The sequence below is a fragment of the Mesoplodon bidens genome (genome assembly GCF_964165515.1).
Source record: "Mesoplodon bidens genome assembly, chromosome: 1".
Lineage (NCBI taxonomy): Eukaryota > Metazoa > Chordata > Mammalia > Artiodactyla > Ziphiidae > Mesoplodon > Mesoplodon bidens.
The window spans coordinates 140,555,119-140,659,593 of NC_138176.1; the positions used below are offsets into that span (position 1 = coordinate 140,555,119).

The window sequence follows — 104,475 nt, forward strand, 5'->3', positions numbered from 1 at the left end:
AATAATCCACATATGAAATAACTAGGGCAGAGAGAATACAACATGATATATTCCAACCTCACAGAGATCAAGTCTGGAGGGCAATATGATTTGGGTTTGTGTTTTAAAAAAATCAACTGAGCTATTTATTATTACCAATTGTAGGCAACTGGTGGGAAGGGGGGGCAGGTCTTACCATATCCAGAAATTAATAAAACACTTAAAAAAACAAATATAAATTTAATAATAAACATTATGGTCAGGTTGTTTATTAAGGAGGCAACCACACATACAAGTTCGGCTATAGAAATGTTTTTGCAAATCAAACTTCATGTGATCTAAAAGGACCATGCATAACGTCAAAAATGGACGCCTGTACATTCAATAAAAAGTTAAATATACATAGTCTAGATCATTCTAGAGTTATACAAACATCTGGGGACACATGTATCTAATTTCCTTTCAGAAAAACTTTTTTATAAAAGTGACGTACTGAGATAATAATTTTAAAAAGTATCTGACAATTATGAATGGTCCCCAGTATTACAAAATGTGATTTCCAGGGTATGAAAACCAAAAAAAGCCAACCCTTCAGAGAGCGTTTTATATTATACAAACAAGTTTTGTAGAAAAATGATCCAGCAAATGCTTGAGTTAAGAATATTTATATTTTTTCCAATTCTTTACACTTTATTAACACACTTACAAAAAATAACATTCAAACACTGAGAAAATTAAATAACTTTGGAAGCAGAGCTCACAGCTTTCTGCTTACATATAAGTGACAATTCTGGGCTGTTGGCACAAAAAATAATCAACATTCATAAAACCCTTACTACTATATATCAAACATAAGTTAAAATCATAGGCACTAGTTTATCAAATCCACACTTCATCTTTAAGACTAACCACAGTGAATCCTTAGATTTTTCCCAAACAGAAAAATTGGCAATACACAAAGGCTTTCTAGTAAATAGGCAATTTTTCTCTTTAGGAAACTAAAAGCCAATAGTCTGTGGTAGTACAACAGCAGGTAAAATAATACTTTACCCAACTCAGATCCAAATATGTTTTTAACAAGTGATGAAATATTTTAATTAAAAAAAATAGACATTTTTTTTCTGATGCAGCCATTTAAAAACAAAGTTAAATAACCTGAATCTTCCTTTTGAAACTGATATCTAACTTAAAAATGTAATGGGTGTTTTGTAATAGGGTTAAAATTCCTTTTAATTAGTAGATTGCAGCATTTTTTTTTCCAATGTTGCACTGAAAACTGAGACCTATTTTCTTTTGTGTATATGTGGTTTCAAAAAGAGACAGTGGCTAGTTCTTTCTTTTACTTACTTAGATTTTTACATGCGATACCCCTCTACCCGAAACAGATGCTTCATCTTCCTCTGAAAAGCAACATTTTTAAGTTCATCATCATGTGGAATTCTGGCGCCATCCTTTCCTGACCCATCCCCATCACCCTCAAATCCATGGATAAAATTTCTTCCTTGCATGAAACACCAAAATACATTAGCACTGGCATTTTGAATCTCCAGCTGTTTGTGCTAACTGAATGACTCCCTACTGGTCAAGCTAATAAAGACTACCATGGGATCTGTTATGGCAGAACAGGGGTCTTGGTTTTAAAAGTTCTTTCATCCTCTCAATCTATCAACCTCAGTGCTATCCTGAATATAAGCTTCCCATTTCTCTCTCAATTTCTTTTGCCAACTTACAGAGTGTGTTTGACAAATAGGAAATGAACTTATGTTCAAATATCTAAAATCCTTTAGTGACCCAGCTGCCAATATTTTAGAGCTGTTCAAATTAAATACTTAAAAACAGACCTCACCATGAAAAATTAGAAGCCTGCTGAAGAAGGAAGTTTTAGTCTGGTAATAGTCGAATAAAACCAAAATAAGTGATTTCCAAGATATACATAAAGGCCATCATAGAGCAAGTGTTTAACAGCTTAGAGTCATATGCAGTAGGTTTCATTTGTTACCAAAAATGCAAAAAATTGACGTCAGGCAGAATCTAAAAGGGGCAGTATTTTCAAAGGATGTTTTGAAACGGTTAGTTTAAAGTGGATCAACTTAAGTAGGATTCAGCAGGCTATAATTTCCCACTACATAATAGGCTACTGTGTCAATTAATAGTAACAATACAACTGTCATTACCAGAGATTTTGTAAGGTAAGTGCATAGATTTCCCTCCCCAGTTTTATTGTATGGTTTTGTTCCAGGCTGTAAGCACTGAGGTGGTGTTATTTATATCAAGAATAAACACACATACTACTTGCTCTTTCCCATCATGGAAACCTGCTAATAAAAATAAGAACTCTTAGTTCTGTAACAGATGACAGCATGTGAAGAAGTTGGTTTCAATAGCAAAGGCTATCTTTCCTGAGCCAGGAGCTATAAAGTTTAGAAAGATTGTACAACTGATATTAAGCCCTTTTGGCAATCAAAACAAACACACAGGAGTCTGATGTGTCAATGCAACATGATGGATGCATGCTGTAACACTATCTGGTGGTGGTGATATGTGAGCTACACCCAAAACCTAAGATTAAACAAAATAATTTTTCTAATGAATCTGCAAAAATAACTTATAGGATTCTTCCAAATTTAGGTATCATGTTTTAAATCTCTAGCCCAGGTTTCTTCCCACCCTGCCCCCCTGCCATCTCAATCTAGTTTCCCGGAGAACTAGTGAAACACTAGGGAAACATTTTAGATAAGTAGTCAGAATATTAGTTCTCATTAACACAAATATTTATTGATACTATTTATACAGTAAATTAGGTTGAATGTGAAGTTTTGGATAGCTTGAATTCACCAGTTTCTTGTGCACAAAGGTACTCTCTCATTTACAAATGGGCATTTCTCTTTGGCATCCATTAGTTTTTTGCCCAGATATTGGCCTCTGTCAAATATTAAAAAATCAACCTAGTTTCTATTAAACAAAACTAAAAGTGATTCCATGGAGAGTGATTGTATGATTACCAAACACATCTGATGTTAAATGTCATTAAAGTGCTGCTTGATCATCTCTGTCAGTTTGTGCTAATTAAGACAGAGAGGGCTGGGATTTTATAAATCCCAAGAGTCTTATCTGAACAGTCTGCATATAAAAGTTGTCTTTTAGCCTGGTGAAGGGGTATCCATGAAGCTGTGGACTCTGCATTCTTGTCTTTGCTGGTCAATAACAGCCATCTTTCCAACTGTCATCTTTCATGCTACTGTAGGTTTTAGGAGCTGGCAAGGATCTGAAATAAAGCAATTTATAAAGTGATTTGCAAGGTTTAATGGAACATTACCATTTTATCTTTCATATATATTAATTACTTTGCAGGTGGCATCACGATCCAATGTTCTAGGGCACTGCTGAGATCAAAGCTCTAAACAGCTATTAGCGCAACCATCCCACGCTCAACATGTCCACAACTTTCAAGTTTCACTGGGCATCAGGTGACTGCACTAACCTCTTTTTTGTTAACATAGACACTTGAGTAAGAGAAAAGATTGTCTTGTCTTTTCCAACCGAATGGATCACGAAGCTTATTATTTACTTATTTATTTGAGGGGCAAATTAATGAATGTGATATTAGAGGCGTAGTGTCACCATCACGAGAGAGGCAGAATGGGATAGTGCTTAAAAGGACTCTGAAGTCAGACATACTTGGAACTGAAGGTCTTACTAGCTGAAATCTTAGGCAAATTACTTAACCTCATTAAATTTTAATATTCTCCTCTGAAAAATAGGCATAATAACAGTACCTACATGTTTAAAGCTATTGTAAAAACTACATAAGGTACAGATATGTTATTTAGCATAGTACGTAGCAAAAAGCTGTTATACTCTATTGAATTCAGAAATGTAATATGTTATCTTAGACTAAAAGAAGTACGGGTAATTCAGTTTCAATGCTTACAGCACAAAAGCACTTTTTTTATGCAAATAAATATTTCAAGTTTAATTATATTTGACACCTAAGTTTACTGATAGTGGTAAGCACATTCCTGAAAGGTAGATGAAGACTACAGATATATGGTTCCGAACCTGGCTAGGCTCAGAATCACCTGAAGATTAAACAAACAAATTTAAAAACAGCATACCTACAGATTTTGAGCTTCATACCAGATCTACTCTCTGTGGGTAAAACTTAGGCCTCTATATTTACATAAATTCCACAGAAGATTCTGAATTGTAGCAAGGTTTGAAAACCACCCTCCTGGATTACATACTCAGACCTGATGGCTAGAAGTTTTATCTTAAATTTCATTCTAGGTTCTATTATGCTTTTAGTATCTTTATTGAATATCAATATATTCAAAATGAACAAATACCACATCCAAATGAAGTGGTTCTAACAATTTTTTCTAGAAGTTTACCAAGATGCTTAATCATGTTAGGCATCTGGGCAAATTCAACCTGAACCAAAGTGATATAATACCCCAATGTCCCAAGTGAGAATTTCTTAAGTAAGGAAAGTAATGTTTTATTCAAATTGTACTAAGATGCTAGTGGGAACCCACTAGGACTCTTGATCTTCACTATTAAATGCAGAGATGAGGATAATTCCAGTCTACCCACTTCCCTATGCTCAAGAAAGTCAAAGCAGGGCATTTGCCACTTACCTGCGAACAGGCTGTGCAAGTTTGCTGCGAGGCACTGGTATACCACCCCCAGCAGAAGGGGCACTGGGTCTGGGCAAGCCACTTCTCATCACAGTTGTCCCTGCAGGTCTGGTTAGAGTAGTGCTGTTGATATTGCTGGGAGGATTTGCTGGGACTGTGTTCTGAACCATGGGAGGCCCAGGTGAGGAGGTGGTTTGCATGAGTTGTGTCGTTTCTTGGCTACCAGGAGAACCAGAGCCATGGTTACTAAATGCTTTTACTGGTTGCCGGAGAGCCAAAGGAGATGGTGCTGCAGGGGAGCGGAATTTGCCTGGAGAAGGTACTGTAGAATGGCAAAGAAAAATCAATGTTTTCAGTGGAAACCAAGTGCAAGTGAAACCACTGCTTTATGGCTGGGCACCAGTACATCAGTATTCATGAAAACTCACTCTACAGAAATGCAAGGAATAAAGAATATTTCTAGGGAGGTAGATAGATAGATAGATTGATCGATCAATCGACCGATCAATCACTGGTAGCTCTTAAGTAACCGAGTCCTTACTCAGAGGATTGCAACTATCCTTGACAACAGTGTTTTAACTAGGTCAGCTAGGAATCTACAATACCAGAAAAGGCACTGCAGCATTCTGTTTTACTGTGGCAACCAACCTGAGCCATATTCTAGAGGTGAAAAAAATGCTGACTACTAGACAGCTGACTGGAATTTGAAACACACTTTCCCCTCAAAGAAACATTCATGTAAACATGTATCAAGTATCTGGAGAGTGTACCTCCAAGTCCTGCATCATCCACAGTGTAACTTATAATTTAGAAACTAAACCTGCTTCTATTGTGCTTCACCAAGTAGGGAAGTTATAAATCTAGCTAGGGGTATATCAAGAGGTATATGAAGTCACAGGATAAAGATGGTACATTTTGCTGGAATGTCAATTCTACTAAGTGGTTATTTAAAATACATGTTGAAACAAATAATGATATATGAAAGAATTAAATGTACAATTTGCATTAATTTTTAAGTCAAAATAAGACTTCAAATAAATTTTATTCTTGTAGTGGTCCCTTAGCACTGTAAGTTCAGATGTCCTGGGGGACATTCATCCTTTCCAGTTTATCCTTTTTGGATAAATCATCTCTGGAAGGTTTCTTCAAATGCCCATGAATGGCTATATACAATATAAATAAAAAATATTACCTTAACATGCTTTACCTAGCAAAGAACTCTGGGGTGAGGTTCAGAGTGAATTGGGGTGGGGAGAGGAAGGGAGGAGAGTGCAGGGGAGAAACGTATCAGAGTCACCATATTCTCTCTCAACCTCCATTAGTTTGCCAAGGATATGAGTAGAGGAAAGTTTGACTGTGTGTCAGAATCCCAAGAAACTTTAAAAAAAGGTTGGTGGGGGGTTGGGGGGAGCCCAGGCACCACCCCTAGAGAATATAGTCTGGAATGGAAATCAAGATATTTATTTTAAAAGTACCACAGGCACTTCCAACCATGTTAACAAAAACAGGACAGGGCTTACCCAGTTAAGATACATAAGAACAGTTTTCAAATATTGGACAACAGGCAGTACAGGACTGTAATCCCTGAGAGAGGGAAAATAAATGTAGTGAGCTCTACTGGCACCCTGGCTTTTTTTTTGGGGGGGGGGCTTGGATTATAGAATGTGGAGGAGAACCCAGAGTAGATCAAAGTTATCTTGCTGACTTGAGAATACTAAACTTGGAATCTGAAGGGCAGATTACCTTAGAGGAGGGAGGTGCTCCAGAAGACCTCTATAACTCAGCTTAGAGGTCTGCTTGGACCTTTGCTGGAATATTGAGCTGTGCGTGCACCAAGTGAAGCTCCATGAGACTGGGCAAAGGAGGCCTGGAGCACTGTAAACTGAACAGTTTCCAAAGCTCATACAGGACTAGGAAACATCTGAGTTTCAACCAATTAGAGCAGAGAATCCTTGTCAAACACCCAGGGCAATCAGGGGACACTCCAAAAGGAATAAACTAGTTCTAGAATAAAGCTACCCCAAATCCACTCAAACAAAACTTAAAAACAAGCCACTAAGGCAGGGGTCAGCAAGCTACCACCATGGGAAAGTAAAATGCTTTTCTGAAAAAAATTGTATTAGAATATGGCAACACTCATGTGTTTCTATATTGTCTATGGCTGCTTTCCAGCTACAAGAGTAGCTGAAAACTTACAACAGAGACCATATCACCCACAATCCTAAAGTATTTACTATCGGGCCCTTTAAGAAAACGTTTGCTGATCCCTGCTATAAAGGATTAAACTAACCCATAAAAAATTTACCTGTTTACCACAACAAAGTCTACACGATTTAAAAGAAGGTAACAAAATCCAGCACAGAACATAAAACTTCACAATGTCCACTAACCAATAAAAAATTAGTAGACATATAAAGAAATAGTAAAATGATAACCAAAACTAGGATAAAAATTAGTCAAGAGAAACAGATTAAGAAGTCACAGGAATGACTGAATTACCACGCAAGGACTTTAAAAAGAACTATTACACATATACTTAAGGATATTAAAAAATATATGAGGTGAGAAATAAAAGATTTTTAAAAGAGCTAGACAGAACTTTAAAAAAAAACATTTTTTCTATTATTATTGTTATTATTATCAGCCATGCCCTAAAGCTTGCAGGATCTTAGTTCCCGAACAGGGATCGAACCTGGGACCCTGCAGTGGAAGCACAGAGTCCTAACCAATGGACCGCTAGGGAATTCCCAATAGAACTTTTAAAGATGAAAAACTGATAATATATTCCAAGTGCTAAGTTCACTGGATGGGAATTAATAACAATTTAGATGTTGCAGAAGAAGAGGTACCTGAAGACATAACAGTAAGAATTATCTAAACCAAAGCATACAGAGAATAAAAAGACTCAAAAAAGAAATGAAAAAGACTCAAAAAAGAAATGATAAAGCCTCAGTGATCTACAGGTCAAAATCATGTGGTCTAATACATGCAACTGGAGTCCCAGATGAAAGGGGTTATAAGTGGGACTGAAAAGATTTGAAGAATGGCTGAAAATCTTCCAAATTTGATGAAAACTATAAACTCAAGTATTTAAGTAGTTTAAAAAACAAACAAAAAAACACCCGAGCAGGGCAAACAAAGGGAACACCACACCAAGGAACAACATGATCAAATTTCTAAAAGTGAATAATAAATTTTTTTTAAATGTTTAAACAGAGGAACAAAGATAAAATACCTCAGACTTAGATCTAGAGTTCTATATCCAGCAAAATTATAATTCAAAACTAACATCAAGGGCTTCCCTGGTGGCGCAGTGGTTGAGAGTCCGCCTGCCGATGCAGGGGACACGGGTTCGGGCCCCGGTCCAGGAAGATCCCACATGCCGCGGAGCGGCTGGGCCCATGAGCCATGGCCGCTGAGCCTGCACGTCCGGAGCCTGTGCTCCGCAACGGGAGAGGCCACAACAGTGAGAGGCCCGTGTACCGCAAAAACAAAAACAAAAACAAAAACTAACATCAAAGTAAAGACTTTGAAAGACAAACAAAATCTGAGAAAATTTGTTGCCAGCAAGTCTTTCACTAACAGAAATGCTAAAGGAAGTTCTTCAGGTAGAAGGAAAATGATACCAAATGGTAACCCTGATCTGCATAAAGCAATAAACAGTGCCAGGAATGATAAATATTTTGGGAAACATAAAAGATCTTTAATAAATCATTTTTAATTTCACTAAAAGATAACTCTGTAAAATAAAACTAACAAAAACATTCTGTGATTTAATATAATATATATAAAGAGAGTAAAAGTAAATGATAAATGTAGCACAAAAAATGGGAAGGAATGGAAATATACCGTTCTGAGGTTCTTACATTATAAGTGAAGTGGTATATTACTTGAAGATAACTGTAATAAGTTAAATATGTACACTGCACACTCTAAAGCAACCACTTAAAAAAAAAGAGAGATAGAAAGTAAGCCAACCATGAAAATAAAATGTAATATATAAAAAGTACTCAGATATTCCAAAAGACTGAAAGCAGAGGAGAAAAGGAACAAAAATCTGAAGAGACAAAGAGAAAACAAGTTGTGAGACAGATTTTAAACCAACCATATTGATAACTGCATTAAATGTGAATAGTGATCACTCCAATAAAAAGGTAAATATTGCCAGTATGGACAAAAAAGCAAGAGCAACATGCTATCTAAAAGAAACACATTTTAGATATAAAGACACAGGTTAAAAGTAAAAGGATAGAAAAAGTTACCTTATACAAAACTGATTATGAAAAAGATGGAGTGTTTATAATAATATCAGAAAGCAATTACCATCAGAGATAGAGTTCATAAAGTTAAAGGGGTCGATTCAGCAAGAGGACATAAGAATACTAGCTATGTATACCCAAAAACAAATATACAAAACACATGAAACAGACATAACTGAAAGGAACTAAAAAAGTCCAGAATTAGTTAGAGATTTCAACACTCCTTAGTAATAGATGAAACAAATAGGTAGAAAATCAGAAAGGACAAAGACATGACCAACACCATCAATCAAGCTGACCTGACATTTATAGAACACTCCATTCAATTGGACACAGCTCAAATGTCTGTCAGCAGGTGAATAGGTAACCAAATTGTGGTATATCCATACAACAGAACACCACTCAGCAACAAAGAGGAGAAAACTGCTGATACAACAAGGATGATTCTCAAAAATTAGGCAAATCTAACTTATGGTAACTAAGCACAAATCAGATATTTGCCTGAGGCTGGGAGAAGTGACTAGGAGGAAGTACAAAAAAAACTTTGGGGGATAATGTAAATGTTCGATAACTTTACTGGGCTGGCTGCATGAATGTATACTCTTGTAATTAAAATTGTGCATTTAAAATTCCACCTGAGAAAAGGTCATTAAAAACAAAAAAACTCCAGGACTTCCCTTGTGGTCTAGTGGTTAAGACTCCATGCTTCCCCACGCTTCCACTGCAGTGGGTGCAGGTTCAATCCCTGGTTGGGGAAGTTCTGGATGCTGCAGGGTGCAGCCCCCCCCCCACAAAAAAACCCCCCAAACTCCATAAGGGGCTCTAAAGTAAGGCCATAATTGAGAATAATTATGAACCAATTATATCTTGAATCAATTATATCCAACAAACTGTTACAGTCTCTTCTGGTAGAAAACTGAAGACAAGATGTCCACAGGACCCAAGTACCCGGAATTGCAAATTCCATGATCTTCACAGAAGTTGTTTTTTTTTTTTCCTTACATAATCCATCTTCCCCTTTCTATAGGTGACTATGAAAGTGTTTTCTCAATTCTATTCCCTACAGTCCCACCTTTGTCTCTGCCCAAGTTGTTTCACTGTCTTCCTGGAAACTCACTGGATAACTGAGACTCTATGTCTAAGTTATCCTCTAGCCACTATCTAAGGGTGGTGCCTAGACCTGCTCCTTCCAGTACCAACTCCAGAAAAGCCACCTTCAGTCCTAGTTTTTTGTTTTTTACCATACTTGGCAGCCTTTTGACTGGGATTTTGTTTTGGTGGGGATGCAGGTTTCAGATAGGAGGCAAGAACAGTAAAGTTCAGAGGAGGATCACTGAGTTTCAAGGAGTATTTTGGAAAAGTCTGGAGAGCTGGGGATAGACAGAAATGAGGTCAGGTTAAGAGATTCACTAAGACATTGTGAATGACAGTCTGGTAGATGAGAGACGACCAAGGAGTCCTAGGCTTCTTTTTTATGGTGACTGATGTAGAGGGTATGGTGAAATTAGGCAGATCATCTTGATGAGGCTAAGAGTGTTTCATTTCTTTCTTTCTTTTTTTTTAAAATAGTATTTATTTATTTGGTTGCGCCAGGTCTTAGTTGCAGCAGGCAGGCTCCTTAGTTGCGGCTTGCTGGCTCCTTAGTTGTGGCATGCGAACTCTTAGTTGCCGCATGCATGTGGGATCTAGTTCCCTGACCAGGGATCGAACCCGGGCCCCCTGCATTGAGAGCACAGAGTCTTAACCGCTGCACCACCAGGGAAGTCCCTGAGAGTGCTTCATTTCTACATCACAGCTTTATAAATACTGGAATATATCTATAATGTTTGGAATGTCTCACCAAATCTTACCTTGAAAATAGGCTTTGTGAAAGCCTTTTCCTCTGGAAAAACTTCTGACCACCATTTTAACTATTAATAGTTATGCCAGGGAAATGGTTGTCTCCTGAAATTTTTTAAGAATGTGAATCTCAGACTTCCACTTGGGAAAATGGAATAGATGAACTTTTCCCTATTTCTCTCAGAAAGTATAATTTAAGACTGTGGGCACTGTATATAAAACAGACATAAGACTGAAACATGGAGAGAAGAAGAAACACTACCCAGGAACCTTGAGACCTGAGGGATGACATGGTAATGAGTTCCCAGGATTTTCTTTTGCCTCATATATCCCAGATTAAAGCTGAAGAAGGCAGCAACCCAAAAAGGCCTTTGGGTATGACAGACCAAAAAAAAATCTGCTCTCTCTAGCCAAAGGACTAGGAAAGAAAACTTTTAGATAATAACTGCTCTGCTCCAGCCAAACACCACAGAAAAAACTGTAGCACTACTGTCACCAATGCCAACAAAGGCTAGTGGGGAGCCTGGACTTCTATCCTTTTGAGACTGAACAAGGCCTACCAACACCTTATCCAGGGAGGTAAGAGAGAAGGAAGTAATGAGGTGCTCTTTTCCCTCCTCTTGGGTTGGTGTCAGCGGAGGATTAGTGGAGAGTCAGGACTTTCATGATTGCTCACTGGTAGTAAGACCACTCTCATCACAGTTTCAGTGGAGACCATATGGGGAGCCAAAATTTCTACCTCCACCCAGTTGGTCCCTCCCCCTTGGGTGTCAACAGGAACTGAGTGGGGAAACTGGGTATCTATTCCCATAACAGTAATGAAACCCCCCCGCCCCTCATCCACCAAATGCCTGAGTGGTGTCAGAGAAAGATATATCCTTTCATAAAAGGGTAGGTTTAAATAAGATCTAGACTCTAATAATCTGAAAATGTCCAGATTTCAATTAAAAAAACAAAACAAAACAATTTATCATACCAAGAACCAGGAAGATCTTAAACTAAATAAAGAAATACAATCAAGAGATGTGATCACCAAGATGACAGAGACGTCAGAATTATTTGACAAAGATTTTAAAGTAGCTATTACATATAAGGAATCTAAAAAAACAGTACTGAAGAACCTAGTGGCAGGGCAGTAATAAAGACACAGATGTAGAGAACAGACTTGAGAACACAGGGAGGCGAGGGGAAGCTGGGACAAAGTGAGAGAGTAGCACTGACAAATATACACTACCAAATGTAAAATAGGTGGCTAGTGGGAAGCTGCTGCATAGGACAGGGAGATCAGCTCGATGCTCTGTGATGACCTAGAGGGGTGGGATAGGGAGGGTGGAAGGGAGGCTCAAGAGGGAGGGGATATGGGGATACATGTATACCTGTAGCTGATTCACTTTGTTGTACAGCAGGAACTAACATAACATTGTAAAGCAATTATACTCCAATAAAGATATTAAAAAAAAATAAAGTAGCTATCATAAAATTTTTTGAATGAGTAATTCCTAACACTTGAAATATGCAAAAATACAAAGTCTCAACAAATAAATAGAAGACACAGAGAAATGGGAATCAAATGTAAATTTTAAAACTTAAAAATGCATTAACCAAAATAAAAAACTCAGTGGATGAGCTCAGTAGCAGAATGGGGGCCGGGGGAACTCCAGTGAACTGGAAGATAGAACAAAAGAAATTACCCAATCTGAACATAGAAAAAATAGATTAAAGAAAAAAAAGCCTCCCAATGATATAGAAATAAAAGTGAAAATAAACAAATAGGACCTAATCAAACTTACAAGCTTTTGTACAGCAAAGGAAGCCATAAACAAGACAAAAAGACAGCCTACAGAATGGGAGAAAATATTTGCAAATGATGTGGCTGACAAGGGCTTAATTTCCAAACTATACAAACAGCTCATACAGCTCAACAACAAAAAACAAACAACCCAATTGAAAAATGGGCAGAAGACCTAAATAGACATTTCTCCAAAGAAGACATACAGATGGCCAATAGGCACATGAAACAAAACTCAACATCGCTAATTATTGGAGAAGTGCAAATCAAAACTACAATGAGGTACCACCTCACACTGGTCAGGGTCACAGGGTCATCATTAAAGAGTCCACAAATAACAAGTGCTGGAGAGGGTGTAGAGAAAAGGGAACCCTACTACAGTATTTGTGGGAATGTAAGTTGGTGCAGCCACTATGGAAAACAGTATGGGAGTTCCTCAAAAAACTAAAAATATATCTAGCATATGATCCAGCAATCCCACTCCTGGGCATATATCTGGATAAAACTACAATTCAAAAAGATACATACACCCCTATATTCATAGCAGCACTATTCACAATAGCCAAGACATGGAAACAACCTAAATGTCCATCAACAAATGAATGGATAAACAAGATGTGTTAAATATATACAATGGAATACTACTCAGCTATAAAAAAGAATGAAATAATGCCATTTTCAGCAACATGGATGGACTCAGAGATTATCATACTAAGTGAAGTAAGTCAGAAAGAGAAAGACAAATACCATATGATATTACTTATATGTGGAATCTAAAATATGACACAAATGAACCTATTTATGAAACATTAACAGACTCACAGACATAGAGAAAAGACTTGTGGTTGCCAAAGGAGAGGGCAGTAGGGGAGGGATGGATTGGGAGTTCGGGATTAGCAGATGCAAACCATTATATCTAGAATGGATAAACAACAAGGTCCTACTGTATAACACAAGGAACTACATTCAATATCCTGTGATAAACCATAATGAAAAAGAATTTTTAAAAGAATGTGTGTATATATATATGTATGTATAACTGAATCACTCTGCTGTACAGTAGAAATTAACAAAACACTGTAAATCAACTACTTCAATAAAAAAAGAAAAAACTGAACAGAATTTTTGGGGACCTGTGGGACTACAAGAAAAGACCCGCATTTTCATGCCACTGGAGTACTGGGAGGAAAGGAGAAAGAGAGGACAAAAAGTATTGTGAGAAATAATGACTTCCCATATATGAAAACTTCCCATATTTGTCAAAGGACATAAACCTGCAGATTCAAAGAACTAGGACAACACCAAACTAGGTAAATCCAAAGCAATCCATGCCAAGACACATCATAGTTATAAACTTCTGAAAATGAAACACAAGAAAAAACCTTGAAATCAGAGAGAGAAATAACACCTAATCTATAGGGGAAAATGAATTCTAACAACAGTGGATTTCTCATCATAGCCCCCAGAGGCCAAGAGAAAAGTAGCAAATATTTTTCAAGAGTTGAAAGAAATGTCAACCCAGAATCCTATACTCAAAGAAAATACCCTAGAAGAACTAAGGGAAAAGCAAGACATTCTCAGACAAAAGAAAACCAACACAATTTGTGGCCAGCAGATGCCCCCCCCACCCCCCCAAAATCCCTAGCTAAACAAATTCTATAAACAGAAAGAAAATGATAAAAACATGGAAACTTGGAATATCAGAAAAGAAGAAAGAACAAGTTAAGCAAAAATATGGGCAGACACATAGGCTTTCCCTCTCCTTGAGTTTTCAAAATTATATGTGCAGGTTGAAGAAAAAATTGTAACACTGATGTTGTTGGAAATATTATTTAAAGAAAATATTTATGACAATTATAAATGGGGTGAGGGTAAAGGTACATGAAAAAAGGTAAGGTTTACATATCTGAAGTGATAAAATGATAACATCTACAGACTGTGATATGTATATATGATGTTATGTATGCATAATGTAATGTAATGCAACCACTATATATGCAAACATATGGACTCAAAAACACTATATATAAGTCAAAATGGAATTCTAAAGAATGTTCAAATAACCCACAGGAATGCAGAAAAAGAAAACAGAGAAATGAAAAAGAGAAAAAACAAAAAACAACAAATAAAATGGCAGTCTTAAGTATATCAACAATTACATGAAATGTAAATGGTCCATCTACACCAATTATTAAGACAGAGATTTGGTAGAAATGCATTTAAAACATAACCTAACTTTATGCTGTCTTTAAGAAACTCACTTCAAATATAAAAATAGGGTTTCCCTGGTGGCACAGTGGTTGAGAGTCCGCCTGCCGATGCAGGGGACATGGGTTTGTGCCTCAGTCCGGGAAGATCCCACAAGCCGCGGAGCGGCTAGGCCCGTGAGCCATGGCCGCTGAGCCTGCGCGTCTGGAGCCTGTGCTCCGCAACGGGAGAGGCCACAACAGTGAGAGGCCCGCATACCGGAAAAAAAAAAAAAGTATATATACATATATATAAATATAGGGAGGTTGAAAGTTAAGGGATGGAAAAAATATATCAAGCAAATAATACAAAAGGAAAGCATGATGGTTATATTAACATCAGATAATGAAAAAGAAAATTATCAGGGACAAAACATAATGAAAGCAGGGTCAAATTACCAAGAGGACAAAACAATCCTAAATGTGTATGTACTAAACAGAGCTATAAAAATGTGAAGGATAAACTTACAGAACTGAAAGGAGAAATAGACAAATCCACAATAGTTGGAGACTTAAACACCCCCCTCTTAACAACTGATAGACCATGGAAGAACTCAACATCACCACCACCAACCACAGAATGTAACTGACATTTATAGGACAATCCACTAAACAACAGCAGAATACACATTCTTTTCAAGTGTCCACAGAATATAAGCCAAGACAGACTATGCCCTGGGCCATAAAGTAAATTACAACAATTTTTTAAAAACTGAAATTACAAAGAGTACTTTCTCTGACCATAATACAATCAAACTAGAAATCAATAACTAAAAGGTAACAAAAAGATGAAAAAAATCACTTGAAAACTAAATGATATACTTCTCGATAGAAATTTTATAATAATGGAACTAAATAAAAATTAAAATACAAAATATCAAAGTTTGTGGGTCATAATTAGGAAAAAGAAAAGTCTTAAATCAGTAATCTAAGTTCCTACTTCAAAAAGCTAGAGAAAGTAAAATAAACTCAAAGCAAGCAGAAGAAGATAATAAAGAGCAGAAATCAATGAGACTGAATAAAGAAAAACAGAAGAATCAAAGAAATAAAGATTTCTTTCAAGAGGACAATAAAATTGACAAGCCTGACAAAATAAAAAAGAGAGAGAACACAAATTACCAATATCAGTAATGAAATGGGATATCACTGCAGACCCTGAAGACATCAAAAGGACCATAAGGGAGTACTAAGAACAATCCTACACACATTAATTTGACAATTTAGATGAAATGAACCAATTCTTCAAAAAACTAGCACAACTCATCTTGTATATAACAGATAAACTGAATGGCCATATAATTATTAAGGAAACTGATTTCATAATTCAAAACCCTCTGAAAGAGAAACCTCCAGGCCCAGATGGTTTTGCTGGAAAATTCTACCAAAGGTTTAAAGAAGAATTAACACCAATTCTATACACTCTCTATCAGAAAACAGAAGAGGAGGGAACACATCACAATTCATTTTATGAAAGTAGTATCACCAGTAGTACCAAAAACTACTGTGTCACTAGATAGTGACAAAAAAGAAAACTACAGACCAATATCTGTCAGGGAAATAGACATAAACCTCCTTAACAAAATATTAGCAAACAGAACTCAGTGATACATTAAAAAAATTATATACCATGATTGAGTGGGGTTTATTCCAGGATATTTAAAAATCAATCCATGTAATCTACCACAACAACAGGCTAAGGAAGAAAAATCACATGAGCCTATCTATTGATGTAAAAAAAGTGTCTGACAAAATTCAACGCATATTCATGACAAAATTTTCAGAAAAACAGGGAATTGGAACTTTAACTTGATAAAGAGCACCTACAAAAAATCTACAGCTAACATTATATTTAATGATGAAAGACTGAATTCTTCCCCTCTAAGATCAGGAACAAGGCAAGGATATAGGCTCTCACCACTCTTATGTAACACATGCTGGAAGTTCTAGCCAGTGCAATAAACAAGAAAAGGAAATAAAAGACATATAGATTAGAAAGAAAGAAAGAAACTTTCTCCACGATTGTTTACACAGAAAATCTCAAGGAATCTAAAAACAAAAGAACAAAACAAAAAAAACCTTCCAGAAATTCTGAGTTCAGGAAAGTCACAGGATGGAAGATTAACATACAAAAATTGATTTTATTTCTATATGCTGGCAATAAATGCGTGGAAATAAAAATTTTAAATGCAATACCATTTGCACTGCACCCCCAAAAAGAGAAAATAGATATACAGATGTAAATCTAATAAAACAAATCTCGGCAAATATCACAGGTTAGCTGCAAAGATCAAATGAGCAATGTGTAAGTAAACTGCTGGTAAAATGTAAAATATTATAGGATTTGTAAGGTGTATCATATCCATGCCTCCCTTATCTAAGGAAGATGGTGCTTTTCAGCCTGCTGCAGCTCAGTTATCTGGAAAGATATTCAACAATGTCACTCAGGACAGTCTCCTAAGCTGTCCTTATAAATTAACTAAAATATAGGGATTAAGTAAATTAGGCTCCATTACCCAAATTAATTAAGACAGCAGGCTATAGTTTCTCTTTACTCATTGTGGATACCGAGGATTACACTTGAATCAAGGCACAAAATGAAGGAATGTTATCTGCTCCAAGCAAGAATTAGGATTCTATTTATAAAACTGAGATATGACTAAGAATGTTAACCTGTGGTGTCTAAGTCATCTCTAAAATGGAATGGTGGGTGATATGAGGATTCTTAATTTTTGAATATTCATTTTTGTCTTTCAATAAGCATTTAATAAAAAATGGTAAGTTTATTTTCTAATTAAGGCTTGTATAATTCAGCAGGCACGTAACTCTAAAATGGAGAAACTGAGTAAACTGTAGACTGTTTTTAGCCTGATACTCACTGAATACAAAATCTTTTACAAATAATATATCTCAATATTAAACACTATCTTGCAATATAAAAACTAGACACTTCAAGTGGTTATCTTCACAGTCATGTGTCAACCAAACTACAAATTCATTAATTGTATAATTCTTAAAAATATGTAAATATCCAATAAATGCACAGTTTGCAATAAAAATACACACATTGCCAAACACTGGCTACCATGACTGATGGGGAGCAAAGTACATATGCCATTCAATTATTTAAAAAATAAAGACAAAAATACTTCCTTGTCAGGCTTCCCTGGTGGCGCAGTGGTTGAGAGTCCGCCTGCTGATGCAGGGGACATGGGTTCATGCCCCGGTCCGGGAAGATCCCACGTGCCGTGGGGTGGCTGGGCCTGTGAGCCATGGCCGCTGAGCCTGCACATCCGGAGCCTGTGCTCCGCAATGGGGGAGGCCGCAACAGTGAGAGGCCCGCATACCGCAAAAAAAACAACCCCAAAACAAAAAACTTCCTTGTCAACTATCCCTTACTTTATAGGTATAGCATTCCAGTCACTCAATGGTCTATGCACCATAAATGATGGCAACAGGTTACTGACATAATAAGGACTTTAAAATAATTTCTGGTTATTAAAGACCACAGAGATGAAGTAAATATGATTCTCTCATTACAGAGTTAAAGAATCCTTGTTAGGAATTCCCTGGTGGCGCAGTGGTTAAGAATCCGCCTGCCAATGCAGGGGACATGGGTTCAAGCCCTGATCTGGGAAGATCCCACACGCCACGGAGCAGCTAAGCTCGTGCGCCACAACTACTGAGCCTGTGCTCTAGAGCCCATGTGCTGCAACTACTGAGCCCATGAGCAGCAACTACTGAAACCCATGTGCTCTAGGGTCTGCGTGCTGCAACTACTGAGCCCATGAGCAGCAAGCAACTACTGAAACCCATGTGCTCTAGAGCCCGTGGGCCACAACTACTGAGCCTGAGCACCACAACTACTGAAGCCTGCATGTTCTAGAGCCTGCGTGCTGCAACTACTGAGCACGCGAGCAGCAACTACTGAAACCGGTGTGCTCTAGGGCCTGCGTGCTGCAACTACTGAAGCCCGCGTGCCTAGAGCCTGTGCTCTGCAACAAGAGAAGCCACCACAATGAGAAGCTTGAGCACCACAACGAAGAGCAGCCCCCACTCACCACAACTAGAGAAAGCCCACGCACAGCAACAAATACCCAACGCAGCCAAAAATAAATAAATAATTAAAAAAAATCCTTGTTAAAAGAGATACTAGTAACTACTACAACCCTTCCACTTTACGGAGAAGGAAAATTGCCACAACCACAGAAATCAATTGAGCAAATAAACAGGAAAGTCACACCTGAATTCAGGTCTCCTGATTCCCAGATTGGTGTTCTTTACCTCTCGGTAATACCAAAAGAGAAACACCTTTGGGAGTAGACATTAAAATGTTTCGCCATTTTAATTTTCAACTAGACTCAGAAAGTTTATTTGTGGGGCTACTATCCTATGCAGGTTTTATAATATACAACACCAAGGCATATTAAATTTGTAATGGCTGACAAGTAATCATAAAAAAATAACAAGACATAGAATCCCTTGATTTCTTCTTTCATTAGGGTACAGTACTTACCATTATTATTATTTTTTTTTTTTGCGTTACGCGGGCCTCTCACTGTTGTGGCCTCTCCCGTTGCAGAGCACAGGCTCCGGACGCGCAGGCTCAGCGGCCATGGCTCACGGGCCCAGCCGCTCCGTGGCATGTGGGATCTTCCCGGACCGGGGCACGAACCCGTGTCCCCTGCATCAGCAGGCGGACTCTCAACCACTGCGCCACCAGGGAAGCCCTACCATTATTTTTGTAAGCATATATTTATCAAGAGAATATTTATTAAACATAAGAGGCAGAAGAAACTCCTGGGAACAGGTTTTGCTAGCTTTTCTTCCATACATACAAAAAGACTGATAGATAAGAATAAATAAGCTACCAGCAAACATTTGCAGCATTAGCAGCATTATTTACAACAGGTACAAAGTGGAAACAACTCAAATGTCCACCAACTGATGAGTGGATAAACGAAATTTGTTTTAAAGAAGCCAGTTGCAAAGATCACATATTGTATGATTCCACTGATATGAAGTGTTCAGCACAGGCAAATCCAGAGTCAGAAAGATTAGTGGTTGCCAGTGACTGGAAGGAGTGGGGAATGGGAGTGACTGTTAATGGGCATGGTATTTCTTATGGGGTGATGATAATCTCTAAAATCAGACAGTGGTTAACAGTTGTTCAACTCTGTGAATATACAGTTGACCTTTGAGCAATTCAGGGGGTTAGGGGTGCTGACCCTCTGCACACTGGAAAATCCACATGTAACTTTGCAGTTGGCCCTCTACATGCATGGTTCTGCATCTGTGGATTCAACCAACTACAGATTGTGTAGTACTGTAGCACACACTTAGTGAAAAAAATCCGTGTATAAATGAACCCATACAGTTCAAACCCATGTTGTTCAAGGGTCAACTGTACTAAAAAACACTGATTTATACACTTTAAAAGGACGAATTTTAAAACAGGGGAGGGGAGTAAAAGCAAGAAATCTCAGAAAATAAACAGCCATATTTTTGAAGAGTTTCCTAAAACAAAGAAGAGGGAGCAGTAGAGCCATAAATTAGAAAATCTTAAAACTCCCTTTCTAAACGTTTAGAAAAACCAATTTTACAGAAAAATGAGCAATAGAAAAAGAGTAAGGCAAAATCCCATATAAAGTTATTAAATAAAAAATAGAATAAGGAATAGAATATTTCTACTAATGGTGAAACCTTGCCAAATATGTCCACCATGCACACGCACAAAAAGACGAAAATTACAAGATATGAAAGAACATAAATCAGAATGAAAAAACACTCAAAAAGGAGGTGGTGGAACACAGAAAAGAATCAGACATAAAATAAATCATTTCAAAATGAAGTCGAAGACAGAAGGAACACAAGAGTCACCATACACAGTATCTTATGCTTTAAAAGAAATAAACAATGAAAATAAACTTTTATAGAACAAGAAGAAATGAAGAAAGATGAAAGGATTCAAGAGAAGGCAACAAACACAGAAGAAAGGCAAAGAACACCCAACATGTGTACAAGAAGAGTCCCCACAAAAAAAGAAAGCCAAAGCAAAAGAACACAATAAAAAAAAACTATAATTCTAAAGAACTTGCCTAAAATTTTTAAAACTCTGCAATTTCAAACTGAAATAACACACCACATATCTGGGGAAATCAACTCAGAATGACAAACACTAAGAAATATTCTCATAAATTATTGAACTTTAAAGGAGAAGAAAACAACCTTTGGACATCCAGATAAAAAGACCAAACGATTGTAATGGAAACAATTCTTTACTCCTGACAAAAATGGAGTCACATATTTAAGATACTCAAGGAAAGAAAATGTGAGCCAAAGATTTCATATCTAGCTAATGACTTTCAAATATAAAAAGAGCAGACAGGGCTTCCCTGGTGGAGCAGTGGCTGAGAGTCTGCCCGCCGATGCAGGGGACACAGGTTCGTGCCCCGGTCTGGGAAGATCCCACATGCCGTGGAGCAGCTGGGCCTGTGAGCCATGGCCGCTAAGCCTGCGCATCCGGAGCCTGTGCTCTGCAAGGGAGAGGCCACAACAGCCCGCGTACCGCAAAAAAAAAAAAAAAAAAAGAGCAGACAAGCTGTCATCGACATGCAAAAATTGAGGGAATGGATATTGTTCCCATAACTCCTTAAGGAATCTAACAGAGGATAAGCTTTAAACAAGAAAACTGACTGGTGAGACAATATCAACAGACAGGTAGCAGGCATCAAATATTATTTAAATGTAGGGCTGAGACTAAATGAGGTATATAAAGGAGAGTATATGATAGTTATTTATGGAAAAAGTTTTTTTATTTTTATTAGAGTATAGTTGATTTACAATGTTGTGTTACTTTCAGGTGTACAGCAAAATGAATCAGCTATACATACACATATAACCACTCTTTTTTCAGATTCTTTTCCAATATAGACCATTACAGAGTATTGAGTAGAGTTCCCTGTGCTATACAGCAGGTTCTTATTAGTCATCTATTTTATATATAGTAGTGAATATATGTCAATCTCAATCTCCCAATTTATCCCTTCCCCCCTTATCCCCTAGTAACCTATTTATGGAAAAAGTTTTATAAACTGCTTTTAGTAACCATATTGTATGGTATTACACTAATGTTATCCCCAGAAGATTCTGTGTAAAACGTGGGAGAAAACAAATTATTAAATGATACTCTATTTCTATGTGTTTCTGAGAGACAGACTTCTCGGAGCAGAATAAAAGAAAAAGCTTTAAGTTAAAAGAGGCTAAGTAATTATCCTCAAGCCCTAAATGTGATTAGGGAGTATCAGCATGAACTCATTAAGGAATTCAATCTTAAAAAAATATACAAACACAAATCTACACATATATATTTCTAGTAACTGAAAAGAACTAGAAACAATGACCAACTGGATAGTAAAGAGCACAACTAAAAACTCAGACTTTGGTTTTGAAATTCCATTTCCTACCAAAAGAAATCAGGATTTTTTCTTTGAGAAATAACTAAATTCAGGTCTGTGGCAGGAAGTGTATAAGATGAGCCTATCTTGTCATACCAGTTATCAAGACGTTATCAAAGACTACCAGGGTTGTGTCAAAAAGACCTGAACACCAACTTGAAGATGCTTCTACCAAAGTTGGGAAAATACTCAGATCGAAACACATTAAAAAATGTTTAAATCTGTAAGTTTATAATGATATATATATATATGTGTGTGTGTGTGTGTGTGTGTGTATATATATATATATATATGAAAAATATTGGTCACCTTTGGAGGATCCTAGATTGCCAATTTTTTATTTTGTAAACTGGTAAATAAAGGGAAAGAACAAGTATTGAAATAAAACCTCAGTGCTGGTTAACCGAAGAATAAGGAAAAGTTTCTCTTAGGAATGTTAGAATTGAAATAATCCAATTCTGAAATTCCTAATAAAGTAAGGATATAGGCATTATGCATCAATGCCTGCTAATATCACATGAAACAGGCAACGCCAAGTACCACCACCTATATAGGAGTGGTACAGTGGTATAGGTTCAGTTATGCCAAAAATAACATAACTGAATCTAATTAAGCATGTGGATAACTAACAATTTATAGGAAATACAGAGGAACCTGATAAATGACACCATGGAAAATCCAGTCTGTGTGAACATCTACAGGACAAGTGATTTGGTGGTTTCTTCAAACAACAAGGGGGAGTAAAGAGTTGGAGGAAAACTATAAATTAAGAGAAACTTAAAAAAGACATATATTAAAGAGGTAAAACTATAATTTCATTACTTGGATGATAAAAATTATACAGAAAAGTAAGGAAGTGATCGCTGTAAAAATTTGGAAGAATGGCTATTCTTGGGAGAGGGGGTCAAGAGAGGATTGTGTTTGGAAACAGATGGGTATAGAGCATCTGAGGTAGTAAGCTCTAGTCTCCTGATATGAATGGTAGTTACAAGGGGGTCACCTTATAGGAATTCACTAAGCTCTCTATGTATTATATGGTTTTCTGAATTTGTGCTATATTTTAAAATAACAAAGATTAAAAAATAGATTCATAAATTAGAAATCCTTTTAAATTTATTAATCTTTATATTCTTAGATAAATGTACTACAGTTTATGAAAGGATAAGTCAAAAAGTTCTACAATCTCCAGATATGGAGAGAAATCCTTTAATAAGGTTAAAGTATAAATTGAGGGAAAACTAGAGTATATGAAGAGGTGCACTAAGCTGTAGTTTTACTATTGTAAAAACTGTTTCCTCCTCTAATGGTAGCAGCATTTTGCCTTATCTATAAACTTGGGAGTTAGGGAGGAATAAAAATATAATGAGGGTTAACTGGAATCAGGTGATCTTTTAAAACCACAGAATGTTAAAGGCTTTTAATATTTTAAAATGCAGTCCTATTTAATCAGGAAAATCAAGGCACAAATTTCAAAGAGGTGGAAATTTTGATCTAGGACTTTCTCAGCAAAGGAAATTGATAGATGTAGTCAAGATTTAATTAAAGAGGAAAAAAGAATTTTAGAAAATCATAAAAGCCTTAGCAAGTCTAAATGTAAGTAAAATCTATTCATGTATCATTCCAAAGACAGCATGAAATGATCTAACAGAAATTTGTGTGTTTGGAGGGAGCCCCAAGAACAGCCCCTGTGCTCTCTCCTTTCCTTCTCCCAATTGTATATAACAGTCATGGGAGGGAGAGCAACTCCTTCAATTTTAACTGTATCTAAAAACTGTTTATGGCAGAGGCTGGCTTTGATCACAACTGTTAACAGAAGAAAAAGTAAAGAGGGGCTAGAACAGAGAAAAAAAGAGAAAAGAATATAATGCATGCATCTTGTTTATGCTTCAGATTCAATATGTGTTAGTTGATAGAAAAGGGAACACGAAATTTTAAATTTCGGATCCAGGGTAATGACAAAATTCCTGGGTTCATATCAATAAGACCTCTTATAAATATTGCTTATGTCACCTTAAATATCTCAAAATATAGTGAATTAGAAAATTAAAGCAGTATTAGACAACCACCATCATGAACTCCTCCTTAGTTGTTTCTTTCCTTCTAAATAAAAATGTTTGTACATTTAAATTTGTCCTTATCTCTACATTCACTTCTCTAATTAGTCTTCATTTTCTTCCCCTGACTTGTTGAGGTTTCTACCCTGTTTATCTCTACTTGACTGAGTTCCCAGCAACTGGAGATAAATAAAATATATCTTTATCAAAGCAGTTTAAGCAGTCACTTCTACGAAGTCTTAAAAAAACACAATGAGTTCTTTCCCTCAAAGAGAAAAGTGGGCTGAAGAAACACAAAAGCTTTGCAAGAAGAAAACGCAAAGAGGGACGTGTCCAGCCGTTCCTGAGTTAGTGGCATGATCGTGTTCATCAACAAATGTTTATGGTGTGTTTCTCTGTGCCAGGCAACATAGTTTTACTTCCCTTCCTATCTTCAAACTCCAGCTACTACTAAATGCAATTAAAGTCAAAGTGACCATTTTTTCCAATAGTTAAGGAAACCATCTTCTTCCTCTTCCCATGATTCTGTGAGCCCTTAAAATAAGTAAATCAGCTTTCTAGAAAATGTTATAGGCTCATCCCCAGGATGAGGAACAACTGATTTATGTGGCAATTTACTATCTAGTTCATGTTTCTCTATTGGATGGGATTAATGTGCAAAGGTACCTATGAAAACGTGGTGTCTGAATCCTGTCTGCTTCACATCCCTACAAGAGCAGAGAATCCCACAGCCCAATGCAGACTCCTCTCCTTCAAAGTCTAGACATGAGGGTAAATTAGAAAATCCATTTTGACCTTGGATCCAAGAGATATTCTCCAACTCAGCTTTACCAGTAATTAAACTAGTATTTTAAATCCTATCATATGTTGTTCCTTTTTCAATTGGTTTAGAACTTATAGTGTAAAATGATCATCACCAAGCCACAGTACGACCAGAAAATAAGGGAGTCTGGATTAAGATAAATGAGAGATTAAACAAAATGAAACAAAAAGGAACAAAAAATCAAACATGCACACCCACAAACTTCTCTCTCTTTACCATGTCATCTGGATAGCTAGAGGTACCAGGAATTATGAGACTGGGTTTTCCTGTTATCTTATCACAGAGGGCAGGCAGTTTGGTAGTTCAGAATCACAAAAATAATGTAACCTCCACAGGCATCCCCCACCCCCCACAAAAAATCAGCCAGAAGTTATGATCTTCTCGATCTAATAAATAGCAACATAAAATTTCAAGTAAAAATTTTAAATTATATAAGCGTACCTAATGCCAAAAAACATTATGAAGCAGCTTATAGAGGCATACAAAAAATAAAATTTATATAAACTTAAAATCCTCTCTTGCCCTGGTATAGATACTACAATCCTTTTATAATCATCTCTTTTCACCTACCTTCTACCCCTAGAAGTACTCAAAAGTATCTGGAAATCTCAAAAAAGAGGTTTAAGGTCCTCAAATAATTTAAGAACCTTTTCTACAATGATCCTTAATAAGTCACCTTCTTCTCCATCAAAAGAGCATAATCTATTCAGTCTGTTATTATTTCTGACAGTGGCACCAAAACACACCCCTACTGGAGGCCTATAATCAGCCCCTGACATCCAAGACACAAACATTCCAACATTCTACTTTTCTATTTGACTATTCTCTTTCCTTTGGATTCTAATATCTAAAACTATTTCCTTAAATTATACTAATCCACCAAATCATTGCTAAAATATCTGCATTAGTGAACTCGCTAAAGTACCTATTTCAGTACTTTTATAACCATATTAACTAAATAATTTTTCAACATATCAAATCCCAAACCTCCTCTTTCCATATAATGTCCTGTTAGTGTTTTATCCTTCTTATATATCTTTGTTATTTATTGAGTTCTGAAGCTATCAGGAAATCTACATGTCCTAGATAGGGGAAATATTTTTCCTCCTTGCCTATATTTGTTCTGTACCATTTCCTCTGAGGTTTCTATTCATTCTTATTACTGCTGGTCTATCTAATCCCACAGTGTTCCTCCCAATTCTACTTCTTCCTAGCTGTCCATACATCCAATCTCTTGGAACCAACATGATAACTTTGATGTCAACCTTCATATATTTCTTCAGCTGTCAGTTCTTACAAAAGCTACCATTCCATGAATATTCCAAACATCATCAGTTAACAACTCTGCTTTAACGTCAATCAATTTCTAATATGAAAACATGCCTGTTTCATCCTACAGATAAGTAAATCCAAAAACCAAAGACAGAAGAAAAAACATAACATACAGAATGTCTGGCATTTGGTTCATTTTAAAGCATTTATTAGTTATCTAACAAAGTTAAAACAATAACCTTCAGTTTCAGGTAAGAAAAATGATAAATTCTCTAATATTAAATGCTACATATCATTTATTCCTTTTAGAATTGCAACCCAATACATACCTCTGTAGAAAATGAGTTTCTTCTGGATTTATCCAAGTAACAGAGAATGAATACACATTATTTTAGTATTAAAAAAAAAAGACTAAAATGTGCCTTATAGACATCACTGACTCAGTATGCCAAAAGGTAAAAGATTTAACTAACTTGACCATTTGCTGAAATTTAAAACTTAGTAAGAGGCTGTAGTTACCTCTTTTTGTAGATGAAGTTTGAAGCAACTGTTTGGCTTTGAGGGAAGTACGAGGCAAATTTTTCAGCCTTTGCGAAGCTGTTGAAAAATAAGGAACTGTAATATTTGCCTGGAAGGACAAGATAAAGACTATAGCTTCTGTAAACTTGAATATTTTAATACAAACTTGAAAATTTATCAAGGAACAGATAAGGTGAGACTATGTTAGAATCCTAGAAGCAGAGGAATCTTAAAGTGATGCTTAGTGCATTAAGTTGGAAAAGAAAGGGAATGGAAATCTTAGTGCAAAGTGCATACTTTCCAAAATTATTTCTTATAGATGAGAAAATCTATAATATGTAAACCAATCAAAATATCAAAGAGAAAACAAACCACCAGCAAACATGCTACAGGATGCAAAGAATACAAAGCTAATAAGTAAAGTGATGAACGCAAGCACACAGTACAGAAAAAAAAAAATAAACGTAGTACTTGTTCAGTGCAAAAAGCAGACTTTGGCAAAGCAGTTATTGTTAGATGAACTGTCCTAACATGAAATAGTAATCCCCATACTCAAAAAGGAGAAGAAAACTCAGAACCAGGCAGGTCCTCAAGGGAGTAAACAATCTAGTTGCTTTAATATGTTCAACATCATCTTGCTGTAGAATTCAACTAATTGCACTTTGGACTTTGGGTAGCAACATATCTGGACTATGCACACATGCATACGGGGTGGGGAGTGGTGTGTATGTGTTGGGGTTGAGGGATTTGGAAGAGTCAGAGCATCTGGTTTTTAAAGTGATCAATGAGGAGTTCTAAGCTTTCTTCGGAACTCCTAATCTATTAACTGCAGCGAAACTCTCATAACCAGCAATTAAGCAGCAGTTCAGAGCCATCTGGAGTTAAATCTCACTTTGGCTCCAATGAACTGATGATTCCCACATGTACCAGTGCAGTCACCTATTTAAGTGGCTCTAAAATGTCATTCTACCCATTTGAAAGTCAGACTTCATATACCTCTAGGATTTATATGCAACGCCCCCAACCTGCCCCCCAAAAGAGATCTCAAACCATAAATCTGGCCAGAGTTTAAACAATCATTGGGTTGATAAATGGATTACTTAATATATCACCAAAAAGAATTCAGGAGAATTTTTCTTTCCCTCTCTTGCTTAACCATATCAATGCTGATAGGATTTTCTCACTGTCTAATAGTAAACATTTTTAAAAAGTACCAAATGCATTTGATTTCAATTTCTGTAACACTTACTACAACACATTACTGCTGCTAAATAATACTGTATGCCAGTTTAAGTTAAATATATTGCCAGGCAGACAAGCAGAAAATTCTCCAAACTTAAAAAATACCAATTTTATAATGCATTACTTCATATCTATCCCACAGAAATACAGGATGCTGTCATCATTGAATATTCTTCATTTACATATTTATTCATACATGCTTTCAACCATTCATATTTTCATTCATTCACTCATTCATTCATTCCTGCTTTCTTTCATTCTTTCAAGTAATTATCTACTTTATTAGAGGCACTGTTTTAGGAACAATGGATTCAGTAGCCAGCTAGATAGACAAAGTTCCTACTTTCATGTAACTAAGATTTTAGGGAAGGGGAAACACAATAAACAAAGAGTAAAATATATGGCCTGAGACATGGTGATAGCTGCTAAGGAGAATATTAAGTAGGAAAGGGGGACAAGAAGTAGGAAATTTAAGTTGCAATTACAAATAGAGTCATCAGGAAATATTTTCCTGAGATGACATTTGCCCAAAGATCTGAAGGAAGAGAGGAAGTGAGCCATACAGATATCAGGGGAATGCATTCTATATGGAAGGAAAAGCAGCAGTAAGGACCTGAGGTAGGAGTGTGCCTGGTGTATTTGAAGAACAGAAGTAGGCCATGGTGATTGGAGTGGAGTAAACGAGGGCAAAAGGTAACCAACTGTACATACACTGGCAATCCACAGTATCTATTAACCATTAAAAATTTTTAAACGAGGGTTTAACATATCATCTCTAATCAACTGTCCTGGAAAGATCTTATTTAAATTAATAGCTACAATAACTCCAATGGACCTTATTTAGCCCTCAAGTTTCATGGGTGATGCCACAAGAACAGCATCTACAGACAAGAGAAAACTGTCCAACAGAAAGTCAAAGAATCAGATAGGATCCTGTTTATAGCAAATAGGATCAGGCAGTATACTCTAAATTTGCCTGATACAGATGGAATGAAATGAGTGATTTTCATGAGATACCACAAAGTCAAATAATGTTACTCAAATAAGAACAAAAGCTAAATTTTAATCTGAATTATCAATCATAATTTGATCTGTTTTCTAATGACGAAATCACTTTTTATTTATTTATTTTGTCCGCACAGCTTGCGGGATCTTAGTTCCCCAACCGGGGATCGAACCCAGGCCCCGGCAGTGAAAGCGTCAAGTCCTAACCACTGGACCGCCAGAGAAGTCCCCAAAATCACTTTTTAAAGATAAATTATAGTAGTTAAACTGAAAGTCTCCAAATCCTTCTAGAACTTTAATCCATTCTCCACATTGCTACTAGACTGAATTTCTTAAGAAGTAACCCTGATTAAAAGCCTATGATGGCTCGCCATGCTTATAAGATGAAATCTAAACTCCTTAATATGATATTTATTTGATTCACTTATTTTTTGGCTGCACCACGCGGCTCGTGGGGTCTTAGTTCCCTGACCAGGGATCGAACCTGCACCCTTGGCAATGAAAGCATGCAGTCTTAACCACTGGACCGCCGGGGAATTCCCAACATATTTAAAAGCTCCCACAATCTAACCCCTACCTGCATCTCTCATCCTTGGTCACTGCACCAACTAACCATCCTGTGACTCCCACTTTAGTCAAACAAAACCACTATAATCAGGGTGCCATTCTTAAGACTTCATTACTGGTCCCACTGTTTGGAAAACCTATACTTCCTTTCCTCGTGTGACAACTCCTCCAGAGTTGGCTGAGATATCTTTCAATACCTTTCCTGAAAACCTCTTCATACTGCTGTGTAATGCCTCTCCTGTTCCCACATCACTTCCTGCCTATCACTTCCTCTTTTGGAGGGCACGAGCTGTCTCTTTCACATTTATATTCCCGGTGCTTGGAACATATACACCCAATAAATACCTGTTGAATAATTAAGAAACACATAAGTGACTGAGTACTGGATAAAATCCAGAGATTCAAACTAAATATTCGAGATCCTCCACAGCTGAGGTCCAATTGAGTGGTTCTCAAACTTAAATATGCCCGAGTCAGCTAAAACACTTCTAAAAAATAGATTCTGGGTCCCCATCCCAGATGTATTCAATCAACATTTCCAGAAGTAAAGGTCAGAAAAACTACATTTATAAAATCTCTTTGTGATAACTGACAACATCATTACACTACTTATCCTTAAGTAGGAGTTCTACAAGTATCTCACTCATTTGTACCTTAGCCAATTACACAGATTTATCATGACTTATTTATTTCAATTTATGTTTCATAATTATATAAAATTCGAATGTAACCTTTTAGTGTTTCGGTTACAAGTGAAATCTGGATGAGAATTCCTTCCCCATGGGCCTAAGTGCACTCTGGCCTATGTATAAGCTGGCAACTGCCCTGGACACTACCTCTTCAGTGAGAGGTCCAGAGTACAATACTGATCCTATACATCTCTTCTCTGGGAGTATACTCTGTATCCTATTCAAATATATTCTTCCATTTAGTTAAATGTAAGCAAGCAAGTGGATAAATGTTACAATGACTTATTTTACCCTTTGTGGTAATTCACAAAGTATTTATAGTTCAGTCTCAAATCATGCTCCAGTAGAGTCATCCAAGAATATTTTCCAAGATGCCTCCTCATTTGCAAGTAGGTCAGCATGATGTAATCCAAACAATGATTGGAAGGAAATCAGGAGACTCATGGAGGAGTTGAGAAGAGGGAGTAATTTGGCTTGGTTTTGCCACTTTTCTAGTTACTTGACATTCTATGTATAATTTATATGGATCTCTTCTCCCTCTCTATAAAAATGAAAAATGAGATGTTGTGAGCTTCAAATGGGACAATACATGTGAAAGTAAACTCATACTACTTTTTTTAAAACCAGCAGATTACCTTGGGTTTTCCTCTCTTATTTCTGAACCAGTAATTCCTATATTTTTCTGAAAATTAAACTTTCTACTAAACCTGTGCTCTAGTGGTCTTAGAAAGCAAGCACTAGTCTTTTGAAAAACTGTCCATGAGAAACATTCCTTCCTTTAACTGGAGAATCTGAGAAAATTACATGTATCCATGACCTCTGCAATGCTCTGGTTTTCTTAAACTTTTTAAGTTACTCACATTTTCCAAATATAAAAGTCAAGAATTGGTAATAGCTACCAAAATGAAAATATATTAGAACTCTCATAATATTCATATTTGAATGCCAACATCCACAATAATGCAGCCATAGCAAATAAGCATATAAAAATAGTGATTGGCATAGTAACAAGGCAAAAGAAGTGGTCCCTTAGGTGGAAATAAAGCAACCTTGCAAAGTTAGGTTCATGCAGACCAGCAAGTAAGAATCAAAGCTTTACCACTTAAGAGCTGGAAAAATACTTAAAAGAAAACAAAATGCAGAAAATATATAAATTTGGTTTATATAAAATATTTAAAATGCTAATTTATGTATAAAACTTGCCATTGTAATATCTGTACATAATTATATATCAATATAAAAAGGCTATTATGAAAACAGTACACCTATATACACACACTAGTTAAAACACACATATATATTATGTATCAAAGATATACATAAAAATTTCAGAAAAAAAGGTAACATTTTATTTTGCTTCATAATGTATTAACTTTAAACAAAATGTTTTCAATTTTTTTTTCTTTTTTTTTTGGCCGTGCCGCATGGCTTCCGTTATCTTAATTCCCCAACCAGGGATTGAACCTGGGGCCATGGCAGTGAAAGCCCAAGTCCTAACTACTGGACCTCCAAGGAACTCCCAAGTTTTAAATATTTTTATGAAATAAACTTTATTAAATTTTAAACCTGCCAATATTCTGGATTTACTACTTTCCAAATACATTTTTGTGAGTAGTGTGATTCTATACTAAAATAAATATTTGTGATATTTTCATCATAAATAAGCTTCACTACAGCTACATATATAAAAATAAACAAGTATATGCAATTTTTAAAAAAGGATGGTACCTTACTTTTTCTTCTGCCTATACATCATTCAAATATTGAAATACATGACTATGAAACAGTATACATATATCCCACTTAAAAGTAAATTAGTGATTAGAATCTCATTATGTTTCTTTACGTATTTTCCTCAATTATCAACTTCTGGGGAAAAAGAAAAAAAAATTAACCTAAAGGAAAAGAAAATTATAGGGAATCAGCAGTTGATTATACAACGGTAATTCTACCACTAAAGAAGGTGAGTAGTTATCATAAAGTTTAAGATAAGGTCAATATATTCTTCTTTTATTAACATTTTTATCCTAGGTTCTCAATCTTTTATTGTTCCTTCTCTTTTGGTAAAGAGTTATTTTTCATTTCCATACAGCTTTAAGATGCTAGAATAGTTTAAACACACAAACAGCATGTATGAGGGCATGAGGGAACAAATCTGAGTAAAGAGTTGGTACTGACAATAATGGAATGAGGTAAAAAGGATATAGATATAGCTGGTTTCATCAAAGAGCTGGGAAGCTGTCTGAAAATATGTCATGGAAAGATTTGAGAAATTCAGAATTTAACAATTCAAACTAAGTATTAAAGCACCTCTGAAAGCCGAGTGAAAATGGTGTTTTGGATTATCTGTGCATAGACTGTAAAAGTGTAGCTTATAATATACATGAGTTTTGTTACTTAATATTCTTAACAATATAAAAGTTTCTTTCCTGTTGTATTAACACTGTGGATTGCTCTTCCCAAGGGGGAAGAAAACCCCAGAAACAGGATATTATTAAACCAAATTAACTTAATTTTCAGGTTTAAAGGCACAAAAACCTATCACTCACCACTTCAGTAATAACTTAGAGTTCAAACTGTATCTTTACTTTCATTTTTTAAATTTTGTAAATCTCTATTTTCTACACCATTTATGAGTACCATATGAGTACCATAACAACACTTTTTTTTTTTTTTTTTTTTTTTTTTGCGGTACGCGGGCCTCTCACTGCTGTGGCCTCTCCCATCACGGAGCACAGGCTCCAGACACGCAGGCTCAGTGGCCACGGCTCACGGGCCCAGCCGCTCCGCGGCATGTGGGACCTTCCCAGACCGGGGCACGAACCAGTGTCCCCTGCATCGGCAGGCGGACTCTCAACCACTGTGCCACCAGGGAAGCCCCACAGCGACACTCTTAAACACATAGTTCACATGGTCTGTGTGTTTAAAATTTAATGTGGTATAAAAACATGTTTTTGCACACCTCCATCTAAAAAAATGAGGTACCCAAATCTCTAGGTATCAGTTTTCTACAATGCCTTAAATTTTAGAGTTTATCTTAGAAAGAAAAAGAAATAATATTTCTGGATAATTTTTATGTCTTAGTACTAAACCACTGATGTGACAAATCTCTCTAAATGGGCTTTGGCTTTCAATCAGGATCAACATGGGTCTGAATCCTAACTTGCTACTTATAAGCTGTATGGTATGATCATAGATAACTTATGTAACCTTTCAAAACTTCAATTTCCTAATTTGTAAAATGTGTTAGTAATTGAACCTACTTCATAGAATTGTTCAGAGGATTAAACAGAATTATGAATGTTTGGTACTGTACAATGTGAGTTCTATAATATAAATAATATCATATGCAATTTGTACATGAGGAAAATTTATCAATACATCACAAAAGTCATTTTGGTTCAAATGTATTTTTTTTCTGGACTGTGGATTTTTGAGCCACCAAGTAACAGCAGCTTAATACAAACTACACAAAGTCAGCTAAACACAATAGAGCCAAGGAAGAGTGCAAGGGGATTTAAAAAGAGTTGAATGCTTTCAAAGTTGGGTTACTCAATACACAAGTTATAAATGGACAATCAATAACCTCATGTTTGTATCACTTCTTTGTCACAGCTTTGAGGAAATGAAGGAACACATCACAGTGACCACTTCAAGCACTGACAGTAAACATGCTACAAAGGAACTGAATGAATCAAGCTACAAAACTGATGTGAACTGTGGGATAGAAGGCATGCATATTGAGCATTTCTAAGATTGTAGAAATAACTGATAGTTGTTTAAAACTGGTTTGACTGCATGCTCATATCTACCCTACTTAATACGCAATAGTTTTTGGAAAGTGTTCAATTCTGTTTTAGTCACTCTATAAAGTACAGAGTGCCATCTACTCCCACATCACTTCTTGGCTCAGTTTGGCCACTTTGTCTTAGAAGTTCCTTCTGCATGATTATCTGATCTTTGTTTATGTTGCATATGTCTCCTTAATTCAACAGTCTCAACATTCCTTTCCATCAGGTTACCTTCAACATTTTTAAAAAATGAAATTCTACATTTGCTGGAGTATTTATTTTATTTATTAAGAATTTAATGTGCCTTTAATTGTGCTATTATTTTTATGGGATCATTATTGTTTTTATTAATGTTCTAGTAAGAAAGCTCCTTGGGTTTTAAGTGGTCTGCTTCAGGACTATTTCCCCCCAAAATCCTGTCATTTTTAATGTGCAGTATTGCAGAATATAAGATTTTTAAGGCATATATATTTATATATTAAACAGCTAGAACTTGCTTATTTTAGAATTCTAGAGAGACCACAGTTTCATACAGATTTAAGTATTGATACAATTGGGTATTTTATAGGGACAAATTTTAAATTTTAATATAGATCATCTTATAGCAATTGATAATCACTACATTTTACTATAGTTTAATACAGCTATTCAGCACAAAATTAAAATCTATAATTTTCATTTATCTTTAAATAACTGATACATAAAAGATACTTACTGGCTGAAGCCTGAGGTTGCATGCGAGGTATTCCTCCATTTGGCACTTGAAAATTTGAGTCACTTCTGCTGCTTTTCACTGAGTCAACTTGTGTATTAGATGTTCGGGACAGGTTTGGAAGACTGCGTCTTAGTTTTTCTATGACAACAGAAATTTAATTAAAAGAAAAAAATCAAAACATTCTTTCCGATAGAGAAAATTAAAATGTTAATTAACATTCAAAAATCAAATTCTTGGGCCTCCCTGTGGTGCAGTGGTTAAGAATTCACCTGCCAATGCAGGGAACACAGGTTTGAGTCCTGGTCTGGGAAGATCCCACATGCCATTGAGCAACTAAGCCCACGCCCCACAACTACTGAGCCTGTGCTCTAGAGCCTGCAAGCCACAACTACTGAGCCCGTGCACCTAGAGCCCGTGCTCTGCAACAAGAGAAGCCACCGCAATGAGAAGCCCGAGCAGTGCAATGAAGAGTAGTCCCTGCTTGCTGCAACTAGAGAAAGCCCGCCTAGAGCAACACAAAGACCCAACACAGCCAAAACTAAAAATTAAATAAAATAAATTAATTAAAAAAAATAAAATTCTTTAAGTGTTCTGCATATTTTAGAAGAGCTAACAGGAAGTACACGTCTTATAAAAATAAACAATACAGTTTCTATAAATGGGTAGAATTGTTAAAAAGAACCATAAATTACTTAAAATCTACACACAGGGACTTCCCTGGTGGCTCAGTGGTTAAGAATCCTCCTGCCAATGCAGGAGACATGGGTTTGATTCCCTGGTCCGGGAAGATCCCACATGCCACAGAGCAACTAAGCCTGTGCACCACAACTACTGAGTCTGCGCTCTAGAGCCCTCGAGTCACAACTACTGAGCCCACATGCTGCAAGTACTGAGGCCCGCGTGCCTAGAGCCCATGCTCCGCAACAAGAGAAGCCACCACAATGAGGAGCACGCACACTGCAACGAAGAGCAGCCCCCGCTCACCACAACTAGAGAAAGTTTGCGCGGAGCAACAAAGATCCAATGCAGCCAAATATAAATTTAAAAAAAAAATCTATACACAGATCACTTCATGAGTATAACAAATCAAAACTAACATAATCAAGTAAAATTAAATTCACTTCTTCCTTTATTTTTGCATTGACTCAGTATTTTTTAAATAAATTTATTAATTTTATTGTATTTATTTTTGGCTGCGTTGGGTCTTCACTGCTGCGTGTGGGCTTTCTCTAGTTGCGGCGAGCAGGGGCTACTCTTCCTTGCGGTGCACAGGCTTCTCATTGCGGTGGATCCTCCTGTCATGGAGCACGGGCTCTAGGCTCGCGGGCTTCAGTAGCTGTGGCTCGCAGGCTCAGCAGTTGTGGCTCGGGGACTCTAGAGCACAGGCTCAGTAGTTGTGGCGCACGGGCTTAGTTGCTCCATGGCATGCGAGATCTTCCCAGACCAGGGCTCAAACCCATGTCCCCTCCATTGGCAGGCGGATTCTTAACCACTGTGCCACCACGGAAGTCCCTGACTCAGTATTAATAAAACAATAAACTGTCTCAATTCTTGATCTACTTTCTAAAATACAGAATCTTGATAAAAACTGTTACTTTCATACTGAAAATATGAAGGACAAATTTTTTCCAGACATTATAGTTACCTTCATTTTTAACACTTGTGGTCTGTAAATCTGTGGGATGGCCTTGAAGGGAAAGGCGAGGTTGCTGTAAGCGGCTAATCATAGGCTGTGGGGACACTCTACTATATTCTATTCCCCGAGCAGGAGATCGAGAACGAGGTGAATTTCGGGGTGACTGCTTAGGTGATGGTCGAGGTGAATTGCGTGGTGATGGTGAAAACCTGTTAACAGCAGGGTATACTGCATGATGCATATTGTCATCTTCATCATCTAAACTTTGTGCATCAAGTTCCTGATCACTAAAAGTACCCCGTCTTGTAGAATTGCAAGATGAACCAGAACTGCGCCGAGACGCGGTGGCTGCATATTCTTGCCGGAGACCTGACAATAATGAATGTGTTATTTTATTTCTTCAGTTTTATTTTTAAACATTTAAATATTTTTAAGGTTTAAAAGCAAAAGATTATCATTGAGAAATTCAAATAGGGTATAATGTGTAAAGGAAAACTCCCTTTCACTTGATTCACCTTAGACTTTCCCACACATAAGGATGCATATACCACATCTAAAAGGCTCTTTTTAAATTAAATGAAATTCGTAAACTTTTGCCCGATTTCAACATTTCTTCTTGAATCCGAAATCTATATTAAAAATAGAACCATAAATTTAAAAATATTTCTACTCCAAAAGACAGTAATCCAAATTTGAGATTAACATTAAAGGAATACTGAAGGAAAACAATTACTGCCCAACCAGTGTAAAGAATACATCAGGAGTAAATATACTCCCTGGATACTGAATCCTTGCTTAATCTTACTCAAGAAGATGATGAAGGAAACTTCTATCCCACTCTTAGGAATTCAATACTTGGGCACAAACATAATTTCAGTTGTTTCATAACCTAAGTGACTTCAATAAAACAAGATAAATTCTAAGTCATCACGTAAGAATTTTCAAAGGAGTCAGTCCCTTAATTATCTTGATACCTCCAGAAATACCCAAGCAACCTTAGGAGCCCTTCAAATAGTATAAAACCTTCTAGAATAAAAACAAATGTTGATAGATATGCAACGAGAAAAAAAATTACAATTGAAAAAACGTATGGAATTTAGATAACATTTTGAGGAAGTCCTGCTAACTATTGGCAGTTTAGCCCAAAAGATCTGTTCCAGAGGAGTATCAAACTTTTAAGTTATATATTCATTCACAGAAAGTGATTATCAACATGGTTCCCCAAAGTAGTGGATGAGAATCACACCAGGGTACCTGTAAAACTAGATTCCTAGGGCCCGTCTAGCCCGTTGGTCAGGTTTGGGGACCACTGTAGTAACCAACAAATTACTTAGGGTCATGTTATAGCAAACATGGCACTAAAGTCACCTAGCAAAAGACAACAGACCAGTGAGAAGAGCGGTGTTTTAAAAAAGAAAAATCCAGATCCCAATGCAGGTTCTCCATTAACAAGGGGGTCTTAGGGAAGTCACAACCACTATGGGATTGTGTGTTTCTCATTTTAAAAATGAGGGAGCTTAACCAGGCAAAAGCCCAAATCTGTTACTCTTCATTTCTGTTACCAAAGAACGGGAGAAACAATGTTGTAAAAAGGAAAATCATTCTCTCTTTAAAAAAAAAAAAAAAAAAAAAAGCTGGTGTTTTCAAGGAGGTATCACACACCTTTTCAGCATTTTTTGTTTTATTTTTTTTTTAATTCACCAGGAAAAGAAATATTTGTGCATGTGAATAGCTTAGAAAGGATTTTTAAAGTAAGCCTAAAATTTCTATTATGCATTACCAACACACAATATGAAAACTACAGCAAATAGCTGGTTGAATTTCTAACAAAATACTGCAGTCTAAAAAGTCAGGATTCAAAGAAGAAATGAGTGAGTTTATTCTAACTGGTAGTTACACAGCATTCTTTATTCTTTTTTCACATCCATGATAATAAGTAACCCCTCACTAGCTGACAATACCATATTCCCAGTGAGGAGTTATATATACAAAGTTACAGAATAAAAGGGTAAAATGTTATTAGTTTCTAGGGCTAAAGATAGATAAAACAAGCATCAAACCTTTCTATCTCTAAGGGAAGATGTGTGAAAATGAGACAAGAATTAGCAGAGTGAGAAACACTGCAGTTTCTTAATAAATGTTATAGCTTGATAAAACTTACTACATATTTACATAAAAGAAAGGACCTAAACAGAAAATTTTTGAACTGAACTATAACATTGCTCCATTACCTCAGCCAACTGTCAAGACTCTGAAATCTGTGTTTCAAGGATCTTTTCATTATGAAGGTTAGAGAGACTGCTTCCTTCACAGTTAAGCCTATAGCATCATACAATAAAATATACAGGCAAGAATAATACTATCACCAACATCTTACATTCAGATGAGAGTCAGGGCACTAATGAGCCCTTGAAACAGTATGAAAAAACTTGTGCGTATGCATATTTTGGGAGTGACAGGGGACAACACTTTTATCAGATTCTCAAAGGTATATGTGACCTAAAAAGTTGCAAGGACCACTTTGCAAAGCAACATCACATGCTTCATTTAACTTAATGTCACAATTCCGATTTTCCCATGAAGGTCTTTTTTACAGACTACACCAAACATTCTAAGAAAGATGAAATTTGCCCCCAAGGAGAAAAAAACTGATTTGGGGGTGTGAAAAAAATCTTAGATATCATAATAGTTTGTGGCCCTTATAGTACATAAAGAGATATACAGTATATCAATGGTATTAAAATTTAACGGGAGTGGGGGTGGGTAAAAAAAAAGTCTAAATCAGCTCCTTGGGGAGGCATTAATGAAAGAACAGTTGAGAAACTCTGGTCTACGCTAAGAAAACACAGAGCAACCGAGTAATAACTACAGAGTTACAGTGTAGAGTAACATGCAGGGTATGATTACCAGTCACAGAAGCAGAGCATAGCCTGTTTTTCTTTGCTCCTCACACAGCAAATTGCTCTACATACTATGGACTCTAAAAACAAGTTAATGAACAAACCAGTCCACTTGAAAAAGCCTCTGAAATTTCAACATTTCTATTCTTACTACATTATTATTCCACAACGCTTTGACATATTTAATAACAAAATTGTACAGTAATGAAAGACCACAACTTTAACAATTAAAATACTTACTTTCTTCCTGCATCCGAGCTAGAATCTGCACATCAGTTACATCATTTAGCTTATAATTGGATCCAATTGAATCTTCATCTAATTCTGAAGCACTTAATTCACTGTCTATAGAGGACTGAGGACTGAGTGGAGGATTTCTGTCTGACGAACTTTTCAAATTACCTTAAAAAAGAAAATGATTCAAACTTCAGTGAAACAAAAATTGAATAAACATCTGTTGCAATTAACTTGATATTATATCTTTGGATTAAGTTCATTGTTATTCTGTCTTTTCTGTTTATAAAATTCCCAAATGTTAAAATTAAAAATTGACCTGATTAAGTATAAAGAGGGCTACAGAGACTCCTTCATATATAATGACAAATACAAAACACATTTTCTTATAGCTATAACTTATCTATATTCTTATGAAACAATTAAGTTTTCAAAACAGTACCTGGCAAGTAGTTAATGTTCAATAATACATGCTAGAGGATTTCAACTTTTACAAGGTAGCCAATGAAACTACTCTATAAATAGATGAATTTAAGATGTGTTTTCTCCTCCCAAATTCAGTCACTAGCAAATACCACCATCTTTTCCCTTGAATAAAAGCACCTACTTTTCCTAAACAAGAAAGCTATAATTTGAGGAAAATCAGGACTCCTTAGAGATTTAGGAACAAACCAAAAAAAGAATACTAAGCTCATTTCTCCTACAGTATGCCATGTTTACAAAATTCCTTCGTTAAACTAGTAATGGGGATCCAAGGAGTTCTCTGAAATTTACTAGTGAAGCATAAAGATGGGATGAAGAAAATGACTGGATGAAAAAACTCATTTTATCACTGTAAACCAAAAGGGGGATACAAGACAGGTCAGAGGAATAAAGGATATACATATCCAAAAGATTCTAATTTGTTTCTAAGGAAATGCTTTCATCAGATCATCAACTTCTAATGAAGAATTTAAAAAATTCCAAGACTGTCACTAATATTTCTAATACAGATTTGAAACTTGTTTTCCAGAATTCTTCACCATAAGAGTCAGCTCCAACACGAATGGCACATAAAAAGAGCAAGAAGAATACGAAATAGTTTATGTTATCAAGAAGAGCATAGTGCACATGATAGGAAAAGTACTATAAGGTCAGTCTCAAATAGTACCTGAATAAAATTCTTTATATTAAACAAATATGGCAGATCAACCTTTTTAGTACAACAGTCATGGGTGAAATAAGGAGCAAGTAACAACCTATGTACAGAACAAACTTCAGGGTCAATAAGTGATGAGACTAGGGAGTATACAAGTCAAAAGTTTGAGGTGGTTAATAATACTTTAATTTTTAAGGAAGCTATGATAATTAATCATACCAAGAGCAGTAATAAGAGTAACTGAATGGGTGAAATCTAAAGAACAGTAAGCTACAGAATAACAGTCTCAGTCACAGAACCACAGCAGAACATTCTTCTCTCAATTATAGCAATCTATCCCTCTCCCATATCATTTAGAGCTCTAAACACCCACTTGGCACATTCATATACAGCCTTGTACTATTATTTAACTACAGTATCAAAGCTTATTAAAACTCCTATTAGAAGAGTTTAACTCTGTAGCTTTTACAACCTAAGCAAGCTACTCAGTAAGCATCTATGGGTTAAAAGAATAAAGCCTGTGACGCTATTTTATCAAGCCACATTAAAAAACTTTTACACACGTGCTAAAGAAAATTTTATGAATGTAACTTGGCTTATCTGTATCACTGGAGCCTAGTATCGTACTACCTAGTGCTAAGTAGCACCTCAATGATATCTTCTCTAACCAGTTGGAGGTTTCATAAATAAAGGAACTTGAACTACTGATGAGTAAGTTATTTTCTGAGGCAGGGCAGTAAGTTAAAAACCATTTCTTAATTACTCCATTTCGTTTCTCCTTACCTGAATTTCCAGGAAGTATTAGCTGTTTGACTATAGGAGGTCGCACTGGGGTTGAGGACGGAGAATTGAAACCACTGCTGTATGGGCTACTGGCATTTGGACTGTAAGGACTTGTGTAACTGATGGAGTTGAAAGGATTATTATACAAATTCTGCCTCTTGAGAGCTGCATTAATGACAAGGGGAAAAATCAAATTGAAGAAAAGGCTAATAACATCGCAAAAATTTTCCTATTGGGGGACTGCCCTGGTGGCGGAGCGGTTAAGAATCTGCCTGCCAATGCAGGGGACAAGGGTTCGAGCCCTGGTCCAGGAAGATCCCACATGCTGCGGAGCAACCAAGCCCGTGCGCCACAACTACTGAGCCTGTGCTCTAGAGCCTGTGAGCCACAACTACTGAGCCCATGTGCCACAACTACTGAAGCCCATGCACCTAGAGCCCATGCTCTGCAACAAGAGAAGCCACTGCAATGAGAAGTCCGCGCACCGCAATGAAGAGTAGGCCCCACTCGCTCCAACTAGAGAAAGCCCGCGCGCAGCAATGAAGACCCAACGCAGCCAAAAATATAAATAAAAATAAATTTATTAAAAAAAAATTTTCCAATTAGGAAATTCAGTAAGTCATTATCTCAGTTTAAACACAGAAACGTTTCTATAGTAGTGGAGAGAAATATATCACATTAATAATCCCAACAAAATATTTCCACTATCTTAAATTTTGTTATGCAAATAAAACAGGAGCCACACCAAACAGAAATAATACTATAGGAAGAATATCTCCTCAACAAATTATTAGCTACTAAATTAAGTTACTTCTATCTTGTTGGAAAGTTTATTCCAACTGTATCAACCTTGAATGGCCTTTAAAAATAAAATGAATATAGGGGCTTCCCTGGTGGCGCAGTGGTTGGGAGTCCGCCTGCCGATGCAGGGGACACGGGTTCATGCCCCGGTCTGGGAGGATCCCGCATGCCGCTGAGCGGCTGGGCCCGTGGGCCATGGCCGCTGGGCCTGCACGTCCGGAGCCTGTGCTCTGCAACAGGATAGGCCACGGCAGTGAGAGGCCCACGTACCACAAAAAAAATAATAACGATAAATAAATAAATAAAATGAATATAAAAGCATATTTGTGTTGTCTCATTTTCCTATAACAAATACACATTGCTAATAACAACAAAAAACTATGAAATAATGAGTTTTAAAAACAGTCTTTCCAAAGTTTGGATTTTTGAAAAAATAAAGCAATACTGACTATTATTTAGGCCAGATTAAGGTCAAACATACAAGAATTCTTTTTATAAAAAGACCCCCCCCGCCCCATTTTCTGGGCCAAGGAGAATACTTCTGCCAAAAAAGGGGAAAAATTTGTGCTATGCATATAAAATTATAAAAATAGTATGAAAGTGGGGCTAAGATATCAATTATATACAAGAAAAATTAATACTTAAAATATTTTTCTTTTCTTCACCCTATTCTAAAATCTACAGCTTATTCATATTTATGACCATCACCAAAGTACTATGCAGAATAAATACACAAATGTGACATGGTACTTCTTCTCAAGAGGCCTAAAGCCAAGTAGTGCAGGCAGAAAAAACAGCGATTTCAAGGCAAAATGAAATGAGTACTATCATAAAGGCGCAAAGAGGCTAATGGAAATGATGAGATAGGAGTAATGCATTACAACTGAGAGAAAGTAGGTAGTAAGGCTTTTTGGAAGGAGAGGCACTGGAGCAGTCTTGAGAGGATAATTTGGTAGGACACTGGAAGTGGGGAAAGTATATGCTTTCATCTGTTTATAACATAAACTAAAGCCATGTCTTGAAAATGCATAGTGTGTCCAGGGAATAACAGTGAGTAATCTAGAAAGGTAAAGTTCATGGTGAGGGACAAAACAGGAAAAACCAGCTGGGGCCAGGTCACAGGAGGCCTGGAATACTATGCTCAGGAGTCTGGAATTTGTTCAGTAGCAGTGATAACACCATCAGGGACTTTTAAGCAAGAGTAACATGATCCAATCAGCTTAAGGAAAAAAAAACTGATGGAAATTCTAATGTTAAATAGATTAGACTGAACTAGGCAATAGAAGTGGCCAAAAAAAAAAAAAAAAGGAAGAAAAGGATAAATATTAAAAACCGGTAAGGATTACTAAAGGGAAAAAACAATAAGATGGTTCTGAAGTTTCTGGTTTGCCTATAAGCAGAGCACTGGTTTTGGGAGGAGGAACACGTTTTCTGTTTAGTTTTACTGTTTAGTTGGATAGTGTGGTAAGTTGGTCAGTATAGTTTTCTACATATTCACCATGAGACAAGACACCACGAAACATATTTAGTATGTAGTATGTAGCATGATCTCAATATATCAACCTGAGCAGAAATAGGGGTGTTCATTCCTTCCTATCTCTTTACTCTTCTATTTCCTTTGAAGCGCAGTCTCTCTTTATTTGGTTATTTAATCACTAGCATTTCAAGTTCTCAACTCTTTTATCATCTCACTCTAAACCATATTCTTCTTCTTGAGAAATCTCATTCATACTCACAACATTAGTTATTATCTCTATTCCCCCAAATATCCATTATTTATATCTCCAGGCATAAGTTTCCATGAGCTTCAGTCCCATATATGCTGCCCATTTAATGTCTCCCCTGAGGGTATGGCAAATGCACCCCAGAGCCAACAAGTCCAAATCCAAATTCTTTATTTTCGAGCTAAAACAAATTCTCTTCCTGGGGTCTCTATCTCAGAATGATAACAACATTCATCCTATTACACAAGCTGGAAACCTAGAAATCACTGCTGATACTTTCTTCTCCCTCATTTCCTCATATTTGGTTCATTCCTTTTGCCTTTCACACCTTTTCATCTCCACTACGACCCTTTCCCCCCAACACACACTACCCAGCTATCATCATCAACCCTCCTCAAAAGCATCCTACGGTTCACTTTTGGCCCTCTCCAATCTACTCTCCATACTACAGCTAAGCATGTCCTCATCAATGTGCAAATCCTCTCATTTCTTCTTCCTGCCAACACATACCATACCCTTGAATAAAACCCTTCAGTATCTTCCCATTGCTTTTAGAATATTAGAATAAAGTACAAAACCTTTAACATGGTCTCTAAGGCCTTGCAGAGTCTGGCTCCTACATATTGTTCTGACCTCATGTCCAGTTCCTCATGTAGGCCAGGCTCCCTCCCATATGCTCCCACAGGCCTCCCACAGAGCCTTTGCACACGCTGTTCTCACCACCTGCAACACTCTACTCCCTCTGTCGCCTTCCCCTTTAGCCCACTTAAATTTTCCTGAATCTTTAGGACTCAGGCCAAACATTACTTCCTGAAGTAAAATTCTAATTTCTCCAAGCTCAAAGCACTGTAGATCATTCTTTTATTACATATCACCAGTTATAAAAATTATTTTATTAACATATTTCCCCTACTAGATGATAAACTCCATGAGTGCAAGTACAGTGTTAGTCTTTCTTCATCATGTATCTGCTACCCTTTCCCCAATGCCTGATACATAACAGACTCTCAAAAAATATTGAATATATGCATAAATAAAGGAGATTAGTTTGAATAAAGATGATACTGGATATAGTATGAATGGATGAAATCATCAAAACAGAGAGAAATGGGGCAAAAGAGAGACCTGGGTAGATGGGGCGGGGGTGGGGGGAAGGCAGGAGGAATGGGAAGTTTAATGGGTACAGAATTTTAGTATGGGATAACAAAAAAGTTCTGGAGATAGACAGTGGTGATGGCAATGTGAATGTACTTAATGCCACTGAACTGTATGAACTGTATATTTAAAAATGGTGAAAGTGGGAAATTTTATGCTATATAAATATTACCCCCCCCAAAACACACACAAAAAGAGGGGCAGAGAAGGGAGAAGCTTTAAAGAAGACTGAAAAGAAAACCGGAGGGAGAATAAGGGTAAAAAAGATAATGCGCTATTGAAAAAACAAGAGAAGAATATCGTAGGAACACGTGCTGGTACACTAAAGAGAAGCTGAGTATGATGGAGTAGAAACGGCTGTGCTAGAATATAATAGCTAAGTTCCTAGGAAGCTTTGCCTTATCAAAAAAATACATTCAAAAACCAATCTTCCCTTTAACTTGGGAAAAGAGAGGTTTAGGACAATAAGGTTCAAACTTGTAACAGCCAAATTATTTTTCTTTAAATATATACAGCTATAGCTATTGCTCTGTGCATACAGCTATAAAATCTAAACACTGTTAAGCAGATCCAGTACTTGATTACACCTAGTTTTGGTTCAAGAGTAACAGCTTTTCTTACATGCTCCTACTATCTTTAATACCTTTGTTATAATAAAGCAAAAAGCTACTCACTCCAATTGCTACTTCTGAAGTGCAACAGCTTTGGTTTTCTCCCCTATGTCCATCCCATACATTATTTTCTTATAATAACCACTGCTCCTGCCAAACAAACTACACTTTGCTATATGACAGTTTAACTGTGTAGGCTCCCCCCTGCCTCCCCTGACCATTTGCAGCTTACACTCTAAAAAAGAGCACGTACCTCAATAATAAAGCCAAAAAAAAAGCAATTTTAAGGACATGGCTGCCAAGTAAACACAAAGCAAAAAACAAAACTCTATTTAGGATTTGTAATCATGCATCAATCTTTTACTACATGAGTATTCCAGGAAACTGATTCTTTTTTTTTTTGGCCTCACTGAGAGGCTTGCAGGATCTTAGTTCCCTGATCAGGGACTGAACCAGGGCCCCAGCACTGAAAGCGTTGAGTACTATCCACCAGACCCCCAGGGAATTCCCAGAAACTGATTTAAAAGAAAAAAAAAATTTTTTTGAAACATGTTTAAAAGATTGAGAGTAATTCCAAGAAAGAGTCAATAATATTTTTCCTACATTTCTAACACACTGGCATGCTACATTAAATGCCATAAAGAGTGACACATACATTTTGTCAGCTTTGTGAATGCTATTAAACAATAGAACATAAAAGCAGTTTAACTTAAAATGCCAAGTTAAAAAAAAAAAAGAAAGAGGGGAAATGAATACATTTACTAAGCACTACCATGAGCCAGAAAAACATGCTGGGCTCTTTCAACATTATCATTTAATCCTTAAATAACACTTACAGGGTTCATCATGCTTGTAAGAAAACTGAGCTTATAGGAGTTAAATAATTCGCAGAGCCACATAGCAACTAAGTAACAGAGTGAGAATGAGGGCTCTTTGGTTCTCAACCTGTATCTTTCTACCACATTAGAATTTCTCTGAGGCTGGTGAGATGATTTTAGATGATATCAGACAAAACATTTTTTTAAAATAATTATTTCTTTTAGCTTGCATCAGAAAAAACCTTATTACATAAAATCCATTATTTCATGGATATTTTTTAGGATGAAGCTAAATAAAAATACGGAGATTTTTTTAAAAAGCTATTAAGAAAATAACAGAACAGGGTTATGTGCATATGGCAAAAACTCACAATGGCATGCACAATGTGATTTGGAAAACACCCCCCAAGCAAAGAACTACCTTCCTAAAAACATACCAGTCAACATTTATGTTTTTTGATTAAAGAAAGCAAAGAGATGAATTTACAAGTAAAATTATAGACATACCTGACATAGTTTGATCAAGTTTGTGGATAAGAGACTTTTTAGCACATTCAACATCAGGACTTGGGTAATCCAAAACTTGCCTGCACCAAACTAAAGGGCTAACTGATTTCTGCATTGGTGTAAGTTTTTTCTTTGGTGATGAATACAGCCTAGAAGAAAACAAAACACAAAAACAAAAAAGGGTAATGTTAATTATTAAGCACAAGGTTATAAAATAGGGATCCTTTGGAACAGATTTAAATTGGGGGATGGGGAGTAAAAATGATGCAGTATATTTAAAATCACCCACATTTACTTTCTGCACAGGAAGAAAATGACACTACAATCATCAATATAAGCCCAAATCTCAACTATTAAATGAACCCAAATGAGGCCAACTGTCCAGTCCTAAAATGTGTCTTATTTTTCTCTTTTACTCTCATTTCAAAAACTATGAAGAAACATGTCTTTACAATATTTTATTCTGTTTTCAATAGTTCTTAACTCCCTAATATAACCATATCATTAAGTCCCGTCTAGAAGGCAGATAAATAACTTGCTTTCCAACTCCCAGTTCCCTTCCTACCACAAACCACACAAACATTCACCATTAGTAATGCATTCCTTTTACTTAAGCAGTACCCACTCTGTAGCCCTTTTTCCAAATGATACGTCAGAGAACAGCAATACATTAAAAAATCCTTAATAACAATATGAATCAATTTATGAAATTACTTCAGTTTCAGTAAAGAAGAAAGGAAAAGTATTTTATAAGCTTCTGCGGAAGGTATATAAAAACAAAAAGGGGGCTTCCCTGGTGGCGCAGTGGTTGAGAATCCGCCTGCCGATGCAGGGGACACGGGTTCGTGCCCCGGTCTGGGAGGATCCCGCATGCCGCGGAGCGGCTGGGCCCGTGAGCCATGGCCGCTGGGCCTGTGCGTCCGGAGCCTATGCCCCACAGCGGGAGAGGCCGCGACAGTGAGAGGCCCCCGTACCACAAAAAAAAAAAAGGTGAGAAGATACTTCCTACTTCATTTGTTTTTCCTCAGATTAGTTCAGATTATATCAATCGATGTAAATTTATTTCAAATGTGACTTCTATATGAAAAATGTGAAGTTACTTGAATTCTAACCAGAGTGGTTTCCAAATTAAGACACTTAAGTGAAATCTATGATATAAACAAAATTACTACACTTCCAGATGGATGGGATGTAAAACCAGCTCCTTTATCGCACCTGACGGACTCATGAAGGATGGGGAAAAGGGAGAAAAAGTGCCCCATTTGACATTGCCTCCTTCTGTCTTGTTGATGCTTCATAGAGGTGGAGGTTCAGCTCTCACACTGGGCCTCTGTGACTTAATTTTAGCAGAAATAGGGAAATAAAGCAAAATTTTTCAAGTTTTCTTTTTCTTTTTTTTTTTTTTTTTTTTGCAGTACGCGGGCCTCTCACTGCTGTGGCGTCTCCCGTTGCGGAGCACAGGCTCCAGACGCGCAAGCTCAGCGGCCCAGCCACTCCGCGGAATGTGGGATCCTCCCAGACCGGGGAACGAACCCGTGTCCCCTGCATCGGCAGGCAGACTCTCAACCACTGCACCACCAGGGAAGCCCCTCAAGTTTTCTTGACAAATAAAAACTTGACAATCTCAACTTGTAAGTTACATTAGCCATCAATAAATTGGCTGTGTCCATCAGAACACAGTCCTTCTTGACTGAATTGTATATTATTTAAGAAATTCAAAAGCGTCAGAGTGGAAAAAAATGTTTTTAGTAGGCAAATTGATAAGGATAGGAAATAAAAAAAGATGGAAGAATACAAAATTACTCTTAAATTTTTAGCCGTTGTAACTGAAAGAATTATAGTGCCATTGACAAAAACAGGAATGCTACCATTCACATGGTATAGGCGAGATTATGATGTTTTAAACTGATTTTGAATTATTGATGTTTTATTCATTTAGTTTATAGTAGTTTCTGTATTTTTAAAGATGCTAAAAGTACCTTACAACTTTTTTAAAAACAGCCTTTTCAAGATGTAATTTACATACCATAAAATTTGCCTGTGTAATTTCTGCACCATAAAATTCATTGTAAAATTTGATGAATTTAGTATTTAGTTACCCGAACCATCACCACCATGTAATTTTAGAACATTTTTATCACCCTAAAAAGAAACCCCCTTTCCGTTTCTACCTCCAGCCCTAGGCAATAACAAATCTGCTTTCTGCTCCATGTTCTTTTCTAGACATTTCATATAAACAGAATCATACAATGTGTGTTTTGTGTGTCTGGCTTCTTTCACATGAATTACCAAAGTCTGAAAGAAAGAGTGATACACACTACTATATATAACTAATGAGGACCTACTGTATAGCACAGACTATAGTAGAGACTCAATGTTTTGTAATGGCATTTATGGGAAAAGAATATAAAAAAGAGTGGACATACATGTATGTATAACTGATTCACTTTGCTGTACACCAGAAACACAATACTGTAAATCAACTATACTCCAATTAAAAACAAAAAAACAAAAAAGCCCAACATTTCCTAAAAGTTCTCAACACAAGGAAAACAATAATTTTCTTCTTCTCCCCCCGCCCCTTTTTGTATCTGTATGAGATGATGAATGTTAACTAAACTTATTGTGGTAATCATCTTGCAAAATACTAAGTCTTGTCATTATGTTGTACACCTTAAACTTATATAGTACTGTATCTCAATTACATCTCAATAAAACTAAAAAAAGAAAGAAGGAATGAGCATTGCTACAAACACTACCAATATTAAAAGAATTGTAAGGAATATTTTGAACAGCTTTATGCCAACAAAACAGATAGACTGGATAGACAAATTCCTAGAAAGATACAAGTTATCAAATGGGACTTAAGAAGAAATAGAGGGCTTCCCTGGTGGCTCAGTGGTTGAGAGTCCGCCTGCTGATGCAGGGGACACGGTTCGTGCCCCGGTCTGGGAGGATCCCACATGCCGCGGAGCGGCTGGGCCCATGAGCCATGGCCGCTGAGCCTGCGCATCCGGAGCCTGTGCTCTGCAACGGGAGAGGCCACAACAGTGAGAGGCCCACATACAGCAAAAAAAAAAAAAAAAAAAAAAAAAAAAAAAGAAATAGAGACTCTGAAGAGATTTATAAAAAGAAATTGAATTAGTAATGAGAAATCTTCCTGCAAAGAAAAGCCCAGGCCCAGATGCCTTCACTTATTAATTTTATCAATACTAAGGAAAAGTAATGCCAATCCTATACAAACTCTTTCAGAAAATAGATCTAATGGTAAAAGACTGAATGATTCTCCTAAGACTGGGAACAAAGTCAAGGATGCACACTATCAACATCTCTATTCAATGTGGTACTACAGTGTCTAGCCAGTGCAGAAAGGCAAGAACAAGAAATTAAGGCAACCATGTGGGAAAGAAAAAAGTAAAATTGTCTTTATTCACAGACACTATGATCCTGTACATAGAAAATCCTTTGTAGGAATCTACTGAAAGCAAACGAAATCAACTAGACTTAATGTGTTTAGCAAAGTCACAGGATATGAGATCAACAGGCCAAAAACAAAATCAATTTATTTCTATATATCAATGAACAACTCAAATATGAAATAAATATAACAATATAACAATTCCATTCACAACAGCATCAAAAAGAATACTTAGGAATAAATTTAACAAATGAAGTGCAAGAGTTGTACACCGAAAACAATAAAACATTGCTGAGAGAAATGAAAGACTTAAATAAATGGAGAGATGTACCATGTTCCTAGATCTGAAGACTCAATGTTGTCAAGATGTCAGTTCTTCCAAACTGATCAACAGAATACAATCCCTACAAAAATGTCAGCAGGCATTTTTATAGAAATGGACAACCTAATTCTAAAAGTTACATGAAAATGTAAAGACAAAGAATGGCCAGAAGAATTCTGAAAATGAAAAATCTTTAAAATTTTAAAATCTCTGGTCTTGCTCCCTTCCAATCCATTCTATATATCACAGCCAAATTGTTTTCTAAAATATGAATCTATTAATATTCCTCTGCTAAAAATTCTATGCCAGTTTCCTTTTGCCCTTATGATAGTTTTTTCCAAAACACAGCCCCCATGACCCTTGAAACACAGCAATGATCTAACTGTTGCAGTACCTTTTTTTTTTTTTTTAGCTACATTTCTCACCCTTCTCCACCACTCAAATCTAAATAATAGCCATATGGTACTAATTTCTACTCCTGAAAAGCCCAACACTTTTGCTTCTAGGTCATTTTGTGCATGCTGTTCCCCTTGCCTTAAACAAACTCAGTTCCACTTCTTGGTTACCTCACCCTCCCTTGCCCAACTTTGGCCAGCCCATTCGTACTTTCTACGAAGTCTCAACTTAAATGTCCCTTCTTCAAGGAAACCTTCCTTAAGTACCTGTCATAAGACTATATTAGGGGCTTCCCAGGTGGCGCAGTGGTTAAGAATCCACCTGCCAATGCAGGGGACACGGGTTTGAGCCCTGGTCCGGGAAGATCCCACATGCCACGGAGCAACTAAGCCCGTGCACCACAACTACTGAGCCCTCGTGCCACAACTACTGAAGCCAGAGAGCCTAGAGCCCATGCTCTGCAACGAGAAGCCACTGCAATAACAAGCATGCGCACCAACACAAAGAGTAGTCCCCGCTTGCTGCAACTAGAGAAAGCCTGCGCTCAGCAACAAAGAACCAATACAGCCAAAAATAAATAAATAAATAAAATTTTTAAAATGTGTTGGGGCAATAAAAATGCTACAATATGGATAAACCACAAAAACATTAAACTAAGTAAAAGAAGTCAGCCACAAAAGACCACATACTGCATGATACCATTCATATGGAATGTCTAGAATAGGCAAATCTATGAGACAAAGTAGATTGGCGGTTGCCCAGGGATGGGAGAGCGGATGGTGAGAGAGAAATGGGAAATGACTGCTAATGGGTACAAAGATCCTTTCTGGATACTGAAAATATTCTAAACCAAGATTATGGTCATGGTTGTACTATTCTGTAAATATACTAGAAATCACTCAATACTAAAAACAGGTGAATTTTATGTATGTAAATTCTACCTCAATAAAGCTGTTAAAAACGTTAGAAATAATTGGTCTCTCAAGATGTTGCTTTTTCCCTTAGGACAATTATTACAAAGGAATTAAACACCATTAAATATAATTTATGTCTATTGTTAATAGTGAGAGAACTAGTAAAGATGTAATTAAGAATATGAATATTATGAAACTGATCATAACAAATCATATTTTGTCTGATATGTCACACATACCTGTATAATATGACTGGTGATAAAAACAACTAAGAATATAACTATTTTGTAAAAGTAACAACTTTAGGGACTTCCCTGGTGGCGCAGTGGTTAAGAATCTGCCTGCCAATGCAGGGGACACAGGTTTGATCCCTGGTCCAGGAGGATTCCACATGTTGTGGAGCAACTAAGCTCGTGCGCCGCGACTACTGAGCCTGCGCTCTAGAGCCTGCGAGCCACAGCTACTGAACCTGTGTGCCGCAGCAACTGAGGCTCACGTGCCTAGAGCCCGTGCTCAGCAACGAGAAGCCACCGCAATGAGAAATGAGAAGCCCGCGCACCGCAATGAAGAGTAGCCCCCGCTCACCACAACTAGAGAAAGCCCACGCGCAGCACTGAGGACCCAACCCAGCCAAAAATTAAAACAAAACAAAACAAAAAAAACCTTTAGTAATATAGAAATGTATAAATGTAAAGGAGTGATAATAACCTCCCTCCCCCTACCAATTCTATCCTCCCAAGTTATTTACAGTTTGCAGTATGTCTCTCGTGACTTTTTTATGCATACACATAGCAGACATATTAAAAGATAGAGATAGGATGGGAAACTGGAGACACTTTACTGAATTTATAGTAACTACAGTAATCACTTTTCATGTTGCAGTCAGCTGAAAGTAGGCTAATAAAGCTAAGAACAACAAAGATTTAACTTTATTTAAAGTAAAAATAAAAATTATATCAAAACTGTTATTGAAATAAATTTCTGTAGATTGGTATGGAAACTTTTTACAGGCTAAGGAAAATCATCAGATTTTAATACCTCAAAATCATACTTCTCTATTTACTGAGCAAGGTGTATTCAAGGCAAAAGAACAGAGCCTCTGTCTTCACAAGTTCAATGTATATTCCCTGAAACAGTAATGACATTTACAGACTTATATATTTGCATCTGAATGAACCCTGAACAAAACACCAATGTTCATTCTGTCTCCAAGCTAAACTCTAAGCACTTGAAGGCTTAGTATCAAGCCACAATCAGTCATTTAAACAAACATTTATGTGGCAGCTACCACTGGCCAGGCATGGTGCTTGACAGGAATTCAAAACTGAATTAAGGGGCTTCCCTGGTGGCACAGTGGTTGAAAGTCTGCCTGCCGATGCAGGGGACACGGGTTGGTGTCCCGGTCCGGGAGGATCCCACATGACGCGGAGCGGCTGGGCCCATGAGCCATGGCCACTGAGCCTGTGCGTCTGGAGCCTGTGCTCCGCACGGGAGAGGCCACAACAGTGAGAGCCCCACATACCGCAAAAAAAAAAAAAAAATGAATTAAGACAAAATTAAATGATTATACTTCTCATCGTGCTGGTTGTTAGCTCTCTCAGTCATAGTGGGTACTACCATAGAAACCTACAGTGCCTGCTCAACAAGTTCCAAACCTCTAGATTCAGGTTTCTAGGACTTATCTGTTTTTTTGGATTTTATTTTTTAATCCTCTCCACATCAGCCCCAGCTAAAAATAACCAATGGCAAACAAGAGTTTCACTATGAGAAGTCAACGCAAGACCCATTATTTCCCTCCAAGGGGGGAAATTAGCAGGCTCACTCAAAATATAGTCACATCCTAAAATTACTAAAGTACTCTCTCTATATCTACTAGTTATTAATAAAGACATAAAATATAATCTCTATAATTATAAAATGCAATACGAATTAGGCACTAAACGCATATACTTAAAAACCTCCTCACTAACTTGAGAGCATCTATTAAATTCCATTCCTCAAATTTATCAGACTTATAGGTCATTTTTGGACTTAGCCTGGCCCACACCTGCTTCTTTTTTTGTGTATATATAAATTTATTTATTTTATTTATTTTATTTTTGGCTGTGTTGGGTCTTTGTTGCTGCGAGTGGGCTTTCTCTAGTTGCAGAAAGCGGGCTTCTCACTGCGGTGGCTTCTCTTTTTGCAGAGCATGGGCTCTAGGCGTGTGGGCTTCAGTAGTTGTGGCTCACAGGCTCTATCTAGAGCACAGGCTCAGTAGTTGTGGCGCATAGGCTTAGTTGCTCCACGGCATGTGGGATCTTCCCAGACTAGGGCTTGAACCTGTGTCCCCTGCATCGGCAGGCAGATTCTTAACCACTGTGCCACCAAGGAAGCCCCACCCCTGCTTCTTATTCACGCTTTTCAAACATAACAACCCTTAACAAGGACACATGGTTGGGTACTTTCTAATTCTCTCGCAGGCAGATGAGCAGAAGTTCATGAATGGAGTAGTGGAGGGCTGTGTGTGGGAGAGATTTCCTTCTAGTAACTGTAGAAGTGGGACATGGTTTGATGCATCCTCATGAATTCTAAACCTCTAAGTTTTAACTAAACACTATTTCTCTCTTACCAAATATTTTCATGAACTTCATGGTACTGCATTATCTTGCTTCTATTATTTCCCACATTTCAAGGAGATATAGTCACTTTTTCTTTTCCTCCCTATAGTTCCTTAATACCCTCAAGAAATCTCAATTTTACTCCAGAATTTGAACCTTTTCCAAGATCAAAGCAAATTGTATGTTTTGCATTTATTGAGCCTTCCTCTTAAATAAGCTAATTTGTTCCTAAAGGTATCCATTTCCTCCATAATTTAGATTCCCAAATAAAAGAGCACAGAGGATGTGATTTTACGTAAATAGAACAGGCAAAATAAGAACTTATATTACTGAAAGCCTTAAAACCTAAATGCTTCTACAAGTTCATTTTTGCTACTAAACTATCACACAACAGGAGTCAACATGCAGTGTGCTCTGGCTAGTACAAGTCATTACTATAAGAAACAGAACATTATTGTAACTCAATTCATTTACATTGAGGCACTACTTAATGCTATTTACTACCCAAATTATTTTATTTTAAATCATGTCGAAATTAAACTGATTTACAGATATACTTATAGATATGTTCCCAGCAGAAGGGCAAGGAGGCAGGGATCTCGGTAAATAAAAGAGAAGGGAATGAGCCTTTTCAGGCTACCAGGGCATCAGCACCACCAGGGACCCTGGAAAGTTTGGCATAGGGATTTGCATGCAGAGTAGTCCCAAAAATGAGACTGAAGAGAGCAGCAACATCAGTAACCCTGAAGATTCACAAAATGTGAGCTTTGAAATTCCTTATCTGATATTCCTGGAAAGTAAGGAAGTTTGGGTTTTTCCCCCCTCAACAAAAACAGACTACAAATCACAGCAATATCTTTTTTGATCCACCTCCTAGAGTAATGAAAATAAAAACAAAAATAAACAAATGGGACCTAATTAAACTTCAAAGTTTCTGCACAGCAAAGGAAACCATAAACAAAAAGACAACCCACAGAATGGGAGAAATATTTGCAAATGAAGTGACCAACATGGGATTAATCTCCAAAATATACAAACAGCTCATGCAGCACAATATCAAAAAAACAAAAAACCCAATCCAAAAATGGGTGGAAGATCTAAATAGGCATTTCTCCAAAGAAGACATACAGATGGCCAAAAAGCACATGAAAAGATGCTGAACGTCACTAATTACTGGAGAAAAGCACATCAAAACTACAATGAGGTATCACCTCACACCGGTCAGAATGGCCATCATCAAAAAATCTATAAACAAAAAATGCTGGAGAGGGTGTGGAGAAAAGGGAACCCTCCTATACTGTTGACAGGAATGTAAATTGGTACAACCATTATGGAGAACAGTATGGAGGTTCCTTAAAAAACTAAATATAGAACTACCATACAGGGGACTTCCCTGGTGGCACAGTGGTTAAGACTCCACACTCCCAATGCAGGGGGCCCGGGTTCGATCCCTGGTCAGGGAACTAGATCCCACATGCGTGCTGCAACTAAGAGTTCACATGCCACAACTAAGGAGCCCGCCTGCCGCAACCCAGCACAACCAAATAAATAAATAAATACTTAAAAAAAAAAAAACTACCATACCATACAGCAATCCCACTCCTGGGCATATATCTGGAGAAAACCGTAATTCAAGAAGACACATGCACCCCAATGTTCACTGCAGCACTATTTACCATGGCCAAGACATGGAAGCAACCTCAATCAATGTCCATCGACAGAGGAGTGGGCAAAGAAGATGTGGTAGATATATACAATGGAATGTTAGTCAGCCATAAAAAAAGAATGAAACAGTGCCATTTGCAGCAACATGGATGGATCTCTAGATTGTCATACTGGGTGAAGTCAGACAAAGACAGATATCATATGATATAGCTTATATATGGAATCTAAAAATAAATGGTACAAATGAACTTATTTACAAAACAGAAATGGAGTCACAGATGTAGAAAACAAACTTATGGTTACCAGGGGGGAAAGGGGGAGGAGGGATAAAGGGAGATTGGGATTGATGTATACACACTACTATATATAAAATAGATAACTAGTAAGGACCTACTATATAACACAAAGAACTCTATAATGACCTATATGGGAAAAGAATCTAAAAAGGAGTAAGTATATGTCTATGTATAACTGATTCACTTTGCTGTACACCTGAAACTAACACAACAATGTAAATCAATTACACTCCAATAAAATTTTTTAAAAAAGACTACATACTTTAGGTAAATCTGATAAACTTGTTAATATTTGCACTTGTGGAATCTCATTTTTAAAATGCAAAGTTAAAAACAAGAATAACGGATAAGATCGTACACATCAGCTGACTTGCGCTCCAGTTCTATCAAAAACACATGTCTAAACTTACTGGAACCAAAATTTGTTCGTCTGTGAAATATAATCTTACTGATTCTAAGTAATAAGGAAAACATCAATGGCTTTTTAATGTATCATGTTGTATTATGATCCCTACCCTATGTGACTACAGAGTAATGAAACTGACTTAAATCAGTAAGATTTATCAGGATTTTGTTTTAATTATAAAAGCAATTTGTGTTCATAACAGAAAATTGAGAAATTACAAAAAGTACAAAGAAGTATAAAACAAGGTGTAACTGTTATCCTACAAAAGAGAGAATTTTAAAACTGATTTTAAACATCAGATACTGTATCTGGACAGAATTTTCTTTAATTCATTCATGGGAAAGTACAGTTTCAATATTACCATTATGCAGACTATGTATGAAATTCCTCATTTGTAACTGGCATAGGGGTCATGCAAGTCATGCAAGAAATTTGGTCTCAATATTTTACCTCGTTCACCTCGTTTCAACTAACATCATTGACAATCAGATTCAATCAACTTAATATACCTGAACTCTTACTACACACAAGATTCTGAGAGCCTGTTCCGACACGCAAAGATGAATATGATACTGCTCCCTCTGCTTAAAATTCTCACAATCTAGACAAGACAAAGTACGAGGTTGTGGTGTTACATATACTCTTAAAAGATACATAAACAGTGATAGGTAACACTGAAGAGCAAGTAAACCAAGTGGGAAATTTAGAACTTCAGAAAGGAAAGAAAAAAGGTACTCTATACAGAACGAAAATTAAAAGGTAACAGGCATGAATGTTTATGAAGTTTTCTGACAACAGCAAGTAAATCCAGGAAAAAGGTGAATTGGAGTTGGACTGCCGAGGACTTCAAATATCTTGCTAACCCATTTTTATTCACGAGGCATAATAATGACTTTAACAGTTTTCAAAATTCAAACCTACCCTCAAGAGGAAAAGAATCTGCTATTACTATGGATATTCGGAGAAATGTGCCATAGATTTAGGAAAAGAAAAATCCATGATGCTTACATTGCTAAAGATCTCTCCCACATTTAAGCTTAGCAATTTGTCTTGAGGGTATCTTACGTTCCAAAATAGATGACAATATTTTAATCACAGAAACACAGATTAAAAGAACACTTAGAAATAACCAAATTCAACTTTTACCTCTTTGAAACATCCCTTGTCACAGGACCATTAAGCAGTCTTTACTGCTAAAGTTTACTCACGCTTTTTAAAGGCAATCTATACTATCTAGGAACAGCTCTACTAGAAAATTCTCCCTTATATTAAATAAATATTTGCTTACCTCTAATGTATACCTATTGTTCTAGTAATGATCTCCAGAGTTATACAGAATAAGTCTAAAAAATCTATCTACAGGTTAAATAAATCAAGATCAAATGTTTTATCAGGCACAGTTTTCAGGATTGGTATGAATCTCGACGCACTATATTAGCTATGTGACTTCGAGTTTAGTTTCCTTACCTGTAAGATGTGGATAACATGACACCTGCTACAACACAGATGAATTTTGAAGAGACAATGATAAATGAAATAAGCCAGACACTAAAAGATAAATACTATATGATTCCACTTATATGAGGTACCTAGAATAGTCAAATTCATAGACACAGAATGTAGAATGGTCGTTGCCAGGGGCTGGGGGCAGGGAGAATAGGGGAATGGGGAATTACTATTTATACAGAGTTTCAGCTTGTAAAGTTCTAGAGATGGACGGTGGTGATGACTGCATAACAATGTGAATGTATTTATATGCCACTGAACTGTACACTTAAAAATGATTAAAATGGTAATTTTTGTCTTGTATATTTTACCCCAATTGAAAAAAATGGGGATAACAATAACTACAACTCAAAATTGTGCAGATTAAATTATTTAACGTGCATAAAATGCCTTATACAATACTTGGTATATAGAACATGCTTAAACAATAATGATTGTAATATATTTTACCAATCATGTGGCCCTTCTTGGCCAAATTCAATTTTTTAAGAAAGCAAGAAATGCATTATCATGTCTCTAAGTGTTCCCAGCATTGCAATGCTCACACATAGGGGGTCTAAGTACTTTTTCCATTAAAGAAAAAAAAAAATGTAAACCCATGTTAGAAACACTGGAAAACCACTGCTAAGAAGGGAATAAAATGATCATCTAGATGTATAACTTCTGATTCATTTAAAACACACACACACACGAACCACGTTACTTTAAAGTAACATCTCCCTGGTACAGAAGAGTCTAGAAAACAAAACTTCAAGATGTTAATCAGTGAATGACTGCCAAATTATAAGTGGTGCCAATTATACAAATTAAATGCTTTATAAACTTGGGCTTATCATATTAAATCACAGGCAAATTCTACCAATGGTCCCCTACAAAAAGCATACATAAAACAAAAAGGTCAAGTAATAAAAGCCCATTCTCAGAAGTGAAGGGCTATGAGAGAAAAAAATACAGTAAGAAAAAGCCACAGACCTATCTACCTCTGAGTTAGGGAAGTTTATCCATAAAATTTATTGATGAGAAGTCAGCATGAGTTTAAAGTGTTTTCATAAACTTAAAAGAAAACTGATTTAAAGTAAAATGGATTTAATGGGATACGAGGAACTTACTAGATTTCCAATCTCAAAAACCTTTAAGAAAAGAAGAAATAATCATCTGTCCTGACCAGCTTGAAAATTAAATCAGCTTAAAAACAAGAGGCATGACCGCCTGGTCTCAAAGTCCATTTCTAATTTTATTTTCTATGATTTTATGTTCTGCAAAAGTTCCTAAGGGTCCCACAAAGAGTCAGACAGCTCATGTCTATTTTCCCTAAAATCATTATTCTCAATCTGTTGTCTTCTCTACAGATATAGGGAGTGTATGTCAGCAATAATGAATCTCTCAAAGAAAAAGTAAAAAAAAAATAAAGCAACAAACTTCTAGATACTGACAAATAATTTTAACAAATACTGATTAGATAATACAGTCTTTACACATATATACGCAATACTAAACTCTCATCTACAAAAATGCAGCAGAGTGGATGAATAAACAATCTAAAACTCATTTAGAAAGTATTTCACACATACACCCCCCTTTTGCCCACATGTAAATTCCTTTTCAATTAGCCCAATTCACACTAGGAATGGAGAAAATAATCTGGAGACTTGGAGAGATGGAGAGGTCAGTTCCTAATCCTCCCCCTCAACAATGAATATTTTAAATAGTAACATAAAGATGTTTTATGTATTATATGCATTTGTTTATTCTTTTATATGAGGCTCTTGAGAAATTCTAATAAAAAACATTTAAAAAGGGTCCTTTCTTTGAGACCCACTACTGTTTCTTTCCTCAGTAAAAGTATACCTGTTTTAGGTAAATTTAATGAAGAACATGAAGATTTATGGAAAATTAGACTAAAATTATTTTGTTTTACAAAAACCTGGGAGCCTAAAAGTACATGGATGAAAGCACAGAGACACTAAAACTAAATTTAACTAAAAATGTTATATAACTGTAAAAATAAGGACAATATTACAGGAGCTGATTACATGCCAAGAGGCCAAAGGAAGATATAAATGATGTTACTCACCTAATTCAAATTTCAGTTCTAGTACAAAGAAAGTATGTAATAATGATATGGGATCACTTCAAGTTTTTAGACATCTGCTGAAAACCTCACCCTGCACAGAGAACGCCTAAGAAATTCTTGATTTACCCAACAATTAATTTCTCAAAAGGCTTAGGATGAAATGAGAACTGGACCTGTTCTGACCATCACCAACAACAAATTAATTGGGGATAACAAAATGATCAAAATACTGGAAGAAAGAGGCCATTTCATTTTGGAGTTTACAGAAAAATAGAAAAAAAAATTCTAAACACAGACATGCAAACCATTTTTTAGAAAATTTGATCTAAAAACATTCAGAGCACGTTTGATGATATTAAAGAATTATTTTTAATGGGGAGGGTAAACTGGTAGTGTAGTTATGTTTAAAAAGAGTCCTTATCTTCTACTACAATATTTAGTAATTAAATGATATGATGTTTGAGATGAAATTTGCTTCGAAATAGTCCAGAGGGTTGAGGTTTGAATGGTATAGATGAAACAAGAATGGCATGAGTTGGTAAGTGTTAAAGATGGGTTGTAAGTTAAGTGGAGGTTCATTTTACTGTTCACTCTATTTTTGTATATGTTTGAAATTTTTCAAAAAGTTTTTTTTTAAGTTCACTGCAAAGACAGACCAGTCTAGAACTAAAATAAAATGGTGATGATAAAGACAAAGCTAACACTTATATATTTAATTTGTGTCAACAACTGTTCTAAACGCTTTACCTATATTACATTTAATTCTATATGGTTGATACAATAATTAACTCTACAGATAATGAAAACTCTCAAGCACAGAGAGTAAATGGTTGGCAAGGTCATGCAGTTGACAAAGGTAGGAGCAGGGATTTCAACTCAGGCTACCTAGTTCCAGAGTCATGGCTCTTAGCTACAATCTGACTCCCAGGGGCTCCAAAGGCCAATTCAGCACAAGAATAGTGAGTACAAAAAGAGGTCATCAGATAAAGAAATTAATAAAAATGTACACAGGGCTCAGGTCGTTAAAGACAAATGATCAAAAAACAGAATTAGGGAATATAAAATAGCCAAAGGTGAATAACAGTACAAATGTACAAAGAATAATATAAAAATACAGATAATTAGAATTAGGTAAGGGTTGAAAATGTTTAAATATAGTCAGACTAACTGTGCTCCAATCCTAGCTCATCCATATACTTGAGAGACTACAAGCAAATTATTTAACCTAAGCTTTAATTTCATCATCTTTAAAATGGGGATTAATAATAGACCGACCATACTGGGTTATTAAGAAGATGAAATACTGTATATAAAGTGCTTAGCATGTATCTGTCATGTGTTAATGCAATAAATAATTGTTAGCAGGGCTTCCCTGGTGGCGCAGTGGTTGAGAGTCTGCCTGCCAATGCAGGGGACACGGGTTCATGCCCTGGTCCGGGAAGATCCCACATGCCGCGGAGCGGCTAGGCCCGTGAGCTATGGCCGCTGAGCCTGAGCGTCCGGAGTCTGTGCTCTGCAACGGGAGAGGCCAAAACAGTGAGAGGCCTGCATACCGAAAAAAAAAAAAATGTTAGCAATTATTAAAAATAAAAGAGCAATAAAAATCACACTGAAGGATGTCCACTTTCACCACTTGGACCTAACATGATACTGGATGTTCTACTCAGGGCAATTAACTGGGAAGATGAAATAAAAGGCATCCAGATTGGAAAAAAGAAGAAGTAAAATTATCTCTGTTAGCAGATGACATGATCTTTTATATAAAAAAAACTATTACAACTGATAAATGACTTGGGGAAGGCTGCAGGAGACAATGACATCAATATAAAAAAATCAACTATATTTCTATAGAGTAGCAATGAAAAATCCAAAAATGAAATTGAGAAAAACAATTCCATTTACAGTGGCATCAAAAAAATAATAAAATGACTGAAAATAAAATTTAAAGAAGAAATGTAACACTTATACACCGAAAATTACAAAACACAGTAGAAAGAAATTAAAGACGTAAATGAATGGAAAGACATCCAAGGATGTTCGTGGATTGAAAAAAATCAATATTGTTAAGATCTCAAAAGTTAAGATCCCCAATCTACAGATTCAATACAATCCCTATCAAAATTCCAGTTGCCTTTTATTTTTTGCTGAAATTTACAAGCTGACCCTAAAATTCATATGGAAATACAAGGGTCACTGAATAGCCAAAACAATCTTGAAAAAACCAAAACTGGAAGACTCACTCATTCCAATTTCAAAACCACAGTAATCACACTGGGTAGTACTGGCATAAAGGATAGTCACAGATCAACGGAATAGAATTGTGAGTCCAGAAATAAACCCATACATTTTATGAGGAACTGATTTTTTTTTGGATTTTTGAATTTTACTTTTTATACAGCAGGTTCTTATTACTCATCCATTTTATACACATCAGTGTATACAGTCAATCCCAATCTCCCAATTCATCACACCACCACCCGCACCCGCCGCTGCTTTCCCCACTCGTTGTCCATATGTTTCTTCTCTACATCTGTGTTTCAATTTCTGCCCAGCAAACTAGTTCATCTGTACCATTTTTCTAGGTTCCACATATATGCGTTAATATATATTTGTTTTTCTCTTTCTCACTCTGTATGACAGTCACTAGATTCATCCACGTCTCTACAAATGACCCAATTTTGTTCCTTTTTATGGTTGAATAATATTCCATTGTATATATATACCACATCTTCTTTATCCATTCATCTGTCGATGGGCATTTAGGTTCCTTCCACAACCTGGCTATTGTAAATAGTGCTGCAATGAACATTGGGGTGCATGTGTCTTTTTGAATTATGGTTTTCTCTGGGTATATGCCCAGTAGTGGGATTGCTGGGTCATATGGTAATACTATTTTTAGTTTTTAAAGAAGCTCCATAATGTTCTCCATAGTGGCTGTATCAATTTACATTCCCACCAACAGTGCAAAAAGGGTTCCCTTTTCTCCACACCCTCTCCAGCATTTGTTGTTTGTAGATTTTCTGATGATGCCCATTCTAACTGGTGTGAGGTGATACCTCACTGTAGCTTTGATTTGCATTTCTCTAATCATTAGTGATGCTGAGCAGCTTTTCATGGGCTTCTTGGCCATGTGTATGTCTTCTTTGAAGAAATGTCTATTTAGGTCTTCTGCCCATTTTTGGATTGGGTTGTTTGCTTTTTGTAATATTGAGCTGCATGAGCTGTTTATATATTTTGGAGATTAATTCTTTGTCTGTTGATTCGTTTGCAAATATTTTCTCCCATTCTGAGGGCTGTCTTATCGTCTTGTTTGTAGTTACCTTTGCTTGGCAAAAGCTTTTAAGTTTCATTAGGTCCAATTTGTTTACTTTTATTTTTATTTGCATTACTCTAGGAGGTGGATCAAAAAAGATCTTGCTATGATTTATGTCAAAGAGTGTTCTTCCTATGTTTTCCTCAAGGAGTTTTATAGTGTCCAGTCTTACATTTAGGTCTCTAATCTATTTTGAGTTTGTTTTTGTGTATGGTGTTAGGGAATGTTCTAATTTCATTCTTTTACACATAGCTGTCCAGTTTTCCCAGCACCACTTATTGAATAGATTGTCTTTTCTCCATTGTATATCCTTGCCTCTTTTGTCATAGGTTAGTTGACCATAGGTGCATGGGTTTATCTCTGGGCTTTCTATCCTGTTCCATTGATCTATACTTCTGAAGTCAGGGAGCCTGATTCCTCCAGCTCTGTTTTTTTCCCTCAAGACTGATTTGGCTATTTGGGGTCTTTTGTGTCTCTATACAAATCTTAAGATTTTTTGTTCTAGTTCTGTAAAAAATGCTATTGGTAATTTGATAGGGATTGCATTGAATCTGTAGATTGCTTTGGGTAGTACAGTCATTTTCACAATATTGATTCTTCCAATCCAAGAACATGGTATATCTCTCCATCTGTTGCTACCATCTTTAATTTCTTTCAACAGTGTCTTTTTTTTTTTTTTTTTTTTTTTTTTTTTTTGCGGTAGGCGGGCCTCTCACTGTTGTGGCCTCTCCCCCTGCAGAGCACAGGCTCCGGACGCGCAGGCCCAGCAGCCACGGCTCACGGGCCTAGCCGCTCTGCGGCATGTGGGATCTTCCCAGACCGGGGCACGAACCCGTGTCCCCTGCATCGGCAGGCGGACTCTCAACCACTGCGCCACCAGGGAAGCCCTCAACAGTGTCTTATACTCTTCTGCATACAGGTCTTTTGTCTCCCTAGGTAGGTTTATTCCTAGGCATTTTATTCTTTTTGTTGCAATGGTAAATGGGAGTGTTTCCTTAATTTCTCTTTCAGATTATTCATCATTAGTGTATAGGAATGAAAGAGATTTCTGTGCATTAATTTTGTATCCTGCAACTTTAACAAATTCATTGATTAGCTCTAGTAGTTTTCTAGTGGCATCTTTAGAATTCTCTATGTATAGTATCATGTCATCTGCAAACAGTGACAGTTTCACTTCTTCTTTTCCAATTTGTATTCCTTTTATTTCTTTTTCTTCACTGATTGCCGTGGCTAGGACTTCCAAAACAATGTTGAATAATAGTGGTGAGAGTGGACATCCTTGTCTTGTTCCTGATCTTAGAGGAAATGCTTTCAGTTTTTCACCATTGAGAATGATGTTCGCTGTGGGTTTGTCGTATATGGCCTTTATTATGTTGCGGTAGGTCCCCCCTATGCCCACTTTCTGGAGAGTTTTTATCATAAGTGGGTGTTGAATTTTGTCAAAAGCCTTTTCTGCATCTCGAGATGATCATATGGTTTTTCTTCTTCAATTTGTTAATATGGTGTATCACATGGATTGATTTGCATATACTGAAGAATCCTTGCATCCCTGGGATAAATCCCACTTGATCATGGTGTATGATCTTTTTAATGTGTTGTTGGATTCTGTTTGCCAATATTTTGTTGAGGATTTTTGCATCTATATTCATCAGTGATATTGATCTGTAATTTTCTTTTTTTTGTAGTATCTTTGTCTGGTTTTGGTATCAAGGTGATGGTGACCTCATACAATGAGTTTGGGAGTATTCCTTCCTGTGCAATTTTTTGGAAGAGTTTAGAAGGATGGGTGTTAGCTCTTCTCTAAATGTTTGATAGAATTCACCTGTGAAGCCATCTGGTCCTGGACTTTTATTTGTTGGAAGAGTTTCAATCACAGTTTCAATTTCATTACTTGTGATTGGTCTGTTTATATTTTCTATTTCATCCTAGTTTTCTATTTCATCCTATTTCATCCTGGTTCATACCTTTCTAAGAATTTGCCCATTTCTTCCAGTTTGTCCATTTTATTGGCATAGAGTTGCTTGTAGTAGTCTCTTAGGATACTTTATATTTCTGCAGTGTCTGTTGCAACTTCTCCTTTTTCATTTCTAATTTTATTGATTTGAGTCCTCTCCCTCTTTTTCTTGATGAGTCTGGCTAACAGTTTATCAATTTTGTTTACCTTCTCAAAGAACCAGCTTTTACTTTTATTGATCTTTGCTATTGTTTTGTTTCTATTTAATTTATTTCTGCTCTGATCTTTATGATTTCTTTCCTTCTGCTAACTCTGGGTGCTGTTTGTTCTTCTTTCTCTAGTTCCTTTAGGTGTAAGGTTAGATTGTTTGAGATTTTTCTTGTTTCTTGAGGTAGGCTTGTATTGCTATAAACTTCCCTCTTAGAACTGCTTTTGCTGCATCCCATATGTTTTGGATTGTGTTTTCGTTGTCATTTGTCTCTAGGTATTTTTTGATTTCCTCTTTGATTTCTTCAGTGATCTCTTGGTTATTTAGCAAAGAACTGTTTAGCCTCCATGTGTTTGTTTTTTACGTTTTTTCCCTGTAATTGATTTCTAATCTCATAGCATTGTGGTCAGAAGCGATGCTTGATATGATTTCAATTTTCTTAAATTTACTGAGGCTTGATTTGTGACCCAAGATGTGATCTATCCTGTAGAACGTTCCATGTGAACTTGAGAAGCGTAATCTGCTGTTTTTGGATGGAATGTCTGATAAATATCAATTAAATCTATCTGTTCTATTGTGTCATTTAAAGCTTGTGTTTCCTTATTAATTTCTGTTCTGATGATCTTTCCATTGGTGTAAGTGAGGTGTTAACCCCCGCCCAACCCCGTACTATTGTGTTACTGTCGATTTCCTCTTTTATAGCTGTTAGCAGTTACATTACGTATTGAGGTGCTCCTATATTGGGTGCATATATATTTATAATTGTTATAACTTCTTCTTGGATTGATCCCTTGATCATTATGTAGTGTCCTTCCCTGTCTCTTATAACATTCTTTAAAGTCTATTTTATCTGATATGAGGATTGCTACTCCAGCTTTTTTTTGATTTCCATTTGCATGGAATATCTTTTCCATCCCTCACTTTCAGTCTGAATGTGTCCCTAGGTCTGAAGTGGATATCTTGTAGACAGCATATAGATGGGTCTTGTGTTTGTATCCATTCAGCAATCCTGTGTCTTTTGGTTGGAGCTTTTAATCCAGTCACGTTTAAGGTAATTATCGATATGTATGTTCCTATTACCATTTTCTTAATTGTTTTGGGTTTGTTTTTGTAGGCCCTTTTCTTCTCTTGTGTTTCCCACTTAGAGAAGTTCCTTCAGCATTTGTTGTAGAGCTGGTTTGGTGGTGCTGATTTCTCTTAGCTTTTGCTTGTCTGTAAAGCTTTTGATTTCTCCAACGAATCTGAATGAGATCCTTGCCGTGTAGATTAATCTTGGTTGTAGGTTCTTCCCTTTCATCACTTTAAGTATATCGTGCCACTCCCTTCTGGTTTGTAGAGTTTCTGCTGAGATATCAGCTGTTAACCTTATGGGAGTTCCCTTGTATGTTACCTGTCGTTTTTCCCTTTCTGCTTTCAAAAATTTTTCTTTGTCTTCTATTTTTGCCAATTTGATTACTATGTGTCTCGGTGTGTTTCTCCTTGTGTTTATCCTGTATGGGACTCTGTGCGTCCTGGACTTGGGTGGCTATTTCTTTTCCCACGTTGGGGAAGTTTTCGACTATAATCTCTTCAAATATTTTCTTGGGTCCTTTCTCTCTTCTCCTTCTGGGACCCCTATAATGAGAATGTTGTTGCGTTTAATGTTATCCCAGAGGTCTCTTAGGCTGTCTTCATTTCTTTTCATTATTTTTTCTGTATTCTGTTCCACAGAAGTGAATTCCACCATTCTGTCTTCCAGGTCATTTATCTGTTCTTCTACCTCAGTTATTCTGCCATTGATTCCTTCTAGTGTATATTTCATTTCAGTTATTGTATTGTTCATCTCTGTTTGTTTGTTAATTCTTCTAGGTCTTTGTTAAACATTTCTTGCATCTTCTCAATCTTTGCCTCCATTCTTTTTCCGAGGTCCTGGATCATCTTCACTATCATTATTCTGAATTCTTTTTCTGGAAGGTTGCCTATCTCCACTTCATTTAGCTATTTTTCTGAGGTTTTATCTTGTTCCTTCATCTGGTACAAAGTCCTCTGCCTTTTCATTTTGTCTATCTTTCTGTGAATGTGGTTTTCCTTCCACAGGCTGCAGAATTGTAGTTCTTCTTGCTTCTGCTGTCTGCTCTCTGGTGGATGAGGCTATCTAAGAGGCTTGTTTCCTGATGGGAGGGACTGGTGGTGGGAAGAGCTGGGTGTTGCTCTGGTGGGCAGAGCTCAGTAAAACTTTAATCCGCTTGTCTGCTGATGGGTGGGGCTGGGTTCCCTCCCTGTTGGTTGTGTGGCCTGAGGTGACCGAACACTGGAGTGTACCTGGGCTGTTTGGTGGGGCTAATGGCGGACTGTGGGAGGGCTCACGCCAAGGAGTACTTCCCAGGACTTCTGCTGCCAGTGTCCTTGCCCTCACGGTGACACACAGCCACCCCCTGCCTCTGCAGGAGACCCTCCAACACTAGCAGGTAGGTCTGGTTCAGTCTCCTATGGGGTCACTGCTCCTTCCCCTGCATCCCGATGTGCACACTACTTTGTGTATGCCCTCCAAGCGTGGAGTCTCTGTTTCCCCCAGTCCTGTCAAAGTCCCGCAGTCAAATCCCACTAGTTTTCCAAGTCTGATTCTCTAGGAATTCCTCCTCCCATTGCCGGACCCCCAGTTTGGGAAGCCTGACGTGGGGCTCAGAACCTGCACTCCAGGGGGTGGACTTCTGTGGTATAAGTGCTCTCCAGTTTGTGAGTCACCCACCCAGCAGTTAAGGAATTTGATTTTATTGTGATTGTGCCCCTCGTACCATCTCATTGTGGCTTCTCCATTGTCTTTGGATGTGGGTTATGTTTTTTTGGTGAGTTCTAGTGCCTTCCTGTCAATGGTTGTTCAGCAGTTAGTTGTGATTCGGTGTTCTAGCAAGAGGTAGTGAGAGCACGTCCTTCTACTCCACCATCTGAACCAATCTCTGAGCAACTGATTTTTGACAAGGGTACAGAGACAATTTAACAGAACAGAAAAGTCTTCTCAACAAATGGTACAAGGACAACTGGATATCCACATCCAAAATAAATGACATTGGACTCCTACCTCACACCATATAAAAACTCAGAATGAATCAAAGCAAGTGTTGGCAAGGATATGGAAAAACTGGAACTCTTGTATAATGCTGGTTGGAATGTTCAATGGTGCAGCTGCTATGGAAAACAGTATGGTGGCTCCTCAAAAAATTAAACATAGATTACCATTTGATCCAAAAATTCCACTTCTGGGTATATACCCACAAGAAGTGAAAGCAAGGACTTGAACAGATTATTTGTAGGTTCCCATTCACAGCAGCATTATTCACAACAGCCAAGAAATGGAGGCAATCCAAGTGTCCACCGACAGATGAAAGGATAAAGAAAATGTGTTATATATTATAACAGAATATTATTCAGTCTTCAAAAAGAGAGAAACCATGTCATATGCTACAACATGGATGAACCTTAAGACATTATACTAAATGAAACAAGCTAGTCACAAATAGACAAATTCTACATGATCTACTCATAGGTATCTAAAGGGGTTAAACTCATAGAAACACAGTAGAACACAGCTTGCCAGGAGCAGGGGGAAGGGGAGTTACTCTTCTGCGAGTGTAGAGTTTCAGTCATGAAGGATGGGAGTGTTCTGGGGATCTGTTGCACAACAATGTGCATGTAGTTGACAGTACTGAACTATAAACTTGGAATTTTGGGGAGGCTAAATTGAGGGAAATTGTAGTTCAAATGAGGCAAGGTGATACACAGTAAGCCAAAAGGTAGCTTGAAACAGGTTTAAGTCTACTCTTCCAAATAATGGAAGATAACTGAAATTTTATCACCAAATTATTGTTGACCTGAAATCTGTTGAACTGAAATATCAATATTATGGCAAGCTAAAAGCCCAGATAAGACAAAATATGATAATTTCTAAAGAGAAAAACAAGCAATGTCTAGAAATTCCAGACCAGACTGATTCCTTGCAAAATTCAAAACTAGGTTAAACAAAATGTTTGTAAAGTTAGAATAGGAAAAACCCAGAAGATTCATCATGAACAAGTCAAACCAAATTAACTGCAATGTCTATGCTGATAAGTTTACTTCATTGAAGGTAAGAACTCTGTAAGTCACCATATAGCTTAATTATAGCAAGCCACTTGGCAAAATCTTTCATAATATCCATACAGGCAAAATGGCATATGGGCTTGATAATAATAAGTAGTACTAACAGTTACTGAACAACCACTGTGTGAGTTGATTAATGATGTTCATTAATCTGGAGGGAGTCTAGTCAAGCTGCATACTTCAGAGCCCTTTATTCTGTCATTTTAATATTTTTATCAACAACTTAAATGAAAACCCAGTAGGTATGCCTATGAAATATGACAATGACAAAAAAATTTGGAAGGAACAGATATTAAATGCCTAAATAAAGACTAACAAAATGAAATATAGGGCTTCCCTGGTGGCGCAGTGGTTGAGAGTCCGCCTGCCGATGCAGGGGATGCGGGTTCATGCCCCAGCCTGGGAGGATCCCACGTGCCGCGGAGCGGCTGGGCCCGTGAGCCATGGCCTCTGAGCCTGCGCGTCCGGAGCCTGTGCTCCGCGACGGGAGAGGCCACAGCAGTGAGAGGCCCGCGTAACGCAAAAAAAAAAAAAAAAAAAAAAAGAAATATAAAAGCCTAATATTCAAGCTAAAAAAATTCATTACAGAAAACCAGGGTTAGGAAGACTTAGTGTAACAGCCTATGTATAAAACATATGGAGTGTAATTGAAACTACTCACTCATTTTAAGCATAAATAACAGAAATTAAAAGTTAATGAAAGATTTGGTTTCAAAATAATAGCATTTACCTCAAGCAAGACATATCCACCACACACTGCCTGGTCAAATGTCATCTAAAATTATGAGTACAGTTCTGGGTACCACGTTTAATGACAAGGAGCAACCAGAATTCATTAAGAGAAAAGTGACCACAGTTGAAAGATCAGAGAATTACATTATCTAAGGAATGATTAAGTAAACTGGGATTGTATTACTCTGAAGAAGAGATGAGAATGCTCAGAGTGTGTGGTGGGGAGGAGTCAGCAGGGTCATGGTGGTAGTATTCAAATATCATAAGGGGCCATTCATGTGGAAAAGGAATCAGACTTGGAGAAAGCAAAATATAGTGGAAACAGCATAAGCTATGATGTCATAAAGACCTAGATTCAAATCCTGACTCCATCATTTACCATCTGTTATTTGATGCTTAGAGAGAGAAGTGTCCTTACCTAAAAACTGATACCTACCTCATAAATGGATAAAAATTAAATGCAATTAAGTGTAAAAATGTTTATAAGTTGCCTGGCATAGACTGACACACTGTGATACACAATAAGGTTAGTTCCCTTCTCTAGACTTTTCTGAGTTGTTCTATAAGAGCATTTTTCAAACTGATAATTGGCCATTAATGGGTCACCACATCAGCTCAGTGGGCTGTAACCAGCATTTTTTTCCTAAAGAAACAGAACAGAAAACATTAGCGCTTTACCACATATACCAAGTATAGTTTTGTGAAACTTTTGTTTCAATTATTCATAAACATGTGTGTACTAGGCTATGGTATAAAATGTATTTATCATGAAGCTGGGATTGAGAAAAAAACAAAACAAAAACCGTAAAGCCACTGCTGTAAATACAATACTGTTTTCTAAGTGTGTTCTAAAGATACTAGTTCCTTGGGAGTGCAAATAAGTTTAGGAAACAAACCATACCACTTAGAGACTTACTATATTCAATACATATTAGCATATTAAAAAAGCCCAGCATTAAAGAAATCTGGTGGGTTTTTTTGGTTGTTGTTGTTGAACCTCGTTTTTCCCAGATATATTTGATCTCAGACCCACAATTATTTTTTTCACACAATATCTACTAACACCTTCAGGACTGGCATTTTGTGGTACACATTTGGGAAAAAACATTCCTCTAGATGAAAACGAAGGAAATGGGTATAAGTTACAGAAAGTAGACTTTCAGCCTGCTAAGAAAAACTCTTGACTCTTTAAATCTTTCTCTCACTGATACTAACACCCACCATCCCTTATAATTTATACTCCATACACATACTCCAAAGCACTTTAAATATGATTTTCAAACTTTCAATTCACACAAATCTTTTCAGAAAAAGCACAGGACATCTATAACATCAAGATATGTAACCAGGATCAAAGTAGTAAGCAGGAACCAATTGGCCAAAAGAAACTTCTGGCATAGTATTTTAAAAGATTTGCTTTACCTGAACAAAAACAGTGATCAGAAACCAAAGCAGCAAAAGACTTAATCAGCTTCTCCAAGGGGAGTCAATGTGTTCTAAGAATACATAGTCTAAAATGGGCTAATGAGTGCAGCTAATCTTCATTATTATTATAAGCATCATTATCATCATCACTTGGAAGAGGCATGTGATATTTAGATGATTCCGACTTCTTTTAAAGTGTATACATACCTAGGATTCCTTTGTAAGGACGTGATTTCACACTAATATGAAAACTGTCACTACCACAGTCAGTTCTAATAATATTTGGTATCACTTGGCAATAAAATAAAGGCTTGACATCATATATTCAAGAGCATCTCTGTAACTCAAACCTTTCTAATTGAGAGTTACAAATACCTCTGACTCTGCTCTAGCAGTTGTCAGAGCATGAAATGCCCTTCCCACTCTTTCCCCAGCCTCAGGCTCCAAAACCACCTCTCCTCAAAGTTTGCCCCAACTAGACTATTATTTTCTTCTCAATTTCTGAGCACTCTCAGTACTTTTTGTCCCTATCACTCTTTTAAGCAATTCACTGTGTATTTCCTAGCTCATTTCTTTATTCCTCCGTAAAACTTGGCTCCCAACAAGACTATAACTTCCTTAATGAACAGGAATCAACATTTAAGAACCTCCCTCAAGATCCTGAAAGCACTCACTAAATATTTCTTGATTTAAACAACTAGGCTTAAGAGTAATAGTGGCTAGTCTCACAGAGCTTATATACCAGACCCATGCTAAAAGCATACATGGATTATCTCACATAATCTTCACAACTCTACAGAGGTAAGAACTATTATCTTCTCCATCAAACAGAGGAAGAAAATGAGGCTCTGATTAACTTGCCCAAAGCTGTACAGCTACTAAGTAGCAGAGCCAGGACCTGAATCCAGGCAAAGCTCTTAACTACCTCAGTACACTCTGTAAGGGTTGCAGCCCTGCAAAACCGGAGTCTATGAAGGATTTCAACTTCACTAAGTTAGAAGTTTCAGTTTCAACAAAGAGCAGAGATACTTTAGCTAAAAATTAAAACTTTAAAAAAGGATAAATTAAGACAAATTAAGAATTTCCCGTTGACATCTTTATGCAATTACAATAAAACATGAGGGAAACTGCCTCTCATGTCCTTTCTATATATGGAAGTGATATTACGGTGTGGGTCACAATTTTATCAAGAAGTAGCTTATGACAATACAGTTCGGTTTAGATTTTTAAATACGGCTGTTTTTCTCTGCCCCTAGGATGACATGGAAATGAAGGATAGATAACTGTCACTTCACAGCTTCGAAAAATGCCAGACCCAATTCTTGTTTAAAAAATGAGAGCCAGGGCTCTTGTTCCACCCTTGACTCGTCACACAAAGCAGCACCATCCTCTGCCCTCTTCACACAAAGCAAGCTTCACCCTACTACCCAAGGGGGAGTGCTGATCCACACGGTCTCCCCATCGCCGCCAGAAATGTACCCATCTCCCACGGGTCCAAAACACTGACCACTGTCCGGACTTAGATTACCCTGGTCTGCTCCGCGCACCGGGTGACACCTCATCACACCCAAAATGCCCAGGCCGCCATCCGAAAGCCAGTATTTCACACAAAGCTGGATCCCTTCCTACAAAGCAGTTTCCCATCTTCGACTCCTCCCACGGCGAGCAGCCCTTCCTAGGTTGTGCCAGCCCCCAGACCCCAACGGGGTCCAAAGCTCAGAGGGTCCCCAACCCAGAGGAGAACTAGCTACAAAGCCTGTTCCTCTCCCAAGCCTCGAACCCCCAACTCTCGCTGACCGTTCCGCAGCCAAAGCAAGAAAACCACGAATCAGAGAGCGGACCCCGCTACACAAAGCGAGGTGTCTTACCAGGGGACCCTCGGAAGACGCTCTCCGCCCCCGGGCCCGTCCCCGCCCAGCTCCGGCCCGGAGCCCCGCGCTCACCAGCTCTCCTCCTCTTCCTCCCAGCCTGACAGGCGCTCCAGCTCCTCGGGCCGCAGCGGCTCCACCTCGTCCAGCAAGCCGCCCTCGCTCGCTGCCAGCAAGGAGGTGGCGTCCCGCAGCTCCTCGCTACTCGTCCGCCTCGGGCCCGACCCGGCCCCGCAGCCCGACTTGGCGCTGAGGCCCAAGGGGAAGCCCCTAGGGGACGCCGCTCCGGAGGAGAGAGTGGACGCGCCGGCCCGAACCGGGCTGCCAGGCCCAAGGGAGCCGGCGCCCTGCACGGCCCCGGAGCGGCTCCTCAGCTGTTCGTTCTGCTTCTCCAGCTTCTTCACCAGCTCCTGCAGCTTCCGCACCTCCTGGTCCGCGTTCACATTGGAGTTAATGTCCTCCATCCCGGCCCCGCCGCCTCGGCCGCCCGCCACCCGCTCAGACTCACAGCGACAGGGAGAGAGCCGGAGGAAAGAGGCGCCGCCGCCGCTCACTCTAGCCAAGGCGCCGGCATATATCAGGGCCAGGCCCCACTGCCAGGGTCCCCGCCTGCTCCGGTTCCGACGCGCCGCTGGCCCCAGCCGAGCCGCCTCATCTGCGCCGGCTCCAGAATTGGAGGAGGCGGCGCCAATATCCGGGCTCGGCCGCCATCTTCCCTCTGTCCCTCCGCCCCCCTCAGCCCGGCCCCGTCGGTGACCTCAGAGCGTCGGGGAGGTGGACCGGCCGGCAGCGGGCGCTGAGAGGACCCGGCGACTGTCTCGCGGAGGGGCGGGGCCACGGGCGAGGCCTGTGGGGCGGGGCTTAAACCGGAAGGGGCGGCCCGGAGCGTCGGCGGAGGCGGGTCGCTGCCCTGGTGGCTGAGAAGAGCGATTACGGCCGCAGGCGGGGCCCGAGGGGAGTGTGGACTTGGCGGCGGGTGGGGCTAAGATTGCAAATCGAGACTCTCCCCTCAACCCCGCCTGTTGGCCTTGGATGAGCACCCGCTTCTAGGTCCAGCATCCGAGCCTGTCCTCCCTCCCGGCTGGTTCCCTGGTGGGCGCTCTGCCCGGCTCCGTGGAGAGACAGTTTGCTTCGTCTGTTTGTTCAGCAAATATTTATTCGATGCCTCCTTGAAATAGGAAATTGTCGGGGCTGGCAGGATCCTCAGACCATCTGTGACCCATTTATTCCTCTGAAAATGAGAAAGCAGAATCGCAATGGTTAAGAGAGGTCTAAGGTCAAAATAGTAACCATAAATTGTTAAGTGCCTACTACGGGGAGACACTGTGCACTTTAAAGGCATTATCTAGAATAGTTTTCCCGACTTCACGGCAGTTTACTGCACAATGGCATGGAAGCGGCGATAGAAAACTGTTCCTCTTTCAACTTTGTCTGTTAATTGATGCAGAATCTGCTCTTTGTATCGTTTTCTTCTGAAAATCTTTTTCATAGTCTTGAAAAAAGTTGTGTATTGAAAGTACTTAATAAACATGTTGACAAATACTGATGAATGCTGAGAGAAGTATGACTAAGAATCTGCCTTCAGTCGCACCCGTTTATAATTCATACTGCTGACAGCAAACAAAACAAAACACCTAAATTCTTTGTTTTGATCACATTCACTGCTCTTGAGTTATCAGTTGTGAACTACTGGTTTATGTTTGCAGCTTTCCTCTAATTGCCTCCTCCACCCTTTGCTAATAATGATCCAGTCCTATTACATACACCTGGGTGTGGACTCGCATGCCATGTCATACTTGCTTCTACCCTTTAGCCTTCTTGTGCTATATTTTCCTTACTTAGAATGTTCTACCAAATCTGATTCCTTTTCATAAAACTCTGCTAAATTTGATTCCTTTTCTTAAAACTCATGCTCACCCATCTAGGATAATTTTTCCTGACAATTCCACAACGATCTAGTGGTTCTGTTTACTCTAGCATTGCCTGATCAATAGTTTGCAACAGGTGTCTGCACTTTTAAAAATTTTGCTTCTTTTTCTAAATCACTTTCAATTGTTTTTGGCTGTGTACCTGATGAAAAGGGACCATTCATTTTAGTTTTTCATGTCTAGTAGAGTGTCTGACACAGTAGACATCGAATATCTGGTTTGTTGAAAGTTATGAGGAATGTAAATTCTGATAGGTCAAGGACCAGATAGATGGTTATTCATAGCAAAAAAAAAAGCATTGAGTATTTTTGACGTTTGCTGACCAACTATAAATAAGTAGAATATCGGGACTTCCCTGGTGGTCCAGTGCGTTAAGACTCCATGCTCCCAACTCAGGGGGCCCAGTTTCCATCCCTAATCAGGAAACTAGATCCTGCATGCATTCAGCAACTAGGGGTCCGCATGCCCCAACTAAGAAGTCTGCATGCCACAGTGAAGATCCTGCGTGCTGCAACTAAGACCCGGAGCTGCCTAAATAAATAAATAAGTAGAATATTTTCCTAGCTATGCACACCTAGTCAAAGGATATCTTTGCATCACAATAATTGTATTATCTATATAATGCACATCTAAATATTATTGCTGTCTCTGGCACATCTGAACTAGTCACCAGAGGGTTAAACAACACGGCTGCTTCACGTATAGCACTTTCACTTGCATTTAATAGTTTGTGAAATAGATCCCAGCTAGCCAGGTTCTGTAACAAGAACATTTCAAATATATTCCTTGAAAAGAATAGTTCACATAACATTATGAAGTTCATGGGGGCAAGGAGAGGTTGGTGTAATGTGGAAAAATGAATGGAGCATCAGAACACTGGATGGCAGATCCTAGCTATACCACAAATCTGGTACTTGACTTTAATCTCTGATCCTTACACAGTTCATTCTGGCTCTATATTCAAACTATGCCTGAATACTTCCTAGCACCACCACTGGTACAGCTGTAGTTCAAGTTGCCATCTTCTCTTGTGTAGCTTATTGTGGTATTCTCTTAATGGGCTGTTCCACTTTGCTGCTTACAATCCGTGATGCACAGAGCAACCAGATGATCCTTTGTGTAAGTCAGATCAGGTCACTTCTTTGCTAGGGATCCTCTACTTGATTTCCAACATACTTAAAAATCCCAAATCCTTTCCTTGGCCTAAAACAGTTGATACTTGGCAACTTCTGCAGGTATCTCATTGACTACCCTATTCTTCCCCTCCATCACTCTACTCCAGCCACACTGGCCTTTCTGATGTTCTTCAAACCTGCAAACATATTTCTACTTTAGGAACTTTGCACTTGTTATTCCCACTATCTAGGGTCAATTCTTCCTCCACACTGTCATATTACTAACTCTCTCCCTTCATTCAGACCTCAACTCAAATATCACCACCTAAGTTCACTATCCTCATTATTATGACCCTCATAAAATAGCATCCCTATCATTCCCCATCCTCTTAGCCTGTTTCATTTTTCCTCAGACACATCATCTATTTCTTCCTTTGTTTATTGCCTATCTCTCCCCAGTAGAATGTAAACTGTGTGAAAACAGGATTCACTGATGTATCCTTGGTGCCTAGAATAGTGCCTACTGTGTGGTAGGTGTTCAGTAAATGTTGAATGAATGGATGGATTTAGATTGAGTGAATTTCAGATAAATGCGTTTATTATGTCTCAAATCATTAAAGTGGAGATTCCTAATAATGTTGAATGGTTGATTTTCTTAATTATATTTTCCTCTTTCAAAAGAGCAACATGTGGGCTTCCCTGGTGGCACAGTGGTTGAGAGTCCGCCTGCCGATGCAGGGGACACGGGTTCATGCCCCGGTCTGGGAGGATCCCACATGCTGCGGAGAGGCTGGGCCCGTGAGCCATGGCCGCTGAGCCTGCACGTCCGGAGCCTGTGCTCCGCAACGGGAGAGGCCACAACAGTGAGAGGCCCGCGTACCGCAAAAAAAAAAAAAAAAAAAAAAAAAAGAGCAACATGTCACACTACATATGTCATCTTCAAAACTAGGTCATTCTCCACATCCTGAATGCCAACAGCCCTTAAGAATTGCTGAGGAGAGGGCTTCCCTGGTGGCGCAGTGGTTGAGAGTCCGCCTGCCGATGCAGGGGACATGGGTTCGTGCCCCGGTCCGGGAAGATCCCACATGCCGTGGAGCAGCTGGGCCCGTGAGCCATGGCCGCTGAGCCTGCACGTCCGGAGCCTGTGCTCCGCAACGGGAGAGGCCACAACAGTGAGAGGCCCACGTACCAAAAAAAAAAAAAAAAAAAAGAATTGCTGAGGAGAGAAAGTCTTAGGTTCTCACTGAGACGTATGAGGACAAGAATACTTCCATTCCATCCTAAACCTGTCTTTTCGGGTTAACTACAATTCTCTGGTGACTCAAAAGTGTTAGAGCATGTTTTTTAAAAGTCACTCTAAAAGTGACCCTCAGGTAGACATGAGGAGTAAAGCTAGTAGGTGTCTGCAGTATGCACAATTATCCCAACTGGCTCTTCAGGTGTTGTCTTTTTGATAAGCTTGCTTTGTTCCTGGACGAAGGAGTTGCTTTTTTTCTAAGCAAGTGTGTCCCTTTCCATAACTTGTTTCTACTTGTATGTTACCTCTGGGTGAAGCTCCCGACAAAGTGGAAAATATTACAGCCACTAAAATTATTTAAGTAAATAAACTATTACTCAATGGCTTAAAGGTATTTAGCAATCCTAAAATCCTAAACAAAGATGTGTGTGTGTGTGTGTGTGTGTGTGTGTACGGGTGCACACATATGAGCACATGCCCAAAAGGAATTTAGAAATTGCTAGGCACTTACAGAAATATTTGCATTTGTTTAAAAAATGTGCAAATTCTTTGAAGAAAGCTTTACTATCCAGTACATTTATTTTGTCTTCACAGGCACACACTGGACCACTCATTTCCTACATGTTCTGTCTCACCTATTCCTCACCATCATTCTTCCCAAAGATCTACCTCCCTCTGGTCTATCAAGAGGGCTCTTCTTTACTGTCTTGGCACATGCAACTTTAAGAAGGAATCTCAAGACCTTTAAAGGCTATGTGTATAAGAAATTCTGAATTGAAATCTTGGGGACAAAAAGAATAGGGGCACAGGATTTGAACCTAGAATTTTTCCAGTCAGCATCGATCTAATCTTAAAGTTATAGGATGCCTCAAAAGTGACCATAATGGCAGGCATCACTTCCTTAAGAAGGTCCTCTGGCCAAGGGTAGCCCCCTATCACACTGTTGGGGGTATGTATTACATTGATGTAAAATGGGAAGGTCCACGATAAGGGCAGAGGTAAACAGGCTCTCAGACTCTTAGAAGGCTGCCGTCTTAACCCCAAATGGAACAATACCTAGTCTCCCACCCTTTTTGTGGTAGCAAGAGGGAAGATAAGATTGTTAAATAAAATTTATTATTTCCTCCTTTCTTTAAGTAGTATATCAGATAGTGAAGTTGGAAAAGTAGAATATGAACCACTTCTGGATATCCATGATGTTCTAGAGAACCTACCTTTCAAGGATAGGAGAAAACTTAAGAATCATCTAAATCTCCAAGTTGATACAAATCACAGTAATCTGATCTAAAATTTTAAACATATTATTCTGAGTATTGACTTAGAGATGTTAGAGAGATAATAGGCTATGAACAGAGGCTTGTATTAAGCTAAAGTAAACTAAGTTGTCATAGAGATATTTATACAGTTACTCTTCTATCTAAGAAGTTGTAGAGACTTCCATTCCTGAGTCTATGGGATACTCCTGGAATATTACACAGACAGAAAGACATAATCACCTATTCAATTTGCTGAAGCACATCTAGAAATTTCCTTTCTCATTCATCATCATCCTTATGTAAACAAAGTTATGTGTACCCTGGAAGTGTAATTCTGTAAATATCTAGGTCTTTTTGAATTAGCCCAATAATAGTAGCTAACAATTATTGACCACCTTTATGATACGTAATAATTCACTTAAAACTCACAATTGTCCTTTGAGGCAGCAGCTATTAGTATCATCATCTTCATTTTACAAATGAGGAAACTGAGACAGAAATGTTAAATAATTTCCCAGAATCCCATAGCCAGGAAGTAGTAGAGCTGGTTTTGAACACAGGTGGTAGGACTTCAGAATCCGCACTCATAATCTCCAATAGTTCATGACCAAGATGAGTTCTCCATTGTTCTCCTTACAAGAATATTGATACCTCAGTCAGCTACCATCTGGGGTGGGGATTGGGAGCAAGGGTTATTGCTTTTATGATACCCAACAACTTGATCCTCTTGCTCTAAGAGCAAGTTTGCCAGTTTTGAAGTCTCAGCACCTCTGGGACTCAACACATTGAAACAATCTGTTCCTTAGAGAGGGAAGCAATTCCTTTATCTCTTGCTCAAAAGACTTCCTAGTAGGCCATTTACTCCGATAGTACTCCAGATACTCCAGAGAGGTCAGTGGAAGGGTCCTGAAGACCATGTCCCTCCCGCCCCCAGTCAGCAGTTTACTAAGATGAAGCTTCAGCATCTGAGCTTCTTACTGGAAAGGCTGGTAGACTAGCTTGTAGGAGTTTTATGGGGAAGAATTTAGCAGAGGGAGTCTTTTACCTAGGGCAGTAATATTATCACCACAATCAACAAAGCAGGAAGATTTAAAGGTCAGAATTTAATGGCAGGAGTCCTAGGCCTATACATGAGAGAAGGAAAAATTGAACTGGCCCTGAAATAAGCGAGACAAAAGCAGATATCAAAAGACAAAGTGTAGAGCCAGGGAAACAGATGAGAATAGGAGGAATGGTCTCAACAGTAGATGAGAGGGGTGATTCTCTGCTAAAGCTAAGTGGTTGCAGGCTTTTTAGCGGGTTGTGTGGGTGGAAGAGTTGCATTTAAAGGGCCAGTGATGCTGCTGCCTGTCTGGGTTGTGAGTTTCTAGTCTTGGGACACACTGGTAACCAGATATGTTGGCCTAGGGCCTGCTCTTCAGAGCTCCCTGATGCACAGGAGTCCACCATTGTGTCGATCTGTAAACAGATTCCATCTCCCCAAAGTTCCTGGAAACCAGATAGCTCTCATCTCACATCTGCACTTCAGTCTAGAGAAATGAGGGTAGGGTGTCGGGCAGGGAAGAGATGAGTAGTAGGGCATGGCACAGGTGGTTCCCCTGTTATCAGTGGGTATGGTTTCCTTCAGATAGGGCACCTGCACATGAAGAAGTGGCTCTCAGTTCAAACAGAGCTGCTCTGTCTGTCGGCATGGTTGTCCACCGCAGCATTATGGAAGACTTGTTTCCTCTTTACTACCATCACTATTCTCCCAAATCGATTGCACTTTCACTATTGCTGGTTTTTGCAGCCCCCATCAGTTGATCAGGAGATGTGTCCAGGTATTCAGGCAACCTTCAGTCACACACAGCTGTCAGTTCGCAGTTCTGCTTCAGCATCCTCTGGTCCTTCAATACTGGACCCAAATTATGATGTGATATTTTTGTAAACAACTCTTGAGAAAACCACCGAAATCCTGCTGTGCATTGGCAGCAGGACAGATCATGGTGTTGCTGGCAATGATCCTGGCAGGAAGAGGGCATGTATTCTATGGGATAGCAGGGCAATGCGTATTGCTTTCAAAGATGGGATTGCAGTGTGCGTGGAAGGCGATAAATTTCTCAACCTCTCCACCCGGCAGGATAAAAGAGATGCTTTTCTACTTCTCCACCACAGATGCATTCAGAGCTACATCATAATGTTGCACAAGGTCCCCTCCAAGAGTGGGCATAGCCTATTAGACTCCAGGCAGATAAGACAACTCCTCCTACACTTAAGTCAAAAGGCTGATAAAAGCCACCACCTCCACACAGAAGCGGATGTGCTCCCTGAGCACAATAATGTAGTTGCCAGATCTTCCACATGTAGTAATGGGCTTGGCTCTGAAGCCTTATATTTGGGCAAGAACATTCAGTCATCCCTTGAAGGGTCAGCCCAGCAATTAACCAGCCAGGATTTGTACCATGAGCAGCGAATATGGGCAGGAGCTATGTGAGAAGATCCCTAATGATGGGCTAGAGGGCTCCAGGCTCATATTTATTGGGTCAGTCTAGCTTAAAGCCACAAAGTTCAGACAGTCCTTTCCCTGACTTCTAAACAAATGCTAAATATCACACCATTTTTTCTTATAGTTTCTTAGAATTCTTACATTCAACTATTCAGTTGACATGAGATTTATTCTGGTGGGTTGTGTGAGGCATATCTCTAAATGGACAGTTTTATATGGGGCATTGTTGTATGCTGGATTATACTCTATGTATTTATTCGGTCACTGTTACTAGTTCAAGGTACACTGTTAAGGGCCAGGGATGATAAAGATCATAAGGACTGTGCTCCTTGCTCTGGAGCAGCTTATTGTCCAATTAAGGGGATGAAATGTACACAAGATAACAATACATACAAAGAACCATGTGAAAAGTGCCATGTGAGCCATATGGACAAGAGAGAATATAAAGGCTTTTTTTTTTTTTTTTTTTTTTTTTTTTTTTCTTTTTGCGGTATGCGGGCCTCTCACTGTTGTGGCCTCTCCCGTTGCGGAGCACAGGCTCCGGATGCGCAGGCCCAGCGGCCATGGCTCACGGGCCCAGCCGCTCCGCGGCATATGGGATCCTCCCAGACCGGGGCACGAACCCGTATCCCCTGCATCGGCAGGCGGACTCTCAACCACTGCGCCACCAGGGAGGCCCTATAAAGGCTTTTTTGGTGTGTTTGTTTATCCTCTGTTTTTTGTTTTTTTTTTTGAGAGTATTAAGGGAATAGAAGTGGAGTCTTTCTGCTTGAGATAATAAGAACTTTCCCAGAAGAAGTGTGATTTCAGATGGGCCTTCAGGGATAGGTAGCTATTTTAATCTTGACTTGTTGGTTGCAAAGAACAGAAAACCACTTGAATAATCTCAATTTAATCTCATCTCACTTGTAAGAATCGATTCCAAAAGGAAACTGGAAAAAATATGAACAGAAATATGCACAAGGCAGTTTACTACTTTTATGCCATTATCTGTAATATCAAAAGACTGAGAGCAACCCTGATGTTATCAAATGGGACTAGTTGAGAAAATCATGAAGTATCCACATAATGGAGGACTAAGCCTCAATAAAAAGGAAAGAGAAAAATATCCATATGTCTCCAAGATAACTTGTTCAGAATGGTGCTTAGTGTCAACATCAGGAGGGATAGAAAAAATATATATATATATATGCTTATATATGTACAAAATATACATATAAATAAAAAATAAACAATGGAAGCCTAAACCAAAGATCTATTTAAAAAAATGGTGACCCAATGAGGAGGGAGGAAACAGAGTGAAGGGCATAGAAACTGTGAAATAAACTTCATATTTTATGGCAAGAGAAGAAAAATTTAAACATGAAAAAAATTTTCTCTGCCCTTTGGCCTCCTCTCTCCCCTCACTGTGCACAGTGTATCTGCATTATGCATCAACCACAGCTCCCATCAGCAGAAATACCTGCTCAACCATAAAGAGCAACATTCTCCTAGCACCAACCAGACAACTCTTTTAAAGATTACATTCCTTCTTGATCTTTTAAAGGGGTCTCAATGATCCACCACTGTGTACTTGCAGATCTGGATTGTGTAAACTGTTGATAATACATCATTTAATGTACAGCCTTCTGTCTCAAAAAATTTTCATAACTGTACTTTGACTTCTAGTAGGTGGAACAGTTCTCAGAGCTTTCTGAGGAGCCATTCTCAGGTTATAAACCTCAATTTGGCTCAAATAAAAATTTCCATTTCTTTTTTAGATAGATTGATTAATTTTTCATCAACAAAATAGAATTTATCTTGTAACATGGTTTTGACTTTGGAACCATGTAAATATTGACATGTTTAACAAACAAAAAGTAAAAGTAAAAAAGGGGAGATATTAAAAAGTTGTATTATACAAAAATAAATTCAAAATGGATTAAAGACCTAAATGTAAGGCCAGACACTATAAAACTCTTAGAGGAAAACATAGGCAGAACACTCTATGACATAAATCACAGCAAAATCCTTTTTGACCCACCTCCTAGAGAAATGTAAATAAAAACAAAAATAAACAAATGGGACCTAATGAAACTTAAAAGCTTCTGCACAGCAAAGGAAACCATAAACAAGATGAAAAGACAACCCTCAGAATGGGAGAAACTATTTTCAAATGAAGCAACTGACAAAGGATTAATCTCCAAAATTTACAAGCAACTCATTCAGCTCAATATCAAAAAAACAAACAACCCAATCCAAAAATGGGCAGAAGACCTCAATAGACATTTCTCCAAAGAAGATATACAGATGACCAACAAACACATGAAAGAATGCTCAACATCACTAGTCATTAAAGCAATGCAAATCAAAACCACAATGAAGTATCACCTCACACCGGTCAGAATGGCCATCATCAAAAAATCTACAAACGATAAATGCTGGAGAGGGTGTGGAGAAAAGGGAACCCTCTTGCACTGCTGGTGGGAATGTAAATTGTTACAGCCACTATGGAGAACAGTATGGAGGTTTCTTAAAAAACTAAAAATAGAAATATCATATGACCCAGCAATCCCACTACTGGGCATATACCCTGAGAAAACCATAATTCAAAAAGAGTCATGTACCAAAATGTTCATTGCAGCTCTATTTACAATAGCCAGGACTTGGAAGCAACCTAAGTGTCCATCGACAGATGAATGGATAAAGAAGATGTGGCACATAAATACAATGGAATATTACTCAGCCATAAAAAGAAATGAAATTGAGTTATTTGTAGTGGGGTGGATGGACCTCGAGTCTGTCGTACAGAGTGAAGTAAGTCAGAAAGAGAAAAACAAATACCGTATGCTAACACATATATATGGAATCTAAAAAAAAAAAAAAAAAAGGCTCTGAAGAACACAGGGGCAGGACAGGAATAAAGATGCAGATGTAAAAAAAAAAAGACGCAGGTGTAGAGAATGGGCTTGAGGATACGGGGAGGAAGAAGGGTAAGCTGGGAAGAAGTGAGAGAGTGGCATTGACATATATACACTACCAAATGTAAAATAGATAGCTGGTTGAAAGCAGCCACATAGCACAGGGAGATCAGCTCTGTGCTTTGTGACCACCTAGAGGGGTGGGATAGCGAGGGTGGGAGGGAGACACAAGAGGGAGGGGATATGGGAATATATGTATACGTATAGGTGATTCACTTTGTTATACAGCAGAAACTAACACAACAATGAAAAGGAATTATACTCCAATAAGATGTTAAAAAAATTTTTTAATAATAATAACAGCAAAAAGATAAATTGTATTAGCTACAAGATCAAATTATCTTCCAGTTATCACTTGAGATATTAATATTACAAAATTGCTATCGTATTAAGAAGCAGTCAGAGATGATGAAGCCAAAACATGTAAGAGAAATAAGCATTATAGTTGTGTATCATGTGTGCTCATTTTGAAAAAAAAAAAGATTTTTCTGTATATTATAATACCAGTGGTATATGTCAACTATTAAAAAATCTAATGAGTTAAAAAAACATGTTGTATTATAACATCGGAGAGTAGGTAATACAGTGTGGTCAGGCCACTTGAGGAACAGAACTACAAAGTAAGAAACCAAGAAAATGTCCTCCATCTCCTTTAATGAGTCATTCATTTATTTATCCAACATATTTATTGAGCACGTACTATGTACCAGGCATTGTTCTAGACAATGGGTATATAGCAAAAAAATCAGAGGAAAAAGACTTGACTTCAAGGAGCTTACATTTCACTGATGGGTGACAGACAATAAACACATAATTAAAATGTAGAGTAAGCCATATGATGATGGTGCTATGGAGAAAAATAAATCAGAGAAGAGAATAAGGAATGTGGGCAGGGGTGGTATTGAAATTTTAAATAGAGTGGTTAGAGAGAGCATTGCAGAGAAGATGACATTTGAGCAAAGGTCTGAAGGAGGTGAGAGAGCAAGACATGCAGGTAACTTAGGAAGAGCATGCCAACAGAATAGCAAGTACAAAGGCCCTGAGGCAATAATGTGCCTGGCTTCAAGGAAGAACAAGATCCATGTGGCTAAACTGGAGTGAGTGATGGGGAGAGTCTTGGAAGATGAAAGTCAGAGGGATGGAGGAAAGAGTCTATAGGACCTACTAGGTTCTTGTAAAGACTTTGGCTTTTACTCCAGCTAAAATGAGAAGAAAAGGGAAGATTTTGAGCTGAAGAGTGACATGACCTGATTTACATTTTAACAAGAGCCCTCTCTTCTCTGCTTCTTGCGTGTTTGCCAGTTGCTCCATTCCCCTAATTCTCTCTCAAAACTTCTGCTTACTCATGGCTTGTGAGTTCTCTTCACAACATCAGTTTACATGTGGGTTTTTGTTTGGTACTGTAACAACTGTTGACATTTGTGTGCCTGCTGTGACCTAATCACTCAGTCTCTCAGGGTCTCAATTCCAGATTCTTGGGTGACATAATATTAGACTCACGTATTATTAGGCTAAGATTAGTCCACTGTGGGAGAACAAGATGAGGTGGTGGTGCGGGCAGAGGTGAACAGAATCCTATAGTATTTCCAGGAAGGGATTATGGGCAGAAAGGCAATAGTTAGCACATCAACTTCATCAGGTCCTCAAATATTTTGGGTTTTCAATGTACACATAACAGGGCTTTCCTGGTGGCTCAGTGGTTAAGAATCCGCCTGCTAACGCAGGGGACACGGGTTTGAGCCTTGGTCTGGGAAGATCCCACATGCCACAGAGCAACTAAGCCCACGCGCCACAACTGCTGAGCCTGTGCTCTACAGCCCACGTGCCACAACTACTGAGGCCTGCGCACCTGGAGCCCGTGCTCCGCAACAAGAGAAGCCACCACAATGAGAAGCACGCCGCAAGGAGGAGTGGCCCCCGCTCGCCGCAACTGGAGAAAGCCTGTGCACAGCAATGAAGACCCAATGCAACCAAAAAGAAAGAAAATTAAGTAAATTAAAAAAGAAAAGAATATATTCAGTTTTATAAAAGATAACATGTAATTTGTTCTATTTAAATTTGCTATTACAGATTAACTCTACTGCTAAATATAGCTGAAATAAATTCTAGTTTTTCTTGGGTTAGAAATGGGACAAAAAAGGGGAAAAAGAAAATATATTTTCTTAAATTTCAGAGATAGACAACAAAAAAGTACTAACACTAAATTAGAGGAAATAGTGCTTCTAAGTATTCGTCTTTCGTTAAGATTGAAAATCTTGGTTCTATAATTGATTTGTGGACCATTTTCTAATTTAGCTAATATTTAAGCACTCAACTGGTATGCTAAGTTCTCTATAAAGTGAATTAAACTGATTAATTCAGTATTTTATGGTTTCATCATCTAAGATATACGTATCAATAAGTGTAACTGAAGAAACAGTAAATAAATCATTGATTTGTTTACAAACTACCATTCCATAATCACTGACTGGAGAGAAATCATAGAATAAGGTTACTCTGATAGCTGGTTTATTTCCTAAGACTATATGACTTTCTTCATCTACCGAGTTCTGGGTAACCAGAATTTCAAATTCATGTACAAGCATAATTTAAAAAATCTGAAATGGTCATGAGGGATTAAATGAGGGCATTTAAGTCCCTTAGTACTGCCTTGAATTTCTTTTAAAGACAGCTATGGGCCTCCCTGGTGGCGCAGTGGTTGAGAGTCCGCCTGCCGATGCAGGGGATACGGGTTCGTGCCCCGGTCTGGGAGGATCCCATATGCCGCGGAGCGGCTGGGCCCGTGAGCCGTGGCCGCTGGGCCTGCGCGTCCGGAGCCTGTGCTCCGCAACGGGAGAGGCCACAACAGTGAGAGGCCCGCATACCACAAAAAGAAAAAAAAAAAAAAAAAAAAAAAAGACAGCTATAAATGTTCCAAGTTTTGTTTTTATTCATACAGAATCAGAGTAGTTCAGATTCCCTTTAGGAGGAAAAACATAAAACAATACCCTTTGCCACACATACTCTTTATTTATTTATTTTTAAAATATTTATTTATTTATTTGGCTGCACTGGGTCTTAGTTGCAGCACGCGGGATCCTCGTTGCCGCGTGCAAGATCTTCGTTGCGGCATGTGGGATCTTTAGTTGTTGCATGCAAACTCTTAGTTGTGGAAGTGGTATCTTTAGTTGCAGCATGCAAACTCTTAGTTGTAGCATGTGGACCAGGGATTGAACCCAGGCCCCCTGCATTGGGAGTGTGGAGTCTTTAGCCACTGGACCACCAGGGAAGTCCCCACAGTATACTCTTTGGAAAAAGAAAATTTTAAAAGTGAAATTAGTTTTAAAGAATTACTTCAAATCATCATCGCCAGGAATCTAAATTGTTTTCCTCCATACCAATTATTGTGAAAACACATTAATATTGTTTTCAAAATATTCTATACCTTTTGGGAAGAGTTTTTTTTTTTTTTTTTTTTTTTTTTTTTAAAGAAAAACAAGTTCTATGGGACTTCCCTGGTGGTACAGTGGTTAATAATCTGCCTGCCAATGCAGGGAACACAGGTTCGATCCCTGGTCCAGGGAGATCCCACATGCCGCAGAGCAACTAAGCCTGTGCACCACAACTACTGAGCCTGCGCTCTAGGGGCTGAGTGCGGCAACTACTGAGCCCGCGTGCTGCAACTACTGAAGCCCGCGGGCCTAGAGCCCATGCTCTGCAACAAGAGAATCCACCGCACTGAGAAGCCCTTGCACTGCAACGAAGAGTAGCCCCTGCTCACCACAACTAGAGAAAGCCCGGGTACAGCAACGAAGACCCAACGCAGCCAAAAAAGAAAAAAGAAAAACAGTTTCTAATGGTAAGGTTCTATAAGATAAAAACTAGTAAATATTCCCTGAATTCATTTGTAAAAAGTGCTAAACTTATTCCCACAACCATTCTAAAAGCTACCATGCTCTGGAGATTTTGGTGGATGTCTGTTATTTTTTTGGGCTTAGGGCATCCTGTCCCCCTCACCTGCCTGGTGGGAGCCATTTCTCCCTGGATCTCTTGTATTTCTGCATATCTTGTGAGTGAGGCACTGCCACCCTTGTTCTGGATTATCTTTTCGAGGATGTTTATACAACAAACAACCTTGGACTATAAAGATAATGTCTCTCTGTAGCAAAAAGCAGGTTTGTTTACGATCCAATACAATAAAAATAATGTTTCCTCCCAGGGCCAAGGTCAGGCATGCATCCTGCCCATTATAAAAGATTTGGGTTCCCTAAACTTGGAGTTTCTCACCTGTAACACAACACACTGGGTGTGTAAGCACCACCTGGCTCTCTTCATGTCGCCCTGTGGGAACTGGAGCTCAGAACCAGTGCAAATGCTGATACTCTGGCTACTGCTATGGGTATGAATGATATATTGTTCTTTGTCTCTGACTCAGGAACCTTCTGTCTTCTGCCAGAATGTAACGGTGGCAGGCTAACTTGTTAGCCTGCAAGTAGGGTAAAATCTCCAGGTTCCCTACAGTACCCCAGTTCCTGTGTTGAGTTCTTTCCTAAGACACATCTGTACCTTTGCCCTTCAGCTTCCTGAGAGAATCCTGTATCTGCATCTTTTTTTTTTTAACATCTTTATTGGAGTATAATTGCTTTACAATTGTGTGTTAGTTTCTGCTTTATAACAAAGTGAATCAGTTATACATATACATATGTCCTCATATCTCTTCCCTCTTGCGTCTCCCTCCCTCCCACCCTCCCTATCCCACCCCTCTAGGTGGTCACAAACCACCGAGCTGATCTCCCTGTGCTATGCGGCTGCTTCCCACTAGCTATCTATTTTACATTTGGTAGTGTATATATGTCCATGCCACTCTCTCTGTCCCAGCTTACCCTTCCCCCTCACCCTATCCTCAAGTCCATTCTCTAGTAGTTCTGCATCTTTATTTCCATCTCTGTATCTGCATCGTAAATGGGCTTCCTTTACTTGTAAACAAAATAGTCCTGATACCGCCAAGAAAATCTGTTTCTTTTTGAAAATTGAACAATGGGGGAAATATTCAAGTGGTTTTCTAAGTACTTTCATTCAACAAATCTTTATTGAGCCGTTCCAGGTATTTTGCTGTATGCTGGGGCTACAATAGTAAGTAGCGTGTGGTTTATAGAGGTTTAATTCTCATAAGAGAAACAGCCTAAAGTATAAGTAAAGCAACACATAATAGTTGCAAATTCTGAGAAGTGTTGTGAAGAAAACGAAAAGGAAATGAAGGAAGGGAATAAAAAGGGAGACTACTTTACAAAAAGTGATTGGAGAAGGTGACTTTGCGAGAGGCATTTTTAAGCTGAAATGTGAAGAATGAGAAGGCAAAAGGTTGGTACAAATTGAAGGAACAGTAAGTGCCAAAGCCTTGAGATGGGAAGCGCTTAGGAAATGTGAAAATTGAGAGAAGAACAAATGTGAATAAATGTAGTGAGGAATGGGAAGAATGCCAGGTGGGGACTTAGGCCAGATTATTCAGGGATTTACTCTGTGTACAATGGGAAGCTGTTGGAGGGTCTTAGGCATTTAAGTGACAGGACCCAATTTACATTTAAGAAAACAAGTTTTGCTGTTGTGTGTGGGATAGGCTGGAGGAAAGCAAAAGTGGAAGCAGAGAGGCCAGTTAAGAGTTTGTTGCTTTGTCCAGGAGAGAAATTATGATGGCCAAAAACAAGTGGTAGCAGTGGAGATAGAGAAAGTGGATTCTGTGTACTGGGGAGACTGGGACAGTGGATGGGGGTGGCAACCTGGGGGAATGGTGGGTGGGGAGGTTTGGGGCTGTAGAAATTAAGATTGCCATTTGGGGCTATGTTTAGTTGTATATTTCTGTGCAATGCCAAAGGGAAGATATCAGGTTGGCCATTGGAAATTGGAGCCTAGAGTTAGATGTGAGATATAAATCTGAGGGTCATCAACAAATACATGGTATATGGTCCCAGGATCATAATTTCCAGGATTTGGTGCCTATTCTCCCCAAATTGGGGCATGCAGGAACTTCTGAATTTCCTGCAAACCACCCACAGAGCATGAAGCGCCGGGAGTACCATCTCCAGATTTCTCTCTGCCTAATGGTGCCACCATTACTATTTTTTTTTTCTGTTATGGCTATTCCAGGTTGGTGAGGGTCTTCCTGTAAGGTGGCCTCCTCCCAGAGACCCTGACAGAAAGGTGCCTTTGATTTCAGCCTCTACCTCAACCTACCTGGAGGGTTTTTACTGACATAGTTTAATGGGGTAGAGTTCTGGGTCCTTTCTCAGATTTATATCTATCCATGTTCATGTCTGTAATCTAAAATAACATTCCCTCCCTCTCCCCCAAGCAAAAGTGTTTCTTCTTTAAAGACTTTTTAAAAACAGTGGGGGGTTTTTTGGACATATAAGTTAGGTACTCTAGCATTCACCCATTTTAGGTTTATAATTCAATGAATTTTAATAACTCACAAAGTAATATACAAAGTTGTGCAACCATCATCACCATCCAGTTGTAGAATATTTCCATCACCCCCTAAAAATCTTCTGTGCCCATTGGCAGGCACTTTGTTTCCTCTCCCATGGTTCTAGGCAAACACTAATCTATTTTAGGCACTTTTTTGGCCTTTTTTAGACATTTCATATAAATGGAATCATACAGTATGTGGTCATTTGTGTCTGGCTCCTTTTACTGAGCATAATTTTGAATTTCATCTGAGTTGTAACATATATCAACATTTCATTGCTTTTTTATTGCTGAATTTCCTTCCTTTGTATGGATATACAACATTTTTTTTTTAATATTGAGCCTTCTTTTAATTTATTTATTTTTATTTTTAGCTGTGTTGGGTCTTCATTTCTGTGCAAGGGCTTTCTCTAGTTGTGGCAAGCAGGGGCCACTCTTCATCACGGTGCGCAGGCCTCTCACTGTCATGGCCTCTCTTGTTGCGGAGCATAGGCTCCAGATGCGCAGGCTCAGTAGTTGTGGCTCAACGGGCCTAGTTGCTCCGCGGCATGTGGGATCTTCCCAGACCAGGGCTCGAACCCATGTCCCCTGCATTAGCAGGCAGATTCTCAACCACTGCACCACCAGGGAAGCCCAATATACAACATTTTGTTTATCCATTTGTTTGCTGATGGCCATTTGGGTTGATTTTGGCTATTACGAATAACACTGCAGAAATAACATTTTTATTCACCAACCTCATTGTGTTGTTGAAAGAATTACATAATATTTTTTATTGAAGTATAGTTGATTTACAATGTTGTTGCAATCACTGCTGTACAGCAAAGTGACTCAGTTATACACACATATACATTCTTTTTTTATATTCTTTTCCATTATGGTTTATCACAGGATATTGAATATAATTCCCTGTGCTATACATTAGGACCTTGTTGTTTATCCATTCTAAATGTAACAGTTTGCATCTACCAACCCCAAACTCCCAGTCCATCCCTCTCCCTCCCATGCCCTCCTTGGCAACCACAAGTCTGTTCTCTATGTCTATGAGTCTGTTTCTGTTTTGTAGATAGGTTCATTTGTGCCATATTTTAGATTCCACATATAAGTGATGTCACATGGTATTTGTTTTTCTCTTTCTGACTTACTTCACTTAGTATGATAATCTCTAATTGTATACATATTGCTGCAAATGGCATTATTTAGTTCTTTTTAATGGCTGAGTAGTATTCCGTTGAATATATGTACCACATCTTCTTTATCCATTCATCTGTTGATGGACATTTAGGTTTTTCCGTGTTTTGGCTATTGTGAATAGTGCTGCTATGAACATAGGGGTGCATGTATCTTTTTGAATTATCGTTTTGTCCAGGTATATTCCCAGGAGTGGGATTGCTGGATAATAAGAATTATATAATTTTTAAAAATTGTGGGTTAAGGGTATAATTTAGGGTGAATTTTCCTCTATTTTCCAATTTTGGGGGGAAATTTGGTTACACTGTGTGTATCGTTTTAAAACTAAACTTTATTTATTTGATTTAAAATTTATCATGAAATAGTTTAGTCATACACAAAGGCATAAGGATTATAATAATAAAAAATCATGTACCTACCACAGCTCAAGAAATAGATGTGGGAAATTCCTCTGGGAATTCCCTGGTGGTCCAGTGGTTAGGACATGGCGCTTTCACTGCCGGGGCCTAGATTCAACCCCTGCTCGGGGAACTAAAATCCTGCAAGCTGCACAGTGCAGCAAAAAAAAAAAAAAAAAAAAGAAATAGCTCTTTGTCCAGGAGATAACTGCTATCATTAATTTGTATTTTCATTCACATTCATATCTATGTGCTTTTACATGTATACATTCTTACAAAATACCCAGTATTTTTTGCATGATTTTAGACTGAAGATACACTGTATGAAAAATAATGGTACTATGTATTCTTCTCAGTACTTTAATACTAACTCATTTTTCTTTTCATAATAACCACATTAAATAGAACAATTATTATCCCCATTTCACAGAGAAGGAAACTGAGGCCAAGATGGGTTAAGTTACTTGCCAAGGTCACACATGTAGTAAATAGTGGAGATGGCTTTGAATTCAGGAGTCTGACTCCAGAGTATCTGCATGACTAAGCCACACTGTTTCAAATACTGTTATATTGTTATACTATGTTTCTTTTGCAACCTGCTTTTCCCTTCATCAATATTATATTTGCAAGATATGATACATGAAGCCATAGTTCAGTCCTTTTCATTACAGCACAGTATTTTGTTCAATCAATAGGCCACAATTCAGTTGTTTATTCTACTATTAAAAGAGATTATAACCAACAATACTGCAAGTACATTCTTGTACAGGTCTCCCTGTGCATATATGCAAGAGTTCTAGGGTATATATCTACGGGAAGAATTTCTGGGTCACGTGGTACGTACATCTTCAAACTAACTAGATATTTCCAATTATTCTCCATAATGATAATATCATTTTACTTTATCACCTTGTAAAAAATTCTGCTGTCTCTGGTTACAATATAAAAAATAACCAAGCACCACAAGGAAGTGGAATAAAATGCCAAGAAAGGTGACAAGAAATGGAAGTTAAACAGAATAGTATAGTAACCCAAATCTGCCATTTATCAATTCTCCCTTGCAAGTGCATGCAACAAAGATGAAACGCAGCTTTTATTCCCCCTCTCCACTGTCATCTCCTTTCCCTTTCCTTCCAAACTATATTCAACACTTGGATCTTCCCTGAAAAGCATAAATGTGATGTATTACTATAAATATTAAAATCCCTGAATTCTTTCCAGAGGAAGGAGTGAATAATGTTAAAGTGGAGTGCTTTCACAATCCAGTGTTTCATTGACCCCCTCTTTCCCTTAAACATTGCCATAGGTTTCCTTTCTACTAGTCTGAAACTTGCTATTTTATTTTATACTCACAATCATGTAGTACTAAAGGGTTGAAACTCTCTTTCACATACAGATACAGATATAATATAGAGATATAGGTCTCAAGTAAGTTTTCTCAGTGAAGAACTTGTAAAGTTGTAAGCAAACAATATGTTTAGTGTAAGAAATTTTAGTCCAATTGTTTGATAATTTACATGAACTTTAATCTAACACTGCGTAAGAAAAATTCTTATATAAAAGAAATATAAGCAAACTTTGGAAGGTAACTATTCTTTTCAAAATATTTTACCTTAAGATTCCTTTCAGGGACTTCCCTGGTGGCGCAGTGGATAAGAGTCCGCCTGCCAGTGCAGGGGACATGGGTTCGAGCCCTGGTCTGGGAAGATCCCACACGCCACCGAGCAACTAAGCCCGTGCGCCACAACTACTGAGCCTGTGCTCTAGAGCCTGCGAGCCACAACTACTGAGCCCACGTGCCACAACTACTGAAGCACGTGCGCTTAGAGCCCGCACTCTGCAACAAGAGAAGCCACTGCAATGAGAAGCCCGAGCACTGCAACGAAGAGTAGCCCCTGCTCGCCACAACTAGAGAAAGCCTGTGCGCAGCAACAAAGACCCAATGCAGCCAATAAATAAATAAGTAGATTTAAAAAAAGATTCCTTTCAAAAGCTTTCTCCCTTATGCATTAAAGTAGAATCAAATGCAGTTTGCTTCTAAATTAAGAGCACTATACTGCTTCCTCTGCAGCTTGGAGGGACATCAAGGATGATGCCTTTCAGGTATAACGAAGGGGGGAGGATGAGCAGGAGTGCAGGGTGGGAGGAGAGAGAGAAAGCCTCCAAAACACAAGCTCATGGAAGATTGTAAAGACTGCACTTTTATCCTTCAGGCCAGCTAGGCACCTTAATCCATTTGTCTTGTCCTGCTACCCACCATACTCTCTGAAACTGCCTCACTTTCTTCTGTGCTCCTCTTTCACTAGTCTCTCCTCCTCTGTCCTATTGTGGCAGAACAGGATTTACAATGTGCAAGTGCGACCCTCCTGTATGCTTTCTTTCACTTGATGCCCCATTCCTAAAGAAGATATGCTCTTTCATCTCACAGATGCTTCCTGTCCTTCCTGGTGTGCCTTACGGAGCAGTGGTAGCAAATTCAAAGGCCCACAGGAGGTAGAAAAGCAACCTGAATGAGAAAAAGTGGGAAGGGATCATGGAGAACTGGAGTGATGCCCCACAACAGAGACGGCTGCTATCAAGCTCCCGTTGATTCTTACCATGGAGAAAATGCGATCCCAATGTTGCCAGGTCTTTTAATTTTCCAGAAGATCTGGAAATCCAGATTTTTAGGTGAAATTCATCCACTGTTAAATGTTGGAAACTAACTCAATAAAGACAACAGCAACACCCTACAGCTTAAACTAAGTTGGAGGGCTAGGGGTAGCTTGTGGGCTGCTATTTTGCCACCTCTACTTTAAGGAGAATTTTGTCTTGGCCAGCTTGATTCCCAGACCTTTTTCAGAATTGAAAAAATGAGTAGAGAGAACCAAGGTCTGGGAGGTGAAATAAAATACATAAGGACCTAACTGGATGAGGTAAGAGGATCTAGATAACAAAGAGTTGGGAGAGAGAGAGGGTAAGAGGAAAAGAGGTCCCAGAGTCGGGCAGTCCAGGTGTGGAGAGGTGGGAAGTTTGTGAGTGTGATGCTCTAGAGGAGCTCTGAGTGAGAAATTTCTCAGGGTGGAGGTGGGTGAGGAAAGAGCATGAGTATCAGTAAATATGGGTCATAAAAGAGATCGCTTTTAATGTTCTTCAGAGAAATTAGACAGGGATTGGAACTCTTTTTACAGTTCCTTTTGGATGCAGGATTGGGCTATTAAAATGTGACTAAAAAAAGAGACAGAAAAGAAAGAAAAAAACCCAAACATTAATAAAAAAGAAAAAAGAAAAATAAAATGTGACTCCATGTGGAGACCGGGTCACTTCAAGCCCTGGGAATTGGTAGGAGTAAGTTTCTTTTTTTTCTTTTTTTGTGGTACACAGGCCTCTCAATGTTGTGGCCTCTCCCGTTGCGGAGCACAGGCTCGGGACGCGCAGGCTCAGAGGCCATGGCTCACGAGCCCAGCTGCTCCGCGGCATGTGGGATCTTCCCGGACCGGGGCACGAACCCACGTCCCCTGCATCGGCAGGAGGACTCTCAACCACTGCGCCACCAGGGAAGCCTGGAATAAGTTTCTTGATTGCAGACAACTGAAAGCAACTCTGGATAATTTAAGAAGAAAACGGATTGATTGGAAGGATATTAGGTACATCAAAGAATTGGTAGGAAAACTAGAAAAGCAGGCTCAGAAAATGAGCAAGAATGAGGAGACTTGGAAGTCTGGAAGACAGCTAGATCACATCACCGGAACAGTCTGCTTATCTTGTCACTACTGGACACTCACTGTTACACCCCTGACTGTACTCTCACTGCTGTCACTCCACTGGACACTGGCAGCTGCCACTAGCAACATAAATGATACTATAATATACTGTTCTTGTTTCTTTGTATTAAGACTCAAAGTCCTGAGTCCAGAGCTTCCAAATGGCTGACCTTAGGTCACATGCCTATTCTCTAGCTGTAAGCAATCTGGGAGAACAAGGGTCAGCTCTTTGTGGCTTCCCCAGTGGGAGGCAGAAAGTGCCTCCTGACAAAATTCATGCAATGGCAGCTTCTCCAAACAGGAAGTTTGTTTGTATCAAGTACTGGGTAGCCATACATCTATTACAGAACCTCAGTGGAGGTAGTACCCTGTGTGAAAGAATGATTAGGAGATGGCCAGTATATCAGCCAGGATAGGATTCTTTTTATTTTTATTTTTAAAAATTTACTTATTTTTTGGGCCACACTGTGCAGCATGCAGGATCTTAGTTCCCCCGACCAGGGACTGAACCCCTGCCCCCTGCAGTGGAAGTGCAGAGTCTTAACCACTGGACCATCAGGGAAGTCCCCACGATAGGATTCTTAATGCTGCAGTAACAGATAACTCCAGAATCTCAGTGGCTCACAACAAGAAAGGTTTCCTTCTTGTTCACGTCCATTGTAGATTGTCCACATTGTCCTCACTTTAGGACCCAGGCTGGTGAAGCAGCTTCTACCTGGAAACATTACTAATCTCATAGCATGGGGGGAAAAAAAGGAGCATAGCAAGCCATGTTCTGACTCTTAAAGCTTATGCTTGGAAGTGACAAATATAACTTCTGCTCACATATTCCTAGTCCAAACAAACCATGTAGCCAAACCTGGTATCTGTGGGACAGGGAAGTATGATATGACGCCAAGGAGGGGCAATTATTGTACTATTTTGGAAAAAAGAAATAAAGTCATTTTCAGTGAGGGGGGTATGCTAAGTAATAGGAATGAGCATATTAGACGCAAGAAACAAAGTGGTGTTTGTGCAGTAGCTATAAATAGCTTGCTATTAATGAAGTATAAGGCTCAGGACAGGAGGAAGTAAGATGAAGCAGTAGTGACAGGTGGGGGAGAGGTCAGCAGACCCTTGTCAAGAGCTTGATCCTTATTCTGTAGGCAATGAGGCACCCTTGAGGGCTTTTAAACAGGAATATGAGATAGCTAGATTTATGCTTTAGACAGACGACTTTATGTAAAGGATGATTTGAGAGAGATCTGTTAGGAGGTTATTGCATTTATTCAAGTGAAGGATGACAGCCTGAACTAGAGAAGCTAATAGGGGTGAAGAGGTGGTGACAGACAGAGAAAAGGCAGAATGGATGGGTTTGTTGATTGATCAGTTGTGAAGGGTGAGAGAAAAGAGGCAGGGAGGATGCTCCGAAGTGTCCAGACTGGGCAATTCAATTTCTTTCACCTTCCCACCAAATGATAAAGCTGAATGTCCCAACATCACCAAAGTATCTTAGAATCTAGGATCTTCTGTTTCCCTAGATGTGTACATCAGACTGGGCTAAGAGCTCCCAAGAAAATCAAAATGGCTAAACATCACCTCACATCCTAGTGTAAAAAGATAAAAGTTAGAAATGAATGTTCTTCCTCAGGTGACTACTTGATCTCTCTTTTCCATTTATCTCCCTTTTTATCATCCTATTCTTACTTCTTATCCTATCCTTTAAGATGCAGTGTCAGAATGAGAAAGGCATTCACTCTTATATATGGCTGCTGAACGGGTAGATTATAACAAGCTTTTTGGAAAACAATTTGGCAATATGCTCCAAGAGCTTAACTGTATTCATAGACTTTGACCAGATATCCTACATCTGGCAATCCAACCTAAGAAGATAATTATCAATGAGAACAGAGATTTATGTACACAAATGTTTATTCCAGCATTACTCAGCGTTGTAAAAAACAGGAAACAAACTCAATGTAAAAATTAGGACATGGTTAGGACACATGTATGTTTTCATTAATGATGTTTACAAAGACTTTTAAATGAAATGGAAGAATGCTTATATGATAATATTACAAAAAAACAGGATATAAAAGTAAATGCCTATAATAAAATCAAGTTTGTTTTATAAGAGCATAGAAAAAATTGGAAGAAATTATATCAGAGAGTTATAGTATTACGGTGATGTTTGTTTTCTTCATTTTACTTTCATTTTCCTCAGATTTCTAGAATGTGATGATTTCTTTTATCATCAGGAGAAAAGGTGCTTTTCCCAACCCTACCTGACTTCTACCTCTTAGATCAACTCTGAGGTGATAAGGCAAGGTCACTGATGATGCAAAATATTTAAAAGACAAGTACAGCCAACTGGACTTCTGGAGCACATTATGAGAAAAGAGAGTGCAGCATCAAACTGAGATGCACTCACCTATCCACAGAAACTCAGGTTGCAGATTACGATTAGGAAGCTACAAGATACCAAGCCACCAGTGATGCTGGACCGATAGAGGTGGCCTCTCACTTTCTGCCACGTCCTCCACCAGGAGAGCTTTGCCTTCTGAGTATCACTTCCTTTTTGTAGACCAGGACTAAGACTTAACTCCTCACATCCAACTTTTGGGCCCTCTCAATAATTATTGGGATGAGAGCAAGCATGGGCTGGGGAACACGTTGCTCTTTAACCATGATTAATAAGACCCTTAATAATTGGTCTTATTAATCCAAAAAACATTAGAGGGAGAGGGAGAAAGAATATACTAGCTCCCACAATTCCATTGATGACTTGCCTGGCAACTGGTACAGTTTTCCCAGTCATATAATCATACATAAAGAATATAGAGAAAGAGACAGATTCAAGAAATATTTAGGAGGCAGGATATTCAGGGCTTAGTGGTTTATCATATGTTCACAGTGAAGGGGAGGGAGAAATCGCAAATGACTGGGGACCATTTGGGGTCAAAGGGACTAAACTGGTACACCTGGCAGGTATGGTAGGGCCGGACCTGAGGAGGTAATGTGTGCATTTGATTTGGTTGTGTGAGCCATGGAGATGGAGGAAATGGCTCACTTAATCTGAATACTCGTTACTTACAGAGCAAACAAATATATTAATGATGATGGAAGACAATTTTCTTGTTGGAGAAGGGGGTACCAATATGGAAAAGGGGGAGGCGAGAATAAACTTTGCAGTATTGTATTGGAATTGTAGAGATTGCTGTGAAGTCAGAGTTATTTACATATATAAACGAGAGAGGGGCAGAGAAGGGGGGGAAGAGAGAGAGAGAGAAAGAGAGAAAGAGAGAGAATGTTAGAACAGATATAGGTGTAGATACAGGAGTAATCCTAGCTCTTTTTGGTGAGAGGCCTGCAAGCAATGACACCCAGATCTTGGTTTCTAAGTAGCTTACTAAAAGGAACCAGAGTTCATTGGATAAGTTGCCAGTTCTAGGGCTGTGCCATAGAAAGTAAAGATGAGTCTGAAACATCTTCTTGCTCCAGAAAATAAGGAAGCTCCCAAAGTATACTGGGAACATGTTAAAGGATACAGAATTTAACCTGAAGGGGCTCCCAGTGGTGAAATATGGGACATTTTGAGCATGAAAATAAATAATATTAATAATGGGTTATAAACCATTGAACAAAAGGAATCCATGAGTCTATACTGGTATAAAGAAATGAATAAATAAATGGAAAGAATGCCAGCTAATTAATGTAGAAGGAATAATGGAATTAGAAAATCAACATTTAGTAACAACCACAGTAATAATTTATTCAGGCAAAACAGCAGGTGAAAGTTTGATGAGAAAAAGGATATTTACATAGTCCCAAAGTATCTCCCCACAAAATACTTGAAAATTATATGTTAATTAGTAACTACAAAATATTTATTAATTATGTCTGAGTGGAGAAACAAAATGAGAAAGGTTAGTATTACCAGTAAGAAGACACATTGACACTGTGTGCTTCCTGATAGGATGAACTGAGGACACAGCATCGCATTTGTAATATTCCTGACCCCCAAACCGTAACTTGTATCTAATCATGAGGAAACAACAAACAAACCCAAACTGAAGGTCATACAAAGTACCTGGCCCTCAAAAATACCAAGACTATAAAAGATAAGGAAAGTCTGAGAAACTGTCCTGATTTTGATAGGGATGCTGTCGTTTTTGTCGAACAGTGCCCCTTGTTTATAAGGCCAAAGGGACATCATGTCTGCAACTTACTCTTAAATGGTTTAGAAAATTATACATAATAATTGATATCTCATATATTTATACATGTGAGGTAATGAGAATGGGAGGGAAAGAGAGAGAGAGAGAAAGGCAAGAGAATGGTGAAATATTAATAAGAGGGAATCTAGGTCTTGGGTGAAGGGTGTATAGAATTTCTTTGTACCATTTCCTATAACTGATCTCAAACTAAAAATATAGGAATGAAGCTATTGAATAGCGAAAAACATATTTTTCAGAAAAAATATCCTTGACAGTATTAGAGATAGATATTGCTAAGGAACTGAATAAAATAAGTGGCTTGGGGAAACAGCAAGCTTCAGAGATGTGTCTCCAGTTCCAACATGGTGTGACAGGCAGAAAGCAGATATGGCTGTCTGGGTCCAGATTACAACTTCTCTAGTGCTGGTGCCTAGTCCCTTCCTCCAATGATGATGCGGAGTAATTACAGAAATGTAGCAACCTAATAGAAGACAATACAATAAACTACTCAAAAGCCAATAGGCACCATCTAGTGGCAAGTAGGTGATTTTCCCCATAGTTTAAGGATGGTCAATTTGAACACCTACCAGCAGTGTGAGTTCCCGAAGTTTCACATCTTCACCAAGCTTGCTAAGGTCAGACTTGCCAAGTTTTATCATTTTGATTAAGTATGGGATGTTATTTCCTATAAACTTGCAGTTAGATTTAGAGGCTTGGTTTAGATTTAGGTTTATTTACTTAGGCAAAGATACTTCATTCATAATGCTGTATACTTCCTATTGTATCACATCAAAAGGCACGTAACGCTAATTGTCAATCAATAGGTTCAAAAGTGGTCAACCTGATTCATCAACACATGTAATAATAACGCCCCTCATCAACATTTCACCCAATGATTTTAGCAACCATTGATAATCCCCTATGCTTCACTTACTCATCCCTAACCCCTTCCTCCCCCAGAACTTCTGGCAACCACTGATATTTTACTGTCTCCATAGTTTTGCCTTCTCCAGAATGTCATATAATTAGAATCATACAGTATATAGTCATTTCATATTTGCTTCTTTCACTTAGCAACATGCATTTAAAGTTCCTCCATGTCTTTTTGTGGCTTGACAGCTCATTTATTTTTATTGCTGAATAATATTCCATTGTTTGGTTGTACCACAGTTTACATATCCATTCACCTACTGAGGGACATCTTTGTTGTTTCCAAGTTTTCACAATTATGAATAAAACTGCTATAAACATCTGTGTTCAGGTTTCTCTGTGGATATTTAGGTAAATACCAAAGGATGTGATTGCTGGGTCATATGGTAAGAGTATGCTTAGTTTTGTAAGAAACTGCCAAACTGTTTTCCAAAGTGGCTGTACCATTTTGCATTCCTACTAGAAATGAATGAGTTTCTGTTGCACCACATCCTTCCCAGCATTTGGCGTTGTCAGTGTTTTGGATTTTAGCCATTGTAATATGTGTGTATTGGTATCTTGTTGTTTTAATTTGCAATTCTCTAATGACATGCCATGTTGAGCATTTTTTCACATACTTATTTGCCATACCTTGCTTCTGGTTTTTTCCTTCCACTATACATAATCATTTTTATTGACTTTTGGTTTGTCCTTCTATTGTTACTTAAAAACACACACACACACACATATATCTATAGCCTCCTTTCTTACACAGGAAGTAGCATACTGTGCATATTCCATAGCATTTATTTTTTCTTTTTTCTCCCCCATAACACTTTACAGAGCATCTTTTACAGCAGTATAGGACTAATCATATGATGTACCATTGTTTCTTAAACTAGTCTCTTACTGATGAACATTTGAATGGTTTCTAATCTTTTACTATTACAAATAATACTACAACGAATCACCTTGTACATACATCATTTCATATTTCTGCCTATATATCTTTGAGATACATTTTATAGAAAGGTGATTATAGTGTCCAAGGTTAAATGCATACGTAATTTTGCTAGATATTGCCAAATTCCCCTGATATTCCTGCATTCCGACCAGCAATGTATGAAAATGTCTGCTTCCCTGCAGATTTTCCAATAACATGTTTTGTCACACTTAAGGATTTTTGCCAACATGATGAAAAACTGTAATGTTCTACATTTTAGCTGTTTGGTGGGTACAAAGAAGTTTGTTCTGTTCTTAATTACACATTTTGATGCATCTAAGATATTTTATAAAACAAGCTAACATAAGGAATTGCTTTTGAAGAAGATAGGTTTTCTATTTCAGTCTTAGAAGAAATATACCACTTTTATTGATAATCTAACTGTTAATTAAAGAACTAGAGGGAATTCCCTGCGGGTCCAGTGGTTAGGCCTCCATGCTTCTACTGCAGGGGGCACAGGTCTGATCCCTGGTTGGGGAACTAAGATCTTGCAAGCCGTGTGGCCTGGTCAAAAAGAAAAAAAAAAAAAAAAATTGGAACAATAGCTGCTAGAACTAGAAAGAATTTCAGAGATATGAAAGTCTTATCATTCAACAAATTAAAATTCTTGGGCTCAAAGAAGCCAGGTAATTTACTTCAAGTCATATGGTTAATGAAAAACAAGCTCACTTTAAAAAAAAATAAATTTATGTATTTATTTTTGGCTGCGTTGGGTCTCCATTGCTGCGCGCAGGCTTTCTCTAGTTGCGGCAAGTGGGGGCTACTCTTCGTTGCGGTGCGCAGGCTTCCCATTGCATTGGCTTCTCTTGTTGCGGAGCATGGGCTCTGACGCACGGGCTTCAGTAGTTGTGGCTCAAGGGCTCTAGAGCTCATCATGCTCAGTAGTTGTGGTGCACGGGCTTAGTTGCTCCGCGGCATGTGGGATATTCCCGGACCAGGGCTTGAACCTGTGTCCCCTGCGTTGGCAGGCAGATTCCCAACCACTGCGCCACCAGGGAAGTGTCCAATATTAAGACTTGAGTCACAGTACTGGATAGGAGTTGCCAGGATATTTCTCATAGCATCTGTTAGTTCCATGGATGACAGCTGGGGTTTTGTTAACACCTGATGCCTAATGCTCTGCCATTTGGTAAGAAATTTCTTTCCTGGAAGGATTGAATGAGTAGCTATTTTTCATATCCATATAAAACACCTCACACCCAACTCCGCC

The 104,475-nt window shown here is 38.2% G+C and overlaps 1 protein-coding gene across 3 annotated transcripts; it reads right to left on the reverse strand.

The window, feature by feature from the left end:
* Positions 1 to 214: 214 nt before the first annotated feature.
* Positions 215 to 74,955, reverse strand: SLAIN2 (SLAIN motif family member 2). Of its 3 annotated transcripts, XM_081250332.1 has the most exons (9): positions 74,476 to 74,955; positions 47,188 to 47,336; positions 41,572 to 41,736; positions 39,657 to 39,818; positions 36,526 to 36,885; positions 34,881 to 35,018; positions 26,872 to 26,949; positions 4,617 to 4,938; positions 215 to 3,244 (listed from the first exon to the last, which is right to left on the reverse strand). In XM_081250332.1, the coding sequence occupies exons 1-9, from the start codon at positions 74,862 to 74,864 to the stop codon at positions 3,178 to 3,180; spliced, it is 1,830 nt and encodes a 609-aa protein (XP_081106458.1). In that variant the 5' UTR covers positions 74,865 to 74,955; the 3' UTR covers positions 215 to 3,177. The 3 variants fall into 3 exon arrangements, with proteins under 3 accessions (XP_081106458.1, XP_081106460.1, XP_081106459.1); XM_081250334.1 differs by lacking the exon at positions 41,572 to 41,736; XM_081250333.1 differs by lacking the exon at positions 26,872 to 26,949.
* Positions 74,956 to 104,475: the final 29,520 nt, after the last annotated feature.

Coding starts and splice junctions, on each gene's coding strand:
- SLAIN2 (XM_081250332.1), bottom strand. CDS start 74,864: ATGGAGGACATTAACTCCAATGTGAACGCGGACCAGGAGGTGCGGAAG. Junction 36,886..39,656: donor AGCTCGGATGCAGGAAGAAA/GTAAGTATTTTA, acceptor CATTATTGTCAG/GTCTCCGGCAAGAATATGCA. Junction 35,019..36,525: donor CACAAGTGTTAAAAATGAAG/GTAACTATAATG, acceptor CTGTTGTCATAG/AAAAACTAAGACGCAGTCTT.